This window comes from Amblyomma maculatum, chromosome 1, assembly GCF_055883805.1.
Source record: "Amblyomma maculatum isolate TAMU_Amacu chromosome 1, ASM5588380v1, whole genome shotgun sequence".
In the NCBI taxonomy this organism is placed as follows: Eukaryota; Metazoa; Arthropoda; class Arachnida; order Ixodida; family Ixodidae; genus Amblyomma; species Amblyomma maculatum.
In genome coordinates, this window is record NC_139344.1 from 61,951,947 (window position 1) to 62,096,125 (window position 144,179).

The 144,179-nt window shown below is 44.8% G+C and overlaps 3 protein-coding genes, 2 non-coding genes and 1 pseudogene across 5 annotated transcripts; 2 read left to right on the forward strand and 4 right to left on the reverse strand.

The window, feature by feature from the left end:
- The first annotated feature begins 9,002 nt into the window (after positions 1 to 9,002).
- On the forward strand, positions 9,003 to 18,658 carry LOC146202556 (defensin-1-like). Its single transcript, XM_084588228.1, has 4 exons — positions 9,003 to 9,079; positions 16,567 to 16,644; positions 17,470 to 17,526; positions 18,309 to 18,658. Exons 2-4 carry the CDS (start codon positions 16,602 to 16,604, stop codon positions 18,425 to 18,427), a joined length of 219 nt encoding a protein of 72 aa, XP_084444354.1. The 5' UTR covers positions 9,003 to 9,079; positions 16,567 to 16,601; the 3' UTR covers positions 18,428 to 18,658.
- Positions 18,659 to 21,782: 3,124 nt separating this feature from the next.
- TRNAS-CGA (transfer RNA serine (anticodon CGA)) lies at positions 21,783 to 21,855 on the reverse strand. Its single transcript has one exon. It is a non-coding gene; the product is annotated as a tRNA-Ser (tRNA).
- A 1,303-nt stretch (positions 21,856 to 23,158) lies between these two features.
- TRNAS-CGA (transfer RNA serine (anticodon CGA)) lies at positions 23,159 to 23,231 on the forward strand. The gene has a single exon. It is a non-coding gene; the product is annotated as a tRNA-Ser (tRNA).
- A 17,519-nt stretch (positions 23,232 to 40,750) lies between these two features.
- LOC146202559 (4 kDa defensin) lies at positions 40,751 to 47,943 on the reverse strand. Its single transcript, XM_084584803.1, has 4 exons — positions 47,915 to 47,943; positions 45,947 to 46,032; positions 41,307 to 41,366; positions 40,751 to 41,117 (listed from the first exon to the last, which is right to left on the reverse strand). Exons 2-4 carry the CDS (start codon positions 45,987 to 45,989, stop codon positions 40,996 to 40,998), a joined length of 225 nt encoding a protein of 74 aa, XP_084440929.1. The 5' UTR covers positions 45,990 to 46,032; positions 47,915 to 47,943; the 3' UTR covers positions 40,751 to 40,995.
- An 18,048-nt stretch (positions 47,944 to 65,991) lies between these two features.
- Positions 65,992 to 73,201, reverse strand: LOC146202560 (4 kDa defensin). The gene is made up of 4 exons (XM_084584817.1): positions 73,173 to 73,201; positions 71,193 to 71,278; positions 66,522 to 66,581; positions 65,992 to 66,330 (listed from the first exon to the last, which is right to left on the reverse strand). Exons 2-4 carry the CDS (start codon positions 71,233 to 71,235, stop codon positions 66,209 to 66,211), a joined length of 225 nt encoding a protein of 74 aa, XP_084440943.1. The 5' UTR covers positions 71,236 to 71,278; positions 73,173 to 73,201; the 3' UTR covers positions 65,992 to 66,208.
- A 44,891-nt stretch (positions 73,202 to 118,092) lies between these two features.
- On the reverse strand, positions 118,093 to 121,646 carry LOC146202561 (defensin-like; annotated as a pseudogene).
- Positions 121,647 to 144,179: the final 22,533 nt, after the last annotated feature.

Genomic DNA, 144,179 nt, shown 5'->3' on the forward strand with positions numbered 1-144,179 from the left:
TGAAACTACGGTTTGCATCTAGCAACAAACGCATATGGCGTATGCAGATGCCGTCACCACCAAAGATTGTGGCGGAAAGAAAACCTGCCTCAGTGTCCTTGCCGTGTTTCGGGCTGCTAAGAACAGCAGCCAAACGAAATAGCCAGTTTGAAGCAGCGAAGTGACACTTCAAGCGGTATTGCCATGTTTTGTCGTCACATGGGCTCGGGCGTTCGGCTATGCTCATGTTGTGCGGGTTGGTCTGGTATGACGGCGTGAAGCAACCGCTAACTACAGGCGCAGCTTGACCTTTTCGTGAAGAGAAGCCAATTATGGAGCGGTGAAAAAGTATCGTAGGGCCTGGTAATTGCTTGTCGCTCCCTCAAAATTACTTATTTACTAGTTTCTCCCAATGCAGCACTTCACCTCTTGAATAGTTTGCGCAATAAAAGACTTTCTTGCAGGTTTTTTGTCATTCGATACGCTTGGCTCGAGAACCTCCCCAACGATCCTCAATTTTTCCTTCGCGATACGAGGTTCATCATCGTCCGCTTCTAAACAAACCCAACCATGACCTATGACATGCGGATGTTTTATCATGACACCGTGAATAATTTCTCATAACCATAAGCATAGGTTGGTTGGTTGGTTTGTGGGGCTTAACGTGCCGAATCGACTCAGGCTATGAGAGACGCCGCAGTGGAGGACTCCGGAAATTTCAACCACCTGGGGTTTCTTAACATGCACTGAGAACGCACAGCTCACGGGCGCCTTGCTTTTCGCCTGCACCGAAAAACGGCCGCCGAGGCCGGGATTAATCATAAGCATAAATAGGTACACTGTCCAGCGCTAATTAGCGTGGTCGTGTGCCAATTACTGCAATAACAACTATTAACGAATTTTTTCATGCAATATTCTATGCAGAAAGGCTAACCACATTTACGCGTGTCGTTATCGTTATCCATTGTGTGACAACATCCTGTGGCAAAAGTTTCAGTTTCACGTGTACAGTCAGGCAGGCTTGTAGTGCCACTTATCCTGCCTTCACATCCTTACGAACTGCGATAACTGATCTCAGACAATGATGGGCGTTCGCCTGCTTCGCAATGTGCATAGAGCAGCTGTTTCCGCAGCTTAACAAAAGATTAGTTGCGGCAGAGTGGCACCACCGCTTCACACACTCGCCTCAACAGCCAGACGAAATTCCACGACATTACGCCGGGAAATACGGTGATCACATACACTCAAAATGCACTTACGTTGCGATAAACACTGCCGGCGGGGCTTTCTTTCCTTCGCAAGATATTTCACGCCTGATCAAGGGCGTTTCCAAGCTCATCGTTCAGTTTTTGCTGTCACTGCAATCTCGAACCGCACTGTCTATAGCAAGACAGACCTTGCCTATAGCAGCTGTACATACGTATTTGCGCTCTGCTTCAACTAAGTCGGAAAAAGCCTTTTAAATGAACTGGCTTCACAACAATAGAACTAGTAGCAGCTTTGAAGCAGCCTTCATCACCGGGTCATCATTATGATTTATGAACTGCTAATTGAACGAGATCTTTAAGGACTTCAACGCAAAATTCTATGTGAAATTCCCAGTTGAGAAGCTGAGTTCCAGTTGTGTTTGACGGCGGAAGTGGTTTTAAGTTTATTTTCTAAAATAAATAAAATACAAAGAAAATAACATACGACGGCTACGCGCGCGAAGCTTCCCTGGTCACTGCTTTATGTAATTAAGCCATCGTTGCTTCCTTTCCAGCATCGTGTTTATTACAGTGAAGCAATGTTCTATATGCATTAAATGTGTGCGAACTATTACGACACTAATATCAAGTTAACACGATCGAGAATGCGTCACGACTAAGCAAATCCACTATAAAATTGACCGTGCAGAACACATCCCTTAGAGGGAGTGCCACTCCGGTTAGAACTCAGTCTGTGCACACGCTTCGTTGGAGAAACAATCATTCTTATTATGTTTTTTTTTTTTTTTTTTTTTGCTGAAAGCACAGATACGCAATGGTGGCCCTTCATGCTTGTTATTCAGAGGCTATGAAGCCCACTTAGAAAGAACATCCCTAACGGCTCATTGAAAAATGACAGCTGGCTAGACATCGTATAAAATGCGGTGTCAAATTCAGCCTATTTTTTAGTGTCCAAAGATAGCTCATGAGCACTATATTGTTGCAGTTAATGAAGCCATGCTCAGTTTCTGGGACGCCGCAAAAGCGGGAATTTACTCCAGACATAAAAACTCTGTTACTTGTGTCCAACCACAGTTTAACAGCCAAGGTCTCAGTGTGCAATTTATGAACAAAGAGAGTGTTTGTACAAGGCGAGAGAAGCAATATTACGTACACTAAGTGCTATGGCATGCTGCGTTAATCCAAATTACACAGAAAAGCACACCAGGAGAAAGAAAAAAAATACAAATTAAATCATTTTACACTCGTTTCCGCGACATAGAAACATAGATGCTCGTATTAGAGGGTGTGAAGGTGTATGAAAAAGCATGAATTGCGAAACTATCTGCCGGCCATACTGGCGGACTAGGCCAACACCTCCAGCGCCTTTAATCAGGAAAAGGTTATCACGCCTAGAAGGATCAAAAGACGAATTCCACACAAATGTGGCGAAAACTGTGTGAATACGCTGGATATATAGCCTTGTGCAGTGAATAATTAAGAGTTTTAGGGGCGAGAAACTGTTTGCAGATGGCCGCCTTTACAAAAGTAGAAAGACTCAGGGGGTAAAAGCCTGGCGTAGTGCTGAAGTGTTTGCACGCAGTCGTTCCACAAATTTGCGCTCTGCTTATACTCCCTCAAAGGGGCTTCAAGGTACCTGGCTGGTGGTACCTTGGAGTCCATACTCAGCAGGTGTCGATCGCCACATACCAAAGCAGAGACCACAGCTCTCAAAACGATTAATCCGAGCCCCTGATACCGGCCCAAAGTTTTCCATTAAATGAATAATTTAATCGATGCGTGGCTTGTCAGCGCAGAATAACGCGAGGTCATCTGCAAGAGCTAACACCCTCAGTTCGTTACCCATAATTAGAAAAGCATTGATGGCTCTGTTCTTTAAATACTTATGCATGGTGTTCCCATGTAGACAGAAAAAAGAAAAAAAAAAAAAAAGAGTAGGGACAATGGGCAATCTTGTTTCACAGCGGACTAAATGGGGACTGGTTGTGCGAGATAACCATTCAGAATCAAGATTGTAGAACAGTTTTTGTAACAACGACATGTTCCAGTTGAAAGAATTTAAAATGAACACCGATCAAAATAGAAAAAAAAAAGAAGGAATAATACACTTATTCAAATTCCTTCGCAATGCCAATTTGCAGCATTGCTAATTGGTCCTGAGCATCACGCAGTACTTCAAACCTCTGAACTTCCCATGTGGATTGGAAGGCATTCACCGGCCCGGCCCCTCAGCCCACATATTTGACGAGGTCCACTTGAAGTAGCCATTGAAAGCTGTAGTCAGTTTAAGAGGACTTAAGCGAAAATCGTATGATCAACATGAGAAAGCGCGTGAAGGCGTGTCGTAAAAATTGTGTTGAGTAAATGCATAATCGATAATCGATATATATATTTATATATATATCATATTGCAGAGGTAGTGCAGCCGTCAAACTATATAGGGGTACTGCAGTCATACCTACTTTAGCTGCCAACGTTAAATATATTTAATCGTTGTTTGTTTTAGGTTCAAATAAATTACGCTAGATTTAAAACCTCTAACGTGAATATGCGTTCCCAGTATTTTTAAAACGTACCCCGATTGAAGAAGCTCGGTAGCACAAAAATTACTGTGAAGGAAAAAGCCACTTGTCACAGCTCTGGTTTTGCGACGAACGAGGCACTTAATTCGCTGTAATCATGATCGTGCAGCGTGCGACTATGTTCCACTGCAACACATTATCCCTACTATGGCCTGAAGCAGTACTGATATGGCGTGGTGGTACTCCTGTAGACTGCTCTTTTGCGCCTACTTAAATCATATTTTTTTAATATCGCGGGCATAGAAAAAACTTAAAACATTTGTTTTGGAAATAAACAATTTAAGTGGCAATTTCTCAATGTGCCCTAAAGCTCTTCTCAAAATATTTGCGCGTAAGCTAAATATTAAAAATGCTGACCAATTTAGCTTTTGCTTCGAAACTACACGACGCGTATTTTCCAAATTGCTGTTTACCTCACACTTCTCGAATTACCGTTGCGCATTTTGCTTTCTTTAAATTCTGATGCATATCTTCTAAAACGCAATGTTTACATTATTGATTACTATTCGAAAAAAAAAAAAAGACGGACCTGTAAGGATTGCAGTCAATGGAGGATTGCCACAATACTTACTTTTACTCTGCATGAACGAATTGCCACTTCAAACAATCAGACCACTGATGTAGTGCAACGCAAACAATTACGCAATGCTATTCTCGGTCGATTAATACCCATTTGTAGCCGCCAACAATATTGTTTTTAATCATTTTCCTCTATGTTCATGCGAATCGCGAACATACACTCAAAACAAAATGGAAAAAGATGCCTTGAAATGAATCTAAGCAGAAGGCTAAGATTCGCAAAGTTAGGCTAGGGCTGACGAGCAGCTTTCAACTGTCATTCGACATTTGTTCATATTAGTAACACAGAAAAAGAAATAAAAAAAAAATGATTTATAGCCTATCACGCTGAATCGCGTTCATGCGGTCTATTACGCGTTTTCTGTTATGTTCTATAATGCCTCCTATTGCGCTATGTTCTGATCTAACGAGAAGGCCTGCATAAAGATTGCCAATGTTCAGGTAAATCATAAACTTCACCTGAATATAAAGATTTGCGCACTTAACCATGGCTCTCTTTGCCCTGCAAGATGATGAACCCTGAAATCAACTGCAGCAAAGTTCCGTCGTCCAGAATTCATTTCAACATACAAATGTTTTATAAAAGGGCACAAGAAAACTGCCTGGTCCGTGGGTCATATAAGTTGAATGCCCGAGGTTAGGGTGTCCGGAGAGCTGTATACTTTCAGTAACGAAGTGCCCAAGAGGACATTTAAAAAAATAGACGCCTTCGCCTCTGTCCCTTAAAGCACGTTTTTGGGGCTAGATGATGCATCTCGTTAAGGAAAATGACTGCCAAAAAGAACACGCACACAGGAAACTGGTAAGAAGACGCGGACCGAGCCACTGTCTGTCTTCTTCACAGTTTCCTGTGCACACCTTCTTCGCTTGGTGTTTTCTTAAGTATACCAATCTCGGCCCGGATCAATTCAACTAGTCTGAGTACTGGTCCACGCGGGCAATCCCAACAGTGAAGCTGTCCACTCAGCTCGAGTGTCCCTCAACCGAGGAGGGCGCGTTATGGATTCAGGCTGCCTCCGAAACTACCTGTTCACATACAACGAAACCTCCTCCACTTCAGAGAGCCGACTCCGGTATTCCCCGCAATACAAATCCCTCACCGAACTAGAACAGGTTACTTGGAGGCCGCTCCAGGCCCGCACGTCATATCCCAGCCTACTTTTCACTCCTCCATGTGGGCCAGTATACACTCCTAATGCACCCAGTGCGGCACCATATAGCCGATTCCCATCAGATCCGATACATATGTGCTGAATTCCAACCCTAATCTCTTTGGTAACTCACGCACTTAGAAAGTGAGAAGGTCGCTCTGTCCAGCTCAGATCGGGCCGCAAAGAAGCGGTCATGCAAGTCGGCGAATGCCACAGGCCACCGGTCGCTGCTAGCGACCACGAGCCAACCAAACAGTAGGATGTGCAAAAAAAAAAAAAAAAAAAAAAAAGGCTTCCTACTAATAAATGTCTTTACCACCGCCTTTCTTTAATACACCTATTTAGCTTTCTCAGAACTTTGTAGATGGAGAAAAATGCTAGTGATCAGGGAGAAATATGTGCGCGAGTACGTCGTATTTCAGTTCGCTTCCGGCTCGAGGCTATATAAGGTCAAGGTCATGCATCAGAAAAAATCCACTAAATCACAGATTGGGGCCGTTAGTGGAAATTTATTCACGACAAAATCTCCTAAGAGGGCAATGTGATAGCAGTGTTTTCTGGATACGTTGTGTATGGATGGAAGTAGATAAAGACGGAGACATGCAGTGCTCAGTATGAGAGAGTTGCAGGAGAAAATGCGCGAGTGATCGGCAGCAACGATAGCTTAGCGCTGCCATGCAATGGCCAACGAAGCTGATCTGTTTGCCCTGCCGAAAAATCGAAGCGCAGTGGCGGCCATATTTATTTTCTTTTTCAGATTCACAGGCTTCAGACATTCAAATAGACAACGAATTTTTTTTCTTTGAGTTTGGAAGCTTTGGGGGTGCTACAGCTCTGGAACTCACGCTGTCGGTCTTACTGAGCTCTCTTTTGCGCAACTCAGCGGTCAGAAAAACAGTAATCATGGCTGCTCTTCATATCAGATTCCGTAGTCGTTTAGCCAGATTTAGACAACGACGAGGAGCTGGCGTGCTGCAGTATAAAACACTAATTTCAATCGCCGTGGCTGGCGCCCTCCAGGAAAATAAATCAACGGGGGTAAATCTAAAAAGGCGAACGTTTTTTGTTGACCTGCTGATTTAGAAATACTTCTGAAGAAGGCTGAATTTAACCTACTGTGACATCAAGAAAGGCATAAATGGCGCTGTTTTCCTGTGAGTAAGCGGGTGTTCTATTTCAGTCAGCATGCGTCACTTTGGGAATTCTGAACCCCTGCGTTTCGGTGAAATAATTCAGCCACTTGGCTGCTTGTAATCAAAGTAGAATAAGCCTTTAATTTATTCGCAGGCTCACGGGCCAGCAGTACCAAATTTCGTTGGATGATTTGCCCCACTGTAATTTTCCTTGTTAACGGGAAATAAAGAAAAAACAGTTTGTGTCATAATGTTAGGATTGATCATTTGGTTATTCGGAATGGGGAGTACTTGCTACCACAACAGATTTATTGAATTTCCGGTGTTGAGAAATTGTGCTTTTTATATGTTCTATATCAAATTTCGTCCATTTTCCTTCTAAATCCATCGGTACCATCAGTTTGCATCATGTGGAGCTCGTGGGAAGTGCGGTTCTCGAACGAAACAATGCCGTCTTGATTGAAGGCGGCCTCTGTACGCGGGCATGGATACTAAAGCCAAAACCAACAAGTTACAGCATAAACGGTTAACATGCGTGACTGCTTAAGCTCTTTTCCCTCTCACAGATCTCACATCGCGGTCCCCTTTCTGTGGGAATGAAGTCAATTCGAGAGGCTAGAGGAGATAATTATTACAGTCGCTGCGCTGTAGAGGGATCGAAACTTATGCCGCACAGTTAGTTTCCTATTGCACAAAGTACTTCTGCACAGGAACTAGTTTCTTGCTTTTGGTATTCTAAGTAGGTCAGTAATGATCCAACGTGAATCTTTTTTACGCGTACAATTATTAATCAGAATGCTATCTAGGGTTACGCTTCCCTGAGTGACCTGCAAGTATCAGGGACCTCCGTTGTCATCGCTGGTTCTGCAACAAGTAGTACACACACTGTTGCCCCTGAAGTCATTTTTGGCTATTTACAAAATAGTTGCAAGGAACGTAACATGCATAACTTGTATGAACTACATGTCCTGTTTCCCCAGACAAATTGCTACATATAATTATGAGAATGAAGCTTCTGAGAAGCGCTAGGGGAGGTTATTACAGTCACAGCTATTACTAATTCAGACGGTTATTCCTCGATATCTAGTGATTTCGACGTGCAGATTCCTTTTCAGCTCTCTGTTCAAGGTTGTTTAGTACAGTGCAGCAAATTGCTTTTCGAGAATATTTTTTGCTTTGTTTTACTAACCTATCTCACTTTTCTAAAAGGTAAGATAGAACGCATAACGCATGAAGGCACTCTAGAAATGCCACATTCAACTGGGTAATTTTATCTCTGGTTTTTTAAATCTCGCATGTTTATTCATAATCACCGTCGCCAAACTTAAAAAACTCAGCCCAGACTCAGTAAACTTGTTGAAATGGTGGTTCGATCTGCAAACTGTGGCTTCCTCCCTCTACCCTTGTTCAGTGTTCCTTCATACCGTGTTATCCTTCTTCTTCCCCTCGTTCTACAGGGACAAGTGTACTCATATTGCCACGATGCCAACCTTTTCTCACCCTTCCTACGAACATACGATCCGAAACAAACAAGGGGACCTTTTTGCAGTGGTGGTTTTGTGTACACCACGGAATAATCGCGATGTGACGAGTCTGCGGTCGCGATGTTGTCGTGAATGAGTTCGGCGTTTATTCCGTTTATTCTTGCGAATCACGTAATTTCGCTCATTTTGTAGCTGAGGATAGAGCGGCATATTATATCGAAATTTTATCTGTACCATCTTATGTTACTCTCAATAGTTAGGTTGCAGACAGCAAACGTGAAACATTCACCGCTTTCTGTCTTTTAATATTTCGAAAATAAATTCAGGCTTTCCTTTGAGCCATCTTAAAGCCACCTGAAAAATGCAACACCATAAACGAGGAGCAAACAGCACAACGGACAGTCGTCGTTCTCTGTTTCTTGCTCACTGTGTTTTTGTTTTTGTTTTTTTCGCTGGTATTATTTTAAATCAGTACCAACTCTACCAGTCGTCAGCCTTGCTGAAGTCCATTTAATCACATTACACAACTTCGAACAGCAGGTCGGCCTGAAGGTGTGGTTAGAGCTCGTTTCAAGATGTCTGTGGGCATGGCGAAATACAATAATATCTTTTGCCAGCGTTCGTACTGCTGCGGCCAAAAGTACGCCCTGCCGCATGAAACCTCACTGGAATTCAATTACGGCAAACGATTTTCGCTCCACAGACGTAAAAATGTTTTAAGAGGCCTTCGTCAGCCCACCCATGGCATTCGTTGATATCCAAAGCGTAGGGCTGGCCCGCATCCGCATTGTGCTCTGATATCATGATATCGTTCAATGGCAGAGATTAAACTGCAGCATTGTGCTGGGAAACCCCGGCGTATCTCCTCCACCAAGCCGTTTGCGACCGTCGTATATTTTCAATATAAAAGCGCTCGTCTGCCAGCAGAAAACGAACCTCCTCGGCCCACTACCGCAGCACACGGTAAGTTTCAATCTTGATCAGTTTTACGGGGCTAGCCCCCTTTTTTAGAGGGGCACTTACCAATTACAGCTAGTGGCAGCTACGACATTTCAAATTGCAGTGAACCTAACGATATTTTTTGTCGGTAACTAGCTGGAACAGATGTTTGGTTTGGGCTAGTTGGTAGCAGTTTCTTGAAGACATAGCGCAAAAAACACGGGGACAACACATATGTAGCGCCTGTCCTGTCTACATCTGTGTTGTCCCCGTTTTTTTCGCACTATGTCCAAGAAACTAGCTAGAGACTGAGAGGGGACCTGCTAAATTTGGCAAACTTTAAAGTCAGCTTTTTGGAGGGTACGACGAATAGATTTCGTATGAAAAAACTTGTCAATGAATATTTCCTTTTTAGTCTATTAAATAGGGTGCAATAATAACGTGAGGGGTCTATGAGCAGGGGTGAAAAAAAAAGAGGGGGGGGGGGAGCACCACCTTTAAAGTCGCAGCATAAGAAGTTGCGGAGGCGCTTCCAGTCGTGCTCGTATTGCTAAGCCAAATGCTGTTTCATGCGCAAAGCTCTATGGGCAGTGCTTTCGTTAAACACTATACGTCATAGGAATGTTTTAAGTACGCTTGGCTTTTTTTTGCTGTTCCTTTATTTCCCCCTAACTGTTTGGCAAAGTTTTAGCCTCTCGACCCATGGAAAAGACTTGACCTTTGTGCCGGAGATGCGTGCACGTGTCCAAGAAAGTCAGGTGTTCTAGACAGCGAGACCCTGAGGCAACAGGGATTACTATGATGTTAGCAGATTGGCAGATACCCGGTGCTTCTATTTATAAAATTACTCAGGTCATAACCAATCTCTGCATGCTGTGACAATTTGGACTTGATTATAAATACTGCCAGGTCGAGTTTAGTGAATTGTTCTGAGCAGGTCAAATGACCGTTAAATAGAAATTTCGGCACTAACTGATAAACAATAGAAAGCCACTTTGCGTAAAGCTGCGCTCACAGAAATATAACAGGAAAGTATTGTTGCTTTAAACGAAGAGTTCTAACGCCACTGGCCAACAAACAGACTAAAACACTTCGCGGGAGAGGAGGATAGCCCATCGCAAGAAACATCCCTAGAAACGTCTTATCACTACATGCATAGTTTCTTATTCCCGTGTACTTTTTCAGGTAACATGGTTCCTCGTAGAACTTACAGGTGGTACATTGCACCTTCCGAGGCGTCCTCAGTTCAGCCCATTTCGAGGTTGAAAAATAATTGCCAGTTCTGAGTCTCTCATTTGCGTCGTTTGTGGCGCTATCAAGAGTGCGCCTTTCTTGGTTCTTTGAGCGCCAAAATACAAATTACTGTGAAAATGTTATTTTCGAAGTTCAGTTCAGTTCAGTCGTTCAATCGTGTCCGACTCTTCGTGACCCGATGGACCATGTCACGCCACGCTTTCCGGTCTCTCACTATCTTCTTAACATCACATAACTTCATGTGCAGTGCCTCGAGGATGCCATCTAACCATCGCGTTCGCTGCCTACCCCTTCTCCGGCGACCCTCAACCTTTCCCAACATCAAATCTTTCTCCAGCGACTCCTCTCTTCTCATCAGATGACCAAAGTAGCTGAGCTTTAACTTTAGAATTTGACCCTCCAATGTGCAGTCAGGGTTTATGGTCGACAATATCGACTGATTTGATCTTCTGGCAGTCCAAGGAACTCTCAAGAGTCTTCGTCAGCACCACAATTCAAACGCGTCAATTCTTCGGCGGTCAGCCTTTTTCACAGTCCAACTCTCGCATCCATACATCACAACTGGAAAGACCATAGCACGCGGATCTTGGTTGGCAGACTAATGTCTCTGCTCTTTACTAGGCGGTCAAGGCTAACCATTGCTCTCTTTCCTTGAAGCAGGCGTCTCCTAATTTCATGGCTGCAGTCGCCTTCCGAGGTAATCTTGGAGCCCAAGACGAGAAAATCTGTCACAGCTTCCACTTCTTGTCCGTTGATGCTCCAGGACTTGATAGGGCAAGACGCCATGATCTTTGTCTTTTTGATGTTCAGTTTAAGCCCAAACTTCTCACTCTCTTCTCGTACGCGCATCAGAATTCTCTTGAGTTCCACTTCAACTTCTGCCATTAAAGTGGTATCATCCACATATCTAAGGTGGTTGATACGTTTTGCAGCAATCTTCACTCCAGCTGAAGACTCGTTCAGACGGGCATTCCTCATGATGCACTCTGCATATAGGGTAAATAGGCAGGGCTACAGTATGCAGCCTTGCCTCTCTCCTTTCTCAATCGGAAACCAATCAGTAAGACCATGCCCAGTTTTGACTGTGGCCTCTTGTCCTTCATACAGGTTCCTGAGGAGACAGATGAGGTGAATTGGAACTCCCACCTCTTGGAGAGCTTGCCACAATCTGCTGTGATCTACGCAGTCAAACGCTTTCGCATAATCAATAAAGCAGAAGTAGATGGGTTTCTGGAACTCTCTTGCTTTTTCCATGATCAAGCGAAGGTTGGCAATTTGGTCTCTAGTTCCTCTGCCCTTGCGAAACCCAGCTTGCACGTCCGGAAGCTCCCGATCCACATACTGCTGCAGCCTTCCTTGGAGGATTTTCAACATCACCTTTCTAGCATGCGAAATAAGCGCGATCGTGCGGCAGTTGGAACAATCTTTGGCACCGCCTTTCTTTGGAATAGGGATGTAAACTGACCTCCTCCAATCCTGTGGCCACTGCAGGGTTGTCCAAATCTTCTGACATAATGTATGCAGAATGTTAACAGCGTCATGGTTGAGGTTTTGAAGCAACTCAGCTGGAATGCCATCGATTCCGCTAGCTTTGTTCTTAGCAAGGCTGGCTAAGGCCCATTCAACTTCACTCTTCAGGATGCCCGGCTTGAGATCAGTAATCACAACCGTCTTATGTTGGGTTTGCACATTCGGGTCCTTCTTGTACAGTTCTTCTGTGTATTCCTGCCACCTCTTCTTTATCTCTGCGGCTTCAGTGAGGTCCTTGCCTCGTTTGTCCTTTATCACGCCCAGCTTAGTACAGAAGCTTCCTTTGATAGCTTTGATTGTCTTATACAGAGCTCTTGTGTTCCTTAATTGGCTGTTGTTCTCAACTGCTTGGCACTGTATGTTCAGGAAGGCATTCTTATCTCTCCTTACTATTTTCTGAAAATCCGCATTGAGAACCTTGTATCTTTCTCTTTCCCCCATAACTTTTGTCATCCTCCTTTCCTCAGCTATTTGCAAAGCCTTTTCAGATAACCAGTTTGCATTCTTGCATTTCTTTTGCTTTGGAACTACCTTAGTAGCAACTTCTTGTATTATATCACGAACATCAGTCCACATCTCTTTGGGCTCTCTGTCTTCTAGATCTAATTCTTGAAATCGATTCCTCACCTCCACAGCATATTCTAATGGAATTTGATCCAGATCATACCTGAAAGGCCTTCTAGTTTTCTGCGTTTTCCTCAATCGAAGCTTAATTTTGGCAGCAAGAAGCTGATGATCTGTGCCACAATCGACCCCAGGCCTTGTTTTCACTGCTTGTAAAGCGCTTCTCCATCTCTGCCGGCAAAGAATATAATCGATCTGATTCCTCTACAGACCGTCCGGTGAAGTCCACGTGTACAGGCGCCTCTTGTGCTGTTGAAAATGAGTATTCGCTATGGTCAGGTTGTTTTCCTGACAACACTCTACTAGCCTCTGCCCAGCTTCATTTGGCTGGCCAAGACCGAACTTGCCTATAATTCCGGATATTTCTTCACTCCCGACCTTAGCATTCCAGTCTCCTATGAGAAAAACGACGTCTGATGATGTTATGATGATGTGGTGATGATGATGTTCGAAGTTAGCACACGTGTAAATGAAATGTGTCCAATAATTATATATTCCAGTGGCGGCTAGTTACAAACATGATGAATAAACAGCGCTACAGACTGGGACAAAGGTCAAGAAGCAAACGGGACGGGGGCTGACTCGCAACTGAAGTTATTGAAAAAACACACAGTATAAATATCCAAGCCAAGCCGCACTAAACCACACATTAAACAAAAACCAAATCATGATGATCCAGCACACACCCCACGTTCAAGAAACCTAACCTCATTATGTGTTAAAGCGATTGATAACACATTTTTCACCTAATCCCATGATATGCCCACTCAATGATTTCACGGTTAATCAGTGCTGGATGGGCATCCAAAATTCATGTCTGTGCTAGAAAAGGATGGCAGCCATAACACCCCTCACAATGCACAACCAGATTAGAGCCTCTACCAATCTCTAATGATATCTCGTTCTCTCGTGACCCACATACACTTTATCATAAGATAACGGAATCTTGTATATAACTCCAACTTTACAAGGGACGTAGGAAAACTCATGCTTAACCCGACACGTGTTTCTTTCCCCGTACTTTTGTCGCTGCTTTGTTCTTAACTATGCTACATATTTGTGACAGTTTATTTGGTGCTGAGAAAACCACATTAACATTAAACCTTCTGGTTACGTTTTTCAAATTGTGTGATAGACCATGCACATATGGCAGGGCCACATATCTTTTTGTATCTCTCTGTTCAACCCCTTCCTGCTCCTGTGAAGCTGGGCCCGACTGTTTCACTCTTTTAATAGTTTATCACATATTCCTAATATGACGCGAACAGGAAATCTTGTATTCGCTAGCCTAGATAGCTGTTCATTAAAGCTTATTCGCAAATTATGAAACATGATTTTAACGGGATTGCCCTCTGGGCTGAACAAAGTGATTTTGGCAGGTACCCCTGCTTACTAACCCAGCGCCCGCCCTGTTTCACGCACCGCCCGTCCTGTTTGCTTCTTGATCTTCGTCCTAGTCTGTAGCGCTGTTTACTCATCATGTCACCGTACCAACTCGCCCAGATGTCTCTTCTATTCTAGTTACAAAGTTTGTAAGCGAAACGGTGCACTATATATGGCGTGAGGCGTTAATGTCGTGATGAAGTAACCCTCACGTGTTCAGTATCTCTAGTTGATAGTCTAGCTTCCATCAAATGTACGTTGTAAACATGAATCACCCTATAAAGAAGTAAAACGTTAGTTGCATGTCCTCTAGTCTACTCCCTCTCAATAACACAGCACATTGTTCCTGCTCGGGGTACATTTCCATTTCTAAACATGAGAAATACAAAAGATTGGCCACGGAAATAGTTCCTCACTTCAGAAACATGAGAAGCTCTCCCAGTTACCTTGATTATAAGAGATGTTTCAGTTTCCTCTAAATTCCCATCCTTAAGACTTCTAGTGCCACTAATAATTGACTTCTGAATTTAATTTACATCAAATGAATGCTGGTTGTGGTGAAAATATCCCTCTGTTGCTAACGCTATGGCATTCCGCATATTTAGTGGCAAAAATCTACCCCAGAGCGTGAAAAAAGTCTGCTCTGATAGGAACTACGGTAGAGGACATGTTATTCAATTTTACTCCCTTATGGGGCAATGCTGTATTCGGTGTACTGATAATATGTCATCACAACTTGCATATGCTTCGTCCTTTTTTGCATGCGTGCATATTTAGTTTGGTTTGGTTCGTGGGGCCTATAACGTCCCACAGCGACTCATTTTATGAGGAACGCCGCAGGGGAGGGCTTCAACAATTTTTATTCTTTGGGGTTCTCGAACGTGCACTGAAAACGCACAGTACACAGGGTCTTGTTTTCGCCTTCAGCGGCCATTGCGGTCGGAATTTGATCCTGCGCCCTCTAATTCAGCAGCCGGCGGCGCTTATCGCTGAGCCATCGCGGCAGAGTGCGCAAATTTGAAGCACTGAGGGTGTCTGTGAAAACCATATCTTCCTGTTCAAGGCGGTGCAGGGAGCTGCGCAGAATGAACAGGTCCCCTTTAATCCGCTCGATATCATCAAAAGGAGCACTGCGTCTAACAAGCAAACGTGGCTGTATGGAAAAGAAATGTCCCATGTGATTTTCCACTGCTTCTCTCTTTTTTTTGTTCCCCCAAAAGGGTTTACTTTTGAGACAGCTACAAAAATTTTCTAATCCAGCCAGAAAAAATGAACGATGGCTTAGCTCTGCAATGCCTGGATATACGTAGCGAAAAGCGCTGACTACCTCGGGATAAGAAGAAATTTTTTCTCCAGTCTACTGCGCCGTTCGCCAGCAGCTAAACTCTCCCTAGCTTCCATGTCGAGCGCGTTAAAGTTCACTGGCGTTCTATAATTCGTTTGGAAGAAAGGAAAGGCGCAGCATCTGTCACTCGAGGAAAGCAAGAAGCGCCGACCGGCGGCGTTGGAGCGCACTCGTTCCCGCTTGTTTCTCATAGCTGACGGCAGATGGGTGACGTCACATCTTTGACGTCATCCTAATTCAGTGACTTAACTATATTAGTCTTTGGTACTTTCAAATTGCGCGCCAATCGCAGTATCTTTCACTCGCTGAATCCCGCTATCATCCTCACGGTAGACAAGCGGAATTATGAAGAGCGTTTCACGACCCGGGGTGCGGCACTGTGGTGAAGCGCTCGGCTGGGGATCCAATGGATGTAGGTTTGATTCCCGCATAGATGATATTGTTTTAATGAAGAGGAGTCGCACACCTCTTAAGCGTTGCTATAAACAACGCCGGCAACGCTTGGCGAGGGGGCTGCGCAGCTTGCCTTGGCTGTGACGTCACGGCATACGGCATACACGAAGCTCGGCTCTGACCCTCGTAGTGTCAAAAACTAGGTCTCTTGGTACCCATTCGTCCCATGATGACGCCGATGGATATTTAATGACCTTGGTTCATCCCGTTTTCATAGAGGGCAGGTAAGGTATTTTATCGGGCCTACACGTTACACTAAATTCAGTAGTGGTTTCTAAGGACGTCACTCTTCGGCAGCGTATAGAATCGTTGAGAGAACGATGATTCGTGACAGTCTTCCGCATCGCATTTAGAGTCGTGGAGGGAAGTTCATCATTCATGAAAAGCAGTTATTCACGAACCTTTCTATAAGCGCGAAAAGATCGTTATGCAGATCACAGTACACAAATATCTAGAAAATAACGATGCGGTTAAGTACATCCAAGGGAGCTATTTATGCACACTCATAGATGCACATTTCGCTTTAACTCTATCACGCTTCTGGAACCGTGATATCGGGAAAATCTACAGGCCCTGTAGTGCCTCGCCGAGAAACATCCCGAAATTCTATCGCAGCGTTGTCGTTTGCCTAGTTTTACGATAAAAGGAAATTCTCTGTTTGGATTTGAGGGCTATTGCTGAAAAAATTCACCTAAACTTTGCTTTCACAAATCCCCTAGTAACGTTCCCAAACCTTCACTCACATTCGTTCTCAACAACAAAGGAAAGTTAAGGTGTGTTTAGGAACACCAGTGCGCTTCACTCGCATAAAGTGCTGTGAATTTGAGTCGAACTTTCAGTTATAGTTTCCTGACTAAGCGCTTAACTTACTGGTCGGGGAATGGATTCAAACATTTTTTTTTTCTCATGCTCTTGCGTACAGCTACATCAACTGGCTCAATCTGCCAATCAGCCAATATGAAGGTCCTGGCCATTGCTTTCGTTGTTGTGCTTGTCGCCGGTGAGTTGTTTTGGTATTTTGTACCAACTATGGGTTGCATTACTGCTTTTTCGGAAGGCAAGAAAAAGAGCTGGAGCATGAACACAAGAAAGTCTATCCCTAGGCGTATTGCTCAATGAAAAAAAAAAGAAAAAGAAGCCTTATAAAGTTCAACCGCTGCCCTAAAGAAGCTGGAAAATCATGTCAGTGTATATAGTTAGTTTTAGCTGTGCGATATGGAGACTTGGGAGGAATTTCAGCAGCGCCGCTGACAAGATAGTATACCGAGGTATAACAGACCATCAACATATTATTCCCGCTCAAACAGAATGCCCTCAAAACTGAAAGCACGAAGTATCTTCGATAACCCCCCGATATTAATAACTCGAGAAAGTAGCATTCTAGCAGCAACGAAATACGGGGCCTAGGCTCAAATTTCTTCCTGCCTAAAAGCCATAGTGGCATTTTCTTGTTAACTAAAGAGAGTGGGTTGTCTCTCTAGTCACTGTCAACACGAAACACCGTTACACGCACTACAGTTTCCTCTTGGATTTATTAGCATGCTCGTATTGTAGCTGCAAGCAGGAAGGAACGACCAAAGTTGAAGGGAATCTCAACCATAAAATTGCCGTAGTCAAGAATGCTAATCGCAATGCTAATTTCCATCCAACTTCATCCATCGAATGTGTCACGAAAGAACACTCAATATTATCCCGATGTTACAGGATGTCTGACCTAGAATTTAACAAAAGAAAATTTTTCGCAAGGGCGCTGCAAAAAAAAAATTTTTTTCGCGGTTTATTTTTGGTGAGCGACAAACTATTACCATCTCATCACTCTTCACAGGACTCGTCAGCACTGCCGACGAAGTGGACAACTCTCAAGCGCCTCTCGTCAGAGTCCGTAAGCACCGCTGCTTTCGTCAAATCGTCGCGTAAAACCTAGATATCCTGCTTTCATCATATACGTCCTGTGCTGTATAAAAAATTAGTTCGTTACATATTCGCGTGTCATTTTTTTTTTCAGTGTTGTGCCGCCAGAGAAGGGGTCACTGCTGCTCAATAAATATACATATGCTGATATACGTGCCTACTTGGTGATTCAGGACTTCTGCATAGTCCTGCCAACTGGCTCATGCACAGCTCTCGAGTGATTAGTTCTTGAGAGCGGAAGCAGTTGAAGGTCCTTTCCTGGATTTCGTGTTCGCGGTTCAGTAACTGTAGAAAACAAAAAAAATGTCTCTGAAGATAATGGAACCCGCTTTATATCTTTCTGGTTTGGGTTTTTGGTTTGGGGTTTGGGGTTTAATGTCCCAAAGCGACTCAGGCTATCAGAGACGCCGTAGTGGAAGATTCCGGAAATTTGTGTTACTATTTAGGGCGGCTGTTTTCCAATGCGGTTTCAAAGCATTTCTACTGGTGTAAAAAATATTGTCATAAGAACAAAGTGACGACTTTGTTATAATTAAAAATATATATTTGATGGACTCAGAGGCTACAAAGATAACTAGCTGACGGGCGAAAAAAATCGTCGTACGTTTGAAGTTTGGTCGAAACAGGCTGTATCTGTAACCACTCATGTTTTCATTTCTGAGTCTTCTCAAATGCCTCGGCTGGTTCGTGAGCACTCACTAAAATACTAATAAATGTTGAAGTTCATGTAAAAATTTTCGTCTTCCACTGCAGGCCGTGGATTCGGTTGCCCCTTCAACCAATATCAATGCCACAGCCATTGCAAGAGCATCGGCCGCCGCGGAGGATATTGTGGTGGATCCTTCAAGTTGACCTGCACTTGCTACAACTAGAAAGCAAAGAACGATGCGTTTCTAATTCACTCTTTCATTGTGACCACAGCTATTCGGATACATACCAAGGGACTGTCACAGTATAAGGATGCCCTTTACCCAATAGCGTTCACCCTGAGGCATTTTTCTCTACTGACAGCCCGGAAGAAAGATATGAAAATGCTACAGTTCGTGAAGGTAACTACAATGCTCCTCGATGAAATAAAAGATGGCAAATTTTTTTAATTCGCAGTCTTGAGTGTGCATGCCTTTTCCCAACGTCATCACTGCCTGCGCCATCATACACCGAGTATGCTTATGAAATCCTCTTGCGATGGTAAAGTCACTATATCGACAGTAATCTAAACTGAGGATGAAAGACCTGTGATATTATTTTACATAGTAATACTCCGGGTTAAGTGGAGAAATATGGGAGAGGCCTTCGCCCTGCAGTGGGTATAGTCAGGCTGCTGCTGATGATGATGATGATGACAGAATATATAATTGCACTTGAAGCCAACGCTGCACGGGAACATTGCTAGCAACACTGCATTAGCTGGCACCCTTGAAGTGTGGTCTAGCTTTGGCAAATGAGTGTAGGCGAAGGAACGTTCGTGACAAATGCATTCCTTCTAGCTCTTAGGATCTTATCTAGGCCAACTAGAATGAGGCAATGCTAAATCGACAAATGGAGTTGGAAATTGGAGCTGGGAGCAGTTCCCCAACTGGGAACTGGAGCTGGTTTCACGCCTTGCTCATTATTGCGCATGGTTCACGCATCGGCCGATGCTGCCAGGTATATCAGCTAATGCGAATTTTTTACTAAGACCCAATTTCGACAATATCGTGTTGTACGCTTTGTTCAGGTGTAGTCTTGTTTGATGGCGGAACAAGTAAGGAAACAATGATGGATCCCCCTGCCTCCCGTTAAATAAAAAAGAATATAACAAATCATTTAAAAAAACGCGAAGAAAATAACATACGGAGGCGAAAACCATTCGAACCCACGGCTACGCGTGTCAAGCTTCCCTGGCTATTGCATTATGCAATTAGGCCATCATTGGTTCTTTGTCGAGCATGGTATTTATTACAGTGAAGCAATGTTCTATATGCATGAAATTGTGTGCAAACTATTATGGCACTAATATCAAGTTAACCCGATGAAGAATACGTCACGACTAAGCAAATTCTCTATAAAATCGATAGTGCAGAACACATCACTACGAGGGAGTGATACTCTGGTTAGAACTGAGTCTCTGCATACGCTTCCTTAGAGAAACAATCATCCTTATTATGTTGTCTTTTATAGGAAGCACAGATTCGCAATGGTGGCCCTTCATGCTTGTTCTTCAGAAGCTATGGAGGCCACTTAAAAAGAACATGCCTAACGGCTGATTAAAACATGACAGTTTGGCTAGACATCGTATCAAATGCGGTGTCAAATTCAAGCTATATTTTAGCACCCAAAGATGGTTTATGAGCACTGCATTATTGCAGTAAGTGAAGCAATACTCAGTTGTTTCCGCGACGCTGCAACAGCGGGAATTTACTCTAGACATAAAAATTCCTTTGCTTGTATCCAACAACATTTTACCACGCAATATCTCGGAGTGCAATTTATACAAAAAAAAAGCATTTTTACAAGGCGATAGAAGCATCTTATCTTTACTAAGAGGTACGGCATGCTGCGTTAAACCAAATTACACAGGACAGTACATCAGCGGAGAGAAAATAATACAAATGAACTTCTTGTACACTCGTTTCCGCGACAATGAAACATGAATGCTTGTATTATAGAGTACGAAGGTGTATGAAAAAGCATGAATTGTGAAACTATCTGCTGGCAATACTAACGGACTAGGTCAACACCGTCAGCGCTTAGAGGCCGGAAAAGGTTATCAGCCCGGCGGGTCAAAAGACGAATTCCGCCCAAAAGTGGCGAAACCTGTGTGAATGCGCTGGATATATGCCTTGTGCAGTGAATAATTCAGAGTATATATTTCATTTTAGTGGCGAGAAAGAGTTCGCAGGTGGCAGCCTTTACAAAAGTAGAAAGACTGCGGGGGATAAAAGCCTGAAGTAGCGCTGAAATGTTTGCACGCAGTCTTTCCACCAATTTGCGCTATGCTTATATTCACTCAAAGGGACTCCAAGGCTGGACTACAAGTCAATTTCACAACACACTCAGCAGGTGTCGATCGCCACATACTAAAGCAGCGATCACAGCTCCAAAACCGATTAATCCGAGCCCCTGATACCGAACCAAAGTTTTCCGTTAAATGAATAACTTCATCGATGCTTGGCTTGTCAGCGTAGAATAACGCGAGGTCATCAGCATGAGCTAACACCCTCAGTTCTTTACCCATAATTCGAAAAGCAGTGATTGCTCTGTTCTTTAAATACTTATGCATAGTGATTCCATGCAGACAGCAAAAAGAAGTATGGACGATGGGCAATCTTGTTTCACAGCGACTGAACGGGGACTGGTTGTGCGGGATAGCCATTTACAATCAAGCGTGTGGAACAGTTTTTGCGACAAGGACATGTCCCAGTTGATAGACTTGAAGCAAAATTGACAAGGGTGAAAATAGAAAAAAAATAGAACGAATAGTATTCAAATTCCTTCGCAAGGTCAATTTGCAACATTGCTAATTGCTACTCAGCGTCACGGCGGTACTTCAAACTGTGAAGGTCCCATGTAGATTGGACTGCATTGACCGGTCCCTCAGGCCACATACTTGAGGAGTTCCACTTAAAGCAGACATTTAAAGCTGCAGACGATTTGAGAGCAGTTTAGCGAATATATATATATATATATATATATATATATATATATATATATATATATATATATATATATATATATATATATACGCAATTCATCGGGAAATGAGGGGCCCGTTATTATGGAGTTTTAAAGGTGTTGAAGGTGTACGTGTCCAAGGCAAACGTATTTGGCAAGAATTAGTCTTATGTTGATTATCACAATAAAGTATATTAAATGCAAAGCGGAAGGAAAAACAACGCGCGTTGGTTTTCCGGCCGCTTTGCATTTAATATTCTTGATCCCGATAATCACCATAAGTCTAATTTTTGTTAAATACCAACAACAAAACAGGGAAAAAAATCCCCAACGTTTGCCTTGGACTCGTACACTGTCAGCTCCTTTAAAAAAGAAAAAAAAATATATATATATATATATATATATATATATGAAGGAAAGAAGCCAACAGTCGGCGAGGCTAAGGAAAGCGTTGGGGATGGTACTTTATGTCTTTTTTTTTTGTTTAATGTTTACTTGGATAATCCCAGAAATTAGTAATGTAATCTGTTTAGGGGAAAGATTATTAAACACAAAGTAGAAGAAAGAACAACGTGCCGATGGTGGGAACCGAACCCACGACCTCCGAATATCGCGTCCGGTGCTCTACCAACTGAGCTACATCGGCCGCTGTCCCCCCTGCTACTTGCTTGGGTATTTATGTTGTCTGTATACGAACCTTGAGAGTGTTCACCAGCGCCACCCTCAGCCAAAGCCGCGGACGTGGAACGTCCTTTGTTACCGCCAGCGTCAGGTAGAACGTGATCAAGAGCGAGGGCGAAAGCTGTGCTAGAACCCTCTTACGCTACCTATGGCTTCAAGACTGCCAGAACCGAGACCCCCGTAAGCTACAAGCAGATCAATTAAGGCGAAATGAGGGTGCTCGTTATAATACATGAAGGAAAGAAGCCAACAGTCGGCGAGGCCAAGGAAAGCGTTGGGGATGGTACTTTATGTCTTTTTTTTTTAATGTTTACTTGGATAATCCCAGAAATTAGTAATGTAATCTGTTTAGGGGAAAGATTATTAAACACAAAGTAGAAGAAAAACAACGTGCCGATGGTGGGAACCGAACCCACGACCTCCGAATATCGCGGCCGGTGCTCTACCAACTGAGCTACATCGGCCGCTGTCCCCCCTGCTACTTGCTTGGGTATTTATGTTATCTGTATACGAACCTTGAGAGTGTTCACCAGCGCCACCCTCAGCCAAAGCGGCGGATGTGGAACGTCCTTTGTTACCGCCAGCGTCACGTAGAACGCGATCAAGAGCGAGGGCGAAAGCTGTGCTAGAACCCTCTTACGCTACCTATGGCTTCAAGACTGCCAGAACCGAGACCCCCGTAAGCTACAAGCAGATCAATTAAGGGGAAATGAGGGTGCTCGTTATAATACATGAAGGAAAGAAGCCAACAGTCGGCGAGGCCAAGGAAAGCGTTGGGGATGGTACTTTATGTCTTTTTTTTTAATGTTTACTTGGATAATCCCAGAAATTAGTAATGTAATCTGTTTAGGGGAAAGATTATTAAACACAAAGTAGAAGAAAAAACAACGTGCCGATGGTGGGAACCGAACCCACGACCTCCGAATATCGCGTTCGGTGCTCTACCAACTGAGCTACATCGGCCGCTGTCCCCCCTGCTACTTGCTTGGGTATTTATGTTGTCTGTATACGAACCTTGAGAGTGTTCAGCAGCGCCACCCTCAGCCAAAGCGGCGGACGTGGAACGTCCTTTGTTACCGCCAGCGTCACGTAGAACATGATCAAGAGCGAGGGCGAAAGCTGTGCTAGAACCCTCTTACGCTACCTATGGCTTCAAGACAAAGGACGTTCCACGTCCGCCGCTTTGGCTGAGGGTGGCGCTGGTGAACACTCTCAAGGTTCGTATACAGACAACATAAATACCCAAGCAAGTAGCAGGGGGGACAGCGGCCGATGTAGCTCAGTTGGTAGAGCACCGGACGCGATATTCGGAGGTCGTGGGTTCGTTTCCCACCATCGGCACGTTGTTTTTTCTTCTACTTTGTGTTTAATAATCTTTCCCCTAAACAGATTACATTAATAATTTCTGGGATTATCCAAGTAAATATTAAACAAAAAAAAAGACATAAAGTACCATCCCCAACGCTTTCCTTGGCCTCGCCGACTGTTGGCTTCTTTCCTTCATGTATTATAACGAGCACCCTCATTTCCCCTTAATTGATCTGCTTATATATATATATATATATATATATATATATATATATATATCGAACATAAATACGCAATTTAGTTGCTAACGCTAAATAATTTTATACGTTGTTTATTTTTAGCTTCAAATAAATTACGCGAGATATAAAAGCTTTAACATAAACATTCGCTCCCATTATCTTTGAAACGCATCCCGATAGAAGTAGCTCGGCCGCACAAAAATTATTATGAAGGAACCGGCCACTTGTCACAGCTCTGGTTTTGCGACGAACGGGGCACTTAATTCGCTGCAATTATAATCTTACCGCGCGCGACCTTGTTCTACTGCAACAAATTATCCATACTCTGGCATGAAGCAGTGGTGTTATAGCGTGGTGGTACTCCTGCATACTGTTCCTTTGCGGCTACTCAAATCGTATATATATATTTTTTTAAATGAGCGGGCATAGAAATAACGTACAGCGTTTGTTTTGGAAATAAATAACTTGATATAAGTGGCAATTTATCAATGTGATTTTAGAGGTCTTCTCAGAATATTTGCACCTAAGTTAAATATGGAAAACGCTCACCAATTTAGCTTTGCTATTGCAAGTGAAGTATGCTTCGAGAATATTATGCATGTGTTGCAGACCACTGTTTACCTCGCACTAGTCAAATTACTGGTGCGCACATTGCATTTCTTTAAAGTTTGATGTATATCAGCTGACACACAATGTATATTACATTCATTACTATTCGCAAAAAACAAAAACAAAAGTAGCTGTAAGCACTACAATCAATGGTGGCTTGCCACACTACTTACTTTTATCCTGCATGAACAAACTAGAACTCAAAACAATGCAACGCAAACAGATGTGCGATGCTATTCTCTGTCGAATAATGCACATTTGTAGCCACCAACAATAGTGTTTTGAAGCCTTTTCCTCTACATTCATGCGAATAGCAAACATACACGCAAAACAAAACGGAAAAAGATGCATACTTGAAATGAGTATCAGCAAAAGGCTAAGATTCGAACATTTAGCTAGGTCTGACGAGCAGCTTTCAGATATCAATCGCCATTTATTTATAACAATAACACAAAACAGAATAAGAAAAACTTTGACTTATAATTTACTGCACGCTTAATCATGTTCATTCGGTCGATTACGCGTGTTCTATTATGTTCTATTACGCATTCTATTGCGCTATGTTCTGATCTAATGAGAAGGCTGACAAAAAAATTGCTATGTTCAGGTAGACCATAAATTTCACCTGTTTATAAAGTTTGGAGCATTTAACCATGGCCTCTCTTTGCCCTGCAGGATGATGGGCCCTGAATTCAACTGCAGCGGAGTTCCGTCGTCCTGAATTCATTTCAACATACAAATTATTTATAAATGGGCACAAGAAAACTGCCTTGTCGGTGGGTCATATAAGTTGAACGCCCGAGTTTCGGGAATCCGAACAGCTGTATACTTTCAATAAAGAAGTGCCTAAGAGGATATTTGAAAAATAGATGCCTACGCCTCCTTCCAGTAAATCACGTTTTTAGGCTTGATGGAGTAGTCCGTTATGAAAAATGACCCTGCTAAAGAGAACACGCATGCTAGAAACTGGTAAGAAGACATGGTCCGAGCCACTCCTTCACTGTCTCCCATGCACACCTTCCTTCGCTTGGTGTTTTCTTAAAAATTGGAATCCAGGCCCGGATCAATTAAACTAGTCTGAGTACTGGCCCGCCTGAGCAATCGCAACAGTGAAGCCAGGTGTCCACTCAGCTTGAGCGGCCCTGAACCGCGGAGGGCAAGTTATGTATTCAGGCTGCTTCCTTGACTACCTGTTAACATACAACAAAATCACCCTCCAATTCAGGGAGGACCCTACGGTAGTCCTCGCAACACAAATTCCTCACTGAGCTAGAACATGTTTCCTGGAGGCAGCTCCAAGTCCGCACGTCGTGTCAGTCTTCCTTGCACTCCTTCATGCGGGCCAGTACACACTTCGGAGTGCACCCAATGCGGCACCCTTTAGCCGATTTCTATTAGATCCGAAACATCTGGGCCGAATTCCAACCCCAATCTGTTTGGTAACTGAGCACTATTTACACATGTAGGATTCACCAAAGAGCCAGTGCGTCTTGCAAGGAAGATAGCACTTTTTTCTTGATAAAGCACTCATAGCGAGCAGTTTTTTTTATTCCCTTTGGCCCAAGCCAAGAGCTAGCGTCAAAATACAGCTCCACTGTGGGCATAGTGCAGCCATCCTCTCCGCCTGCATGATGCAAGAAAAAACTGCAGAGCCGAAAAACGATCAGATAACAGTCTGCGCTAGTCCAGCAAAATGCCCAGTTTTACACAAACAAATCCAAGACAGTGCCTAAAAATATGTCCATATCGAGAATGTACTTTTCTCAAACTCCGTTGGCGCGATACAGTTCTCGGAGGCAGTCTGCAAGCTACATTCATACACACAAGAAGGGCAAATGGGCGCACTGTGCTATGACCGGACTTTATTTCTAACTCAAACGAAAAGGTTAACCTCCCTGTTTTTCTATTTTATTTTCTCTCTCTCTCTCTCAAACGGCCGAAACGGGGCTACAATCCGTCCTTTGACTCAAACATGCCCTTATTAGAAATGCTTAAAAAGCACAGTTGTTATACATATTTCACACAAGAACTGCACTAACTGCATATAACCTGAGCGGTAGAATATGGTGCCTTATAGGGCTCAGCGATGAAAATCAAAAGTGGTTTACTGCACATAGCATCACACACAGTGATGTGATAACGTCAAAAAACTAATTATTCTACTCCATAAAGGCTCATTTCATGCTGGAGATGTCGAAACAGGTGTAATTTTAGGCTCAGTGATAAGGTGGACGCGCGACTATGCGCTGCTTTGCTGTACATCCAGTTTGAATTTGGCTCCCTTTATACTCAAGAGTGGAATCGAAACTATGGTGTCGGCGAGCGTTGCAAGCTATTTTCTCTAAAGAAAAAAGAACTGAAAGAAATCACTAAATGAAAATTAGTAAGAATAATGCCATGGGCGACACTTTCCATTTTGCTTCACTTTATCGCAGTGTGAAGTGCTGCAGTTAAAAGTGCGAGTACTCAGGACTAAATAGAAAAGAAAGAAACTGTGAACAGGTATTACAGAACATCCGGCACTCAAGAGAAACAACTGTTATGTCAGTCACACTACTCATTTTACTAGGCGTACACGGAGTGCATCCGCCATCAAAACGCGTGACGAACCCGGCACCATCGCTGACCATAGACGCTCGCTTCACCAACTAAGCTAACAAACTTTCTTTAACTTCTGTGTTTTTCTACAAGCTGTAAGCTTTCCTCTGCAGCCGTATATAGGGATGCGCGAGGGGGAATCCGCGCGAGTGGAGTAATTGATGGCTTATTAAAGCGAAATCTTTACTAGCCCCATTACACGAAAATCCGGACGCCGGCGTGGGAACTCGATGGTACTCCAAAACGACTTCAGTTGTCCTTAAAAACAAGTTTATCAAATCAAATCTTAAGAAGATTTGGGCGCTTAATGTAAGAGCACTGACGCGAAATTATGAGTAAGCGTCACAGAAATGGTAAATGTTCTGGCAACTGCTCCTCTGTAAATATAGAGGAGCCGTTGGTTCTGGCTTCACTGACGGTTTTGTACAAAATTCATTGCCTCCATCGACACAACGATAACGTGATGCACTACATCTTCACTCCACCCAGCGCAAACTCTCAGCGATATCACGAAGACCCAACCTTATCAAGGGCCGAGCCCCATTTTCGCTTTTATCGGATGGTTCCATCATTCAACGTTCGCTCGCTTTTTAGCTGCTGAAAACTTTTGTTTTTTTCACAAGCAAAGCTTTAGGTACGAACACGTATGCAATATAATAACTGATAAATCGATCACTCACGCTATGAGGGCTGCCAAGGTAAACACTAAATTACTTTTGGGAGCTTACGACTGCCACTTACTGGAGCACCGATAAACACCGATGATCTATATATATATGAAATGATAATCACCAAAAAAAAAGAAAGGTTTTGAAATAAACAAAAATGCATACACATAAAAAATAGAAACCGAGCAGCCAAACCCTTACTTAAAAGCAAGGCCAGAACTGTTTTCTCCACTTTCGACGTCTGTGGGGCTTTGTCGTGTGGCCAGAATTGCTTTACTTAAGCAACGTGTTAGGCTGTACGCTGCGGCTTCAAAACTTAAACACTTTTAATTGTGCTTCTTTACTCTTCTTGCGACTGAGTCATTAATGGGACAATGTATAAGCTTCGGCTTTTTTTGAGAATAATCAGTGATTACCTGCCAAAAGGAAGAAAGTTTACACCAGAAATTTAGATGTCTGACTTCTATATACTTGGTGTTTGAGCGAAACCCACTGGTTAATTTTTTAAAACATTTTTTGGAAGTATAAAGGTCGCTTTTGCAGCTGAGTAATACAAGCATTGCCACACATCAGAAAACGAGTTAACCAAGTGAACAGTTTGCTAACAAACGTTTCATAGGAAACTTCTTAATTATTACAGTTAAGCACCTGGTCACATTTAGGGATTTGTAGCTGGTCGCTTGTATAGCAGCTATACCAGTGCTGGAAATTTTAACTGCGCGATTATCCTCTCCATTGTGGCTCAGTACATCGTGCAGCGACCTCTATTCATCAGCAGTGCCTCATAAGCAGCGCTCTCTATTCAACGCGTTGTGAGCCCTACCAATGTCAATTTACTCTTTCTTCATTCAGCAAACGAATAACCAGCCTGTACTCGTTCTTTAACCTGCGCTGTTGTATTCATGTCTCTTAGTATTACGCTTACAATTTTTCTTCCCACAGCTCTCGGTGTTCGCAGTTTACTTTCAAGATTTTTAGTTACCATCCATGGTTGTGCCTTGACAATGACTGGCAAGACGTAATTAATAGCCACTTTCTTCTAGAGGTGCACAGGTGGAAATAATTTTCATTTCACTTCATTATGGCCGGTCAGCCTTTATTAAAGTTGGACGTGAAAATTGTGATCCATCGACGCGCAGTTGCTCATGGGAAGAAATTAAACCTCACCGAGGCTAAGGGTCACAGGCGCCCAACCAGCCCACCTGAAAGGACTCAACAGCGCAGATTTCCAATATGAAAATAGCAATCAAGAAATACATTGGTCTATTTTTACATCAAGTGCCTAGTTGCGAGTATACACTATCGTTTTCACAGTATTCAAATAAAAAGGAGGATCTAGCATGGCCACCACTCTATACAACTACCCCTGGCCAATTGTTTTGTATTATATATATTCCTAAATTCGATGGCAAAAACGTCGCTGCTTTCTGTGACGAAAAAGGGCGGAAACACGCAGCCGATTTCAACATCCTACACGGGATCAGGCGCATCAGCCTATCTCTGACCCCTCGCCTCCTACAACCCTAATTGACAGCCAAATACGCAGCTCATATGTAACCGGCACTCTTGAAGGTTACTATCTCTCACACAAACTGGTTTTCATACAACGAGTACTCAAAATTCATCCAGTAATCATGCGACCACACAAATAATGAGGAAGCACAGAAGAGGGATGGGTTTAAAATAAAAAAAAAATAAATATCCACTTTATGCTGAAATACAGCTAGGCGCCAAACACAGAACTAAGTTGAAAAGCGTGCTTAGATCAGCAACGCCTATGACTTCTATTAGCTTGTTGCATCTTCAAAACTACAACATTAAGTAAGGAAATCATTGTTATTTGAGCTATAAGCTAAAGAAACATCAATGGACGAAAAGTATAACAGGGACGCTAAAATTTACAAAACACAAACCTGCAAAGAGTACAGACGATGTCATTGTAAAGAACTTCCTGAATGTCTTTATTATACTGATTTATGTCAACATCGTCAGGTCGACGAATTAAAATATCGTCAGAAAGAGAAGTGCAAGAAAACATCGCGAAAAGTGTAGCGTCCAAAGAGCTAGAAGTATGGTGTCCTTGTAGGCCTCTGTTATAGGCACACATTGCCACCCCGTCCGTATGTCCCATTATTGGCTCAAGATAGTGGTCCGTAAAAAAGCAAACTATAGCAATCGAATGTCATCCTTGCTGTTAGCACAGAACAGTGGACCGGTTTTTCTCATGCGAGGATTATATGCTTTCTCAATACCTAGTTTTGTTGAAATGTGTACCCAAAAATTCTTTTCATCATATGGTGCGTCGTTATCTGCCATAAATAAAAATCACACACAACTGTGCAAAGCTGCCTTTAAACAAGCAACATTTTTGCAACAAACACTGGCTCATAATTTCACGAAGTAGGTTCTTTAAATTCGTATATTGGCCAAGTACTATACATATTTAACTGTGCTGGTAGTTTCTTCGGCGACGGCCGAACGTGGCTGCTTGACTGCGTTGCAACGATAGCATCGCAAGTACACAGATAGACAGAATACCCAGAAAACATGTCTGGCCGCCCTTTCAGCAGCCTGTTATGTCAGCTTTCTCTTATTTATGGGCACTCACCCACATTATCCCATTTCTCATCAATGCATTCGCAGTTGAAATGACGCATTGCTAATCTTTCATTTAGCGATTTAAGGGGATGCAACGGTGTTGTGTTCCGGGACTGGTGGCCTTCTCCTGCAAGTGTTAGTGCCACGAGCGCCCCGGCCTGCCCGCTGTGGTCCGGGGTGCCCTCCTCGTCGAGGCAATGGTGTTTTCGTTACCAGAAGGTGAACCTTGTTATGAGAATTTGACGGGTTTGTGAGGGTCGCGAAGCGCGAATGACGCCTACCCCTCTCCCGGCTACGAAACTTGGAGTTCGACAATACCAGTTGTTGGGCGAGTTGGTGTGCACGGTGACCCATAACAACAGCGCGACAGAGCTCTGTGTTGTCGTCCTTTCTTCCACGTCCCGTCTGTCGCGCTGTTTTTATGGAACTTGGAGTGGTCCCAGTTCGGTCACCAATGCCGCTCTTTTCCTGTAACCTGCGGCTGGGTCACGTGACCACTGTATTCGAAATGATACCGGCAACAGACAACGGAAGTCTTCTTTCGGCAGTAGAAGAGAACAGCTGCTCAGGGAGCCATCCACATTATAAGGGTATGGGACCCCTTTAATTCATTTTGGGTGGCTAATCTAATAAAAGACCCATTTTAACTGTTTCTTCTCATTGAGTCGTTTTATTTCGTTAGTCCGCAGCCCTTACTTTGCAACAACGGGTACTGTTGGCTGCAGCTTTATGCATCAATAGCTACTGCATATTTTCTCATTGAATTTTTTTATGTTAATTACTCATCCTTCTGGACTTGAAACCCACGAAAAATGTTTACTGTGGCTTTGCGTCTTCTTTCGTCTCAAACGTAAAACGTTAGGGGGTTATAACGGTAAATGTACCTTTTCTCAGTAACAAAAATTAGTGTGCACATTAAACTTTGTATGCGAACTTTACACTTTATAAACTGAACCTACGAACACTTGGTCTCTTCCCAACAAGCGGGAAAAACATATTGCTCTCTTGTTGTCAACCGTACTGAGGAACTTCAGATGCATTAATTTATTCAGACTGCTGGCAACAGACGGCCAAAATATATGGGTAAATTTTAGCCTACATGGATGAGCAGATTATAAGAAAAGTACAGTAAGGTTGAAAATGTTTTTAACGTCATTTTGAGAAATTTGCAATTTTATTTTTGCACTTTTAAAGCAATGCTTCAATAGGCAACTGGAGAATGAAAGGATGCTCTCTATCAAGACAGTTCTGAGACATTTCGATACATCTGGCGTTATGTCTAAATGTCTATAAAACAGCATTAAATGCTTCCCTCTCATAACTTTAGTGAGTCACAGCTTCTTAAGCGGCAATTTTTACGGTGGCGGACTCAACAAATGATTTAAGGCAGGAACCGAGCTTAAATTTTGTCAATGATGCCTTAGTGTTTTGCGTCTTGTCGGGCAAACACTTGCTCAAAGGCCGGACAACCCCAAACCCTTAAATACATGGTCTGTTACATTTAGAACAGCAGTTCGCAGGCTCTTTTCATGGGAATATACCTCAAGGTTACCCTTACTGGAGCTGCGGTTGTACCCACGCGTTAATGGCACTTCCTTTTGGACAGTTCTTGATTTTGCTTCTCGCGCGTATCCTTCATATATTGTTTACCGAATAACTTCGCCTCCCACTTCTTTGTGACCCAGTTTTTGCCAAGGCTGTTGCAACCTTGAGTGAAAAGTGCATTTGCACTCCTCTCTACTTTGCTGGTTGAGCATCTGTGTGAGTCGGATTCGAGCTCAAAAGGCTCCGGGTAAAAAATGACTACAGAAAGTGACAGCCAGAGTGCGTATCGGCCCTGGCGACAGCACTCTGAGGTCCTTACCAGGCTGACGGGCGGGCAGGCTGGGTTCGAATACAGGGAGACACGTGACGCCATAGCTTCCGAGGAGCAATAGATCAAAAGTAGACAGCCTAAAATGTAATGCAGTATTCCTTTAACAATTCAGCATTGATCGAATATTTAGGTGGATCTCCCAAGTTGGTGTAGATTTCTAATAAGAGAGTAATTACTGATTGGCATCCACCCAAGCGTAGCCATACGGCTCCAAAGGAAAGCTACACAGCTTTCTCAGAAATTTCGTAGTTAAAGAAAAATTTGTCCGGGTCCGGGTATTGAACCCGGGACCAATGACTTTCCGGGGCAATCGCTCTACCAACTGAGGGAACCAGGACGGTCGGCAGATCACATATGGTAGGGCGAGAGCGAATTGATCAAGCTTTCTTCTGTAGCCGTAAGTTGCGCTTGACTGTATGTCAATGAGCAATTACTTTCTCATAACTTCAGCGTTGTGAATTTATTGAAGAGCACACAAATGCATCAAAACAAAAAATACGATTGATGTGCTTTAAAGCGATTGCTGTTGAAGTCTTCATATAGGGCGACCTATGCATTCAAAGCACCAAGAAAAATTTTCGAGTATCGGAAAACTAATTAAGATCAAAATGGGCATGCTAATCAAATCAAATCAAATCATATTTATTTTCCAACAAGTGGATGGTCGCCTGGGCTAAAAGCTGTACAAACACCTTGACAGAGGCCCAGGAAACCGGAACACAACAGAGCAGGAGCAAACAGCAGATTCCAAAAGTTCGTTAACAATATGACCATGACATCCAAAAGTGTTATACTATGCATACGTCACTGCAGCACGATATGAGAACAAAACAAAAAAGTTGATCAATGATGAAAACAATGGAACAAGCTCAATGCAGAAAGTTCGTAAAGGTGAGTATGATATTTACAGAACACATGCATGAATAGATTATATATGCACGAAGTAGGTTCTTAACTGCTTAGGACTAAACCCAACTGTGTTTTTATGTTTGTTGAGAAAAACGGGAAGATTATGAGCCAAGGATTGTACTTTGTATTTTGTTCTAAAATGTGGTAGAGACCACGTGTCAGTGCATCTAGTGTTTACTATTGCAGTGCGGTGTTCAAGAGATGCAAGTTTTACCAAGAAATTACCCATACCTGTCGAACCGAAATATGTTAATTGTAACAAACTATATTCATAAATATTGTCCACACGGATCATATTAAGTGATGTTGTTAAGGGTTGAAGATTTGATGTTGGTTCTAAGTTTGCGATGAGACGAATAATTTTTCTTTGCAACACAAGAAGCTTGTTCATATTTGTTTTAGTTGTTGTTGCCCATACTAGAGTACAGTAGTTAACATGAGAAAGGAACAGAGCATAGTAAATTTGTAGTTTAGCACTTATGGGGAGCAATGTGCGACAACGTGAAATTACACCAGTAACAGTCGAGAGCTTTCTAGAAATATGGTTTCTATGAGCGTCCCATCTAAGATGCGAAGAAAAGTATACACCTAGAACCTTATGCTCGTGAACTATCACTATGTGCTGGTCTTGAAAAATGAATTGATCTAGGGGAGGAACTACTTTATTATTAGCTCGAAATATAATGGCTTTGGATTTATTTGGGTTTACCGTGATTTTATTTGCTTTGGTTCAGGCTGAGAGTTTACTAAGGACATCATTAGATTTTAACACTAGTTGGCTGATATTATTCGCAGAAATAAGTAGGGTACTATCACCAGCATAGATCACAAATCGAACTGAGGTATCAATGTTGACAATATCATTTATATAAGTGTTAATTAAAAGAGGGCTCAAAACACTTCCTTGTGGTACGCCACATACTATTGTAAGAGGGATGACCTTTCTTTATTGATGCATACGCACTGGTGCCTATTTTTCAGGTAAGATTGCAGTAGAGCCAAAGCTGTCCCACGAATTCCATAAGATGAAAGTTTATTAATGAGAATACTGTGATCGATGGAGTCAAACGCTTTGCTGAAATCGATAAATATTCCTGCTGTCAGTAAATTATTATCAATATTTGCCAAAACTATTTCCTTCAGGCTTAGCAAAGCAGCCTACGTAGAGCGACCCATTCTAAAACCATACTGTGAGTCTGTTAAAATTCTTTTCTTGTCAAAAAAGTTTGCGATACAAGAAAAAAAATTTGCTTTTCTAATCCCTTAGAAAATACTGGGAATATGGAAATTGGCCTGAAATTAGATACAAGATTATGATCCCCTCCTTTAAATAATACAGACACCCTTGCACATGTCATAGCAGTGGGAAATATACCAGACTCAAGTACCAGATTGAAAATATGAGCTAAAGGAGATGTTAAGAATTTTAATGCGTATTTAACGGGTTTAATTTGGATACCGTCGGCATCTAACGACCTACTGTTATTTAGGGCCATGAATGTTTTGTATATCTCGTTTTCATTAGTAGGATCAAGAAATATGCTTTCAACACTGTTATAAGCTAGGGAAACTGTATCTGATGAAGTACAAATTGGTAGTGCAGCGTTTACAAAGTAGTGGGTGAAGTGATTTGCCAAGTCACGATCTTTCAGATTACGCCCATTTACGGTAATTGTTCTTGGAATTGAACGAGAGCCACCACGTCCAAGGACAGTATTTATAATTTTCCATTCAGCACCGGGCTGTTGTCTGTTAATATTTGCAAACAGGTTAGCATAATATGCATTCTTTGCCACTTTAGCTCCGCGTTTACTTGATTTCTTGTTTTTTTAAACTCCTTTAGCACAGCTTCACAGCGCGACTGCAGAAATGAATTATATAGGCGGTTTTTATTTCTGATTAATTTTAAATGCTGCCGGTTAACCCATGGTTTTCTTGTTTTATTTGATGGTTTTACTGATACTAACGGAAAATGTTTTGCGTATGTATTCACAAAGAGTTTAATAAATTCCGCGTATGCCTCATTTACATCTAGTTTGCTGAAGACCGTAGACCAATCACAAGCAATTATGTCTTGTTTGAACGATTCCAGACTATCCTCGGTGATGGACTGAACTATTAGCGACTCCTTGTGTTCCCTTGTTCCTTTGAAAATAGTCTGATAGGTCATAAATACAGGGCAGTGGTCGCTTATGTCAGATGTTAGAGTACCAGAGCTGTAAACAGCAGTATTATTGTTCGTCAAAATGAAGTCTCGAGCAACGATTGAGTAATGACAGTGATTCGTGTAGATGTTGTTATTAAGTTCAGAAAACCAGAAGAATGCAACACACTGTTAAAGTCCCGAGTAGTTTCAGTATCATCAAGTAAATTTATGTTAAAATCGCCACTGCAGTCGAGGCGGAAGTTGTTGCTGCACACATGTTCTAGCAAGAGCCCAAAAAACTGCATAAAAGAATGCATGATACCTCCTGGTGGACGATATAAAACTGATATGGTTTCATTTTTGCTCTGTAAGGTTATTATCTCATAGTCAGATGTTACTTTACTAAATTCAGGTACAATTTCGCAGTTCTTGCGCATTGTAACGTAAACCGCGACACCACCGCCCCGTCTGCCTGTACGATTCAAAAAGAAATTATTGTAATCTTTTAATCTTAACATTTGGCATCCATCATAGTACCATGTTTCTGATAACATCACAATGCTGAATTTAAAACTAAAGTCATCGAGACATGAAGTAAGCATGTCCTCTTTTCCAGTCACCGACCGTGCATTGATATGCAGAACTGATTCAAAAGGGTTTTCTGCAACTTCACATTTTTAGGAAAAGTGAATTCTTGATAATTCATTGCAGAATCCATGATATGATTGTCAATGTTCGTTGTTTTCAGCACAATCGGATTTACTCCGGTTTTGAAAATATTTCTTCTAGACTACTTTCGCGTTTATCAACACGGCTGAACTGCCATCTGCTTGCTTTGCATAGATTTTGCCGTTGAATGCCCAGACAGATTTCCATTTGTGCTCGTGTTTCTTTTTTACAGCCATGGCAAGCAATTTCTTGAGTGTTGGACAGAGGTGCTCATTTGCGAAAACAATTGCTTTATCATCAAGGCCGAGGTCATCATTTGTCAGGCGCGCTTTCTTTGCTTTCCTTAAAACAGCATCACGTTTCGTGCGTGTTTTAAACTGTACGACAATGCTTTTTGTCTTATCAGTCTTTCGCGTGGGCACTCGATGGCAGACTTCTATATCGCTTCCCGTTATTGGTTCGTTCACAGCACAACCGATCTTAGAAAGCAAATCTGGCAAGCTTTAATTTTCTTGTTCAATAACACCCTGAAATTCGATGTTTGCTTTCCGAGAATACTGTTCCAGAGAGACCATTCGGTCTTCAAGTACTTGAATTTTAGTTTCTGCTGCAAAGCAATTTTCGCGGAGGGATTCATTTTGCGTTGCCAGATCTTCTCTCTTCAAGATTTCTGCCTCCAGTTTTTGCTTTAGTTCCTCGATTGTTCTGTGAGCAAATTCAAGGCTCTGAACCAAATTTCTCTGTTCAGTTTTCAAATCCCGTATTTCACTGCGCAAATCCCTTTCTATGGACTCGCGAAACATTTTCAGCTCTTGCCTTATTTCCTCTTTGAACTTGTGGGGGTCGGCCTCTTTAACTGGCATATCGCTTGCGATATGCAGAGCAAAATTAAAGACAGCGCTGAAATTGTAGGATCAATCTGTTTCGTTAGTTAGGAACAGCAGTGCATGGTCAATACAAATGAATAACCAGAGCAGCAGCAGCGACAGCGGAACAATGAATTGATCAAAAATAAAGAAATAAGCACTGTAGTGACAGGACTAACCTGCGCAAGAATAAGGGGCAACTTAGATGCTGCACACTTTGCTGTCGCTGCTGCTGTTGTGATGATCTGCAGATGGCGACTTGAATTTATAGGCAGGGGCTCCCGGAAGATACTCTCATCTGTAACTTGACACACATATTGAGGTTTATATTTAATAAAAAAAACACTGATGAGCGAGAATAACAGCTATTACCATCACCTGGGCAGCTGCCTATCTGCATATGCCGAAATAAATTAATGTATGGAACATTCAATTGCACAGGAAGTGACCGGCAGGTAGGCATCATACCTGCGCTTTTTATTACGATTAGGCGTGAATGTTTCATTTGAATTATTTTACCCTCCGGGTACGGGGTACATTAGAGAGAAGAGGGGACAATACAATACAAAAGGTACTACTGATGATGCTAAGCACAGAAAATCAAAATACAGAGTGCACGATGGTAAGCTTACATATGTAATTAATGACCAATTCAACAGTTTTTTTTATACTTTTTGCTACCCCGCCATGGTGGTGCAGTGGTTAGGGCGTTCAACTACTGTGCACAGGGATGCGGGATCAAATCCAGGCATCAGCGGCCAATTTCCGATGGAGGCGAAAAGCAAGGCGCCCGTGTGCTGTGCGATGCCAGTGCACGGTAAAGAACCGTAGGTGGTCGAAATGTCCGGAGCCCTCCATTGCCTCAGTTGCTGTGGAACGGTAAACCCCATAAACCAAACCAAACTTTTTGGAAACATAATAAGAACGCAAAAAAAAATGTTAAAGAAAAAAGAAGAAAAGCAAGCACTCGAAATACGTCAAAGAAAAGTATTTTCAAGCGCGCTTCTAAACATGTCAGGATTAGGTATAGTTGTTAATAACGGCGATAACTTGTTCCAGTCCTTGCTGGTTTTGGAAAACAATGGGTTATAACCCATTAGAGTGTTAAAGTATGGTATTCAAACTTTCTGATTATGTTCTCTCTGCGAAAAATAAACGGCGCTGGCGTGATATAAATAGTCTGCAAAATACTTTTTTGATAGTACATTTCGTGCCAGAAACAAATGCGGCAGAGGTTTCGACGATATAATAATAAGGGTAGGTTTAATAGTAGTTTCATTTGTGCTACGCTTATTGTCCTATTGGAATTATTTAGGATGAAGCAAGCTGAAACAGTTTTGCGCGGCCTCCAGATTCTGTGTTAGTGAGGCCTAAAATATATCCCATATTGGTGAAACGTACTCAAGCTGTGACCAAATATAAGTAGTCTATAACATGTGTTTGTGCACTACTGCAAGCTTCCAAACAATAGCATAAACCTGGTCAATAGTTCGTTTGGTAAAAAGAATACACGCTTTTTCACTTATCTGCCCAAAGTTTGCTAATGCTTCAAATCTGTTCGTGATACTATGACACCTTTTATTAAGCCTGCACAGAAAGAGTATTTCAACGGGCACTGAAATAGAAAAGTATACCGTAGCAGGAGGAGATGAAGCAGGAATACAACACAACACTGAACCAAACGATCAAAACACTCGCCTTATTGTAGTACTGCTAACAAGAAAAAATTGGCAGTGGCTTAGCATGGTTAAGCCTGGTAATTGCGAAAGCAATAGCTATGGCTACGCCTAGGTTCAGATGGTGGTGTAGCTGGTTGTGGTGCTTGTGGTTATGCTTATGGTTATGCGGTGATTCACTCTGGCCACGGCATATGGTTCAACTATTGTTTATTGTGGGGTTCTACCTGGTTTCTATGTATAATTAGTAGCTAGGCAAGGAGTGCCGTGGCTGCAACGATATACTTGGTTGTGGGTGAGGTTAAGGCAGAATGTACAACTGCCGCTCCGACAACGGCTGCAACGGCATTCTTTACGTCAGCAGAAATGAAAGCATCCCTGGAGACTGCGTTGGTTCCACTGGAGTACTGGAGTAACGACTGGAGAAGAAAATAAGCCATGCAAACGCAAGAGAGTGCATTTAACTAGTACGATAGCTGCGACCAGACTTACCTCGGGAATGATATCTGGGCGATATTTTTAGGTTATCATAACGCTGGGCTCTTTCCCTTGCCTGGTATTTATCAATTATCGCTTCCTTTCTGTCCTGCATGACACGATTCTGACACCCGCTGCTGTCTTCACGGTGTGCAGCTTCAACTAAACATCAGGTGCCGCTGAGCTGCTTTCAGGTGCGGTTCCCTCCTGCAGCTCACCACACCTTAAGCGCAACTTGTGCTTTCTTTTTCTCGTCTGTCGTGCTGAATTTTTTGTGGATTTTATCACACTTGACGCCCTTCTAAGAAGTTCCCGATAAGAAGAGGACGTTGACCACGAAGTGCTGCCTGATTATGCGCTTAGTCTTTATAGCCACTCGCTCACAACACGCCCTCTTTCCTGTGAACTTTGATTTCTAACATGCTACTGCGTAAAATGTTTCACCTCTATTATTCCTGCAGGGCAGGATACCTTCCTGGCATTGCACAGTTCTCAGGACGCTCGTCTTCAGCGCTCGAGTGGTGCGCTGCGGAACAAGAGAAATCTTGGCTCCGCTGCCTCAGAAAAAAAGTACAGCTCAGTTGACGGGGCACATAATATGGCCATTCATATTCGGTCTAGCGCGATCATCATCACTACAGCTGAATACTATATATGCTCAAAACTTTCGCTTCCTGACGACTACACGCATATTGTGGCCGGCTGGTGTAGACCATATTCCAGAGCTGTTCTCGTGCGCCGCCGTTTTGTTCCGACAGGGACGCTGCCGTGTGGGCGTTTCTTTGGGGACTGCGGTTATCCGGTTGCTCCGTGACCGCGCTTGTATGGTAGCCACAACTTACTGCTCTTTAGATGCTGCAAAAGATTTCCGAAAATACTTCCGCAGCACCACTGCATTCCAGCAAGTTTTTCGCTGTATCCTAGACATAAAAATCGATGCGTTAGACATCCGAATTAGTTTCACGTTCCTGCTGCTTAAGTCGGCGTTAAACGAGCATTAGCTCATTCGTCGAACTTTAACGCAGGAAAAGCTCCTATTGAACAATTCAAAGCTATATGTATATGACTCCTATGCAATTCCAATTTCAGGTCGCTTCTCATCCGGCCTTCTTGATAACAAACCCCACATATTGTGGTGTGTATATTCGCGTGCGTGGTAGTGCGGCAGTCGCATCAACAAATTATCATTGCTATCTCGGCTCACTTGTAGGGGTAGCAGAAGACAGGTTTTGTGGCGCTTCATTCATTAGCATTACCTTCTTAAAATATGTTTTTTTTTGTGCTTAGCTAATTTACAATCTATCAAACTAGCGCAGCTGTATGTGAACAGATACATGATATATAAGCTCAGATCCTCAACACATATTACGCACATGCCAAGAAATATTAGCTAATGAATGCTAGCTAACGCGCAACAACTACGTCTTGATAATGTGTATTAGGTTTGAAATGCCAAACAGATATCGGCTATGAGGGACGATAGGGGGTATGAGGGAGTTTTAGGAAGCAGTGTACGGTTACACCGTTTGTTGTTTAAGTACCCCTGTGACAGCTGCCGCTTCGAAGTCGCTCTGAGAATGATTTTTTTAGAAGGGGGTAGGAGGGGGGTGGGGGGTTTCTGAGCCCTTGATTACGCTCCTACGTTTTAATTACATACGCAGAGGGCGTGGACCAGGTGACAACGATCATCTTTGCAAAATATTAGGATTGTCCCTGCTGAGCTGCGGGCGAAGGCAAAATGTAAACACTGCTTTTCAGCATGGCCAATCTTCTTGCTAACGCAGGCAACAGGTAATACGCAACCGCGCTGCGTGTATCCAAGAGAGTTTCATTGGTTCTATAATCATGACCTACAGGATAGATGTTTCGCTGCCGTTCAGACGCGCGATCTCTGTCTTCGTGCTCTTCGGAGCCCTTTACGGGGAATTCGGGGATCGTGGATGCGGATTCCACCAGGGAAGAGTGGTTGTTTTTTATTTTACATTTACCTCCTAAGCAATTAATTTTCAGCCAAAAAATGATTACGCTATAATTCTACCATTTACTAATGTCACAAACTTAGAATTCAAGTATAAAAACATTCCCTTCTGCATGCATGTTTCGATGAGCGTTGGTAACCGGCTCCTTATTTCCACACTCTTGTATGTTGTACAGCCATTTAAGCCAGACGTGAGTACAGCAAGTGAAGTCCCGAGTAGGATGGAGTCACTTGCACGAATACTGCATTTTCTCATCATTTATTGAAGCATCGTAATAAGCATCAGCATGTCACACATAGGATTTACAAGAAATATAAATGAAGCAACAATTTAAGCTGCAAAGTAGTCGCGCTGACGCTGTCATTTGTTAAGCGCTTGCTGAATAACTTCATATAGGAACTTTTGTTTCGCTTAAGAGGACAACGATGTCCAATTTCGGTTAAGAGGACAACGATGTCCTATTTCGGCCAGCCATCTCATCGTCTTTCTATGAGCGGTAGCAGGTGCAGGTTTGCTTGATGATTCCAGCACAGTAGCCTCCCCTACGTCCGATGCTACGGCAATGGCGATGACAGGCGCCCTGGTTCAATGGGCATCCGAAGCCACGACCTAGAAAATAGAGTTCAAATAGAACATCGTAAATATTCTGCTTATTTTGCTGGTCGAGCATCATCAGTAACAATGAGCCTCTTTAAAATGAGTTGAAATATGTAAAAACAATTGCACATGCTTTCAGACTTCGAAACAAAAAACTACACTTTTTTCCAAACGCTAATCAAGTCATGATATTATACTCACGAACTCTAACGTGTGCAACTTCTCCGTCAACATCCTGAGAAACCTCGCTGCTGACGAGTCCTGCGTAAATGGTAACAAAAAAAAATCAAAAAATTCTTAAGCCGCTAAAAACAACGTGCATCGAAAGAATTCTCGTCGAAAGCATTTGTAAACAGCACTGCATCTTTCCTAGAAGGTAAACACGATTTCAAGCATGTCTTACTGACGGGCATAGCATAACAGGAATCTTCACGCTGAACTTATGGAAATGTAGAAACAGTTAAGTATTCGTATTTACACTTATATGTATTTTTTCAGACTTCACAATTTCATACTCACGTTGGCCCCCGAATATCCTGTAATACTTGCCATGTGTTAATAACCGCTAATTTGCAAATCTTTCTTTATGGTGTTGTACACATTCAATTTTCATATTGTACCGCATATAGCGAATAAACCATAAAGTAACAACGTTTGATGAATATTACTTGATGATTGCATGGTCATATGTTTTGTTTAGAGCGATGTCATGTCTGTGGGCAGTGATCGCTTGGTTTGGTAGCACCACTCAAGATTAGGATGATCGAGATGAAGAAATCTGCGTCTACGCTTACACTTGTGTCAGACTCTTCCGGCTATAAGCATGATTCTGTTCACTGACCACAAGATTTTCTTAACTAGAAGACTTTTCATCTTGATGAAAGCGGCAAAATTACTGCTTAAATGTAGAATTTTCCTCATAGAGACTTGCATCACAAAGTTATGCATTGATGGAACAGTGTAAATGCGGAACGTCGTGAAACTTGAAAGTACGGAAACACGCCAAGCTTTCTCGAGTGACGTGGGGAGGAAACAAGAGTCCTGCTTCTGTGTGCTTCCTTTAGCACTCAATCAGATTGTGGGTTACTGCCGAAGGCGGCTAAAGAACAAGATGAAGAGAACTGAGGTAGTGCAATACGGCGTTACAAGCAGGTGAAATGAACACCTGAGCGGAATTGACCTGACTCACTGCTGATTTGGGAAATACTGAATCTCAGTTCAAAAGTATGAAATCACCAGCTTGTGATTTTAACAGACTTCTTGGAGACGACCTGCAAGAACACTTGGGTAGAGTAGGACCGGCACTACGATAACGCCAAGGTCCTTGAAAATGTTTTTAGACCTGGAGACATTTGAAGCTACTATAAACAAAATTGGGCTAAAAATCAGATGTATGTACCCTCTTACAGATATATGCCCCGTGATGAAGCTGTCCCAAAGTGCGTCAAGGTCATTCACTGCCTCCAGATGAGAAACTGCATGACATTACTAGGCACTTATCTGAGAATAAAAAACAAAAATTACGAGAGCACTGCAGAATCTGCACTGGAGAAATGCGAAAGCCTGAGCGCTGCTGCTGCATACGGTAGACCGCGATCCCCTTGTATAGATTTTCCTAGCAAGGTCGGGGCTGGGGCCGCACATCAGAAATTTTCTTTCCTTGTTCCGACCGCCGGTGGCTGCCTTTCGATGGAGGCGATTCGAAGAGGTGTCCATGTGCTGTGCGATGTCATTGCATAATAAAGATCCCTAGGTGGTCGAATTTACTCCGCAGCCCTCCACTACGGTATCCCTTTCTCTCTTTCTGCTTTCACTCTCAACTTCCTCCCTTGTCTTATGGCGCGGTTCAGGGGTTCACAGCAACATACAGCGCCGTTCCTTTCCTGACAATCAGTTATTAGGTCAGAAACACATCCACTTCCTGTTGGGGTGTCGTCACATCAATTAAACGTCGCATTAGTCGTATGGCTAATGTCGACGTATGTTTGGTTTTACTTTTACATTTTGCCTCTAATTATAATTAACTGCTCATTCTATCAACTTATCTGTTTCCAGGGCTGGGCAAGATACTTCAAAAAAGAATCGTCGATAGCGATACTTGATATCTTTAAAAATTGTATTTCCGATACCAATACATGATACCGAACCGAAATCGATTTCCAATACAGATACTCGATGCAGTATCTTCGATACTTCGATAATCTCTGAAATCCCAATGTGATAAAGGCGGTAATATCATTAGCGAAGCTGGAAAATTTTACCATGCTTTCTAGAACTTTCAGTGGTACTTATATCACAGTTTTTCTTACTCTGAAAGGGCTTAAACAAATTGGACAGTACGGATTAATTGAAGCTCCGCTGTCTCTGCAGCTGGCCTTGTCAGTACTTCACACTGAATTGAAACAATGGTTACAAAGCTTCCACAAGCAGCCTAGGGAACAATTTCTTTAAGGTAGTGTTCTTCATACGAACCACCCTGTGAGAACATGGCTACATGCAATTAAATCTGAAACTTTGGTTGTAGCTTTAAATTCCTAATTACCCGATGGCCCCTTCCGTTTTCTCTTTGCTATAAGGCTCAATGCTGCGTGCGCGTGGGGAACTAAGCAGGTATTTTAATATTAGTGCGATAGCAGACATTTGAAGCTCGCAGTCTGTGTAAGAAGCTAGAAGATAACAAAAATAAAATGGCTGAACGTTTTTATTAATTCTGAAATATCCCCGCCATGTGAACGTTCTGTAAACAAAGAAAATAAGAAAAGTCTCTCTATATAATTAGTCGAGCATCCCGCACTGCTACATTTGATGAAGGCGCCCTTTACCAAAAGATAACAGTGGCCTATAGCCGCGTCGACTCGAGGACCTTGAAGGTAGCTAACAAAGTCAAGATTCAAGAGCGTCTCTTGATAACTTAGTAAGGTTTAGATAAAAGAAAGAATTGTTCTTTTGGGAGAGGGGCTAATATGACGTCAATCAATTCGCATATTTGAAATACATTTTAACAGTTTATTGCTTCATGAAACAAGGGTACCTTGACAAGTTTTATTCAAGTTTCGCTGAAATGTTTTTGGCAAAATCATTTGACCATGTATTGTTATTCAAATTTATGTGACAGAAACGTGCAGTTACATAGCTTTTACGTCATGTATTTCTTGATATTTTAGACGTAATAGTTTTTACAGGAAAAACCTTAGTGGAAGAAAGATGTTTGTTTCGAATCAAACGCTGTAAGCTACAAGAATGGTGACTGCATCGTGCGCGACTGAGGCCTTAGACGCTCATTTACCAGCCGCCAAGCAAAGCCGGCATGCGAAGCACAAGAGTCTTGAGAGCTACGGTCTTGCATAAGTTACTGAGTTCGTCAGTACACTGAGCATGCTGCTTGGCAAGAATCACATCCCTCAGAGGCGGACAAGGAGAGGGATTGTAAAGCATGGGAGAGCAGCTAGGGATGAAGTGCGCGTGGTCCTTACTGCCTGTTTGTCTTCTTTGGTGTTTCTTTGTTTTCGCGTGTCTGTTAACCGTATAGCGGCTTCGCGGTACGCACTCGGTGCTCACAAGTAAACAACCTCATGAGCGCCTACTCGCAATCGGCTCCTTCAGTCTTAAAGAAAGGGAATATGGATAGATGGAGGCTAAGGAGACAGAGCGTTTGAAGGAAAGTTCGAGCAGGAGGGAAATCAGGATGCACTGCAAGAAAAAATGCCTCCCGGCTTGTACTAGCACCTGAGTGAGCGCCGTCGACCAGATGTCTGACACACAGTGGCTTCAATATTTTGCAGGGTATCGAGTATCGTTAAAATACACGATACACAAAAAATGTATTTTCGGTACCGATACTCCAATACTTTCATTTTCAGCACTCGATACCTGATACCGATACACAAAATGTATCTAAAGACACTATGACTGACTGTTTCTCTACAGCATCATCATATTATCCTCTATTGATCACATTTATCTGTTTTATCCTAACTCCTCGAAGAACAACACAACGGCTGCGAACACGTTTTGCGGACACGACCTTGTCTACAGCTTAGAAAGGCTTTCGCGTTAAGAAAAATAAGTGTCATAATTATCATTGTAGAAGGAAGCCCGAAGCGAAGAGCACAAAATACGGCATCCTCCTTTGTCTTCTACACAGTAGCCGATTTTCGCTCAGACATGAGAAGAGTCCCAGAGTGCTCCATTGGTGCAAGGAAGCTTAAGACTTCTTAATATCTTTATCCTGCTAGATTGTGCAAACTTTATTTGCATATTTCTATTTTAAAAAATGACACTGGTTTAGCCATAGCGATGCACAAGTTTTACGTGCGAGGACTGGAAGTGATTTCGCATTAAACAGGTATAGGCCTATTAGGGTAAGCTGAGCCCATTCTCGCTTGGAATTCGGACTCGTATTTGTATTCAGACTCCAGGGAGCAACTTGCTACTGTAATGTGACATTAAACACCTTTAGGCTTAGCTAGGTCTGTTAGGCTTAAACCGAACACGTTCAATGAGGCTAGGAAGGGATAATTCGGTCATTTGTCCAGACACATATAGAATCCATTTCCATATCTGTGTTTCACACAGATTTATTTATGGTAATTAAGCGTGCTTGGTTTTGGCCTTGTCCTTGGCCATGGTACTCAAGGTAGTATTGGTCTCTCATCACAAGTCACAGTGCTGCCATGTTAGCGAAGGTATGTTAGGATTTTTTTTTTTAATTAAGACGCTCAGTTAGCCGGAAAGAAACCGGAAATTGACGCAATCCATCGTGCTAGGCTAGAAGTGTTTTCACAATAAACAGCATTTCATAGACATAGGAGTGACTAGGCTTTGCATGCGAGCCGGCTTACCAGCGACAAGAACAAATATGAGGGCGATGGCCAGGACCTTCATTTTGGCTGTGCTGTAGTCGCCGTCTGTCGACAGATGTATGTCCCTGAGGATACAAAGATATTTAGCTCAATTTTGTACTTTTCGCATGTTTCGTATACACATGATAAAAAATGTTTTCATGGCGGCAAAAGCAAAAAAAAAAAATCTAATTTACTTGGCCGTCTAAGCCAGTAGCCGCGAGATACACTTCCTAACGCAACTAGCACATGTAAGCCCGACGGTGCAGGAAGCGAATGAATTCAGATATTTCTTGTGCTTTCTATGCTCTGGTAGCTTCGGGTGCTACTATAAACGGAGATTGATTAGGCGTGCAGTATAGAAAGTATCTGCGTACACTGAAACTGATATACTGATTATGCGCAGCAACCAAGGAACACAAGTCAGCACATATTTTAATGCATAAGTGATGAAGCACGGGTCGCGTGAACCAAGAACACAAAGACTAGTTCGCGCCTTTATATTCTTTTTCTTCGCGGTCCTGACCATTTTATGCTCAGAGGTTCTGCAACAGTCACAACTAGGCCATATTTTGTTTTATTGGAAGTGCACATAGAGTATTCTATACACACATACCTTTGAGAAGTAGTATTTGCAGTGAAATGCGGTCAATATTTAGTTTGCATGACTTACCTGGGCTGTACCGGGAGTTGTTTTTTTATTATTTATTTACTCGGTAAAATAACAAGTACGGCAGGCATACAGGAAAGAATGCAATAGTTATATCTCGAAAAGATTTTGTTCTGATTTATTCTTTTGTCTCAGCATGCATAAAGTTGATGTGCTGCCGGGGCTCGAGGTCGTCGTCCAGGCAGCTCATTTTCTTTTCACATTTTAAATATTGTGTTTCAAACAACCACTCCCACATCAAGTTTATTTTCAAATTAAGGTATATAGGGCATCGAATTAATTAACTGCGTATTCCCAATGCTTCAAATGGCTTCGAGGCATCAATTGAGACTTAGTCTACTCCGGTCAAAGGGCAGCTTATATTATTTCTAGACGGCTGAATGATAGTGTTTAGTTAAGCCAGTGACATAATTAGTATATCAAGCATGATCCTTTTTGTTGGAGTACAGCTGGCCGTCGCACTAGGAAAGGTTTCCTTTTGAGATCATAACGAAGAAGGTAACCATTCGCTTCACCTTGGGGTTTAATGCGCTGCGACTGCGTTTCAAACCACCACTGCTGAGAATTCTTGCTGAGCTACGTGGCTACAGAAGATAACATTTAGGACAGACGGCTGTCAGCGTTCCTGTAACGGGTGTTTAGGAGAAGGCTTGTATATAACGTTTGCGCAACCTTTAAAACGCGACCAGTACTGCTTGCCGCAAATAAAACGTGTTAGGAATCTTGCAGCCATAGGAATAAAGCTGCACCATTCCTAAGGCAGTTTACTATTTTACTCGAAAAGTTATAGAGCAATGGCGACACCATTCGTATTCTTTTTTTTTTTAAGGGAGGGGGGGGGGGGGAGGGGGGAGACTTGGTTACTGGTGGCGAAGGTTTCCTAGAAATAGAGCGTCTTAAGATCTTTTGTACAGATCCCAGGTAATCAGAAAGCAGCATGTGAAATCTGAAGAAACATTTTTTTTTTTTTGTGATCGTAAAAACAAGAACAGATGATTGCCACGATCATATACCACGCATAGTTGGGCCTGTGGGGCACTAACAGCCACAAAAAAAGCTCAAAAGCAAACGGTTGGCGGCCGGCCGCTTTGAAAATAAAATCTACGACCCTGTCGACATTTTTTTTTTTTCTTCAATGAAACTGCATCAGCGCCATCGACGCCTTTAGAATATACATTTATAACCTGACGCTAAATATCTGAGCGCATTCTAGAAATTTAGTATATGAAGTAACGTGTTGTTATAACTGGACTCATAAGCGATAATGAATAAAATGCGATGCGCACAAAAAGGCTTACCGTTTTCGACTAACTCCAGAGGCTGGAACTGTGCCTCGTCTAACGGCTACAACTGGCTTATATACTGAGTGTAAGGCGGAAGCAACGAGGAAATAACTGTTGTTCGTGTTTCGGTTTTTCCCATCCACAGTGGGATTGCATGTTGTCATGAAAATGCTCCTGAATGCAGCCCGAGCAATCATAGCCCCGAAAGAAGCAACAAGGGTGTGAAGACCGCCGCGGCGACGGATGGAAGTTCCATGCAGGAAAATTATCTCCCGTCCGTGCAGCGGCAGTTTCTTAACTCACGCGTAATCCCCTGTCAGGAGGTCCGTTAACACGAGTAAATAACAGCTTTATTCTTTCCCTGGGCAATACATGTATACAGGCTTCTTCTTAGCTACTACATGCGATTTAACACTCTTCAGGTTCTAGGGAGGTTGGCCGTATGCCAATTCTTGATTCACAACATCGTTGGAGCAGGAGCGCTTCGGATGACACACGACAGTTTATCACAGAGGGAAGATATAGCAACGCAAATGAGGCAGTCAGGCTTTCTGCTAATGCATCTTTTATAAAACATATTAACACCCGATTAAGCACGATGAGAAACGTCGCCTTCTATCTATTTTTCTTGGATAATATGCGCTCGTTTGGCTACGTGTTTTCTTATCGCTGTGTTTACTTTCTACGTTTCAAGCAATTTGTCGAATCCCTCCTCCTTTTTATGTAGAATGTCATTGTTTTATTGTAGATATAATTTACTAAAGTGGCATTGAGAATTATTGTTAGACATTCCGTGTGCAGTACACAAGAAACTATGGCGAAGCAAGCCTCGGCGATTATGCAGAATATTGCTGCGCCCAACGAAAGAAAATTTAAGAAGCATAATTCATCCGCCAGCGCTTTTTCTTGTTACTATCGCGCACGACGCGCTGCAACCATGGTATCCAGCATGCGGAACACCTGAGGAAATTTCAAACGCAGCCGCATCTTCCGTAATAGTTTTGCCCCGTTTCTGCGTGTTTATGTGGTCATTTAAGAGTTTGCGCGCTTAACATCTACATTTTAAGATAATTTTAGACAAATATTTTCAGCATCGGTGCAACGAACCTGCCGTCGCTTGTTAAAAGACTTAGAAGAAGCATTTTTTTTCCATGTGCTGAGAATTACTCGCGTAAACATTGTGCTACATTTATTGTGAAAGAAAGATTTCAATGACTGCAATACATTGACAAATATTTTTTTTTCTTGTATGAAGCAACGGTTACAAAGAAATTGTGAACATCATCTGCGCTGACCAGCCTACCTGAGGCAAGGTAAGTGCATCGGAACGGCAATCAGTGAGTTACCGAGAGAATGAATAAAAATTGAATGAAGACGCAATGTTATATCCGGGCCCTGAAGACCATCAACATGCATTTCTAACGTCGTATTTTAGTCGCGAAGGAAAACCACTGCGCATGAGTCCAGTGTATTGCGTTTATTCGCGCCCATGTAGGACATACAAGGACAGTCATGCCTTTTAGGCTGTGGAAAAGTGTAATGCAGCCAAAATCTCAACTTCATATTTCATTGCTGTTGCACTATAGAAGCTACACTGCCTTTTTAATTAAATGCAATGGAGTGCGTGACACGACGTTGGTTACCTCCATGTGTGAAGAACAAACTTCAACATCCTATTAATGTTCTTCTGTGAGAAGACTTCCAGCGGTGAGAGAGTTGTTTCACGTTTCTGTGTATGGCGGCAGCGATCACTGAGTTTCTTCCCATTTGGAGAAGTGGCGTTCGTAGATTGTACGTAGGAAGAAGTGGCGAGACTAACAGTATGTTATATATGTGAATTTAAACGAAATACGCTTTGCAGCCACGGTAGTCAAGAGGTTATGGCACCCTGTTTCTCAGCTGAAAGCTACAAGATGCGGTAGCCCGTCCGGATCCCGTTATTTCTTTCCTCCCTAGAGCGCCTCCGTGTATACCGACGCTACAGTTACCGAACCTCTGGTCAGTCGCGTAAAAAAAACTACTCCGTGCTGCAGTTCGCATGAAAGATGGCGCGTCAACGGGCCGGGCTCGCGAGCGAAGTGAGGGCCGTCGCATCCGCATGAGCGTTCCCAGAAGGAGCAATGAGATGATGTCAGACGTACAGCGCACACGCAGCCTGCGGCGTTGCGTTGAGATCTCCAATATTCGCTGAAAGAAGACCTGCAAGTATGTCCTTTGCAAGCGGAAGGGTGGTTGTCAGAAACGACAGGGTCCTCAAACCTACCTGTGAAGGACACGGAACTGAAATTTGTGATTTACGCAAATAGTCGCAACGCACTTTTCACAATGTCCGCAGGTGAAAATAACCAGTTGTTTCTGCACATAAGCACATTAAAATTTGGACCTTGGGGCGGAAATGAAAATGTGCCTTGCTGTAAATGTTCTCATTATTTACGCTTATCTATTTCCTTTGTAATTGTTATTGCAATCACCACAGTGCAAATGTTTGCCCGCGTAGGTGGAGGCAAAAACGGTGCCACACTACATCCAATACCCACATAATATAATTTCTGTATAATTTTTGTCTTCAGGCTAACTAATTATCTACCATTTTTTATAGTCTGAGTTCTAAGGCCGCACTCTTTGAGACGTTACGTCATACCTTTTGATTCTGAGGAAACATAGCACTATATAGTCGCATTCTATTGGCCGTAGACTGGAAGAGAACGCGAAGCGATGGCTTCGAAGCCTACGTCGTTGCCTTTCGCTAAAGACGTCCCCGCTTCACAAACAAACTGGCATAAAGGGCACCCTGATCGTCAAAAAGGTTTCAGTTCTTACCAAGACTTCGGCGCGAGTCTTCGCGCATTTTTATACAGTTTTTATTCTGTTATAGGACTTTAGCTGGTACGTGCCACTCCTCGTACAATAGACAGTTAAAAGCAAAACGTTTCTTTCACAAGGTTGGTAACACTTGCGTACGCGACAAATATCGACCGGAACTTTCTATACCTCAGCATTTTAACTTAGCTCGTTTTTTTTTTTGTTTCAGAGGTCTATTCATGGCCTATAAGATTTACAGGATAAACAAGACCACCTTTCGAGTGCGCCTTCTCATACATTCAATACACACAGAGTGTGATGGCCCAGGGAAAGATGTGTTCAAGCGAATTAAGAGAATGCCAGTAAGGGCTGGTGTTGAATCTGGTGTTAAAGAAAATATAGCTGCATCATAAAGGCAAATTTGTACCTTGGAGAACTAATTGCATGCTCTCTAAAAAAACCCACAAATCATCGAATATGCATTTCAGCACATTGTACAGCAATGCCTAATGAAACAGTTGCCCTTAACGTCACACGGGTTCAAGTTTCTCCTTGTCGGTAACTATGGTGATGTGCCCTTATACATGTTTATGCTCCTGAGCCTCCACTGTATCTGGCTGACCAGAATGACAGTGCCCCATGCAGATTTTCAGGTTCGTTTAAATCGTGAAAACTTTGTTCAATGTGTGGCTTACGTGCGGGAAATTTACTTTGCACTCCCTCAAACGCCTGTGTCGATAAGTGTATCTGATGAACTGATGAGCATAAAACAGTTTTCATTTTTCACGTCAGCCGAAGTTAAGCTGACGGGTTTTATTGTATGCGAACTTTACCGGCAATAAAGAAAAAATCTTAAAGGTTGCCTTGCAATAAAGCATCCGCCTCGCGTTCGGGAAGTATTACGTTCGATCCCTGATGCCGCCGAGTACCCACCAGTTTTCAATGGTTATAAGACTTCCCCCCAACTCGTGCTCGGCTCTTCTGGAATGAAATGCTTGGAAAAGGGGTTATGAACCAAAGAAGGCCACGTATGGGTTTCAGCCACGCGTGGCGAACTTATGGTTGCCCGAAGGCAGAACAAAGTGCGGACCCAACAGAGCAGCATTGTTTTCATCAGGATAGAATTTACGTAAAGTACTTTTTTTTTTCTTTTTACCAGCCGAAAACGATACCAGGCGCAAAAAAAAAAAAGAAAAAAAAATCATCTTAGCGACACGCCCACACTTTAAAGCCGGGAAGCGCCCAGATAAGAAAATCTGCTTTGCTCTGCAGTACTCACTGCGATGAAGTTAGGTGTGCGCACTTGGCGAATGCTTTATACAGCCGGTCACCTAACAGCATTTTTGAAGGCCTGTAAATAGTGAAGTAAATGGTAGGTAGCTTGATGGAAAATGTATCGGGCCGTTTTTCGAGGTGGTCGCCAACCTCTGCATTTACACTTTTGTATAATATATATATATATATATATATATATATATATATATATATATATATATATACCACATAATTAACCGCGGAGGTGCGCTCCAGAACATGGTATGGGCTGAGGTATTTAGCAAGAAATTTTGAAGACAGTCCAGGTGCATTGGAACGTATCCGCAGCTACACAAGAGCGCCAGACGAGAAGTCCGGTGTCCAGTGTTGGTTTTCATAGTTGGATTTACGGCGGTACTATGTGTTAGCCGTCAATGCGCGGGCAATTTGCCGACAGTCTTCCGCATGCTGGGCTACTTGAGACGCCTGAGTATACTCGGATATGTCTGGCTGATACTGGAGTATGGTGTCAATTGTAGCAGAGGGGTGATGGCCGTAGAGAAGAAAAAAAGGAGAGAAGCCAGTAGTAGACTGCGTTGCGGTATTGTAAGCGTAAGTGACATACTGAAGGACGAGGTCCCAATTTGAGTGGTTGGAGGCGACATACATAGAGAGCACGTCGTCAAGGGTACGATTGAAACGTTCAGTGAGACATTAGTCTGGGGATGATCGGCGGAGGTGGTTCTATGAATAGTGTTGGACTTGGTGAGCAAGGCTTTCACAGCGTCACCAGCCAAATAGAAGTGCGGCGGTTTCTGCATACCTCGTCAGATGATTAACGGCTACGATAGCCCAGCGGTTGCCGGCTGCAGTGTAGGGAGGCGGCCCGTATAAATCAATGCCGACGCAGTCAAAAGGGCGTGATGGGCTGCATGGATAACGGCAGCAACTCTTCAGCAGAACGTTGAGGAGATGGCTTGTGACGTTGACAGGTGAGGCATGAGCGAACGTACTTGAGTACGAAGGTGTACATGACCCGCCAGTTGTAACATAGCCGGAAGCGAGTGTATGTCTTGAAGACGCCGGCGCGACCGGATTGTGGGTCAGCGTGGAAATAATCAAAGATTTACGAACGTAGCTACCGGGGAATAACTAGCAACCACTTGCAGCAATCTGCGCAGTAGTTGCGGCGGTAGAGGAAGCTATCACGAATGGCGAAGTGGGAAGCATGGCGGCGGAGAGCACGCGATGGAGAAGCAGCTGTAGGATTGGCGATAAAATAGAGGAGAGAATTTATCCAAGGATCTTGCCGCTGCGCTGACGGCATGTCATTGATGTGAAGCGATAGCGGGGAATCGTCGGAAGAGGAAAGGCTCGCGAAATCAGCTGTAAGGGGGCAGCGGGAAAGGGCATCGGCGTCGTGATGCTTTCGGCCGGAGCGATAAATAACGCGGACATCATATTCCTGAAGGCAAAGAGCTAATCTTGCCAGTCTGCCGGACGGGTCTTTTAGTGAGGAAAGCCAGCAAAGAGCATAGCGGTCAGTCACTTCCTCAAAAGCGCGGCCATAGAGGTAAGGGCGGAATTTGGTAAGAGCCCTAATAATCACTAAGCACTATTTTTCAATGACAGAGTTATTGGATTCAGCCTTCGTAAGTGCACAGCTAGCATAGGCGACCCCGTATTCAGTATAGCCTGATTTGCGCTGAGCGAGCACAGCGCCGAGACAAACACCACTGGCGTCCGTGTGGACCTTGGTAGGCGCTGTGGGGTCGAAGTGACGTAGGATAGGCGGTGCCGTGAGGATGCTGCGTAAAGCATTGAAGGCGTCGTCGCACGTTGGCGACCACGACGGAAAGTCGGAACTGCCGGACAAAAGTTATGTCAAGGGAGCAGCTATTAAATCAAAATTTGTACTAAAGCGGCGAAAGTATGAGCACTGCCCGATGAAGCTATGTAGATCTTTGATGGAAGTCAGTTTGGGAAAGGCTGCTTCGGCACGAAGTTTGGCAGAATCTGGAGATACACCTTCTTTGGAGACAACGTGGCCGATAATGGTAAGCTGGCGGGCGGCAAAACAACTTTTTGTTCAAATTCAGCTGCAGTCCGGCATCGGATAGGCAGGTCAAAACGTACTTCAGACGGTAGAGGTGTGTGTGAAAGTCAGGATAAAAGACGACAATGTCGTCGAGGTAGCAGAGGCACGTCTTCAACTTTAGGCCATGCAAAATGGTGTCCATCATCCGCTCAAATGTTGCCGGAGCATTACATAGGCCAAACGGCATAACTGTAAATTCGTACAAACCGTCGGCAGTTACAAAGGCATTTTTCGGGCGATCAGCCGCTTCCAGGGGAACTTGCCAGTACCCGGAACGTAAATCTAGGGAAGAAAAGAGCTCGGCTCCTTGCAAACAATCGAGAGCGTCGTCGAGGCGCGAGAGAGGGTAGACGTCCTTTCGTGTAATCTCATTAAGGCGGCGATAATCGACGCAGAAGCGAGAACCATCTTTATTTTTTAAGAGGACAACAAGTGACGCCCAAGGGCTGCTTGAGGGCTGAATCACGCCATTCTGGATCATTAGGTCGACTTGCTCTTCAATAGCCTGGCGGTCGATTGCAGACACACGATGGGGGCGCAGTCGCAGTGGTGCGTGGGTGCCGGTGTCAATGCGATGAGTGATTGTGGAAGTTTGACCCAAAGAACTTTAATGAGAGTCGAAGGAGGAGCGAAATTGGTGTAGTAGGTTCAAAAGCTGCATGCGCTGCTCTGGAGGAAGATCGGCGTCGATGGAACGGAGGAACAAGTCTGTAGAGGGGGGAGCGGGCGCAGGTGAAGAGGGCTGAGTGCAGTCACGCAGAGTGCGGAGCGTCGTCAGGTTTCTCAAAGCTCACACGAGATGCTATTGGCTGGATACTGCCGAGGCATTCACCATGGCGCAAAGCAGTAGGGGAGTTAAATGGATTAGAGACCTATAACATGGAAAGGACAGCGGAAATAGCGAGCATAGCGTAGGGCAATGGAAGGCACTTCCGGCGAGGAAAGTATGGGATGGTGTGAAGAGAACTGTCTCATCGCTAATAGCGGCACGAGCGACACGAACAAGCATAGAAGAGTAGGGAGGAAGGTCGATATCTTCGGCGACGAGGGCTTTAGCACAGGAATTCGATGAATCAGAGTCTGGTAAGGCATCGGACAAAGTCGAGAACCCCACTTCAGCTCGAGCACAATCGATAATAGCAGCGTGACGCGACAGGATATCCCAGCCTAAAATTACAGCGTGTGAGCAACTTGGCAGCACGACGAACTCAATCGTATAAAGGCAATTCTGGATAACTACTCGAGCGGTGCAAGCTGCTAAAGGCTTGATATGCTGATCGCTGGCCATACGCAATAAAGTCCCGCAATTTGCGTCTTCACTTTCTTTGAAGAGCTTCATAGTTTTGCGTCCATAACCGAAATTTAGCACCAGTGTCAATTAGAGCCATGACAGCAACACCCTCCATGATAACTTCAATAAGGTTGTCCGGCGAGAGGTGAGGTCTTGGGAAGTTCGAAGGGATCGCAGTTCTCACCTCAGGAAGTGCGGCCTCTAGTTTTCCTCCCGTGAAGCGTTCTGTCGACGTCGCATCGGAGAGATAGAGCGGCGTCGCGGCAACGGTGAACGGCGGTTGGACATGGCTATGCGGTCTGGGGAGAAATGAAGGCTGACTAGAGACTCGGTAGGCGCGGAATACTAAGGCGTCGTCTACCAGTACCCAGAACCTTACGTAGGTGGAGCCGACACTGGGAGACGGTTTCGGCAATATCGGGAAATATGCCCAGCCAGTCCGCAAGTGTAACAATTTTGCCGGTTATCTGTCGTACGCCAGGGATTGCATGGTCTCGGAGCCGGTCAAATAAACTGCGCAGGTTCTCGAGCAGGACTAGGAGGCGGCTGAACGTAGGCAGGTTGCGGCGGACCTTATTTAAGTGATGGTCAGGCAGCAACAGCCGCATATGTCAACGGGGCTGCTACATGCATGAATTGAAGGGCTGGAGGAAGAGATTCAACTACCTGTTCTTGAATAATCTGGCGCAAACTGGGAGCTACGTGTGATGAAAGCTCTTCATGGCAGGACATAAGGGAGAGCTGTCGAGCAACTTCTTCCTGAATAGAAACTCTTGATTTGTGGCAGGAGCGCAGAATGCTCACCTGCATCTCTCAGGCCAGCAAGCGACTCGGAGTGCATGGTGTTCGCGCGAGTTATGGCCCTTTGTCTGCACACTTCATCATAACTGTGACGCAATGTGACCACTTCCGCGACGGTGCGGATATCTCAAGCAATCAGAACCTGAAAGGCGTCTTCATCGATGCCTTGCAGCATGGGCTTGATCTTGTCAACCTCTGACATCTGTGCTTTCGCGCGCATGCACAACTCGACGACGTCCTCAATATAACTTGTAAAATTCTCGCCAACCTGCTGAGACCGCGCACGCAAGCGCTGCACAGCGCGGAGTTTCCTCAAAGCCGGACGGCCGAAAACTTCAGAGAAGCTGGCTTTGAACACGGACCATGATGGAATGTTCTGCTTCATGGTTTCGAAACCATAGATTTGCTACGCCGGTGAGATTGAAAATCACGTTGCTTAGCTTTGTTTCCGCGTCCCATTTGTTGTATGCGCTCACTCGCTTATAGGATGTGAGCCCGTCCTCGACGTCATGGTCGTCAGTTCCGCTGAAGATGGCGAAGACTCGCTGGCGGAGGGAGCCGGGACAGATGATGGCCGACCCAACTTGTATGGTTTGGTGGTTAACGCCCTCAGGTGGTGGTAATGTGCGGCTGCGGAGTTCCAGGGCTAGAGGATAGATCTTAACCGGCACCTCCACCAAATGTAAGATGAGGGTTCATTGAGCAACACACGTAGCGATCACGGTGCCACTGACTGGAATGTTCGTCGTACACTTCTTCCTTTTCACAATATATATATATATATATATATATATATATATATATATATATATATATATATATATGAAAGAAAGAAGCCGACAGTCGGCGAGGCCGAGGAAAGCGTGGGGGACGGTACTTTTATGACTTTTTTTATTGCTTACTTGGATAATCACAGAAATTGTTACTGTAATCTGATTAGGGGAAAGATAATTGAACACAAAGTAGAAGAAATAACAACGTGCCGAAGGTGGGAACCGAACCCACGACCTCCGAATAACGCGTCCGGTGCTCTTCCAACTGAGCTACATCGGCCGCTATTGTAGTGTGGCAATCTTCATCGTTATTGCCACTGACATGCATCGCATGCTGGCGCTCTCGAGGACGAAGAAGTTGGTCGTTGTCTTCGTGATTGGATACGCCTGACGCTCCGCTGCGAATTCATCCTGAGCAGCTGAATCCCTCTGCATAGACTGACTTGACACACCCCCTACAATTGGTGGAGGTGCTGGGTCGGGACGTCACACAAGACGGTATCACAAAGAGGTAAAAAGGAAACTTCCGTGCGGGCGCAGTCAATAACGGCATGAGTGGAAAGGAAATCGTAGCCCAGGATGATGTCGTGTGAGCAGCGAGACAGTACAATAAACTCGATGGTGTATAAGACGTCTTCTATGAGAACACGGGCCGTACACGCCGCTGAGGGATGAATTCGCTGTGATGAGGCGGTGCGAAACGAAAAGTCGGAAAGCGCGGTGGTCACTTTTCGAAGACGACGGCAAAGAGCTTCACTCATGACGGATACGGCAGCGCCCGTGTCGACAAGAGCGAGTGTTGCGACGCCGTCGACAAACACTTGTATTACGTTAGTGGGAGAACACCGAGGACTTGAAGAGTTCCAACCAAGCGCAGTTCTTGCCCCGGGAACTGCGACTGTTAGTTTCCCTCACCCGTGCCAGTAGAACGTCGAAGGGGGGCGGGGAACGGCGACGAGGGGAAGGTGATCGGCGAGTAGTATAGATTTGATTGCCGCGAGTTGCAAAGTCGGAACCGGGCGGAGTTCTCGACGAGGGCTGGTCCGTATCGTAGGAGTAGTTCCAGAGGTCAGCTCGAGAAGGTGGAAGGCGTTGGCGGCAAAGGCGTGCGACATGGCCCGCCAGCTCGCAAGAGTAGCAAATTGGCCGGTTGTCGGCGGTTCGTCAAGGGTTCGTAGGGCGTTGGCGTACCCTTGGAATAGGGACATGGAATGCAGATCCAGGCAAAGGCGAAGGAAGATTGGAAGGAGCGGCCTGGTAGGAAAGAGATGTTGATGGCATTAACGGCCTGGCCGTAACTTGGGCGTAAGTCAGTGGTGCCGTTACTTGGGCCGGCACGGGGCTAGGCGGCAGCACAGGGCTGGGCGGTAGCACGGGGCTGGGCGGGAGCATGAAGCTGGGCGGAAGAACATCAGCGATGTGATATTGCACTGCACGCCGTACGGTAGGGGCCAATGACGGAGCCATGTCAGGAACAAGGCGGCCAGTATCCTGTAACTGAGGGATCAGTGATAGCTGGCGGGGCTCGACCTCTTTGATTTATATATATAAACGATTTGAATATATATATATATGTATAGTGTAACAGTACAGAAGAAGGTGAAGTTTAGAATATAAGTGAAGGAGAAAGACGTTGAAAAGAAGAGGACTCTCGTGCCGGACGCTTTGCCGTTGACCAGCTGAGCTCCCTGCCCTATCGTCTTGTTCAGCGCTCCGACGTCTTATCCCCGTCGTAACAAATTGGTGGTCAGGTGCGGGGTACGACTATCCTTAAGACGCATCTTCAAGCGCTGGAGCTTCGTTGGAGCAGTCGCCTCGCTGGTCTCCCACCCTTTTCAACAAGAATGCAGCACACTACCGAGCAGCGCCGAACATCAACACGGGACCCTCTACCCCCATCTCGCGATGTGCCTCTGACCACCACGAATGCGACGCTACCATTTTCGGGAGCCTCGTTCCTTTGCCGGTCAAGCAGGGGAAGATGTTGATGACTGGCTCACTCATTATGAACGTGTGAGCCGCTATAACCGCTGGGATTCAGTGGCTAAACTAGCCAATGTTGTCTTTTCTTTTTTTGACGCAAACGGCCTTGATGTGGTATGAGAACCACGAGGACTCCCTAACAACTTGGGAATGTTTTGTCGAAGCAATCAAGGAATGGTTTGGCGACCTAGCTGCAAAGAAGAAACAGGCCGATCAGACACTTGCTCAGAGGGCCCAGGCTGCCAGAGAAACTTGCACCACCTACATAGAGGCCATACTCAAGTTGTGCAAGACCGTCGACAGCAGGATGACTGAAGAAATTAAAGTAGGCCATCTGCTCAAGGGAATTGCGGAAGATGTCTACCACTTCCTCATTGCCAAGGAAAACTTGAAATCGGTCTCTGACGTTATCCGGCACTGCTGAACATTCGAGGCCCTGAAGACTCGTCGCATTACATCGAAATTTGGACGGCTCGCAAGTGTGACTACAGTGGCTAGTGTTGAAGAATCGCCATCTCAAAGCCTCCTGTGCGCCATCCGTGAAATTGTTCGAGATGAGATGTAACGACGTGAGCAGCTTGCCCGGCCCAATGGCTTCGGAGGGGACGTATATTCTCTTCCAACCTATGGGGGTGCGTGCCCGCCGATGTCCGCGAATGTCACCAACTTTGCCTGCCGCGAAGACCTATACACTCCGCGACCAAGACCGGAAGAGAGTTTCCAACGATTCTCTTGCCATCAGCGTAGAGATCCTCGCCCTTTCACCAGTCGTACATCGCGCCGACTGCCGGACAACTACATCGTCCCGGAACCACCATCTAGATATTCGTCGCGGCCTACCATGCAGGAACCAGCTGACACGCCACTTTTTGACCGACCTCTTCCAGTGTGCTACAGGTGTGGTGTCGCGGGTCATATTTCCCCCTACTGCAATCAGCGCGCACAGTTCAGGATTCCTCCGATGGCATCGAACCGAAGAACCGTCCAGCCCTATATCGACAACTATCGGCCAGAACATCCATCCCGGAGGGGCCGTTTTCAAAACGAAGGGCTCCGGAGCCATTCTCCAGCAGCGTCTAACCGTAGTGTGACACCGCCTCCGTCATTTCATGTGCGCCAATCCCCGTCACCACGGCGCCGATCTCCACCCCAACGCAGGAAAACTAGCCAGCGCGGCCAATGGAGGTGAGGTCGCTGGACAATGTGCGCTGCTACCTATTATTCCTCCGTCTGTGTTCATGTTAAAGAACAAGGTTAATGTGCTCGTTGATAGTTTACCTACGATGGCGTTGGTAGACACTGGTGCCACTGTCTCAGTAATGAGTTTAGATTTTAAGAAACTTTTGAAGAACAAAGTCATGTTTGTTTGGGACAAAACTGCTAATTTTTATGGAGTAAGCGGAGAGATATTGTATCCGGTTGGGGTATGCAGCGTTAAAGTTTCTTTGGGGGGCACAGTATTTCCGGCGGAGTTTGCAGTACTGCCTCGATCTACACACGACGTAATCTTGGGAATTGACTTCCTGCGTATATGCGGCGCTACAGTTGATTGTCGAACTGGAGAGCTAAGTGTTAGTGGTTCTCTTCCTCGTGAACTTTTGGAAGAGACGTCAAATTATGAAGACGTTTTGTGTGTGTGTGTGTGTGTGATGAAGTCGTCATACCGCCACATTCTGCAGTGTGTGTCCAGGTGTACTGCTCCCGTGCTATTAACGACTCTTTTGAGGCTACTGTGGCACCTCTTAATATACAGTGCGTAAAGAAAAATGCGTTAGTGCCGCATTGTTTGGTTCGCGTGAAAGAGGGCCGTACCGGACTGTGGACTATAAATTGCTCATCGGAGCCAGTTATTTTTCCAGCAGGCTCCAAACTAGCTTCATGTAGCGCAACTCTCCCGAATTGTGTAGCTGTCGTTACTCCTTCCCTAGACAACCCCGCTACTAACTTACCTGCTGACGAAAAGCTTCTTCCGATGATCAACGCATCGTTGAACACCTCACAACGACAGATATTGAAGAACCTCTTCTCCCAGCACCTATCCGTCTTTGATTTCGCGCAGTCCGACGGCTGGCAACGTTTTCCGCTGTCTCGCGCGCCACAGGATTGACACGAGATCTGCACATCCGATCCGTCAAAAGCCGTACCGTGTGTCGCCGTCAGAGCGTAAGATCATCACCGATAAAGTCCAAGACATGTTGAACAGGGGCGTAATACAGGAATCCTCGTGTCCTTGGCTTCTCCCGTGTTATTGGTGAAGAAAAAAGACGGAAAATGGAGGTTCTGCATTGACTATCGTCGCCTCAACTCCATCACTAAAAAGGATGTGTATCCTCACCCGCGCATCGACGATGCCATAGATTGCCTTTTCTCCGCATCTTATTTCTCTTCAGTTGATTTGCGATCGGGGTATTGGCAGATTCCGATGGACCCTGCTGACAAGGAAAAAACTGCATTAATTACGACGGAGGGCCTATTTGAATTTAACGTGATGCCCTTCGGCCTATGTAATGCCCCGGCCACATTTGAAAGATTTATGGACACAATACTTCTTGGCCTCAAGTGGGAAATCTACATGTGCTATTTAGACGATGTTGTTATTTTTGGCCGGACTTTTACTGAACATAACACGCGACTCGCTGTTGTTTTAGATTGCCTACAGAAGGCTGGCCTTGTCCTGAATTCCAAAAAGTGCCGTTTTGGGGAACGTCAAGCGCTGGTACTCGGGCATTTCGTCGACCGCGATGGAGTTCAGCCAGATCCACAGAAGACTGCACCAGTTGCAGCATTCCAACGACCACAGACTCAAAAAGAGCTCCGCAGTTTTCTGGGGCTGTGTTCCTAATTTCGACGATTCATCACAAGGTTTGCTGACGTCGCCTACCCTCTGACATCCCTTCTACAAAAGGACATCCCTTTCCACTGGACCTCAGTTGTGACGCGTCTTTCGGCCAACTAAAGTTTCTGCTTACGTCACCCCATACTACGGCACTTCAACCCCTCCGCTCCGACTGAAGTCCACACCGATGCAAGTAGGATTGGTGTTGGCGCTGTGCTTGTGCAACGTTCGGCAACAGGCGAGCATGTAATTGCGTATGCAAGCCGTTCCCGCAGCAAACCTGAGCGTAACTACACTGTTACGGAGCAGGAGTGCCTCGCTGTAGTTTTCGCTGTTCAGCGGTTTCGGTGCTATTTATATGGACGCCATTTCACGGTTGTGACGGACCATCATGCCCTTTGTTGGCTCGTCAACCTTCGTGATCCATCTGGTCGTCTGGCACGCTGCGCCCATCGTCTGCAGGAGTACGACTTCACTGTTTCATTCAAGAGTGGCCGCAAACACGCCGATGCAGACTGTCTTTCACGTCTTCCTCTTCCTACGACCGATTGTGACTCTGGTGATTTCGATCATTACATCGCCTCCGTCGTGCCCGAGTTTCCCGACGCCTCGGCTCTGCGCACTGCGCAAGGGACCGACATAAGCCTCGAGCCACTGCTTGCGGAGGCGCGGGATTCCACTGCTTCCAGCCCATTTTGTCTCCGTGACGGCCTTTTGTACAAAAAGGCTTACTCAAGCACCAGCACGAATTTTCTGCTTGTGGTTCCAGAGAGCTACCGCTCGTGCATCTTACGTGCGATGCACGACGACCCCACTTCCGGTCACCTGGGCTCAGCACGAACGCTCCATCGTGCCCGCGACCGGTTTTATTGGCCAAAGATGCGCCAGACAATTGAGCGATATGTGGCAAGCTGCACGCCACAGGGCCTTCTACATCCTGTGACTCCACCACGTGGCGCATTTGAGAAAATCGGAATCGACCTTATGGGTCCCTTTCCGAAGTCATCCGACGGAAATCGTTGGATCGTGGTTCGCGCCGACTACCTCACCCGCTACTGCGAAACGGCAGCTTTTCCTTCAGCCACCGCTCACCACGTGTCCCTGTTCTTGCTCCGTTCTGTGATCCTCCGCCATGGACCTCCGCGAGTGATCATCAGTGACCGAGGCCGCCAGTTTATGGCAGATGTTGTGGAAGAGCTTCTTCGTTTGTGTGCGTCGCATTTCCGGCATTCCACACCATATCACCCTCAAACCGACGGCTTGACGGAGCGCACAAACCGCACACTCAAAAACATGCTATGTATGTACGTCGAATCTGACCAAAAGAATTGGGATACTATACTTCCGTTTATAAATTTTGCATTCAACACTGCAACACATGAGACGACTGGCTACAGCCCGTTCTTCCTGCTATATGCCCGTCCTCCTCGGTATTGTCTAGACACCAATCTTCCTTTCTCCGTCCATGACGAACCGCGCATCGCGGAAACTCTTTGTCGAGCCGAAGAAGCTCGCCGGCTCGCCCGTTTGCGAATTCTCGCTTCGCAAGAGCGTTCAAAAGCCGGTACGACAGCCGGCATAACGATGTGTTTTACGCCCCTGGAGATTTAGTGTGGCTTTGGCGACCTCTGCGAAAGCGTGGGTTAGCCCAGAAAATGTTGGCGCATTAGGCTGGCCCTTACGTCGTGCTTGAACGCGTCAGTGAAGTCAACTACCAAAAAGAACGTATGACAGCAAGTGGTCGTCGTTCAGCCAGAACCGAAGTTCCCCACGTCGCCCGGATGAAGCCGTGTCACTCTCGTGGAAACGAATAACTACCTCGCCCGGGGGGCTTCGTCTGCCCAGGCGGAAAATGTAACAGTACAGAAGAAGGTGATGTTTAGAATACAAGTGAAGGAGAAAGACGATGAAAACAAGAGGACTCTCGTGCCGGACGCGCTGCCGTTGTCAGCTGAGCTCCTTGCCCTATCGTCTTGTTGTTCAGCGCTCCGACGTCTTATCCCCGTCGTAACAATATATATATATATATATATATATATATATATATATATATATATATATATATATATATATATATATATATATATATATAATTATTGCAATGTATATACAAAGGTTGGATACCGTCTCTGTGGTGACAAAAAAATTAGGGGGACACCTAAACTCCGCCGTTATGGATATAAAGCGATATCCTTTTCAACGCAGAGACAATGTTTTTCTCTACTTTAGTTTGTATTTTTATTTTGTTTTTTTATTTGTTTTCTTTTTATTTTTACTGACTCAGCATCAGACATTATTGGTTTCCCGTTCAAAGCATAAATGACACTTCTGAATGCAATATTCGTTTTTAATGTAAAGAAGCGGTTCAGATGGTATACACAGCAATATATTTCTCTTATCGTAGCAGCTATGCAGGCCAGCGCTCACAGCGACAGTAGGAGTTTCGTCCGCTTGGCCGTCTTCAAAACTTCATCGTCTTCGGCGCGTGACGTCTCTGTTTTCCTTTTCTTTCTGCTTTGTCACCAGGTCAGGCATCTCTCTTACAATACTCCCCCTGTGAAAATACGCCATCCTGGCGAATTAAGTGGAGTTCAGGATGGCAGGGCCATATACATAGTAGAGCTTGATGCGATCAAGGTGGACAATTTCACGTCCTCGTCGGTGGTGGTCTGATGATAGCGTAAGCGACTCGATAAGGTAAATAACCGGAGAAGTTTGCGTATTCACACGACAGGGTCCCTGGTATCGACTCATAAACTTGGGCGACTGGCCTGAAGTCGAAGAGGGCACTCATAGCTACACTAACGAGTCTGGACGATAAGCAGGCGGCAGACATGAGGAACCGGCGCGGTTGTTTTTCTGGTGGTACTGGTTTCGAGCTGTGCTTTCACGTGCGACCTGACGGCAATCTTCGGCATAGGAAGCGGCTTGAGAAAGAGGTGTCAATTCACAGATGTCGGGACGGCATGGTAGGATCATGTCCATTGCGCAAGAAGGTTCGCTGGCCGTACAGAAGGAAATAAGGTGAGAAACGGGTAGTAACTTGCGTATCAGAATTCTAGGCGTAGGTTATGAATGGTTACACACGGTCCGATTAGGAGTGGGTAGATGAAACATACATAGCTATCATGTCTCCAAGGATCCAATAAATGACCCGACCATTCCATTTGTCTGGGGATGGTAGGAAGACGTCGTACGATGAACAACACTGCACGCCTGAAGAAGGGCCTCTACAACACCAGACAAAAATACGCGACCACGGGCACTCAGTAATTCATGTGGCGCACCGTGACGCAGGATAAGGTTCTCAAGGATGAAACCAGCGACGTCACGAGCAGTTGCAGCCGGTAAAGAGGCAGGTTCAGCATATCTGGTGAGGTGGTCGACGGCAGCAATGATCCACCTGTTTCCGGCAGAAAAGCGGTGAAGAGGCCCGTAAATATCGATTCCAACATGTGCAACTCGAAGTGGAAACAGTAGAGGCTGCAGGGGAGCTGGAGGGAGTGCTGGATTCTTACGACGCTGACAGATGATACAAGAGCGGATGTACTGGCGAAAAAGAAAAACGATACGTGCTCTGCCAGTAGTAGTGATGACGTAGGCGAGTATATGTTTTCAGGAATCCAGCATGGGTGCATGGGAGTGGGGGGTTCTGGGCTCTTGATTACGCTCCTACGTTTTAATTACATAGGCAGAAGGCATGGACCAGGTGACAACGATGACCTTTGCTAAATATTACGATTGTCACTGCTGAGCTGCGGACGAAGGCAAAATCTAAACATTGATTTTCAGCATGGCCAATCTTCTTGCTAACGCAGGCAACCGGTAATACGCAACCGCGCTGCGTGTATCCAAGAAACTTTCATTGGTTCTATAATCATGACCTGCAGGATAGATTTTTCTCTGCCATCCAGACGCACGATCTCTGTCTTCGTGCTCTTCGGAGTCCTTTACACGGAATTCGGAGATCGTGAATGCGGATCCCACCAGGGAAACGTGATTGTTTTTATATTTTGCATTTACTTCCTAAGCAATATTTTCAGCCAAAAAATGATTACGCTGTAATTCTAACCTTTAAAAACGTCACAAACCTAAAATTCAAGTATAAAAACGTTCCCTTCTGAACACATGTTTCGATGAGCGTTGGTAACCGGCTCCTTATTTCCACACTCTTGTCTGTTGTACAGCCATTTAAGCCAGACGTGAGTACAGCAAGTGAAGTCCCGAGTAGGATGGAGTCACTTGCACGAATACTGCATTTTCTCACCATTTATTGACTCATCGGAATAAGCATCAGCATGTCACGCATAGGATTTACAAGAAATATGAATGAAGCAAAAATTTAAGCTGCAAAGTAGTCGCGGTGACGCTGTCATTTGTTAAGCGCTTGCTCAATAACTTCATATAGGAACTTTTGTTTCGGTTAAGAGGACAACGATGTCCTATTTCAGCCGGCCATCTCATCGTCTTTCTATGAGCGGTAGCAGGTGCAGGTCTGCTTTATGATTCCAGCACAGTAGCCTCCCCTACGTCCGATGCTACGGCAATGGCGATGACAGGCGCCCTGGTTCAATGGGCATCCGAAGCCACGACCTAGAAAATAGAGTTCAAATTGAACATCGTAAATATTCTGCTTATTTTGCTGGTTGAGCATCATCAGTAACAATGAGCCTCTCTGAAATGAGTTGAAATATGTAAAAACAATTGAACATTGCTTTTAGACTTCGAAATAAAAAAACTACACTTTTTTCAAAACGCTAATCAAGTCACGATATTATACTCACGAACTCTAACGTGTGCAACTTCTCCGTCAACATCCTGAGAAACCTCGCTGCTGACGAGTCCTGCGTAAATGGTAACAAAAAAAAAATCAGAAACTTTTTAAGCCGCTAAAAACAACGTGCATCGAAAGAATTCTCGTCGAAAGCATTTGCAAACATCACTGCATCTTTCCTAAAAGGTAAACACGATTTCAAGCATGTCTTAATGACGGGGATAGCATAACAGGAATCTTCACGTTGAACTTATGGATTAGTAAGACAGTTATGTATTCGTATTTACACTTATATGTATTTTTTCAGACTTCACAATTTCATAGTCACGTTGGCCCCCGAATATCCTGTACTACTTGCCATGTGTTAATAACCGCTAATTTGCAAATCTTTCTTTATGGTGTTGTACACATTCAATTTTCATATTTTACCGCATGTAGCGAATAAACCATAAAGTAACAATGTTTGATTAATATTACTTGATGATTGCATGGTCATATGTTTTGTTTAGAGCGATGTCATGTCTGCGGGCAGTGATCGCTTGGTTTGGTAGCACCACTCAAGATTAGGATGATCGAGATGAAGGAATCTGCGTCTACGCTTACACTTGTGTCAGGCTCTTCCGGCTATCAGCGTGATTCTGTTCACTGACCACAAGATTTTCTTAACTAGAAGATTTTTCATCATTATGAAAGTGGCAAAATTACTGCTTAAAGGTAGAATTTTCCTCATAGAAACTTGCATCACAAAGTTATGCAATGGTGCAACAGTGTAAATGCGGAACGTCGTGAAACTTGAAAGTACGGAAACACGCCAAGCTTTCTCGAGTGACGGGGGGAGAAAATAAAAGAGTCCTGCTTCTGTGTGCTTCCTTTTGCACTCAACCAGATTGTGGGTTACTGCCGAAGGCGGCTAAATAACAAGATGAAGAGAACTGAGCTAGTGCAATGCGGCGTTGCAAACAGGTGAAATGAGCACATGAGCGGAATTGACCTGACTCACTGCTGGTTTGGGAAATACTGAATCTCAGTTCAAAAGTATGAAATCACCAGTTTGTGATTTTAACAGACTTCTTGGACACGACCGGCAAGAACACTTGGGTAGAGTGGGACCGGCACTACGATAACGCCAAGGGCCTTGAAAATGTTTTTAGACCTGGAGAAATTTGAAGCCACTATAAACAAAATTGGGCTAAAAATCAGATGTATGTACCCTCTTACAGATATATGCTCCGTGATGAAGCTGTCCCCAAGTGCGTCAAGGTCATTCACTGCCTCCAGATGAGAAACAGTATGACATTACTAGGCACTTATCTAAGAATAAAAAACAAAAATTTTGAGAGCACTGTAGAATCTGCAGTGGAGAAATGCGAAAGCCTTAGCGCTGCTGCTGCATACGGTACACCGTGATCCCTTGTATAGATTTTGCTAGCAAGGTCGGGGCTGGGGCCTCACATTGGAAATTATCTTTCCTTGTTCTGATCGCCGGTGGCTGCCTTTCGATGGAGGCGAATCGAAGAGGTGTCTGTGTGCTGCACGATGTCATTGCACGTTAAAGATCCCTAGGTGGTCGAATTTACTCCGTCGCCCTCCACTATGGTACCCCTTTCTCTCTTCTTGCTTTCACTCCCACCTTCCTCCCTTGCCTTACGGTGCGGTTCAGGGGCCCACACCGTGTGTGACACATACTGCGCCTTTCCTGTCCTTACAATCAGTTATTAAGTCAGAAGCACATCCACTACCCATTGTGGCGTAGTCACATCCATTAAACGTCGCATTAGTCGTATGGCTAATGTCGATGTATGTTTGGTTTTACCTTTACATTTTGCCTGTAATTAATTAACTACTCATTCTATCAACTTAACTGTTTCCAGGGCTGGGCAAGATACTTCAAAAAACTATCTTCGATACCGACACTCGATACCTTGAAAAATTGTATTTACGATACCGATACCGTTACATGATACCGAGCCGAGATCGATTTCCTATACAGATACTCGATACAGTATCTTCGATACTTCGATCCATCTTTGAAATCACAATGTGATAAAGGCGGTAATATTATTAGCGAAACTGGAATATTTTACCATGCTTTTTAGAACTTTTAGTCGTACCTATATCGCAGTTTTTGTTACTCTAAAAGGCCTAATAAAATTAGACTGTACGGATTAATTGAAGCTCCGCTGTCTGGGCAGCTGGCTTTGTCAGAACTTCACATTGAATTGAAGCCATGCTTTGAAAGCTCCCACAAGCAGCCTAGGAAACAATTTCTTTAAGGTTGTGTTCAACATACGAGCCACCCTGTGAAAACATGGCTACATAGAATTAAATTTGGAACTTTGGTGTAGCTTTCTATTCCATATACTATACGTTAATTACCTGATGGTTTCTTCCGGTTTCCCTTTGCTATAAGGCTCAGTGCTGCGTGCGCTCGGGGAACTCAGCAGGTATTTTGATATTAGTGCGACAGCAGATTTTTGAAGCTCGCAGTCTGTATAAGAAGCTAGAGGATAACAAAAATAAAATGGCTCAACGTTTCTATTAGTTCCGAAATATCCCCGCCATGTGAGCGTTCTGTAAACAAGGAAAATAAGAAAAGCCTCTCTATATAATTCGTCGAGCACACCGCACTGCTACATTTGATGAAGGCGCCCTTTACCAAAAGATAAGAGTGGCCTATAGCCGCGTCCACTCGAGGATCTTGAAGGTAGTTAACAAAGTCAAGATTCAATAGCGTCTCTTGATAACATAGTAAGGTTTAGATAAAAGAAAAAATTGTTCCTTTGAGAGAGTGGCTAATATGACGTCAATCAATTCGCATATTTCAAATATATTTTAACATTTATTGCTTCATGAAACAAGGGTACCTTCACAAGTTTTATTCAAGTTTCGCTGAAATGTTTTTGGCAAAATGATTTGACCACGTATTTGTTATTCAAATTTATGTGCTGGAAAACTGCAGTTACACAACTTTTACGTCGTGTACTTCTTAATATTTTATACGTAATAGTTTTTACAGAAAAAGCCTAGTGGAAGAAACATATTTCTTTTTAATCAAACGCTGTAAACTACCAGAATGGCGACTGTATCGTGACCGCCTGATGCCTTAGACGCTCATGTTCTTGCTGTCAAGCAAAGCCGACATGCGAAGCTCAAGGGTCTCGAGAGGCAGGGTCTTGCATAAGTTACTGAGTTCGTCAGTACACTGAGCACGCTGCTTGGCAAATATCACATCTCTCAGATGCGGACAAGGAGGCGGATTGTAAAGCATGGGAGGGCAGCTTGGGATGAAGTGCGTGTGGTCCGTACTGCATGTTTGTCTTTTTTGGTGTTACTTTGTTTCTGCGTGTCTGTTAACGGCTTAGCGGCTTCGCGGTACGCACTCGGTACTCTCAAGTAAACAATCTCATGAGCGCCTACTCGCAACTGGCTCCTTCAGTTTTAAAGAAAGGAAATATGCATAGATGGAGGCTAAGGAGAGTGAGAGCTTGAAGGAAACTTCGAGCAGGAGGGAAATCAGGATGCACTGCAAGCAAAGATGACTCCCGGCTTGTACTAGCATCTGAGCCTGAATGAGTGTCGTCGACCAAATGTCTGACACACAGTGGCTTCAATTGTTTTGCAGGGTATCGAGTATCGTCAAAATACATGATACAGAAAAATGTATTTTCGGTACCGATACTCCGATACTTTCATTTTCAGCGCTCGATACCTGATACCGATACACAAAATGTATCCAAAGATAATATCGAAGACACATGTATCTTCGATACTTTCCATGACTGACTGTTTCTCTACAGCATCATCATATCATCCTCTATTAATCACAATTATCTGTTTTATCCTAGCTCCTCGGAGAACGACACAATGGCTGCGAACACGACCTTGTCTACAGCTTAGAAAGGCTTTCGCATTAAGAAAAATAAGTGTCATAATTATCATTGCAGAAGGAAGCCCGAAGCAAAGAGCACAAAATACGACATCCTCCGTTGTCTTCTACACAGTAGCCGAATTTCGCTCAGAGATGAGAAGAGTCCCAGAGTGCTCCATTGGTGCAAGGAAGCTTAAGACCTCTTAATATGTTTAACCTGATGGATTGTGCTAACTTTATTTGCATATTGCTATTTAAAAAAATGACACTGGTTTAGCCATAACGAAGCACGAGTTTTACTTGCAAGTGCGGGAAGTGATTTCGTCTTAAACAGGCTTAGGCCTATTAGGGTAAGCTTGGAATTCTGACTCGTACTCGTATTCAGACTCCAGGGAGCAACTTGCTAATGTAATGTGACATTAAACACCTTTAGGCTTAGCTAGGTCTATTATACTTAAATCGAACACGTTCAATGAGGCTAGGAAGGCATAATTCGGTCATTTGACCAGACACATACAGAATCCATTTCCGTATCTGTGTTTCACACAGATTTAATTAATGGTAATTAGGCCTGCTTGGTTTTGGCCTTGTCCTTGGCCATGGTACTGAAGGTAGTATTGGTCTCTCATCACAAGTCACAGTGCTACCATGTTAGCGAAGTTATGTTAGGTTTTTTTTTTATTAAAACGCTCAGTTAGCCGGAAGGAAACCAAAAACTGACGCAATCCATCGTGCTAGGCTAGAAGTGATTTCGCAATAAACAGCGTTTCATAGAAATAGGAGTGACGAGGCTTTGCATTCGAGCCGGCTTACCAGCGACAAGAACAAAGACGAGGGCGATGGCCAGGACCTTCATTTTGGCTGTGCTGTAGTTGCCGTATGTCGACAGATGTACGCCTCTGAGGATGCAAAGAGATTTAGTTCAATTTTGTACTCTTCGCATTTTTCGTATGCACTTGATAAAAAAATTTTTCCATCGCGGAAAAAGCACAAAAAAAAATCTAATTTACTTGGCCGTCTAAGCCAGTAGCCGCGAGATACACTTCCTAACGCAACTAGCACATGTAAGCCCGACGGTGCAGGAAGCGAATGAATTCAGATATTTCTTGTGCTTTCTATGCTCTGGTAGCTTCGGGTGCTACTATAAACGGAGATTGATTAGGCGTGCAGTATAGAAAGTATCTGCGTACACTGAAACTGATATATTGATTAGGCGCAACAACAAAGGAACACAAGTCAGCACATATTTTAATGCATAAGTGATGAAGCACGGGTCGCGTGAACCAAGACAACACAGAGACTAGTTAGCTCCTTTATAGTCTTTTTCTTCGGGGTCCTGATCATTTTATGCTCAGAGGTTCTGCAACAGTCACAACTAGACCATATTTTGTTTTATTGGAAGTGCACCTAGTGTATTCTATACACACATACCTTTGAGACGTAGTATTTGCAGTGAAATGCGGTCAATATTTAGTTTGCATGACGTACCTGGGCTGTACCGGGAGTTGTTTTTTTTTTTATTATTTATTTACTCGGTAAAATAACAGGTACGCTAGGCAGACAGGAAAGAATAGAATAGTTCTTTCTCGAAAAGATTTTGTTGTAATTTATGCTTTGGTCTCAGCATGCATAAAGTTGATGTGCTGTCGGGACTCGAGGTCGCCATCCAGGCAGCTCATTTTCCTTTCACATTTTAAATATTGTGTTTCAAACAACCACTCCCACATCAAGTTTATTTTCGTATTAAGGTATATAGGGCATCGAATTAATTGACTACGTATTCCCAATGCTTCAAATGGCTTCGAGGCATCAGTTGAGACTCAGTCTACTCTGGTCAAATGGCAGCTTATATTACTTCTAGACGGCTGAATGAAAGTGGTTAGTTAAGCCAGTTACACAATTAGTATATCAAGCATGATCCTTTTTGTTAGAGTATAGCTGGCCGTCGCACTAGGAAAGATTTCCTTTTGAGATCATAACGAAGACGGTAACCATTCGCTTCACCTTGGGGTTTAATGCGCTGCCACTGCGTTACAAACCACCACTGCTGAGATATTCTTGCTGAGCTACGTGGCTACAAAAGATAGCCTTCAGGACAGACGGCTGTTAGCGTTCCTGTAACAGGTGTTTAGGAGAAGGCTTGTATATAACGTTTGCGCAACCTTTAAAACGCGACCAGTACTGCTTGCGGCAAATAAAACGTGTTAGGAATCTTGCAGCCATAGGAATAAAGCTGCACCATTCCTAGGGCAGTTTACTATTTTACTCGAAAATTTATAGAGCAATGGCGGCACCATTCATATTCTTTCTTTTTTTCAAGGGAGGGGGGTGGGGAGGGCGGGAGAGGGGAGACTTGGTTGCTGGTGTCGAAGTTTTCCTAGAAATAGAGCGTCTTAAGCTTATTTCTACAGATCCCAGGTAATCAGAAAGCAGCTTGTGAAATCTGAAGAAACATTTTTTTTTTCGTAATCGTAAAAACAAGAACAGATGATTGCCACGATCACATACCACGCATAGTTGGGCCTGTGGGGCACTAAGAGCCACAAAAAAAGCTCGAAAGCAAACGGTTGGCGGCCGACTGCTTTGAAAACAAAATCTACGACCTTGTCGACCATTTTTTTTTTCTTCAATGAAACTGCATCAGTGCCATCGACGTCTTTAGAATATACATTTATAACCTGACGCTAGATATCTGAGCGCATTCTAGAAATTTTATTATATGAAGTAACGTGGTGTTATAACTGGACTCATAAGCGATAATGAATAAAATGAGATGCGCACAAAAAGGCTTACCGTTCTCGACTAACTTCAGAGGCTGGAACTGTGCTTCGTCTAACGGCGACAACTGGCTTATATACTGAGTGTAAGGCGGAAGCAACGAGGAAATAACTGTTGTTCGTGTTTCGGTTTTTCCCATCCACAGTAGGATTGCATGTTGTCATGAAAATGCTCCTGAATGCAGCCCGAGCAATCATAGCCCCCAAAAGAAGCAACAAGGGTGTGAAGACCGCCGTGGTGACGGATGGAAGTTCCATGCAGGAAAATTATCTCCCGTACGTGCAGCGGCAGTTTCTTAACTCACGCGTAATCGCCTGTCAAGAGGTCCGTTAACACGAGCATATAAACAGTTTTATTCTTTCCCTGGGCTGTGACATGTACATAAGCTTCTTCATAGCTACTACAAGCGATTTAACACTCTTCAGGTTCTAAGAAGATTGGCCGTATTCCAATTTTTGATTCACAACTTCGTTTGAGCAGGAGCGCTTCGGATGACACACGACAGTTTACACAGAGGGAAGATATAGCAACGCAAATGAGACAGTCAAGTGTTCTGCCAATACATATTTTATAAAACATATTAGCGCCCTATTAAGCACGATGAGAAAAGTCGCCTTATTTCTATTTTTCTTGGATAATATGAGCTCGTTTGGCTACGTGTTTTGTTATCGCTGTGTTTATTTTCTACGTTTGAAGCAGTTTGTCGAATCCCTCCTCCTTTGTTTGTAGAATGTTATCGTTTTATTGTAGATATAATTTATTAAAGTGGCATTGAGAATTATTGTTAGACATTCGGTGTGCAGTCCAGACGAAACTATGGCGAAGCACGCCTCACCGATCATGACAATCTTGCTGCGCCCAGCGAAAGCAAATTTAAGAAGCATAACTCATCCGCCAGCACTTGTCCATCTTACTATCGCGCACGACGAGCTGTAACCATGGTATCCTGCATGCGGAACACCTGAGAAATTTCAAACGCAGCCGCTTGTTCCGTAAAATTTTTGCCCCATTTCTACTTGTTTATGTGGTCATTTAAGTGGTTGCGTGCTTAACATCTACATTTTAAAATAATTTTAGACAAATATTTTCAGCATCGGTGCGACGAACCTGCCGTCGCTTGTTGAAAGACTTAGAAGAAGCATTTTTTTTCCATGTGCTGACAATTACTCGCGTAAACATTGTGCTACATTTATTGTGAAAGAAAGATTTCAATGACTGCAATACATTAACGAATATTTTTTTTTTTTTTCTGGCATAAAGCAACGGTTACAAAGAAATTGTGAACATCATCTGCGCTGACTAGCCTACCTGAGGCAAGGTAAGTGCATCGGAACGGCAATCAGTGAGTTACTGAGAGAATGAATAAATATAGATTGAAGACGCAATGTTATATCCGGGCCTTGAAGACCACCGAAATGCATTTCTAACGTCGTATTTTAGTCGCGAAGAAGAACCACTGCGCATGAGTCCAGTGTATTGCGCTTATTCGCGGCCATTCACAGGACATACAGGACAGTCATGCCTTTTAAGGTGTGGAAAAGTGCAATGCAGCCAAAATCCCAACTGCATATTTCATTGCTGCTGCACTGTAGAAGCTACACTGCCTTTTTAATTAAATGCAATGGAGTGCGTGAGACGACGTTGGTTACCTCCATGTGGGAAGAACAAACTTCAACACCCTATTAATGTTCTTCTGTGAGAAGACTTCCAGCGGTGAGAGAGCTGTTGCACTTTTCTGTGTATGGCGGCAGCGATCACTGAGTACTTCCCATGTGGAGAACTGGCGTTCGTAGATTGTACGTAGGAAGACGTAGCGAGACTAACAGTATGTTATATATGTGAATTTAAACGAAATACGCTTTGCAGCCACGGTAGTCAAGAGGTTATCGCACCCTGTTTCTCAGCTGAAAGCTCCAAGATGCGGTACCCCGTCCGGCTCCCGCTATTTCTTTCCACCCCAGAGCGCCTCCGTGTATATCGACGCTACAGTCACCGAACCTCTGGTCAGTCGCGTAAAAAAAACTACTCCGTGCTGCAGTTCGCATGAAAGATGGCGCGTCAACAGGCCCGGCTCGCGAGCGAAGTGAGGGCCGTCGCATCCGCATGAGCGTTCCCAGAAGGAGCAATGAGATGATGTCAGACGTACAGCGCACACGCAGCCTGCGGTGTTGCATTGAGATCTCCAATATTCTCTTAAAGAAGACCTGCAAGTATGTCGTTTGCAAGCGGAAGGGTGGTTGTCAGAAACGACAGGGTCCTCAAACCTACCTGTGAAGGACACGGAACTGAAATTTGTGATTTACGCAAATAGTCGCAACGCACGTTTCACAATGTCCGCAGGCGAAAATAACCAGTTGTTTCTGCACATAAGCACATTAAAATTTCGACCCTGGGGCGGAAATGAAAATGTGCCTTGCTGTAAATGTTCTCAATATTTACGCTTATCTATTTCTTTTTTAATTGTTATTGCAGTCACCGCAGTGGAAATGTTTCTTGCAAGGGTGGAAGAACGGGCTAGTTGGTAAATCATCTTGAAATCAAACTAGCGCACTTCAAAACAAAGACACAGGAAGAGAACACAGCGCTGTGTTGTCGTTCTCTTCCTGTGTCTTTGTTTTGAAGTGCGCTAGTTTGATTTCAACTGGAAATGTTTGCCCGCGTAGGTGGAGGCAAAAACGGAGCGACACTACATCCAATGCCCACATAATATAATTTCTGCATAATTTTTGTCTTCAGGCTAACTAATTATCTACCATTTTTTATAGCCTGAGTTCTAAGGCTGCGCTCTTTGAGACGTTGCGTCATAACTTTTGATTCTGAGGAAATATAGCACTATATAGTCGCATTCTATTGGCCGTAGACTGGAAGAGAACGCGAAGCGACGGCTACGAAGCCTACGTCGTTGCCTTTCGCTAAAGACGTCCCCACTTCACAAACAAACTGGCATAAAGGGCACCCTGACCGTCAGAAAGGTTTCAGTTCTTACCAAGAGTTCGGCGCGAGTCTTCGCGCATTTTTATACAGTTTTTATTCTGTTATAGGACTTTTGCTGGTACGTGCCACTCCTCGTACAATAGACAGTTAAAAGCAAAACGTTTCTTTCACACGGAAGGTAACACGTGCGTATGCGACATATATCGACTGGAACTTTCCATACCGCAGCATTTTAACTTCGCTCGTTTTTTTGTTAAAGATGCCTATTCATAGCCTATCAGATTTACAGGATAAACAAGACCACATTGCGAGTGCGCCTTCTCATACATTCAATACTCAGGCAGTGTGATGGCCCAGGGAAAGATGTGTTAGAGCGAGTTAAGAGAATACCAGTAAGGCCTGGTGTTAAATCTTGTGTTAAAGAAAGTATAGCTGCATCATGAAGGCAAAGTTGTACCTTGGAGCACTAATTGCACGCTCTTAAAAAAAAACCCACAAATCATCGAACATGCATTTCAGCACATTGTTCAGCAATGCTTAATGAAACAGTTGCCCTTGAGGTCACACGGGTTCAAGTTTCTCCTTGTCTATAACTAGGGCGATGAGCCCTTTTACATGTTTATGCTCCTGAGCCTCCACTGTATATGGCTGACCAGAATGACAGTGCCCCATGCAGATTTTCAGGTTCGTTCAAATCGGGAAAACTTTGTTCAATGTGTGGCTTACATGCGGCAAATTTACTTGGCACTCCCTCAAACGCCTGTGTGGATAAGTGTATCTGATGAATTGATGAACATGAAGCAGTTTTAATTTTTCACGTCAGGCGAAGTTAGGCTGACGGGTTTTATTGTATGCGAACTTTACCGGCAATAAAGAAAAAATCTTAAAGGTCGCCTTGCGATAGAGCATCCGCCTCGCGTTCGGGAGGTATTAGGTTTGATCCCTGATGCCGCCGAGTACCCACCAGTTTTCAAAGGGTACAAGACTTCCCCCCGACTCGTGCTCGGCTCTTCTGGAATGAAATGCTTGGAAAAGGGGTTATGAACCAAAGAAGGCCACGTATGGGTTTCAGCCACGCATGGCGAACTTATGGTTGCCCGATGGCGGAACAAATTGCTGACCCAACAGCGCAGCATTGTTTATTTACGTAAAGTACTTTTTTTTTTACCAGCCGAAAACGATACCCTGCGAAAAAAAAAATAAGAAAAAGTCATCTGAGCGACAGGCCCACACTTTAAAGCCGAGAAGCGCCCAGATAAGAAAATCTGCTCTTCTCTGCTGTACTCACTGTGATGAAGTTAGGTGTGCGCACTTGGCGAATGCTTTATACAGCCGGTCACCTGACAGTATTTTTGAAGGCCTGTAAATAGTGACGTAAATGGTAGGTAGCTTGACGGAAAATGTAGCAGGCTGTTTTTCGAGGTGGTCGCCAACGTTTGCATTTACACTTATATATATATATATATATATATATATATATATATATATATATATATATATATATATATATATATATATATATATATATATATATATATATATATATATATATATATAGAACACAGTATGTGCTATAGTATTTAGCAAGAAATTTTGAAGACAGTCCAGGTGCATTGGAAGTCCACAGCCACACAAGAGCGCCAGACGAGAAGTCCGGTGTCGAGTGTTGGTTGTCATGGTTGGATTTACGGCGGTACTGGGTGTTAGCCGTGAAGGCCCGGGCGATTTGCCGACAGTCTTCCGCATGCTGGGATGCTTGAGACGCAGGAGCATGCGCGGATAGGTCTGGCTAATACGGGAGTATGGTGTCGATTGTAGCTGAGGGGTGACCGCCGTAGAGGATAAAAAAAGGAGAGAAGCCAGTAGTAGACTGCGTTGCGGTATTGCAAGCGTAAGTGACATACGGAAGGACGAGGTCCCAATTTGAGTGGTTGGAGGCGACATTATATAGTGAGCATGTCGCCAAGGGTACGATTGAAACGCCCAGGGAAGTATTAGTCTGGGGATGATAGGCGGAGGTGGTTATATGAATAATGTTGCCCTTGGTGAGCAAGGCTTTCACAACTTAACTCAAGAAAACATGCCCTCTGTCGCTGAGCAGCTCTCCAGGTGCGCCGTGGCGAATAACAAATCGCTGCAAAGTGAAGGAAGCAACTTCTGACGCTATGGCAGATGGAAGTGCGGCGGTTTCTGCATGCCTGTTGAGATGATCAGCGGCTACAAAAGCCCAGCGGTTGCCGGCAGCAGTGTAGGGAACCGGCCCGTGCAAATCAATGCCGACGCACGCGGTCGAAAGGGCGTTATGGGCTGGGTAACGGCAGCAACTCTTCAGCAGAACGTTGAAGAGAAGTCTTGCGACGTTGACAGGTGAGGCATGAGCGAACGTATACTTGAGTACGAAGGTGTACACATGCCCGCCAGTAGTAACGTAGCCGGAGACGAGTGTTTGTCTTGAAGACGCCTGCGTGACCGGATTGTAGGTCAGCGTGGAAATAGTCGCAGATTTGTGAATGTGGCTGCCGGCGAATAACTAGCAACCACTCGCGACCATCTGCGCAGTAGTTGCGGCGGTAGAGGAGGTTATCACGAATGACGAAGTGGGAAGCATGGCGGCGGAGAGCACGCGATGGAGAAGCAGCTGTAGAATTGGAGATAAAATCGGGGAGAAAATTTATCCAAAGATCTTGCCGCTGCACTGATGGCATGTCGTTGATGTGAAGTAATGGCGGGGAATCGTCGGAAGAGGAAAGGCTCGCCACCTCAGCTGTGAGGGGACAGCGGGAGAGTGCATCGGCGTCGTGAGGCTTGCGGCCGTAGCGGTAAACAAAGCGGACATCATATTCCTTAGCGCGAAGAGCCAATCTTGCCAGTCTACCGGACGGATCTTTTAGTGAGGAAAGCCAACAAAGCGCATGGTGGTCCGTCATTATTTCAAAAGGGCGGCCATAGAGGTAAGGGCGGAATTTAGTAAGAGCCCAAATAATCGCTAAGCACTATTTTTCAGTGGCAGAGTAATTGGATGCAGCCTTCGTGAGTGTACAGCTAGCATAGGCGACCACGTATTCACTATGCCAGATTTGCGCTGAGCGAGCACAGCGCCGAGACCAACACCACTGGCGTCCGTGTGGACCACGGTAGGCGCTGTGGGGTCGAAGTTACGTAGGATAAGCGGAGCCGTGAGGATGCTGCGTAAAGCATTGAAGGCATCGTCGCACGTTGGCAACCACGACGAAAGGTCGGAACTGCCCGACAAAAGTTCTGTCAAGAGAGCAGCAATGGAAGCAGAATTTCTAATGAAGCGGCGAATGTAAGAGCACAGCCCGAGGAAGCTACGTAAATCTTTGATGGAAGTCGGTTTGGGAAAGGCTGCTACAGCACGAAGTTTGGCAGGATCTGGAGATACACCTTCATTGGAGACAACGTGGCCGACAATGGTGAGCTGGCGGGCGGCAAAACAACATTTTTTTCAAATTCAGCTGCAGTCCGGCATCAGATAGACAGGTCAAAACGTGCTTCAGACGGTAAAGGTGTGTGTCAAAATCAGGCGAAAAGACGACAATGTCGTCGAAGTCTTCCACTTGTCTTCCACTTTAGGCCACGCAAAATGATGTCCATCATCCGCTCAAATGTTGCCGGAGTCGGAGCATTACAAAGGTCAAACGGCATGACTGTAAATTCGTACAAACCGTCGGGAGTTACAAAGGCAGTTTTGGGGCGATCAGCCGTTCCCAGGGGAACTTGCCAGTACCCGGAACGTAAATCTAGGGAAGAAAAGAGCTCGGGGGCCTTGCAGACAATCGAGAGCGTCGTCGAGGCGCGGGAGAGGGTAGACGTCTTTGCGTGCAATCTTGCTAAGGCGGCGATAATCGACACAGAAGCGGATAGAACCACCTTTCTTTTTTACGAAGACAACAGGTGACGCCCAAGGGCTGCTAGAGGCCGAATCACGCTGTTTTGGATCATTAGGTCGACTTGCTCTTCAATAGCCTGGCGTTCGGTTGTAGACACACGATCGGGACGCTGTCGCAGTGGTGCGTGGGTGCCAGTGTCGATGGGATGTGTGACTTGGGAAGTTTGACCCAAAGAGCTTTGATGAGAGTCAAAGAAGGAGCGAAAGTGGTGTAGTAGGTTCAAAAGCTGCGTGCGCTGCTCTGCAGGAAGATCGGCGTCGATGGAACTTAGGAACAAGTCTGTAGAGGGGGGAGCGGGCGCAGGTGAAGAGGGCTGAGTGCAGTCACGGCAGAGTGCGGCGCGTCGTCAGGTTCCTCAAAGATCAGAAGAGATGCTATTGACTGGTTACTGCCGAGGCATTCACCATGGAGCAAAGCAGTAGGGGAGTTAAATGGATTAGAGACCTCTAACATGGAAAGGCCAGCGGAAATAGCGAGCATGGTGTTGGGCAATGCAAGGCACTTGCGGCGAGGAAAGTGTGGGATGGGGTGAAGAGAACGGTGTTCTCGCTAATAGCGGCAGACACGAACAAGTATAGAAGAGCAGGGAGGAAGGTCGATATCTTCGGCGACGAGGGCTTCAGCACAGGAATTCGATGAATCAGCGGCTGGTAAGGCATCGGGCAAAGTTGAGAACCCCACTTCAGCTCGAGCACAATCGATAATAGCAGCATGACGCGACAGGAAATTCCAGCCTAAAATTACAGCGTGTGAGCAACTTGGCCGCACGACGAACTCAATCGTATAAAGGCAATTCTGGATAACTACTCGAGTGGTGCAAGCTGCTAAAGGCTTCATATGCTGGGCGCTGGCCATTCGCAATGAAAGTCCCGCAATTGGCGTCTTCACTTCCTTTGAAGAGCTACATAGTTTTGCGTCCATAAACGAAATCGCAGCACCAGTGTCAATTAGAGCCATGACAGCAACACCCTCGATGAAAATTTAGGTAAGGTTGGTTGGCGACAGATGAGGGCTTGGGAAGTTCGACGGGGTCGCAGTTCTCGCCTCAGGATGTGCGGCCTCTAGTTTTCCTCACGTGAAGCGTTCTGTCGACGTCGCATCTGAGAGATAGAGCGGCGTCGCGGCGACGGTAAACGGCGGTTGACATGGCTGCGCGGTCTGTGGAGAAATGAATTAATCTAGAGGCTCGGTAGGCGTGGAATACTCAGGCGTCGTATACCAGTACCCAGAACCATGAACAGGTGGAGCCGGCACTCGGAGACGGTTTCGACAATAACGGGAAGTATGCCCAGCCAGCCCGCAAGTGTAACAAATTCGCAGGTTATCTGTCGTACGCCAGGAATTGCGTGGTCTCGGAGCCGGTCGGATAAACTGCGCAGGTTCTCGAGCAGGACCAGGAGGCGGCTGAACGTAGGCAAGTTGCGGCGGGGCATATTAAGTGGTTGTCAGGCAGCAACAGCCGCATATGTTAACGGGGCTGCGACAGGCATGAATTGAGGGGCTGGAGGAAGAGATTCGGCTACCTGTTCTTGAATAATCTGGCGCAAACTGTGAGCTACGTGTGATGAGAGCTCTTCATGGCAGGACATAAGGGAGAGTTGTCGAGCAACTTCTTCCTAAATGAAACTCTTGATTTATGGCAGGAGCGCAGAATATTCACCTGCATCTGTCAGGCCAGCAAGCGACTCGGAGTTAATGGTGTTCGCGCGCGTTATGGCCCTTTGTCTGCGCAATTCATCATAACTTTGACATAGTGTGACCACTTCCGCAACGGCTAGGATATCTCAAGCTGTCAGCACCTGAAAGGCGTCTTCATCGATGCCTTGCAGAATGTGCTTGATCTTGTCAGCCTCTGACATCTGTGCGTTCGCGCGCTTGCACAAGTCGACGACGTCCTCAATATAACTTATAAGATTCTCGCCAGCCTGCTGAGACCGCGCACTCAAGCGCTGTTCAGCGCGGAATTTCCTCAAAGCTGGACGGCCGAAAACATCAGAGAAGCTGGCTTTGAACACGGACCATGATGGAATGTCCGCTTCGTGGTTCCGAAACCATAGATTTGCTACGCCGGTGAGACAGAAATGTACGTTGCTTAGCTTTGTTTCCGCGTCCCATTTGTTGTAAGCGTTCATTCGCTCATAGGATGTGAGCCAGTCCTCGACGTCAGGGTCGTCAGTGCCACTGAAAATGGCGGAGACTCGCTGGCGGAAGGAGCCGGAACAGATAATGGCAGACCCAACTTGTAGGGCTTGGTGATTAACGTTCTCAGGCGTCGCAGGTGGAGGTAATGTGCAGCTGCGGAGTTCCAGGGCGCGAGGATAGATCTTAACCGGCACCTCCACCTAATGGGGAGGGTTCATTGGGGTACTCGGACTGGGCAGATCAGCGGCGTACACAGTCAGGTCCAGCACACGCAGCGATCCCGATGCCACTGACTGGAATGTTCCTCGAGCCCTTCTTCCTCCTCACGATATGAATATATATAAAGGTTGGATACTGGCTCTGCAGAGATAAAAAAAATTAGGGGTACACTTTAACTCCGCCGTTAAGGATATGAAGCGATATCGTTTTCAACGGAGATACAATGTTTTTCTCTACTTTAGTTTGTATATTTAATTTCTTACTTATTTGTTTGTTTTTTATTTTTACTGACCAATACTCAGCATCAGAAAACATTGATTTTCTGTTCAGAGCATGGATGACACTTCTGAATGCATTATTCGTTTCTAATGTAATGAAGCGGTTCAGATGGTTTGCACAGCAATATATTTATCTTATCGTAGCAGCTACGAAGGCCAGCGCTCACAGCGACAGTTCGAGTTTCGTCCGCTTGGTCGTCTTCACAACTTCATCGACTTCGGCGCGTGACGTCCCTGTTTTTCTTTTCTTTCTGCTTTGTCACCAGGTCAGGCATCTCTCTTACAGTACTCCCCCTGTGAAAAGACGCAATCCTGGCGGATTAAGTGGAGTTCACGATGGCAGGGCCATATATATAGTAGGGCTTGATGCGATCAAGGCGGACAATTTCACGTCCTCGTCGGTGGTGGTCTGATGATAGCGTGAGGGGCTCGATAAGGTAAATAACCGGAGAAGTTTGCGTATGCACACAACAGGGTCCCTGGTATCGACTCATAAACTTGGGCGACTGGCCTGGAGTCGAAGAGGGCACTCATAGCCGCACCAACGAGTCTGGACGATAAGCAGGCGGCAGACATGATGAACCGGCGCGGTTGTTTTTCTGGTGGTACTTGTTGCGAGCTGTGCTTTCACGTGCGATCTGACGGCAATCTTCGGCATAGGAAGCGGCTTGAGAAATAGGTGTCAATTCACAGATGTCGGGACGGCATGGTAGGATCATGTCCATTGTGCAAGAAGGTTCGCGGCCGTACAGAAGGAAATAAGGTGAGAAACGGGTAGTAACTTGCGTATCAGAATTCTAGGCGTAGGTTATGAATGGTTACACACGGTCCGATTAGGAGTGGGTAGATGAAACATACATAGCAAATCATGTCCCCAAGGATCCAATTAAATGACCCGACCATTCCATTTGTCTGGGGATGGTAGGAAGACGGCGTACGATGAACAACACTGCGCTCCTGAAGAAGGGTCTCTACAACATCAGACAAAAATGCGCGTTCACGGTCACTCAGTAATTCCTGTGGCGCACCTTGACGCAGGATAAGGTTCTCAAGGATGAAACCAGCGACGTCACGAGCAGTTGCAGCTGGTAGAGGCAGGTTCCGCATATCTGGTGATGTGGTCGACGGCAGCAATGATCCACCGGTTTCCAGCAGAAAAGCAGGGAAGAGGCCCGTAAATGTCGATTCCAACATGTGCAAATGACCGAAGTGGAAACAGTAGAGGCTGCAGGGGAGCTGGAGGGAGTGGTGGGTTCTTGGGACGCTAACAGTTGATACAAGAGCGGACGTACTGGCGAAAAAAAAAACGTTACGTGCTCTGCCAGTTGTAGCGATGACGTAGTCGGGTATATGTTTTCAGGAATCCAGCATGGGTGCACTGTGGATCATCGTGATAACTTGCGCAAATGACGGAACGGAGATGTCAGGAAATAACGAGCAGCCATGTTCGGCCATCAGGGAGGTAGTGATGGGCTTGACGTAGGAGAGCTCCAGAAAAGTGGCGCCATGATTGGTTGGCCAAAACTTTCATGAATGAAACAATCCGGTGATCTTTGCGCTCTCAGATGCCATATTCATGATTTCAAGGGAGGAAGGAGTGAGGCCGGCGATAGCGTGTGGTTCAGGGTCATAGGTGACAGGGTTGTGTGAAAAGGCGTCTGCGTCGGAGTGCCTGCGACCAGAGCGATAAAGGATACGAATGTTATAGTCTTGCAAACGGAGAGCCAGCGAATGAGGCGTCTGGAAGGATCTTTGAGGGACGACACCCAGCACAGAGCATGGTGATCGGTGATGACATCGAATGGCCGACCATATAAGTGAGGATGAAACTTAGTGATGGCCCAAACAATCGCCACACATTCTTTTTTGTTACTGTATAGTTGATCTCTGCTTTGGTCAGGGCACGACTGGCGAATGCTGCGATGTACTCAGGGAAACCAGGTTGGCGCTAAGCGAGAACGGCACCAATACTAATGCCGCTGGCGTTCGTGTGGAGCTCTATAGGAGCGAACAGGTCGAAGTGACGTAGAATCGATGGAATTGTCAGAAGTCGGCGGAGCGTAATAAGAGCTTCATCATATACAGGTGACCAGCCCGACAAATCGGGGTTTCCGGCAAGAAGCTGAGTCATGGGGGCAATAAATTCGGCGAAATTTCTGACGAAGCGGCGCAAATACGAGCAAAGCCCTGTAAAGCCTCGCAGTTCTGTCAGTGAGGTGGGCCTGGGTAATTCCGCCACTGCACGAAGTTTGGCAGGGTCGGGCAGGACTCCGTCCTTGGACACGACGTGGCCGAGTATCACCAGCTGTCGAGCACCAAATCGACACTTCTTCAAGTTTAGCTGCAAGCCTGCATGCGTCGCTCAGACATCGAAGAACACTCTCGAGGCGAAGAAGATGAGATGGAAAGTCCTTCGAGAAGATGACAACATCATCTAAGTAGCAGAAGCATATCTGCCATTTCAGCCCGCGGAGGATATTGTCCATCCTGCGCTCAATTGTGGCTGCAGCATTGCACAAACCAAAAGGCACAACATTAAATTCATATAGACCGTCTGGCGTTATAAATGCGGTTTTCTGGCGGTCGGCTTCAGCCATTGGCATCTTCAAATAGCCAGAGCGGAGATCCAACGAAAAAAAGTATTTAGCTCCCTGCAAACAGTTAAGGGCGTCGTCGATGCGTGGGCGGGAATAAACGTCCTTCCGAGTAATCTTGTTGAGACGACGGTAGTCGACGCAGAACCAAATGGAGGCGTTTTTTTTCTTTACGAGCATGATGGGTGAAGCCTATGGTCTGTGAGAAGGCTGCATCGCTCCGCACTCGAGCATGTCACTCACTTGGTCATCGATGACGTGGCGTTCAGTGGCTGAGACTCAGTAGGGGCGCTGGCGCAATGGTGCGTGGAGGCCGGTGTCGATAGGATAGTGAACAACAAAATTCGGTGAGAGTCGAAGGAGGCGCTGAATCGCTGAAGCAAGGCTACGAGCTCATCGCGCTGGGTGGGCGGCAAAGATGCGTCGACAGAAGGGTCGCAAATGTCAGATGTGGTCGAGTCAGTGACTTCAGTGGGAGGAGTGCGGGCGGTAATGTGATGCACTGTAGGGCCTGCAATAACACTAGAGGAGTAGGCGGGATCAATGATATCGACAGTGCCAAGCGATTCTTCGCGAAGTCGTTGGAAAAGGCAACAAGTTGGCGACGTACAGAGTGCTAATACCACTAGAAATTGTTAGAACGGCATGCGGGAGCAGCACATATTTGCGATGAGCACAACGCACGGATGGTGTGTACATTACTGTCATTGATTGCGTCACATTTCACAGGCAGAAAAGCAAAAGAGGAAGCAGGAACAGCAATGGTCGTCGGCAGCGAAGATTGGCGCCGCTGGAGCAGGAGTTTTGTCTACGAAAGTGTCATAAAGCGGCAACAAATCTATGTGAGATGGTCGATGATGGTATGATGCTTGGACAAAAAGTCCCATCCGAGGATGATTTCATGAGAAGAGTGAGTGAGAACAATGAATTCAATAATGTAGAAGAGCCCTTGTATGATAAGCCGTGCGGTGCACGCAGCACGTGGTCGAATCTTTTCGGCGTTCGCGGTTCGCAAAGAAATATTGGGGATCGGCGTCGTCACTTTTCTAAGTTTGCGGCACAGGTTTCAACTAATCACGGACACCGCAGCACCAGTGTAAACAAGCGCATCAACAGGAACGCCTTATTTCAGTTAATATATTAAATACACACTTCAAAATTTTTAATTATCCCCAGTTCAGTTCAGTCGTTCAGTCGTGTCCGACTCTTCGGGACCCTATGGACCATGTCACGCCACGCTTTCCGGTCTCTCACTATCTTCCTAACATCACCTAACTTCATCTACAGTGCCTCGAGGATGCCATCTAACCATCGCGTTCGCTGCCTGCCCCTTCTCCTGCGACCCTCAACCTTTCCCAACATCAAATCTTTCTCGAGCGACTCCTCTTTTCTCATCAGATGACCAAAGTAGCTGAGCTTTAACTTTAGAATTTGACCCTCCAATGAGCAGTCAGGGTTTATGGTCGACAATATCGACTGATTTGATCTTCTGGCGGTCCAAGGAACTCTCAAGAGTCTTCGCCAGCACCACAATTCAAACGCGTCAATTCTTCGGCGGTCAGCCTTTTTCACAGTCAAACTCTCGCATCCTTACATCACAACTGGAAAGACCATAGCACGAGTTATACGGATTTTGGTTGGCAGACTAATGTCTCTGCTCTTTACTAGGCGGTCAAGGCTGACCATTTCTCTCTTTCCCAGAAGCAGGCGTCTCCTAATTTCATGGCTGCAGTCTCCTTCCGAGGTAATCTTGGAGCCCAAGAAGAGAAAATCTGTCACAGCTTCCACTTCTTGTCCATTGATGCTCCAGGACTTGATAGGGCAAGACGCCATGATCTTTGTCTTTTTAATGTTCAGTTTAAGCCCAAACTTCTCACTCTCTTCTTGTACGCGCATGAGAAGTCTCTTGAGTTCCACTTAACTTTCTGCCATTAAAGTGGTATCATCCGCATATCTAAGGTTGTTGATACGTTTTCCAGCAATCTTCACTCCAGCTGAAGACTCGTCCAGACCGGCCTTCCTCATGATGTACTCTGCATATAGGTTAAATTGGCAGGGCGACAGTATGCAGCCTTGCCTCACTCCTTTCTCAATCAGAAACCAATCAGTAAGACCATGCCCAGTTCTGACTGTGGCCTCTTGCCCTTCATACAGGTTCCTGAGGAGACAGATGAGGTGAATTGGAACTCCCATCTCTTGGAGAGCTTGCCACAATCTGCTGTCCACCAAGCTCTATATATTCATTCTGACCACTTTGACGCCTTTGAGCCTTTTTACAATTTTTGTTTTCAATTATTACAATTATTTAATTGATCAATTACATGCTCTCATTTTTACTCAGCATCATGAATCATCGGCGTTTCATTCCGAGTATTTGACAATTTTAAGCAACCCCTGTTCTAGGTTTTCGTTTTTTAATTATTCCAGTTATTCATTTATCAATTGCATATTCTAACTATTATTAATTATCATCATGAAGCATTGCCATTTCATTCTGAGTAGTTTGTCGCCTTTGCATCCTGTTTTTGCCACCCCTCATTTTTTCAATTAATTTATCAGTTACAGGCGCTGATTTTTTAATTAGCGTCATCAAGCACATGCTTTTTATTCTGACAGCTTTGGCCTCTTTTACAATTACTGAATTGATGAATTACATACGATAACATTTTTATTCAGCATGATCAAGCATTAGCTTGTTACTGTACTTTGACACCTTTTAGCCCCCTTTTTCAAGTACTTCAAATAACTAATTAATCAATCACGCGCTTTCCATTTTCTTAATTAGCATCATCAAGCACTGACTTTGCATTTTGAGCACTTTAAAAAATTTGAAGCCTCTTCTTTACAATTTTTCCTTTTCTCAATTATTTGACTGATTGATTAAACGCTATTTTTAATTAGCATTACGAAAATTTTTATTGTTATTTTGTGAGTTTTGCCACTTTTGAACCTTCCTTTTTACAATTTTATATTTCATCAGCCAAGAAATTAATTATAACGATTTCATTAACTAATAATCATCGATCACAAATTAGTCATCAATAGCTAGAACCACAAATTACCATGACCGAATTTTTAACGTAGCCCCAATTATTTCCGACACGCAGTGTCGGCTACAACTACAACTGCTTTTTGGCCGAAGCAGATCTATAAGCTGTCGAATAATCAAGCCCACAGAAGGCTGCGCGTTTGTCTTCAGATCAACACGAAACCAGCTGTTGCTAATGAAATGAGTAAATTATGAGCCTGAATCAAGCATTCGGCGCCTTAAATACGCCCCTACAGAAAGCCTTTGTGCCACCCGCAAGAGCTGGAAGAATACTTGCGACAATGCGCGAACGCACTGGCAGTCGTCGGTTCGGGAAGAGCGCTAGACGGCTGGACCATGTGATCAAATATGGCTGCGCATATTCTCCCAAGCGTCTTTCATTTTTAATTTAATTTAATAAGCCAAAAAAGCAACAAGAGGTAGACTTATATGTCGCGGTACATGAAGTGGTCAGAGATGCAGTTACCAAACCCTCCACACTGGGGCACACCACTCAAAGAAACGTTGCAGGTTGACTTTGCTTACGGCCAACTCGTAGGGGCATAAAGCCAGAATAGTCATGTCACAGAACACTCACTATGCTTTTGAAAAGCTTTTGAACCTGCTTTGTTAAAGCTGCTCTTCAATTAGTGTGCTAGGGTGAGTATCTGCAGAGAGACAAGAAATGCAGACTGTGAAGAAAGTGTACTTATGCTAGGAATCAGTGCAGCTGATAGACAGGCACTGCTGAACGAAGCCATCCTTCAAAGCGTTTTCATCTTAATGCCTTGGTATTCAACACTCAGGATGTAATGAAGTAGATGGCATATACCTACGTTGTACGTATTGAAAATCCAAAAAGGAAGTACCAACACAGCTCCGCTACACTGCGCTAGAGGGGCTGCACAAAGCTGTTAATAGAACTAAAAGCAGTACTGTCAGCATATATAAGAAAACCTTTTTCCTGGTTATTGCTAGGTGACAGGGTTTAGCATAAGTGCAAGTTTACGTTCGAATGCTGTAAGCCACTTCCAGCACTCGCACGTGAAAATTTTGCACATGCCTGTGACTTGATGACTTTGTGGACCGATAAGGGATTTTAGAACTAAAAGCTCTACTACTTCATGTCTGTCAAGGTCAAGTCCGGCGAACGTTTGACATGACCGCAGATGCAGCGCGCGGAGCCAGCGGTGCTCGCGCCCTCCGTAGCGAATTTGTTAGCTGCGCTTGCTTGCCCAGCCTCTCCGCTGTGATACTGCGTGTTCGCTTTCTTCGGCTCTGTCAGTGAGATATCAGGTGACCAGGAGAGTTATAATAACAGTTGATTTGCCGACTGTTTCTCTTCCAGTTTGTTCGCCTAGAGGGAGGCGCGCGGCGGATCGAGTTCATCAACTTTTCGACGGCGTCGTCAGGCCGCGTCTGAGGATCCAGCAGTGCTTTTCTATCTTTCGCTAACGTCCAACCATAGCCTCCTTTTATTGAGGCTATAGTCCAAAGCAGCCGCGATGAAGACGACACCGGCCTGCCATAGACGCACCCGTGAGACGCTATCGCACCCGTGGCAGGCACGCATCAAACCCACCTATCGCACGCAAGGGCCGCTTGTATGGCTTGGGAGCTAGTGGGAGTTCATACGTATACCGTGTGGTCTTTCACGTAATGTATCGTACAGCCATAGCCTAATGAGTATGTCAGCAGTTAGAGAGATCTGAAGGCCACTGTCAAATCACATAGTGCTCCTCAGGTGAAGCCCGTCATTTACTCGGCTATAGATCGTATTATAAAAGCTTTGAAAGAATTTTTTTAGCTATAGTCGCACTTACGACGCTGCACTAAATTACCACGATATATTAAAAGCTATACCCCAAGAGGGCTAGGGTACTTTAAAGAATGGTTCCGTGAAAAAAGAAGTCACTAATCTGCTAGTCTTCGTTCTACTCTGAAACCAGCGAATTGGTGGAACTTGGTTTTCTGCATAGAGTTCACCTCTTTTACAACCCTTATAAAAATGGTAGCCAACAGTCTTTAGAATCTGTGATCCTTTATTGACTCTATCAATGCTGTACGTACTTTTAGTCTGTATGAACATGACTGAATACGACATTAATAGAAACTGCTTTGTATGTACTTTAGTGAATAAAATACTGTGCATAGAGCTGGCAGGTGGATATACTTCTTTCTATATACTCCCGTTAATATACAGCACCTAGAAAATCTGGAAATAATTCAGATGTCAGAAAAAATTGTCCAATTTCAATTTGGTTCAACAGTTGACATTATGTTTTTCCCGTAAACCCAATGATCCCTTAGGCAATTTAGTGCATGCTGAAATTCATAGCAACTGATCGACGTTTGGGGGAAGTTTTGATTCCAACATGTATCTGATATTTTCCCATTTTATTTGACGACAATAAATTGAAAATGTTAGACCATATAGTCATATCAGCTAAACGAGTAGTTAGGGCATGAAGAAAAATTCAAGAAAGGATTGGAGGCTATTTAGTTCTTATTGGTTCAGAAGCTATATATGTCGAGGGCGGGCCATCAAAATTAGACAGATACGCGCAATAATAGAAGATGAAGGAAGTGGCACGCATGCATGGTAGTTTAAGACTATGTACAGATGCGCAATCATGTGCAACCAACGATCAAAGTATCCGTGTACTGGAGTAATACAATTCATATTCATATACAAGAGCGGGTACTGTTAGAATAAATATAATATATAAAGATGCGTACCCTTTGATTTGCGACCACAAAAGTGCGGTGGGTGAACGTCTCTTACACGCCCAACTCACGACGTAGATTTTTTTCAGCTAACAGCTAGAGAGACTTTAATAATATAAATCTTCAGACATAAAGTTGTGAAAGATGAATTTGGAATAAAATTAGGATATTAAAAAAAATTTGAAACAAAACGGGGCTTCTCAGGTCTGGGCACACAATTACGTGACACAAAAGTGACGAGGGGCTATGTTCCTCCTGCGGGCCCTGTGGGTGTATTTTTATTATTATTGTATTTTTTTTTTATTTTACTAGAGAGAGTGAGAGGGTGGCGGCAAACTGTCTTTTAAATCCAATGCGCGGGCAGGATGCAAGGAGGCGCTTGGCGATCGGAGCGCGGCTTTGAGCTGGAGGAGGGGGAGCGTCTAGCCGTCCTGCAAGCAAAACACACAGCAGCACGCACGCATTTTTTTTTCCCCCTAGAAGTGCGGAAGGTATGAAAGGAGAAGCGGTCAGGCTAGCCAAAGTAGACAGCGCGGTATCGAACCAGTGACGGCTTGGAGCTGCCCTTGGCAAAGTACAAAGTAGGCTGCACGCTTTCTTCCTTTCATTATTTTCCCCTACAAATTAGGTATGGACTGCTTTAGCATGAGCGGCAGCTAGGTAGCACTGCAGATTTGACTGCTACATCAGCATTTATGCGCCCTTCAATAAATCAATCAATCAACCTTTTATTTTCAAACCCAAGGATGGGGGGGGGGGGGGTGCACCTCAGTGAAAAAGCAGTTGCAGACTGCTTGAGAGTGCCGAAGATCCCCGCATACATCAGCAGGTGGCATTTCAACAGGAAGTTAGTTTACATATGGAACACATTACAGGCATAAATACAGGCATAAACATTTCAGGCATTACAAAGATGAACAGCATCAAAAAGAAAAAAAAGAAGGAAAATAGGTATGTTTTTACCGAATAACAGAGCAATTTCACGGTATTACCGCAGTGATGTCATCAATACATCAAAAAGGATGGCTTCAAAGTTTCACAAAATATTCACGAAGTTGTCTCCGAGTAAAGGTAACGAAATCAGATATCAGTTTTTTATGTTTATTTAGCACAAATGGATGATGCTCTGAGTCTTGAGAGCTATTTCTTTTTCGCCACTGCAAAGCTGCATGCGTGTGAGTGCGCGTGTGTGCAAATAACTCGTGCGCAGGTACTCAATATTTGCGGCCCCGCATACGGTAAGTACTCAAGTTTTCATTGCAATGAGGAAAGCAAACACACGATCCATGCAGCGCGCTGTGAAGAAGCGGACTCGCGACACCATCTCTGCGTCGCCTCGTATACCGGCCACCTCACAAAATCATCGGAAGAAAAAGAAAGAAAGCAAAAGATTGCGAACGCACAGAACCAGTGCTCGCTCGGCATTCCACGCATCCCGCCTTTCGTCTGAGCAGCGCGGCAGCGCGACTGAAAAAAAAAAAAAAAGCAAACTCCACAAGACATGAGTGACGCAGAGGCCGCGACGACGAAGAGGCTACGTTACGCATGCCTTACGTCGCTCATGTGTCACGTGATTGCGCACCGAAGATCTGCAAAAAACTTCTCCCGCGACGGGAAAGCGGCATTTGGCAACGTCGAGCGTGGAAAATAGTTATTTCTGCCAGAAGCCTTCAATGTAAGTAGCCAAACTTTATCATTCCTTTCTTATAAGCCCTTTGCCCACACTCACGGAAAAGTTTAGGTTTCTGAACTGAGCAGTTTTTAAATTACACGCGTTTCAGTTCAGTTCAGTCGTTCAGTCGTGTCCGACTCTTCGTGACCCTATGGACCATGTCACGCCACGCTTTCCGGTCTCTCGCTATCTTCCTAACATCACATAACTTCATCTGCAGTGCCTCGAGGATGCCATCTAACCATCGCGTTCGCTGCCTACTCCTTCTCCGGCGACCCTCAACCTTTCCCAACATCAAATCTTTCTCCAGCGACTCCTCTCTTCTCATCAGATGACCAAAGTAGCTGAGCTTTAACTTTGGAATTTGACCCTCCAATGAGCAGTCAGGGTTTATGGTCGACAATATCGACTGATCTGATCTTCTGGCAGTCCAAAGAACTCTCAAGAGTCTTCGCCACCACCACAATTCAAACGCGTCAATTCTTCGGCGGTCAGCCTTTTTCACAGTCCAACTCTCGCCTCCATACATCACAACTGGAAAGACCATAGCACGAGTTATACCGATCTTGGTTGGCAGACTAATGTCTCTGCTCTTTACTAGGCGGTCAAGGCTAACCATTGCTCTCTTTCCCAGAAGCAGGCGTCTCCTAATTTCATGGCTGCAGTCTCCTTCCGAGGGAATCTTGGAGCCCAAGAACAGAAAATCTGTCACAGCTTCCACTTCTAGTCCATTGATGCTCCAGGACTTGATAGGGCAAGACGCCATGATCTTTGTCTTTTTAATGTTCAGTTTAAGCCCAAACTTCTCACTTTCTTCTTGTACGCGCATCCGAAGTCTCTTGAGTTCCGCTTCACTTTCTGCCATTAAAGTGGTATCATCCGCATATCTGAGGTTGTTGAAACGTTTTCCAGCAATCTTCACTCCAGCTGAAGACTCGTCCAGACCGGCCTTCCTCATGATGCACTCTGCATATAGGTTAAATAGGCAGGGCGACAGTATGCAGCCTTGCCTCACTCCTTTCTCAATCGGAAACCAATCAGTGAGACCATGCCCAGTTCTGACTGTGGCCTCTTGTCCTTCATACAGGTTCCTGAGGACACAGATGAGGTTAATTGGAACTCCCATCTCTTGGAGAGCTTGCCACAGTCTGCTGTGATCTACGCAGTCAAACGCTTTCGCATAATCAATAAAGCAGAAGTAGATGGGTTTCTGGAACTCTTGCTTTTTCCATGATCCAGCGAAGGTTGGCAATTTGGTCTCTAGTTCCTCTGCCCTTGCGAAACCCAGCTTGCACGTCCGGAAGCTCCCGATCCACATACTGCTGCAGCCTACCTTGGGGGATTTTCAACATCACCTTGCTAGCATGCGAAATAAGCGCGATCGTGCGGTAGTTGGAACAATCTTTGGCACTGCCTTTCTTTAGAATGGGGATGTAAACTGACCTCCTCCAATCCTGTGGCCACTGCAGGGTTGTCCAAATCTTCTGGCATAATGTATGCGGAATATTAACAGCGTCATGGTTGAGGTTTTGAAGCAACTCAGCTGGAATGCCATCAATTCCGCTAGCTTTGTTCTGAGCAAGGCTGGCTAAGGCCCGTTCAACTTCACTCTTCAGGATGCCCGGCTCGAGATCGGTAATCACAACCGCCTTATGTTGGGTTTGCACATTCGGGTCCTTCTTGTACAGTTCTTCTGTGTATTCCTGCCATCTCTTCTTTATCTCTGAGGCTTCAGTGAGGTCCTTGCCTCGTTTGTGCTTTATCACGCCCAGCTTAGCACAGAAGCTTCCTTTGATATCTTTGTCTTATACAGTGCTCTTGTGTTCCTTAATTGGCTGTTGTCCTCAACTGCTTGGCACTGTATGCTCAGGAAGGCATTCTTATCTCTCCTTGCTATTTTCTGAAAATCCGCATTGAGAATCTTGTATCTTTCTCCTTCCCCCATAACTTTTGCCATCCTCCTTTCCTCAGCTATTTGCAAAGCCTCTTCAGATACCCAGTTTGCTTTCTTGCATTTCTTTTGCTTTGGAACTACCTTAGTAGCAACTTCTTGTATTATATCACGAACATCAGTCCACATCTCTTCGGGCTCTCTGTCTTCTAGATCTAATTCTTGAAATCGATTCCTCACTTCCACAGCATATTGTAATGGAATTTGATCCAGATCATACCTGAAAGGCCTTCTAGTTTTCTGCGTTTTCCTCAAGCGAAGCTTAATTTTGGCAACAAGAAGCTGATGATCGGTGCCACAATCGGCCCCAGGCCTTGTTTTTACTGCTACCCATTTTTTAATTTGCCGCACACTGCATGAAAAATGTGCTAGGAAGATATTTCATCGTTTAGCGTCTTATTGCGAAAGCAATACTACACTAGGTTTCGCCTTTTCGCTGTACCGGAGCCTACCCTTCACGGTCGGTGGTCGGTCACTTGACTATTGACGTCATACCAGAGCGAGAGACGGGGGACCAAGTCGGCTCTTCAGCGCGCCGCAGCTACGCTCCACGGCCGGTCGACCACCTGCGAACGGCGGCAATTAGCGATTTACGTCATACAAGTTGCAAGAGTTTGCAGGCCTTGCTGCGGTCCATTGGGCTACAATGAATAATAAAGTTTGGAGACGTCTAAAAAATATGCCTTTCATTTCGTTGGTACACAGGAGATTAGCAATGCGCACCACCACAAGCGAAACACTTTGCGTAGCCAAGCGTACATTGCTTTCGCAATTACCAGGCTTAACTAAAGCTAAGCCCCAGCTAACTTCTTATCACCTAGTTAAGTTTTAAAAAGTGATCCTCGATTGTCCGCGGCTTCTTTCTGATCATTTTGCAACATAGTTCAGATCATTAGGCGTTTTTTTTTTTCGGATTTCGGAGTTCTAATTATTCAAAGGTAAACAACCGCTTGGTCTCGCAGCCATAACTGTCACCTTCAAATATTGAGATAGGCCTTGTACTGCGTGAAAGCAGCGTAGACGTATACAACCTGCCTTTTTTATATTCTATCAGATGTGTGCGATAGTTCGCTACTTATCTTTTTTATTTATAGCGTTTCTTTGTTGTGCTATTGGCACATAGAGTCGGTAATTCGAGGTTCTTTGGAATCGTACATAAGCAACGACTTTTGCGCGTACAATTAAGGCCCGACCACATGGCAGCGTTTTTTCGGCGTCGTGTCAGCGACTCGTCTACGACGTCGGCGCTCGGCGCGCGCCGGAGAGGGTGGCCAAACACATGACGGCGTACGAACTGGCGTCTGCAAGCCAAGGCATGTGGGAATCCTGGAAGTTGAACAATTGCTTCCCGTCCGTATTCGGCAACGATGGGAACTTACTGGGGAGGCAAGGGGAACAAAGACGCAGGCGTGCGAGCGGAACAAAAAAGGAGCTCTCGCTTCCGCGGGAACGAGTTGTGCCTGTGAGGGTGGGTGCTGCAATTGCCTATTCGTGGCTTGTCATTGGTCCCCGCCTGCGAATCATTTCCGCCGTCGACGCTGAGATCTGGCACTGCCAGATACCTGCGCCTTTCAGCGTCGCCTCGCTTCAAGGACCAGAATTGCGCCTCCGGCGACGCCGATAGCCGAGACGTTGTCGAGGCGCCGAAGAAACGCTGCCATGTGGTTCGGCCTTTATACTGTTTTTAAGCTTCCCTTTAAAGTAAGCACAGATTGTGATATATAATTTTATTCGTAACAATTCGCAGACTCCAACGCAGTAATAGTTATATATCCTCAGTAATAGTTATACAGCAATAGTATCCACAGTAGGTCAGTATACTCACTCTTTATTTAGGTACTACAGGCCGAACGTGATTTTTTTTTTTTTTTTTTTTACGGAGGCGTGGAGACAGAAATCCGGCAAGTTTTGTGGGTCAAGCTAAAAATTGGCCAGGAATTAAGCGATTCGAGCTTTGAAACTTCGTCTACTGTTTTGTTTAGTTTAAGCTTCACAAAGAAACAACATATTTTGAAAAGTGAATTTCAGCTATGGAAGTTCGTTTTATTAATGTTTGACATTGCTGACAAGAGTCAGAATTGAAACAGATGATAGGATCGAGTTTGTTGGTGGATTATGGCATGTGTAACCTAGATCTGCTAGGAGTTCATTTCCTGAGACAGCCTTTCTTTAAGTTATAGGGAAAATAATGGTATGTTATCAGGGATTTTTAGAAGCATGTATTTAATGATGTCTTTCTTTTACTGCATTTATGGCTCTTTTGTCAATAATGCTCGCAGTCCAGCTGATACAATTGTATCGTTATACTGCTTTTGCACCAGATATCATCTGTCATCTAGGGAGCGCTGCCTGAATATGACGCAGACAGCGCCATGAATCTGTTGGGGCAGTTTAAACTATCAGCCTTGGGTGACCTGCCCTAAAGAATCCTTCCTGTAAAAGACACATTGATTTGGTAGGTATCACATGCTGATATCTTTTGCATTCTTGTGTTTGCTTTAATACTGTCAAAGCTTTACTGGTTGACGCTCTCTGGCATGTATTGTTTTCTTTTGAGGGTATAAAGGGTGGATGTGTAACAGGCTTCATTAAAGCAAAGCTTCAAACCAGCTCGGTGTTAAATGATTCTTGCTGGGTTTTTAGCTCCAGACTGACCTGTTGGTGTATGTTGCTCATAGTCTATACTAAAGAAGCTTTGTTTTGCCTCTTCAGTGCTTTAAAACAGGAGATATATACTTAGCTGTTTTAATTCAGCAGTACCTACTATTTCAAGTTGAGGCAAAATTGAGTAAACCTGTGTTTTAATTAGCTCAATGACAGACATGGCTTCATAATATAGCTGACTGCACTGTGCACGTGTGTGCGTGTTCATGCTGACATTCAGTTACTGGTTGTTTAGAATTCCTCAGCATATGTACACATACAGTGAAGCTTCACTTGAACAAAGTTAGAGGGACTTTAGGAAAAAGTTCGTTAAAATGAAAGTTCGCTCAACTGAAATAACTGTGTGGAAGATTGTTTCCATTAGCTCCAAGAAACGTAACGTAGATTGCTCAAATCTTATCTGAGCCGATTTAGTTTTCACTGCACTCATTTGCAAGTGAAGAATGTGTAACCTTTTGCATCACTTTGAAAGGACTACAGTGGTCTTGAACTCGGTCACTGTGTGCAAGCTCCCGAGAACCTTGCCCATCACAACGGCCTGCTGAGGAAAAAGGCTTTCATTTTCTCCAAGCAGATCATGGTTAACCAAAATGCACACGTTCTCAATTCTTGGAGCTAAAAGACCTAGTAAGGCTGAAGATCTGGCTTTGACTGGCTACGACTGTACAGCTAATTAAGCGTGCGAAGACAGCTATGGATTCGGCTGGTTAGAAGCTAGTTCAGACAGTCAATTCACTTTAAAGCTAAATAACGGCCACTTTTTTTCACGCGATAATGAGGAGTGGTTCTCAGCAAAAAAAAGCATGCAAAACAGAGTGCGGATTGTGCTTTTTTAAGTGCTCAGTATGACGTTGAAGACACAGAACGGCGCTGCTAAAAATGTTCGTAGAACTGAAATAGCAATAACTGAAGTCCGTTAAAATGAAGGGCATTTGCATAGTGTTCAATGGAGCTTCGATGGGGGGATTTATTAAAGTCGTACAACTGAATACTTCGTATAAGTGATACGCAAATATTTACTTCCTTGCTAGCCTCCAAGATTTGTAATTAACTTCCCACCTTATTTTATTCACAACCTAAATAGATGCATCGTTAGCCCTAAAGTCAAACGGTTACTAGCAGTAACATCATGAAGTAATATTTCGATGTTTATCTTTTTTGGAGAACATTTTTTGTTTTTGTTTTTTGTGTGTGTTTTTTCTTTTTTTTTAGTTCTGCAAACATGAGTGGACTTGTTGCAGAAAGGGTGGGCGGGAAGACGAAGGAAGTATCAGTGTGGCTGCCCTTTTATGGGTATCAAATAATAATGTAACGTGTAAAACGAATGCCTTTGCAGCCTGCTGAAAAAACGTCTTTTTTTTTTTTTAATTGCATGTTAGTGTTCTGCCTAGGTAAACATGGATGGCGGAGAAAGATCTTTCTGCCATGGGGTGTGCACTCTATTTTATGCGGAAAGCCAGAGGCTGTCAAACATGCGTTTATAGATTGTTGTGATTGTTTTTTGTTTTTTTAGGGGGGGGGGGGGGAGATATCCTACAGTGAACTTTGTTCAAAAATGTGTCTTTAAATCCCCATAGAATTTTGTTTTTAGCTGTGGAAAATAACGACAGTGTTCTGCTAGATATGAAAATTTCTATTCAGCTTGCATAGCGCATGGAAGCGCCGAATGGCTGTTCACCATGCTGATCTTTATTATCAGACCTATCCAAGAGTATATTGAGGGTTCTGTCCAACAGATGATGTCTTGAAAGCTCAGTCACGTGTACCTGAGCTTATCAATGTATTTGAAAAAGTGATAATTTTGAATGTTTGATAATTACAGCTATTGTATGTAAACTAGCTCTCGGCCAGCCTGTAGTGCTTGTGAAAAAGTCAACAATGACAAAAGAGGGTGCTTTGCTAGGGCTTTTAATGCTCTTAAATCTGCACAGCTCTGCTTTAGTAGATGCATTGTCTCCTGTACATGGCTAAATTATTTGTGTTAATTTTATTACATAAAAGTCATTCTAAATCTTTAGATAAGCTTGCTCACCTCTATTGTGTGTGTTTGCATTGTGTTCACCACACTTGCTATAGCTGAAAATGATGCAGTGTTAGTTACAAGTAAATAAATAAAAGGAGCAGCAACTACATTTCCTTTGTCCGCACATTTTTAAGAGAAGCATACATGGGCACATTAGATTTTAGTGTTGTTTGCTGCTGTGTTTGATAATGAAAGATCTTCCTGTCATTGCATACAAATATTTCAGAAACTTCTGAAACAGTTTGATACCTGGTGGTGTGAAGGTTGACTTCCCAGATAGTAATGTATTCCCTTACTACCGTAGGCATGCATAAGAGATAAACGTAACCCCTTGCATATATCACTCAATCTTTTACAATGGAAGAGAATTTTGCGCACAAGCATGTTACTGTAGTTTTCCTCAGTGGAGCATTGCATTTCCAATTCTGGGCTTCTCTTTTTCTGCTGTTACTCAGAAACAATATGAAATACTCCTCGTATGCTTCTTTTACTTGTGCATTTGACTTTTCATTTTTTTACAATTCAAAAGAGCTTCCTGTTGTTCTGACTAGTGTTCTCGTATGTATATGCAGTCCTCTTGTTCCTTCATTCGGCCATATCTGGAAACTTCCTATTGTCGCGGTCTGCGCCGACAAGTAAAAACGAGACAACGTGTATTCCGGGACAGGTAGCAGTGGGACGTAGCAGCGTAGTTTCTTCAGCATCCATGTGGACTTCTGATAAAAGAAAGGTATTTATTCTAAATTTTACTTTCATATGTGATCAAGAATTTACTTTGGTGACAAGCTCTTGAAAGGAAAAGATGGGCATGAGTGGCACTTCCTTATTTTCTTACTCTCGGGAATAGACTATTAAGGCTTGTTACCTGCATATGTAGCGAAAAGTATGTGTGACTGCATTTTCCAGCAGTAAGCTGCATGATTTTTAAGGATGAAATTTATTAGCTCCTATTGTCGGCAACCTAGAATTGACGAGCCAAAACAGGCAATACCAGGCACCAAAAAGTGATTATATGGGGGCCGAGTGGGTTTTAAAGAGACAAGCTCTCCACATTTTAAGCCTTTGTACAGGGTCGGCATGTCCCCCAGAATGTGTCAGGGACACATGCCAGTCTGGTGCCCTCAAAATGGCCTCGTCTTAATTTGAACAAAAGTAGGGCCCACCTATTTTGACTATGACCAGTTCAGCAGTGACCTCAAAATTTAGATGTATAACCCCCAAAATATTGCACTCTGGCTCCCCAAAATTTGATGTCATCCTCCTTTCACCAAAATCATTGTCCAACCTAAATTTAGTATATCAAATTCAGCGGTGACTTTTAGGTTTAGATGGGCCACCCTCAAAATTTGGCCTTCTGAACCCTTGAGTTTTGAGATCATTCAAATTTGACCAAAATTGGTGTCCTGCTCATTTTTAATATGACCAATTCAGTGGTGTCTTCAATATTCATATGCACTATCTCCCAAATTTTGTCCCTGTACCCTCAAAATATGGCTTCATCCATATTTGACCAAAACAAGTGTTCATTGCAATTTTCCTAAGACCAACTCAGTGAGGCTTATCAAATTTAGGTGGTACCCATCGGGGTGGTGCAGTGGTTAGGGTGCTCGACTATGGTGGTTATAGGATGCGGGATCGAATCCTGACGTCAGCGGCTGCTTTTTGCGGGGAGGGGGGAAGCAACATCCAAGGCGCCCATGTGGTGTACAATGTCAGTGCACGTAAAGAATCCCAGATGGTCAAAACTTCAGCCCTCCACTACAGCATCTCATAGCTTGAGCTGCTTTGGAAGGTTAAACCCCATAAACCAAGCAAAACCATCAAATTTAGATGGGTCAACCACTAAAGCTTCCTCACTGGGTACTAAAAATTTGACCTAGCCCAAATTTGTCAAAATTGGCATCCAACCCAACTTGAGTGTGACCAGATCAGTAGTGATTTCGAATTAGTTGGGTCACCCCATGATTTAACATGTTTATGGAATTTCCATGCATGCAGCTATTGAGCCTGATCCCATGAGGAAGAAAGTAGGTTATGGAAAGCGATTGCTTTGTGAGTTACATGCCATGGCAGAAGACTGGTCACCCTGGCCAAAAATACCTTAAATATGCAGCCACTCCCACATGGAATAACAACCACAGAGACCATGCAGGTTCATGCTTGCATCCATTCTAAATTACGGGAGAGGCAGCCGTTCTTTATTACATTCAGCAGTGGTGCCATGGTTACGCTCGACTTCTATGCCCAAGTATTCGGTGGCCGCTTTTCGATGGAAGCAAAAAGGCATCCATGTGCTGTGCGATTTCAGTGCACGTTAAAGAGCCCCAGCTCGTCGAACTTTCCGAAGTCCTCCCCTACGGCGTCTCTCATAGCCCGGATTGCTTTGGGATGTTAAACCACATAAATCAAACCAGGCATTTTTACCACCCCATTTGACTTGTCTTTCGTTCCACATATCACCAAAAAATGGTGCCTACTTAAGACTTGCCACTATTCCTCAGAATACCTAGATTCCTAATATCTAGTGCCTACATAAGACCGCAGCGAGGCAAGCGCATCAACGGCCGGGATGGCGCTTCCCTCACTGTTCGACAGATGATGTACCATGTCAAAGCAGCTTTTCGACTCCTCTGCGAAAATTGTGCACGCCGCCGAGAGCAGTTTTTTCTCAATTTCGGAAACTCTAGGCAAGTACCGATGTTGAATCACTTATCAGATAACGTAGACCATATTTTGCTACTTTGTGAATGTTATTTATTTATTTATTTATTGCAAAATACTGCAGGCCAATATTTTGGCCCAGGCAAGAGTGGATATACAAGGCATTAAAACAACAAATAAAAATAAAAATCAAAACACGGGATTAGAGTAAATGAACAAGTCAACAAAATACAACACTGTATCATTCAAAAAAATGTAACTCTAGAGCTTTAATGAAATTGGAAGACTGGAGAATGGCCTCAGGAAGACAGTTCCAGTCGGAAATGGTCCGTGGAAAAAAGCTGTACTTGAAAGAGTCAGTCCTTGCAAAAATGGGTTCGAGCAGGTTACTTCTTGAATGATGTGTCCTGCGCGACAATTGTTTAAGAATTTCAGGGCGAGGTATGTTTAATTTGTGTGTTAAGAGGTTGTGCATAAACAATAAACGGGACATTTTTCTGCGTAGTTCAAGTAGTGGAATATGGTTAGCTTTCATTAGTGTAGTAGGTGAGTCTGACCTCTTGTATTTACTGTAAATGAACCTAACCGCTTTCCTTTGCACCATCTCTATTTTATGTATGTCTTTTTTTAAATAAGGATCCCATAAAACTGAAGCATACTCTAATTTAGACCTAATAAATGATGTGTATGCAAGAAGTTTGAGTTTACTTGGAGCATCATTAAGTTTCCGCCTCAAGTAGCACAGCTTGGAAAATGCGGAGGAACAAATGTCGGAAATATGAGAAGACCAAGTTAAATTATGAGTTAAGGTTACCCCTAAATATTTATAATGTGTAGTCTCCTCAATTAAATGATTAAGCAGGCTGTAAGAGAAATGACTGTATTTTTCAGCCTGAATGGGGTAGTAGATTTTGCATAGGAATTTTTTAAATCCCGGTCCCCAAATATTCAAGACCCTGTATGTGTGCTTGTACAAAGCATGTGAAACTGGCAGAAAAGTTTTGAGCATGTATATTTTTTTTTCTAGGTGACACCATGATAAATTTTGATATGGCTGGTACATCAAAAACACAATGTAATTGTTGCCGTAGGCAACCAAGCACTTCTGTGTCAAGGGTTTGGCAATAAATGAAGGTATGAATTTGCACCTCTTTCTTTGAGCAGTCTCACTTTTCACGAAATATTACACACATGTAAACAGTGAGTAAAACCCACATTATTATTGGACACTTGAAATATGGTTAGCATGATAACACAAGATATTAGTACTTTGTATGAACACGATTCTTTGGAATAACGGTGGCCAATTATCGGAACGCAAGAAATGTTTACCTATTGTCGCACTTACGATGCTGCACTAAATTACCACGATATAATAAAAGCTATAAATCAAGAGGGCTAGAGTCGATTAAAGAATTGTTCCGTGAACAAAGAAGTCACTAACCTGCTAGTCTTCGTTCTACTCTGAAACCAATGAATTGGTGGAACTTGACTTTCTCCACAGCGTTCACCTGTTTTACAATTGCGTTTTTATGGGGAAGTTCAAGTATACTTTTATTAACTTCGCAGTTACAAAGTAATACAAGTTTGTTGTAAGCGGTTCATCTTCTTCCGTGTAGTAATTTCCACACACAATTCTTAAACTACCCACATACTGTCTATAAACGATATATGAATGGTCTGAAATTTTAGCATGAGACGACAAATGTTGGTGGTATATATCAAAGCATCTGATAGGCGACTGCGTGAAGATGGCAATTATAGCTCACTTTTACTGGCGTTCGCTCGTTAACAGCGAGGCTGGTCTGGCATCGCCACGTTGATTCCTTGTAGCATGAACGGCAACACAAAAGTCAAAAGAGATAGTGACCATGTTTTCCCATTCATTTGATGTGCAGCATTCGCACCCATTTAAAATTCATAAGCTATGTGCTAGGCTTCATGCGAGTCATGTGGATAGGTGGATCAATGTGCACGAAAGAGAAGGAGCAGAACCCGCAGCCTGATGCTTCGTTATAATGATTCGACTGAGTGGGAAAAGGCTTAGAAAGGGCTTAAGCTCCCCCGAAAAGTGAAAGCATGAAACTTCGTGGAGCCAGTGGGCGCGTTCCTCCACAGGCTCGACACTTCGGGCGGTGGTGACATCGGAGTCATGCGGCAGTGTTCTTTCGAACACAGATAACATGGATCGCCAGCGTGTACTCCCTGGTGGGGTACTGCGGATACCTAGGAAAGTCGGAAGGAGACGGGGGAGGGGGTGGCCTTTACGCCTAGCTCGGTCAGTAAATCAGCTCGTACGCATGGATCATAATGCGGCCAGTGGTATGGTCCAACATTCTCCTCGTCAGGATGTCAACAAAGCGCTGCAGAGCTTTTTCTGCACCCCGGCTCATTTCCCTCATTGTAGCGCTGTCACTGGGACCGCACAGCGTTCTGCGACACCCTGCGCTCCTGTTCCTTTAGCAGGCGGGCAGAGACGCTCGCTACAGCCTGTAGCTCACGCTTTCTGCCCGGCATGCTGCTGCACAAAGACAATGTCCGCGAGCTAGCCAAAGAAGGGGCCTAAAAACATTTATTGCTCACATCGCATAAGTCTTGTGCGTTTTCAGTGCACGCTAAAGAATCCCGAATGGCTCCACTACATCGGCTCCAATAACCCATCAGTAATTTCGACGCTAAACCTCGCATACCGTAGCATTATATCCTTACGATCGCTTACAAAAAAATATTTAAGCGCGCCTAAATTTGCAGTCCTAAAGAGCACATGCGTTCAATTTAGCATAAGCGTTTCTTAGTAGCGTTGGCTTCGTCACGTCTCCTGTTACATACGTAGTCGTGTCGCTGGCCACTGTAGTAAAACATGGCGATGCGCTAAACATGCATATTGAGATGCCAAGCTAACATATTTCTCTCCGTGAATCACACCGGCTAGGGCAATATTTCCCTGTTTTGGAGTCTTCCTTTCTCCAATCAAGCAGACATGCAGCACTGATGTGAAACCGGCTGGGGATATATTGGGGATATATACATCCGCTCACGGATGGTTATGATACGCTGGGTTCCAGGATGGGTGTAAGTGCAATAGAAGCTCCTGTTTTATCAGGTGCCAGGGAGAGCGGTGCAGTATGTTATCCATAAAGGTGCATTTTTTTGCAGTGCATGAGGCGGTCAATAATGTTCTGAGGCTCAGAGACCAATACCAACTTCGCGCTTAGAGGTTGGGAGTTCAACGGTTTCTCTACTCCATAAGTGAGCGCGACCGCTATTTTAGACTGTTCTATAATGCATGGCACCCTGGATCGCATCAACATCCCAGATCAGCGAGGGAGGTCGTGTGACAGTTTTTTACAAGGAGGATGCTCAATCTACTGAGGTCTTGAAGAATACCTTCTCGTGGGATTATTTGACTGGAGTCACATACGTAGACAACACTGGGCTTACTTCCCAGGTACTTCCGCCGCCCCGCTGCCGAAAGCCACCGGCCTAGGAAAGCCGTTCGGATGGGCTATCGTACATCAGCAGTATTCCGGTATAGAACAAAAGAAAGGACCTCTCGTGCTTTAACATGGCAGTCCCCTGCTTAAACGTACGCCAAGCCGAACGCTGATTTTTTGAACCCTAGGTTGAGAATCAATAGATTTGAAGGAAAATTTCGGTATTGGCTCTACGGTCGTTTTCGGTGACATTCTTGGCCTGAGGTTCTCCTGTGTTCGGGGTTGTTTTTGACTTACATTGCCTAAAAGGGTAGCTAAAAGATGTGCGTACTGCAATGAAAGACGTATTTCTCATTTTTCAGTTTTCCATTCCTAGCTGCGTGGACATAAATCCTTCGCGTATTTTGCGGTTGAACTCGTCACTGCCTTGTAATGCGCCTACCTGTTCACGTTCATGTGTAACAACCTGGTTGCAAGAGCCAGTAAGGTCACAACGTGTACAAGCGTTTAGAACGCAGGTAAAGACTGTTCGGACTTTGTCACCACTTAATCAAATCAGAACGGTTCCCAACATCTGAAAGCACATATCTTTTAGCTGTAGTGGCATTGCAGCTCTCATTATTTTACATCAGAAAGCCGCGTCTATCCTGGCACATGGACTCAGCAAGGAGCACTAGGGAACAGAAATAGCGAAGCCGCGTGACGAGAAAAACCTGGTCGCGACACTCAGGGTAGCAGTTCCATCTGTCGCTTCTCAAAATAATCGCAAGTCGTTGAAGGCGCTTGGTCCCCGTCCTCTATATGCTACACAGAGAACTATACATATGAGTGCTTGATCGAGTGGGAGTACAAGGCATCGTTAGTGGAGGCCAAGTTTTACCTGGTGCAACAGGTCCAGCGTCACCAGAAGTCGGATTCTCTTGATTTAATATGCTTGCTTCTCTCATCCCTCTTTAATCCCCTCATCCCTTTTAATCAGTGCAGGATAGCCAACCAGCAACCTTTCTGCTAATATCCCTGCCTTCCCTCCTTCATCTATATATCTATGCAGATTAGTGTCCCGACATGTTTATTTCTAACGAGATTATGAAATGGCATCTTGAAATGGAAGGTCACTGTGATTGAAATCTGTTTCCGCTATAACAAGACCTCTATTCAAGCATCGCAGCATCTTCTGCAGCTATATCCATCGGCATTTTGTAAAAACAGCAAAAAGAAATTTCCACCTATATTTTGCAGTCCGTATATTACTAAACCAATGCCGTAATGACTACGGTAAAAATGATTACAAAATGATTACGGTAAAGGTGATTGCATAGTGTAACCATTGCCATACAGTCACATCCTGGTTTTGTTCACGGCTGTTTTTGCGGCTATTACGAATCAAAATAATGACATGATACAAACTAAAGTGGAACACACCGCAGCAAAGATGTTAGTAATTCCTTACAGTGTGTTGAATTGCAGAAAAAAAATATTTAAAAAATGTGCTCAGGGCATTCGAACAGACGTTTAGGAATCTGAGACTACATTTTTTCTTTATTGCAGCATAAACAGACATTCTAAAAAAACAACACATTGGCTGTTGTTACATTACTAAAAGCGCTTTAAATTAGGCAACTAATTTAATACAGAACACCATGATGGTGGTTCTTTTTAAGCCTTGAAAACTTCTTGAACATATATGACACTCTGATTGAAGTTAACTCTCAAAGATTGAATATCAACATCAGTGTTGTGCACAGCCATACGCGTTTTCCTCATGGCTTGTAAACAATTGCACCACAGAAGCGTAAAGCAAGGCTCACTTTAAATTCGGTTTTATTGTTTTATTAATATTTCCACTATTTGTCGCCAGGTGACACTACTCAGAGGACCCTACTAGGGTGCCTCGATGTCTGCCCGCCGGGCAACGGCGGCGCGGCGGGCAGACATCGAGGCACCCTAGACCCTACCGTTGGGAGAACGGGAGCACAATCGGTGGTGACGGGTGTGCATGCGCTGTTAGTTTTCCTATATGTGCAAAAGAGGTTTTATATGCGCGTATTAACTCGCTTAATCACTAATCCTTGTGCTTGTATTACCTCACACATACTGATAAGCACGCAGTCGTAGCCTATACCTCACTACAGGAAAAAGACCACGCATTATAGATATGTCCTCCTTAACCGAACCGTATGAAGGTTCCTGCGTGGCTCTGGTAAGTATGTCCAAATCAGAGTTCAAGGTTCCAGGAGGGTTCTACTCCTTCTATACACCCACCTGAGCAGAGCAGCCAGACTTCGCAGCTCCCCGCTAAATGGGAAATATCACATAGTCACGTGACATTGCACAGTCCTACATCCCGTTTGTTCCCAACTTTGTAAGCTGCCTGCTACGACTTGCCAGCGCCATGTTCGTTATTTTTCGCTCACAACTCCCCCCCAAGATTTTCCGCGGAATGGGGCCTTTACCGGAATCGCGTTAAAAATGGTTGCAGCAGTTATGCTTTGTAACGAGTGCTGAAATTTCCTATACGATTTACAAGTGCTGGAATAGGAATGGCTGGCTTGGCGCATGGAGTTTCAGTATCCTGCTTAAAGGCCAAGGTACTGAAAAATGCGCCGTAAACACGCCCACTGAGACGCCCCATTTCAAAGTTTGAACTCGAGTCCACCGTGGCCCACCGATGAGCCACCGTCTGTTTCTCTCGGGTGAGGTGTGAGCCACTGGTGTGGCACGTTTGTGAGATTGTTTTGTCGGCTTGCACAAAGATGGTATTAGTGACATTGGTCTGTTTGGAACTTGCATTTTATCACACAAAATCATCACGTGAATAATTGGACGCTGCGTATTGGATGGGTAGTTGCTTCACCTGAGGACAAACAGGCGTCAACCAGATTTTCAGTTGGCCTGACTTAACGCAACGGCGGCAGCAGCCAAAAACAGCAAGCGGCATGTCACAGAAATCAAATTTAGGCAGTCCCCACGTAGACGATATCTAGTGTTCATAGGCAGGAACACTACCGATAGCGTTGGAAGCTCGCCACTCTCCGGCTCACCATTGGTTGCAACATACACAGCCAATGATGATGTATGTTATGGATGTGCGCAGGGCAGAAACCTCGAGCGCATGACAGGAGTACTTGCAGCGTCGTGCTCTAATACCAGCCAGCTTTGTCACTAGAAGTATTCCAAACACGAACGTCATCCATAACCACTACAACTGCTGTACGTGCACGCGCGTTCATCTGTACCGCTATCTGTCAGATAAAAGCGAAAACGAATGCCCCCTTCAGGCCAAACATGTGGACGCGATTTCTGCCCAATAAAACTTCGTCAATACAAAGGGGTGGTTTATAAAAGAGGACGCAAAAATTAAACTGATACCAGAAAAAGTACTATAAGACCTTTTAATTAGCTTTCAGCCGTAATAAGAATACAGGAGTACACGGCAGATATTGCCTAATTAATGATCGGGGGACATTCGGGTCCCTTGTATGAAAGGTTGGTATGTTTCTTAGAAACATATAAATATTATAAAAATTATGGGGACGCTCAGGCTCCACCTTATTAGTAGACACTATAGCGTCTTTAATAGCGCCTTTTCACTCCGCAATTTTGTTAAATATTTTTGCTCTATTAGGTTTTTGTGGAAAAGAAGGAGCAGTATCTCTCTCGCGTTTTGTGAACAGTTCAGTTGAGTTCAGTCGTTCAGTCGTGTCCGAATCTTCGAGACCCTATGGACCATATCACGCCACGCTTTCCGGTCTCTCATTATCTTCCTAACATCACATAACTTCATCTGCAGCGCCTCGAGGATGCCATCTAAACATTGCGTTCGCTGCCTACCCCTTCTCCGGTGACCCTCAACCTTTACCAACATCAAATCTTTCTCCAGCAACTCCTCTCTTCTCATCAGATGACCAAAGTAGCTGAGCTTTAACTTTAGAATTTGACCCTCCAATGAGCAGTCAGGGTTTATGGTCGACAATATCGACTGATTTGATCTTCTCGCCGTCCAAGATTCTCCGCCAGCACCACAATTCAAACGCGTCAATTCTTCGGCGGTCAGCCTTCTTCACAGTCCAACTCTCTCATCCAAACATCACAATTAGAAATACCATAGCACGAGTTATACGGATCTTGGTTGGCAGACTAATGTCTCTGCTCTTTATAGGCGGTCAAGGCTAGCCATGACTCTCTTTCCCAGAAGTAGGCGTCTTCTAATTTCATGGCTGCAGTCTCCTTCCGGGGTTATCTTGGAGCCCAAGAAGAGAAAATCTGTCACAGCTTCCACTTCTTGTCCCTTGATGCTCCAGGACTTGATGGGGCAAGACGCCATGATCTTTGTCTTTTTAATGTTCAGTTTAAACCCAAACTTCTCACTCTCTTCTTACACGCGTATCAGAAGTCTCTTGAGTTCCACTTCACTTTCTGCCATTAAAGTGGTATCATCCGCATATCTAAGGTTGTTGATACGTTTCCCAGAAATCTTCTCTCCAGCTGAAGACCCGTCCAGACCGGCCTTCCTCATGATGCACTCAGCATATAGGTTAAATAGGCAGGGCGACAGTATGCAGCCTTGTCTCACTCCTTTCTCAATCGGAAACCAATCAGTATCGCTATGCCCAGTTCTGACTGGGGCCTCTTGTCCTTTATACAGGTTCCTGAGGAGATAGATGAGGTGATTTGGAACTCCCATCTCTTGGAGAGCTTGCCACAATCTGGTGTGATCTACGCAGTCAAACGCTTTCGCATAATCAATAAAGCAGAAGTAGATGGGTTTTTGGAACTTTCTTGCTTTTTCCATGATCCAGAGAAGGTTGGCAATCTGGTCTCTAGTTCCTCTGCCCTTGCGAAACCAGCTTGCACGTCCGGAAGCTCCCGATCCACATACTGCTGCAGCCTACCTAGGCGGATTTTCAACACCACCTTGCTAGCATGCGAAATAAGCGCGATCGTGCGGTAGTTGGAACAATCTTTGGCACTGCCTTTCTTTGAATAGGGATGTAAACTAACCTCCTCCAATCCTGTGGCCACTGCAGGGTTGTCCAAATTTGCTGACATAATGTATACAGAACGTTAACAGTGTCGTCATGGTTGACGTTTTGAAGCAATTCATCTGGAATGCCATTAATTCCGCTAGCTTTGTTCTTAGCAAGGCTGGCTAAGGCCCATTTAACTTCTCTCTTTAGGATTCCCGGCTCGAGATCAGTAATCACAGCCGTCTTATGTTGGGTTTGCACATCCGGGTCCTTCTTGTACAGTTCTTCTGTGTATAACTGCCACCTCTTCTTTATCTCTGAGGCTTCCGTGAGGTCCCTGCTTCGTTTGTCCTTTATCACGCCCAGCTTAGCACAGAAGCTTCCTTTGATATCTTTGATTGTCTTATACAGAGCTCTTGTGTTCCTCAATTGGCTGTTGTCCTCAACTGCTTGGCACTCTTATCTCTTCTTCTTCTTCTTATCTTAGCATTCTTATCTCTTCTTGTTATTTTCTGAAAATCCGCATTGAGAGCCTTGTATCTTTCTTTTTCCCACATAACTTTTACCATCCTCCTTTCCTCAGCTATTTGCAAAGCCTCTTCAGATAACCGGTTTGCTTTCTTGCATTACTTTTGCTCTGGAACTACCTTAGTAGCAACTTCTTGTATTATATCACGCACATCAGTCCACATCTCTTCGGGCTCTCTGTCTTCTAGATCTCACTTCGAAATCGATTCCTCACTTCAACAGCATATTCTGATGGAATTTGATCCAGATCATACCTGAAAGGCCTTCTAGTTCTCTGCGTTTTCCTCAATCGAAGCTTAAATTTGGCAACAAGAAGCTGATGATCGTTGCCACAATCGGCCCCAGGCCTTGTTTTTACTGCTTGTATAGCGCTTCTCCATCTCTGGAGGTAAAGAATATAATCAATCTGATTCCTGTACAGACCGTCGGGCGAAGTCCATGTGTACAGGCGCCTCTTCGGCTGTTAAAAATGAGTATTCGCTATGGTCAGGTTATTTTCTTGACAAAGCTCTACTAGCCTGTGCCCAGCTTCATTTGCCTCACCGAGACCGAACTTGCCTGTAATTCCGGATATTTCTTCACTCCCTACCTTAGCATTCCAGTCTCCAATGAGAAAAAGGACGTCTGATGAGTGAGTGCGGTCTAAAAGGCATTGCAGGTCAGCATAAAATCTCTCAGCGTCAGCTTCTTCAGCAGTAGTGGTTGGTGCATAGACTTGGATAACTGTTATGTTGAAAGGCTGACCTTGGATCCGAAGTCAAATCATTCGGTCGTTTTTGGGGTTGTACCCTAGCACTGCTTTGCCCATTCTTCTGTTTACTATGAGAGCGACCCCATTCCTTCTCCTGGATTCGTGCCCACAATAAAAGACATAATGGTCGCCGGAATTAAATTCTCCCATTCCGGTCCACTTGAGCTCGCTGATACATAAGATATCAATGTTCAATCTGTCGATTTCTCGCTTGACGACATCTAGTTTACCTTGCGTCATAGATCTTACATTCCATGCTGCTATGTGATATATCTCCTTGCAACATTGGACTTTCCGGTCGCTTCCCGACACACCCACAACTGAGCGTCCTTTTAGCTTTAGTCCAGCCGCTTCATTCGTCCTGGAGCTACTAGGAATCGCCCTTTGTTCATCCCCAGTAACATGTGGGACGCCTTCCAACCTGGGGTCTCATCTTCCGGCGCCATATCATTAATGCTATTGTGACTGGTCATAGGGTATTCTTGACAGGAAATACTGGAGTGGGCTGCCATTACCTTCTTCAGTGAATCACATTTTGTCAGAACTCTCTGCCGTGACCTGTCTATCTTGGGTGGCCCTACACAGCATAGCTCACGACTTCATCGAGTTTCGCAAGCCCCTCCGCCACGACAAGGCAGTGATCCTTGAAGGGGGTTTCCTGAACACGTACATTTAATTTTTAAATTGGTTTAAAGGAAAGGACAAGCGCAGTATATGAACTGTGAAGACTTGAACTGTGCCGTAGGAGAAGGGACTCCGCCTCAACTACAGGCCTCAACTATTCCTACCACGTTCGGAACATTCGGAAAATCAATGTCGGCAAAATCCGACAAAGCCCGAGCCGGAACTTTGTATGGCGACCGCTTTTCGATTGATTTACCTGTATATTTCGACCGAAAGAGCATTTAAGAAAAAAAAAACGACCAAATTATGCTTAACAAACATCTGCAAGAAACTTCGGACTGTTGCACCAAATACGACATGCATATAAATACTTATAAGTACTTAGTTCTTCGCATATGCAGGAACAAAACCGTTTTTTAGCATTCCTACTCAGTTAACGGCATTACATTTAATGAATCACCGGCTGTAAAATTAGAGGATTTGCAATTGAATAAACAAATTAATAACATCCGCACCCAAGCCTTTGTCTCTCTAGTTTCTCCGACATTAAAGCTTTCAAAAGGTCCTGTCCATGTTAAGTTAGCAGCATATAGAATATTAGTCAGGCCATATGCTTAGAGTACGATTTGTGTCTGTGGAAGTCCTTCACTTTCAAAAACATAGCCAGGTTAGAAAAAGTCAAAGATCCACGGCCAGATCCATTTGCAACTAATAAAAAAGGACCCACAGCCGACAGAAATAATCAGGTATCACGGCATCGACATACTATATCTCATATACAACAATCATATCCAAATGAACAATCATAATTTCATTACCGCTGACACCTAAAATGGCTGAGTGAACACCCTAGTCACTGTACCAATATCAATGTACGCAGCCGAAAAATTCGCTTTGAACGCATATTTGCATTTTTTTTACATTTATTCAAAACACAGCAAAAATTCAAAAGAAAATACTGAAGAAATCTCTCTTTCTGTCTCAAAGAAAGAACGAATAAACTGAATCGTTATTGGCAAAAGAAAAAAAAAGAAACTTGTCAAAACGTGCAAGACAAAGTGCTTACAAAACCACGAAGTGGTAAATGCAAGAAATACAGTTAGGAGCAAATACGCTCATGTGCAACGGGACGCATCCTTGTGTTGGGTGCAGGTTCATCCTGACAACCCCTCGATACTCCGCCACAACCACCACCACCACACTTTGGACACACATCTCCTCTTTTGACCACTGCTCCTGCTACTCTGCTGCATATTCCTCCTCTCCACGAAATCATTCGTCGTCAATGTCCATGGACAAAACGAAGCTTGATGTCAAGGTTGTTCTAGATGGCATCATGCCGCTGCTGGTTGGGCGCAGGTTCATCCTGAAACCTCTGATTGGCATCTGCTGCTAGTCAAGCTTCAATACTCTCCAAATGGTTGCCACCCACTCTATACTGCTGGACCTAGTGCTGCTGCTGTCAAATATAGACGTCTTGTCGTCGTCTCTTCATGATGCGCGCTGCTTTCTCCCAAAAAGGAATTACATAAAAGACAAAGTTACTGGCAACACGCACAAGATGAATGGGGCGAGATCCTACCTCAGTTCTCGGTTCGTTCCAAAATCCACATCCCACACACACGCGCACACAGAAACACACGCACACATATAAACGCACCATAAGGCCATACTGTCCACTTGGCGGGCCAGGAAGTCCCGCCGTTACTCACGGCCACCGCACAAAAATGTAGCCAAAATAAAAAAAACGGTGTCATACTCCTTGGTTGTGCTGAAAACTTCCGTTGAGGCCATTATATGAAAGTAGCACTAACGATGCCGTGGCAGCAATGTAATGATGGAGACGTGTCCCAGTCGCCGTGAATTCCCGAGGCGGCTGGGGATCGTCAATGCCACAGCAGTGAAGCCATCGTTGTGGGTTTGCTTCATACGGAGGTCGCTTGTGCATTGAAATTCCCGCATGACATCATCCCAGCCTCGTATCTGCTGGCACAGGACCTGTGCAGAAGACGAATGGGCTTTAGAGACGTGCCTCAAAACGTTTTTCGTGCAGTGGAAGAGCACAGCCTTTTCTGAAACGCGGGGAATTCGAAATTGCTTACTTGCGTGCTCTTGCACTCGGGCATCGAAGCTTGAGGGCACACATGCGCAAGCCGGAAGGAGGACCTCCATACCGCTGTGGTCCTTGGAGATCCTCGAACTAGAAGCCTGGCTTGTGTCTCCATGCCGGGTGCTGCGATACCTTTCCTTGTGACGCCGCCGGGTCCAGGCGTGCGGTGCCGCCATGGCGCCGCACCGATAGAAAGCTCAAATAGCAGATGCTGGGGGCAGACGCTAACACCACCCTAGTTTAGAACGCCGCGTCAGACTCCGAGCTGAGACTTTTTTCGTTCTGCGCGTGGCATCCATGTTTCACTTCTTCGTCGTCCCTTCACTTCCGCTGGTGACGACGGTCCAAATACGTGGCCCTCATGGACCTCTCAGTGCGCCTTAGCTATTGGAGCGCGTTGTCCATTATATTTACAAACGCTAAGTTGTTCTGGGTGTGATGTTTTCCTGGCGTATATGCCAGAAGGTCTTCTACCGACATTTCGTTTCATATTTGCGCATTTGTGAGATAAGACCACCGCAAGCAAAAAAAGATGTCGGCGCCACGCACGTGGTAGCCCAGGCCTCTGAGTAGTTTCTTCTTTGCAAAAGAGGTACCTAACCAACATTACGATGTACGTACCTACTTACTAGTACCTAGGGACATCGGGTTCAACTATAGACCGTTTGAATATATTTCTGCGCATGCGGTTTTCACTTCTTTCGGCTTCGACAACAGTGGCAGGGAAAATTATTCCGTTTTCCTGAATACGTAACAATTATTTTTCATGCGCGCAGCTATGACGGGGTCTTTTTTTAGGTTTCTACTGACCATGATATTCTTTTTGACCGACGTTTCATGTAGCTGGCTACAAGAAGAGGCGGTACTATGGGTAACACGGCTTCAGGTCACTGTCATGTCAGCTGCCGCTATATGGCAAGGGTCTTTCTTTGACAGAGTGGCACTGTTCAACTGAACGCGCGTAACGATAAAAGTCACACCCCTAATTTGGCATTTCCCTTTTATTCAAGAGTGACCTGTATGGAACCCGCGATTTCTTGCTGAATGCCACAGCTGCTGAGCACTGGGCTGAATTTATACCGCGAAATGATGCCTGGACGTAAATCATGTTTCCTGTGACAGGCCTCTTTTGGTGCTGCACAGTTTCCCGCATCATGCAAGCAGGAACGTCTAAGAAACCTCTTGTTTTAAGCATTACATTTTTTTCGCTCACTGTACTCGTACCGGTTGTTGCGGTTAACAATGCTTAACGTTGAAAAGCAAATATATGTAATTTCTGGCGAGTTAAATATTTAGCAAGAAGACTATAATAAGAGGACAATAGCAAGAGGACTAAAGCTAGAGTACTATAGCCATCGCGCGAACGTTGTGAAAAATGGTGAGTGGCAGCGCAAGCACGAGGACTCAAGCTTTAAGCAGGACCATCGCCACAAAGGCCTTGTCGCGGTGGCTCTATGGCTGTGGTGCTCGACAGCCGAGCCCGGGCAAACGTGCTCGATCTCTGCCGCGGTGGAGGTGAAACACAAGGTGCCTGTGAATGTGCAATGTCAAGAACATCAGACAGTCAGAATTAATCACAAGCCCTCCCTTGCGACATCCCGCATAGTCAGGATCTCTTTGGGATGTTAATACCATATGCAATTATACCATAAATCCGTCCCTTCAACTCTACTCCTAGAAGTACAGCTTCTGGTGTGGCATGTCGGCCCAAGCGAGCGCCGCCCTTTACGGGACGTGAACTTCCTAACTCGGGAATCGGATTTCCGGCACTGGAAGTTTCTGGATCGGCTTGTCTGAGGGACATTAGATGACCCAGCCGTTGCCGCAAAGCGAAAGCGCAAAAAATGAAACTATACCACGAGATGCAGCACGTGGGCGCCATTTCACGAGACGCCGTTGAGCGACCTGTTTTTCCCGTCATCTGCTTAAGCGAAAGAAGGAACGCACAACCTTTTGCATTTCGATTACCTTCCCGAAACCCAGTTCCGTGCTAAAGTGAGGATTACTCTATTGAAAAATAGAGATAAACTTTTACTGGGAGCAGGCGAGACATACTCGTCCCACGTGGACAGCCTCTTCAGTCCAGGAAGCCGTGAACCCGAGCCATCTCGTAGTTGTCATGCCCAATCCTTTATACTGTAATGATAATAATTTAATTACTCCGTCTTGTAGCTTATAGCCTAAATAATTACTTTTCGTTATATTAACTTAGTAGTAGAAATAATGATTTAGGGGAGTAATTTCGCCCCAAAAGCAATTAGATCCTTTCGAAATTACTTTAGCTGAAATACACCACTCCTCTTTGCTTAGGCAAAACTACGCGGTAAGCTTGGGCCAGCGCAAATGATCATCAACATGAGACAGAATCGAGTAGAACCGTATTCCTGAGACTACGATTATCATGGTTGTAGTGCGTAATTGGATCACTTACTGCGGATATCCTATGGGGAGTCGCGACCATTCCCCAAGAAGCAAGATGCGAGATGTGAGGCACTGATGGGGCCCCCAAAGAGGCGGATGGAGCAAGACGGAGTGCGTCAGGTCAGTGTACTATAGCGCCAGGTTACACAGGTGGCCTCGGTGCGAGGGAAGGGGGGGGGGGGGAGGAAATGGCAGGCTTAAATGCTCATGGCACAAAGATTACCACGCAGAAGCTAGAGCTTCCGATGGTAATTCCTGGCACTGCTGAATTAATAAATTACCTGCCACTCGGGCTTAAAATTCCGACAGCACTGCAGAATCCGCACCACACAAATGCGAAAGCCTGAGCGTTGCTGCTGCACGCGGTATATCACGCGCTCCTTGCTGAGCTTTTTGCTAGCAAGGCCGGCGTTCTTGTCCCGCAGTGGAAATTTGCTTTCTTTGATGCGCGTCGTTGCAGTTTCATATTAATTAGAATTGCTTTACAGGAAAGATAAGTCGCAGTATCTGTCACACGTCCTCCTGCAAATGAAATATTGGACGGTAAATCGTCGCTACTGTCGCATGCAAGCTCCCGTTTTGAAAATGAATAAACGATCCAAAAGTATGGCGCTGTAAAAAATTTTATATTTTCATTTTTTTCTAAAACCCCTAGCGACTGGAATAAATTACCGGAACATAACGTCGATATCTCTAGAGTTGTTGATGCATTTATTGCAGATTTGAAGACAATGCGTACGTCATCTCCTAGTACTGCTCTGTCCAATTTTGTTTCCTTCAGTTCATGTCAAGGTGTGGTGTAGTTGATGCTGTTTGTGTGGTGGATGTAATTCTAACGCGAGAGCCTTTAATGACTCATACTCACGAATAATGTTCGTGCGTCCACCGTTCGTCCGTCCGCGCATCTGTAACGCTTTTGGTACCTGGGAGGCGGTTGCGGGCAGCTGACATAGCCGAGAATTAACTGGACGTAGGGCTTCCTCACATTACGTTTGGCAGGAGCTGCCAACTCGGGCCCCTCCTTCCACATGGGAGGGTGATATCAGAATCAGCCTGCCAAGACCAATGCATTCACGTTATCCCTAGGCCACGCAGGCACGTTGATAGGGCTCAGTTAAAGTGAGGCTTTATATGCTGGCTATTAGTTTACGCCATCGCTTCATCGCGAAGGTGGGGGCGAAAACGAAGAGAAAGAGGTGCCATAATGGAGGGCTTCGGACCACCGTGCGGTAAAAGCTTTCGCCTCATCGCAGTTTGGTGATCCAAAGTCACCCCTAAATTTTTTTTTTTTTGTGCTCACTCTTCCTCCACCTTGATGTCGTGTGATTCTGTAGTATTGTAATAAAACAAAAAAAAAAACGAACAAATAAATAAATAGGCCCTCTCGACCAGAATTTCTCGGCCCGTGAATACTTGCCTAAAGGAAATTCACTTGTTTGATGAATCATATTTCGGGTGCACAGCAGCACAGACATCGATATTTTCTGCAGCATGGCTGGTCAGGGTAAAGGAGGTATCTTTCTGCGTAACTCACTGGTGAGCGTGACGTAGTGCACATGTTCAGCTTCACTTTTTTTGTGTCCTTCGTGGGCCGTTTGCGAAGGAAGTTTTGGTATACGTTAGCAGCGGTACTAACCGAGCTGCCCTTCAGGAAAGGTAGCTACGCCGATCAGCTGAATGAAAGCAATGTGCGCCTGCAGTATAGAGAGAGGAGAACCGATAACCATGGTAAAACACGCCACGGCTTTCAATTTGCACGAACGCAACTGCTCTCATTGTGAAATCATTTCACCACCTTTTACTGCAAAAAAAACAATGAGAAGCGATTGGACGCATATATAGCTGAGTAAGATGAAATGCAACGTAACCAATTTCGCGACGACGTTGTCGAGTGCTTCAGCCTTTCCCACGAGCTGATCCCCAGGGATATCCTTCTTGTCTGTGTAGACGTGTACGTCTTTTTATACACGAAAATTCACATCGCTTGGTCCAATTTCGGTATCAGGGGCAGGTCTGCTTGATGATTCCAGCGCAGTAGCCACCTTTGCGGCCGATGCTACAGCAGTGGTTATGGCAGACGCCTTGGTTGAGCGGGCAGCCAAAGCTTCGACCTGGCATAGCAGAGGAAAGAAAAGACTCAGTGTGCATTTCGCTACGAATTGCACTTACACTATTTACCATCCAAACGAATCACAGTTGACATACTTCGAACGCGACTATCGGTCAAGGGAACGCGCAAACTAAATTTGCGAGTTCAAGACCTGCAACTCTTGTTAAAAGATGCAATAGAATAGAGAGGCCAAATTGTATTTGTACAAAATACCTTTTATTTATTTTTTTTTTTCAGCAAGAAGAAGCCTAAACTCTCCAAGGATTGACAGATACCGACAAATTTACACCTTCAATATTTTCCTGTGCCTTCATTTCCGGCGTTCCCTTTTTTTCCGGTGGGTAGCTCCAGAGAGGGGTATCTTAATTTTCTGCTCAAATAAGCTTTACACCCACCGTCGGGAACCTAGATAATAACAAGTATATCGCTAGGTACTGAAAAGAACGCATTTTTTTTTATTTACATCTAGGTGACCCCGAGCAACTCTTCAATGATTTCTAGTCTTTTGCGTTGGATAAAAACATTCGTGTAAGGAAATGTATTTCTGCGAATAACAGTAGTAAAGTAAAAATGAAAGTAATATTAAAAATAATTCTTATATTCCGCTTTTTTAGGTTATATAGGTGGTTTCACCGCCTCTACTTTCATCCTACAAGCAAGGTAATTTGAGCGCGTATTTTTGTTTTGTTTTCCTTTTTTTTAAGAATTAACCGACCACCAGAAGCGTTTGAAGAATGCAATCGCGTCCCCTGAACAGCCTGGTATCTGCGAAATTTGGAATTCAAAGACCAGTTATGTTAGCGTGAAAATTTTGAACTTAAATATTTCTACGTGTAGTCATCGTATACCAACCAGGGTCTACGAGGTTGCGAACAAAATCGGTTTAATTCCAGAACCGTAAATTCAGCTTACACGCGGTGCCACGTGTACATGCCTATATAGTCACATGAGATAATGTTTAGCGCTCAACTGAGGTACTGAAGGTGAAAACGGAAAATGGGATCAGCCAGGTGTTTTTTTCTTTTTGTGGTAATAGCTTTATATGAGCCGGTATTTTTATAACATCAGCTTTCAAGGTGCACGTGTTTGTGTGTCTAATACGAATGCACTCATTGCTTCACAGTTTCACAGTGGCCAAGAACTGAGGGTCTATAAAGTTTTTCAGTCAGGAAACGTCGCCAACTCACCTTCACTTTAGTCATCAAGCATTTAGGTTTCTTATTTTAGCTGTGTGTTTAATCAAACTGCCAGACTCCTTTGCATAAAAGGTAATATTGTCTGAGAAACCGTACTTTATACTCCATTTGCACTTGTGAAATAGCTTTCGAATCTGCCTACAGCAAAATGCAAGAGTCGGAAATGGACATTGAAAACGAGGCCGTTCTGTCGAGCTCTTAATTTCAGCATATGCCCCGGTTGCTTGTTAGCCTTGTGGAGCGCAAAGCAATGACATCACATTTTGTGGCCCGTGTGCTGTTCATTGTCAGCGCATGTTAAAGAACCCCAACTGGTCAAAAGTTTCGGAACCCTTCGCTAGAGTGTTTTTCATAGCTTGAGATGCTTTGGGACCTTAAAGTTCATAAAGCAAGTCAAACCAAACTTATTGCGACCGTGGTGAGAGAACAAAGTATCAACATTAATAATACGTTGCGCGTGCGCGGGGTGTGTGAAGGAATTGCGTGCTCATTATGAGTGCAGCACGTAGAGCCGAAAGCACCAGACGATTTTTTTTTTAATGCTGTTTAACTTGATAAAGAAAACCTGCAGCCAAACTAAAGCCCTAGTAATAAAACACTTACGGACGCGGACGTGGGCCACATCGCTTTCATCGTCTTAAGCTGCCACGCTGCTGACCAATCCTATAAGCAGTAAAAAAGCTCTAGTACTTTCTATAAGCACAGTACATGGCAGAGATAGAATACCGTCTCTATGAGCTGACATCAAGCTGACAGTATAAGGATTCTCATAAATTTTAATTGTGTACAAAAGCATAAAGCATAACACTTTACCTCTGACATGTTCGCATGAAAGGTATGTGGTACGCCTACATAAAGTGTAATCTAAACAGTGAATTTACGTATAGACGCGGTGTGTAGAGTACGCCATCCATGCTGCAATGAAAAGAGTAATTATTGAATACTAATAAGAATCCGGCCAGATGTTACTAACTTATAACACGTCGTTACGTGGGACCAACAACCTGAAGCAAAGATCCGAGATAAATGCCGAATGTATCATCACATAACATGCTCGTCATGTGCATGCGCTGCCTACTGCAAATTTTTCCCGTGGACGATAAGGGATCGTGTGCCCTAGCGGTAAAAGGCTGCGCTAATTTGCTGGCGAGAAGCTGACATAAATAAACGATTGCCTCCTATACCTCTTTACTCGTAACATGGATGAATGCCAGCGAACAGTGCGCTAAAGTATAAACCCGAGATTGTTGTGGTCCCGAGTGTTTCGTCATAGGAACTTCTGCAACTCGCAGTATATACGCCCTTTCTTTTTTTTTTTTTTTTTTTTTGACGCAGTCGTAATGGGTAATCTCTGAACGGTGTTGAGCAAAGTAGCAAGTCAAGAAATATTATTGCGTATTTTTTTAAAGTGACCAATTTGTTTCTCTCTTTTTTTTTTTTTTTGAGACGCACGGAATAAATCTGGGAACACTAAATTCCGGACTGAACGAAGAATGCTTACCGGTGACAAGAACAAAGTGAAGAGCAATAGCCAAGACCCTCATTTCGCTTGATAGGCCGCCGGCTTCGGTTGAGTGACGTGACTAAAAATCAAACAAAAATTATTTTTACGAACAAAGAGATGGAACTTTTGAGTCTACGAACCTCTGTCATGGGCACTGAAGAAACAAAAATTCACTCAAACTTGGCAGGACCGTTTGACCAAATAATAAGATCACGCTCATACTTCTCATAAAAGATTCAATACGTCCACTTTTGACCACGAACGAAGGTGAGCAGACAATAATTCGAGGGCACATTATACCCGCTGTTTCTGCTCAGCATTCTGGAGGCCGGTAAATAAGGAAGGGGCGAGCACTACTGCTTTTTATGACGTCCCGTTTTTTGCAAAGCGCCTGCTTTTCTGCAAGTGCAAACAATCCTGATACGTAATTAGCTACGCGCAATGAAATTTCAGCGAGGCCTGTTGTTTTCCGATTAGTTGTTTTTCAAGCGATCGATTCGGTCACTGGCGTAAGCATCAGAGGACCTTAATGATTCAAGATAATGGTTTAACATCGTGACGAATCAGGGTACGCCGCAAACTGCCAAGGTAAGACCGCTCAACAATGCTCCGCTAGCCTTGCCCTTCCGCTCAGGCGCCGGCACCGTATATTCCGCTTTCAGGTGCGCAACGCAAGAACAGCGAAAGCATGGCAGAAACTGCGTGCGTCGAGATTCGAAGTCCCTAGACGCTAAAGCACTTTGCGTACGTCCGTTTGCAATTGCCCCGTTCGCATCTTATTCAGCGATACTTATTAACGGTGCACGAGCGTGGGCATTCCAAATAACGGTGGCTATTCGTGACGCCGTCTTTAGTACTTAAAAGTGACCGAGGGCAATGTATACGGAATAGGGCATCTGGGACCCAGGACAATTCTCTCTCTCGCTTACTGCCTAGCCGACTTTCAAATACCAGATAAACTGTATTCTCCTGAACTGTAATCTGAACGCAATTTTGACCGGAATAAGTCAGTGCCTCGGCAAAATACAAAGCAAATATTTGAATAAAAATACTCCAGTTGAATTCTAAAACTAGTTCGTCTTGTTTGATGCACCGTGCTTCTCAACGCGAGGCTGCAAAGTTGACATTCATAAGGTGCAGTCAAGTCGGAACAACCGCTGATGTGTCTCTAGGCCGCATTTCTGCAAAAGCAGGTAGCAAAGTCAGGAACGAGCAAACAAAAAGTACCCTTGGGAGACGTTTTGGCCCAGCAGTTGACGCCACAGGGTGTGTTTCTTCGATAAGTTTCACATCACGTACTTAGCTAGCCCTTCAGGGCTGGGACAGGTAGATCATCACCGCATGCGTGGGGACTAGCCTGCCATCTCATTTTTTATCGGTTGTAGGCCGTGCATTGCACGCGCCACCGCGTAAGTGGTGGACAACGGCTGTTGCTACGTGCGTCTTTCTCTCCCTCTTCTTCGTCGTTGTTCTCTATTTTCTGTCCGCACGAGACGGCAGATTTGGCTCACCTACAGAGACAGTCGCAGGCCCGTGCATATTCTTTTCCTTCTTCCTACAGTTGCAACAACAGAGTCCGACGGGCAGATTTTGATTAACATTTCTCGTTAGTTGGATGGTGGAGGTGCAGCCTTTTCATTTGCTTGTATGACTTCTCGGAGGTACACTCTTGGAATTTACCTGTACGACTTCATAGTTTCGTTCTTTTTTTCACGACTCTGCTTTTGGCTGTTCATTACTTAAAAAACTTTTATTCATTTTCTTCTTCTTCTCCTTCGCTGCAAATGGCACATACCTGAAGTGGGGTATTGGCCATAGTTCATTGCAGTTGTAAGAATAGAATTCATAATGTCTTTTTATACTGTGTGATAAATAATTAATAAATTAGGAATTAGTGCTGCTAAAGTAATATGAATAATTTTGAAGCGATAAGAATAGAAATCAATGAAAAAAGGGGTAGCATATATATCTTTAAATTGTAAAGTGTAATTCAGACAGATCAGTGCTAACACACAAATCTTCCGGTAGCAATATTACAGTTGTGAAGAAACTCGCACCGGCTTTAGGGCGTACCCTTTAACGGTTGCACCAAAGGAGAGGAGGACAGGAATTTTAAACGGCAATCCTAGGTGAGCAAGAGGTATTTTCAAAAAATTTCTTCTCTGAGTAGCGGCAGGAGAGGATATAATGTTCAATTGTTTCCACGTCATCAGATGACGCACAAAGATTTGACGACGCGAATCCACAGCGACATAAAGATTAAGGCAAGGAATTCTACAACGAATGAACGTCGTGGAGTCCTCACATTGCCTCGAAGTTACAATGCCTGACATTGCAATGAAAATTTCAATGTTCGAACTCCGTAGTCGCAAGGAGTGGCTCATGGCTCAAGCAGTGTAACGTTTGAAACCGTTCAAAACCAGATATATTTAGCCAATAATATTTAATACAACATCAGCAACAGGCCTATTGAGAGCTGTATTTGCTAATAATTCGCCATTATATTAGAAGTAATGCCGCAGTGCCCCAGAACCCACCCCAGGTCACCTTAGCCTGATCGCCCTTGGCATTTTAGTCGCTTCGTCTTAAGCTAGAGCCTGATGGATGCAAGAGGCACAATCAGAATTATTTTATGTTGTATAGCGCATGAATGAGAAAACCCATTTGTTCTCGAACAGGTCCAGTCTTGCGAGTTAACATGACGACGCAGACCGTATGCGAGATTTGTCATTCCCCCGTGAAAACTGCTTTCTTCACTGGGCACAACCGAGCACTTTAGTTAGTTCATATTGGAGATGCTATTTTGTTGGAGAGACCATTGAACAATGTCGCAAGAAACTAGACATAGATAAGGCAGAACTTGTTGCTGCAATTACCCACTGTGACTTCAATGCTCTTCTCGAATGTAAAGTTCATTTTCTTTTCTCGCTCCTTTTCTAGTTGGCAAAGAAAGGCTCAGCTGTAAGGACGAAAGCTGAACGGTAGCAATTTTGTGGTGTGCACGTGTGCGCATATTTTCAGCGTGCTCCGTTCTTATTTATTGATCATAGCCTCTGCAATTTTTGCCAACTGCGTCGTTTCTCATTACCGCTGAACACGTGTGAAGTAAGAAGGAAAAGTAAGAAGCGATACGAAGGCATTGTGCTTGTATGAGATACAGTATTGCAAAATACTCATAATAAAGAACAAGATGAAGATCACGATACGGGCATGAAGCAGTTGTGATACCGGTTTCAATAGGTTTTTTTTTTTTTCTGTGTGATTCCTTGTCAGTGCTGTCTTAGCTTCAGGCAGGAACTTGTAAGCAAAGATTTGCAAGACGAAACTTTATTGAAAACACAGTGAATTATAATATAGTAGGAACATATAAAGTAAAAAGTTTATCTACAAAGGTTGTTTAGAAGCTATTCGTGGTATAAGAAGCCCCTAGGGGAGCGTTGTATGAACGAAAAGCCTTTTACCACACCGGAAGGAAGGGGAGGAAGGTGGAAGTGAAAGTAGAAAGAGAGAAAGAGGAGCCGTAGTAGAGGGCTAGCTACGGACCGATTTCGACCACCTGATGATCTTAAACGTGCACTTACATCTCACAGTGCAAGTTAAAGATCCCCAGGTGGTCGAAATTACTGTGAACGCCTCTAATACGGCATTCTTTTCTCTCTTTTCACTTTCACCCACACCTTTCTTCTTTTCCTTGCGGCGCGGTTCAGGGGTCACATAAACAATTGTGTGACAGATACTGCGCCTTTCCTTTCGTATGAAGCAATTATTATGAGAGGCTGCAACGAAAAAAGAACAAGCAATACATTCATATACAGCAAACCACTGCCGCATCCAATGTCATCGCCAGACAAGAGTCACATAAAATAAGCAAATGAACAGGTTATCAAGCCATCCATTCGAACTAAACCTCACCTTCGTTGTCGAAGTATGTTTATCGTCACATAGACTACATCGCCCATGACCTGTCTGACAGTTACCCTGAATGCCTTCTCCTGAAGCTTGTTGCGCTCCGTAGAGGCTTACCTACCTATTTCGCCTTGTTACCATCCCAAGGACGGCCTAACTAATGCCTTCCCAGGATAGATAAAAGCCCTTGAACTGACAAGCTGCATGTCCCATCTCGCTGAATAGACGTGTTTCTCGATTGCAGTAAGTCGCGTCACTGCAGACAATTTGATCAAAGAGACTAATGCTAGGTACGCACAACATAGCTTCGTTATACATTGAATCAACAATAGCTCGTGTAGCCTGGGACTGAAAAGGAAAACCATGTCGGCAATGATGCCTGTTATGCCCGTCGACAAAAGGAAGCGACCTCTTCAAACGTGATATCAACTCTGAACAACAGGAGAACGCTGCGTTGGTGTTCATGCATTTTAATACATCGAACAATGATTATTATTGAAAACATATGCGTAATATTTTTGACGTGAGTACGCTGCTGCCGACGTCAAAAAGAAGCGCTGCTTAGACGTGAGCCATGGCTGTCGTGACTTCACGACGTCAGCACAAGAGGAGCTTGGACCGTTCCGATCCTTGAGCCGAGTGGTGAAAGGCTCCTGCAAACAGAGGACGTCTCTTACGACTAAGAAATGATTTTATGGAGAGACAAACACGTATAATGTTTGTCGAAAATGTCAGGAAAAACATTATCGGCTGCTAATTGGACACTACATTAGACGAAATTACAGGTGTATTTCACGTCACACTCGGCACTTAACTAATCGCCATGGCTGAGTAATACTTACTACCGCTACATGTGCACGTGAAGAGCGCACACATGTCTTATATGCCACTTGCCGACTACAGATCATTACGAAAATGTGGTCACAGAGATACATTGCAACCCGGGTGGTATCAGCTGTGAAAATAAACACGACATGCGTAATGCGCTCAAGCAACTGATTTTATAGACGACTCTGTAATATTTGCCTAAACATCGCTTTTGCTAGTTTGCGAAATTATACGACGAACTTCGAGTGGTATGACTACAAGGCGAGGTTTGAAGAGAGTAGCGGGGTATAATTACGCACCCCTCTCGTTAGGGCAGAATACAACGCAGCGTTCGGGGCGTCGCCTTTCAGTACGGCGAGAAGGCGGTAGTAGTCGCTTGGGCATTTAAGCAGGCAGTATTAGCAAGTTTGTTCAAGTTCGCTGTATTGACAGTTTTACCAGATAGCGTAATGGCTCCGCGTCGCAGAGAAGTTGTTGTTGACACTGAAGGAAGAAAAAAAAAGAAAATGCAGGGGCCTGCTACTGGTTCTGCAGCTCAGCCAGCTTCGCTGCCTCGCGCGGACAGAAGAGAAAATAGAGAAAAAAGAAAAAGAAGAGGCGGAGAAAGACGCATGTCGCAACTGCCTTCATCCACCACTGAAACGGTAGCAGGTGCAATGACGGTGTACAACAGATAAAAATATACTGGCAGGCTAGCCCCCGCCGCAAGCGGGAGTGCCTGTCCTGGAGTGTCCGGAAGTACCTGTCCCAGCCCCGTAGGGCCAGGAGCAGCCATCCCATCACGTCGCAGAAAAGCCAGTGTCGGCGGCGTTGCTGTCCGTTGTAATGCGAAAATCTTCAATGAATGACATAAGAAGAAGGGAAAAGCTACCTCCGTGTGCGTTAAACGGTATTGCGAAATAACGGTGGAGTCCCCTCGGCGTTGCATTGAACGCAAACAGCGCATTCCGCTGAACGCGCACTGGGACGCGTCACAATTTAAGAATCGGCATTCAAGCTTACCGCTGATGTCATCGCTCGGCAGGCCTTAAGAGAAAACAAAAAAATTAAAGTTAAAAACTGAGAAAACTCCTTTCCTGTGTGTAAGTCGCTATCGCGTATAAGAGCATAAGTGCCACCTTAATTTTTTCTACGCCTGATATGTGCCATAAGAAAAGCCATAAAGACGATGAAAGAAAATCATGAGGCATTCGCGGAAATTGAGATATCCGTGGCAACTATTCGCGGCACCATGTTTTAGTGTGATGTCGCGACGCTGGACACACAGGGCCGGAGCCGAGGGTAGCGTTGACCGGCGAGGCGTCGAGGAACCGCGGAGACGAGGAGCTTTCATTAGAGCCGAGTACAAGTAGTTTATTTACATCTGTACACTTTGGAGATTTCAGAAGGAAGCCCTCTCCCGATGTCAGACGCCAGGCTTCCTTCTCTTGGGTCTCCCTATGTCCCTAGGCAGGGAATTGGTTCAATTTCGGCACGGGCCAATCGCAAAGCGCGAGGCGACAGTTTGCGCACTGCATCACCGAGCCCCGCCCAGCACATTTTGCACGTGTGCCCCTATACTTTAATACACACGTCACCAGTTTACAATCGAACCCCCGTCGCTCTCTTCACAACTGAAAGTCAAGTTGCCTCTGCTTTTTTCCGTTCGGTCCGGCGCCCTGTGGGTCTACCCCTCACCGGCAAACACTTCATCCAGGGGAAAACCTCGCGTGAAGCCGACGATGGCTTCTCTCTCCGCTTTTGTCCAACGTCGAGAATCGTAGTCTGACACCGCGCGGCTCCGACGACGGTTTCTTGCTCCGCCACCGTCCCTCTGTAGGTCATTAACAGGCCAGACTCTTCTTGGGAAGTCAGGACGTTTCTTCACAAAGCGACCAAATCGGTGCATCGAAATGGCCATGGGTGAGGACAGCGGTTGTTCAGGCGTGCGTGCAGACTGGGTGGAAATTTGCAGACGAAGCTTGCTGAAATGCCTGTGGAGCGAACGCAGACACACAGACGCCTTCTGAGCAATAAATTAGCTCGGACACAACAGTGAACCGCTGTTTTCTTCCAAAGCCCGACAAATTTATAACCTTCATATTACTGATCTTTTGTAATTATTGTTATTTTCAAATTTATGAATTATATGACAATCGCTTGGTTCGACAAGATGCAGGTAACGAGCATGCGTGCGCCATAGTATCAACGCCGCAGCTCCAGCAATGGAGCCGCAGGGTCCTCGCATGGAGGACCTCGCATAGAGCCGCATGGAGCCTCACTACTACCCTCCGCTTATCTGCCAGCGACCCCGTAAAAGTCAAGTATGGCGGCCCCGGGACCGTCGGCCCCTGTGCTATCATTGCGGTGAAGCCAGTCACCTTTATCGGGCGTGCCCGTACCGCCACGTCAGCATGCGGGGTTTCGCCTCGGAGGACCTCTACCCTCAGAATGCCGAACGGCCTACTGAGATTGCAAGCGAACTTGCAGCGCGACAGTATCCCGTCACATCCGGTTACCAAGAGCGTCGGTCTACGTCCCCGACGAGCTACCATTCAACAAGTCCCCACTCTTCCCGACGCCGCTCTCCCAGCCCTAGCCGGGAAAACTAATACCAGCGGCCGTCAGAGGCAGGGTCGCTGATGTCGAGAAATGTGAAGATCCTCCGCCATCGTCAGGCCGACCCGACGAGATTTCGCTTGTGTCAGGTAGCGACAGCATCCGGCATACTACCTCCGATTTATCTGTAACGATAGATGGAGTGAATGTCACCGCGTTACTCGACACTGGTGCCGATTATTCAGTAATGAGCCGTGGTCTCGCCCGAGAATTGAAGGAAGTTTTGACACATTGGTCCGGCCCGAAATTTCGCACGGCGGGAAGTCAGTTAATTGAACCTGCAGGCAAGTGCACAGCGCGGGTCGGCATCCATGGTTTTGTGTATGTCGGAGAATTTATCGTGGTTCCTGAGTGTTCTAAAAACTTGATCCTTGGTCTAGACTTCCTGCAGACCAACGGCGCTGTCATGGACCTAAAAGAAGCGCGTGTTTCCTTTTCGACGTAACGAACCGTAGCGCGCATTGAAAACGAAGATCCGGGTCTGAACGTTTTGCGTATAGTCGACGATGACGTGAGGGTTCGGGCACATTCTAGTGTGCTGGTTCTTGTAAAACATGATTTGTTCCACGATTACGAGGGCATCGCGGATGGGCACCTTCCGCTACTACTCGAGAAGGAATTTGCCGTTGCTCGAGGACTCGTGCAACTCCAGAAAAGTTGTGCTACGGTCCTCCTGACACATTTTGCTAAGGAGATGCGGCATCTCGCCAAGGACACGGCTATTGCCATCCTTCACGATGTTACTGCCTTGCCTCATTTATGCACCGCCGGAGCGAACCCTAAAGAAGAGGCCGCACCTTGTCATGCTCTGCAAACCGTTAAAATTAGCCCCGACTTGTGGACCGATCAGAGGAATCTTCTCTCGGCTCTTCTGAGCGATTTCGCAGACTGCTTCGCCATAGGCTCTTAGGTTGGTCGTACTCCTGTCAGCAAACACCGCATCATCACCGATGAGACCACGTTACCGGTATGCCAGCGCCCGTACCAGGTTTCTCCTAAGGAACGTGACGCCATTAAAACGCAAGTGGATGAAATGCTTGCGGACGAAGTGACCCAGCCTTCGACGATCCCATGGGCGTCGCCAGTGGTCCTTGTAAAAAAAAAATGGCACCTTGAGATTCTGTGCGATTACCGAAAGTTAAATAACGTGACCAAAAAGGACGTCTATTCGCTGCCGAGGATTGATGCAAAAAGGACGTCTATTCGCTGCCGAGGATTGATGATGCCCTTGACCGACTACGCGACGCCAGGTACTTCTCCTCATTAGACTTAAAAGCTGATACTGGCAAATCGAGGTGGATCAGAGAGACCGAGAGAAGACTGCATTTGTGACGCCCGCCGGCCTATACGAGTTTAAGGGGCTTCCGTTTGGTCTTTGCTCTGCACCGGCCACGTTCCAACGTATGATGGACAGGGTTTTATCAGGTCTGAAGTGGCAGTCGTGCTTGGGGTACTTAGAGGATGTTATTATTTTCGAGCGACACTTGGACCGGTTGCGCATCGTGCTTCAAGCACTCAAAGGAGCGCAACTGACGATCAAGCCTGAGAAATGCCACTTTGCTTTTAAGGAACTACGCTTTCTCGGCCATGTTGTCAGTGCACAGGGCGTTCTCTCTGATCCCGAGAAGACTTCCGCAGTGTCAAAATTTCCACGCCCGACCGACAAAAAGGCACTTCGACGATTTCTAGGTCTTTGTTCATACTACCAACACTTCGTCCAAGATTTTTCTAAGATAGCTAACCATTGACAGCACTAACCAGCGAAGACATACCCTTCCTGTGGGGAGACGATCAAGAACAAGCCTCCCAGGAGCTTAGAAGCCGCCTACACAGACCCCCAATGCTCGTCCATTTCGATGAAGACGCCGCAACCGACGTACATACTGATGCCAACAACGTTGGCCTCGGCGCGGTGCTCATTCAGTGGCAAGACGGAGTAGAAAGGGTTATCGCCTACGCGAGCCGAACACTCTCACGATCGGAGGCGAACTATTCGACAACGGAGAAGGAGTGCCTTGCGGTAATCTGGGCCATCAGTAAGTTTCAACCATATTTGTATGGACGACCCTTCCGTATTGTCAGCGACCATCATTCCTTGTGTTGGCTGGCATGCCTTAAAGACCCGTCTGGACGCTTAGCTCGTTGGAGCCTCCGTCTTCAAGAGTATGACGTTACTGTTGTCTATAGGTCGGAAGATAAACACCAAGATGCGGATTGCTTGTCACGCGCGCCATTGGACTCCACTGCAGTGGAAAAAGCTGACAATACGAACCTTACACACACTAGCCATAGACGGGCCACGGCATACCACCCGCAAACTAATGGCTTAGTGGAACGGCTAAACATAACTCTGGCCGACATGCTGTCTATGTACGTGGATATAGAGCAAAGGACATGGGATCAAATCCTCCCATATGTCACGTTCGCATATAATACGGCACTTCAGGAGACGACGCGGCTCACACCCTTCGAGCTTGTCTGCGGCCGTCGAGTGACCACTCCACTGGATACAATGCTCCCCGTATACACCGACGACGAACACGAGCTTCACCTGGACATCGCTAGTTTTACTCAGCGTGCGGAAGAAGTGCGGCAGCTGGCAAGGCAGCGCATATACCTACAACAGCAACTAGACGCTGACCGTTACAACAAGGGACGGCGCTTCGCTGCCTACGAGCCTGGAGACTATGTCTGGATTTGGACGTCCGTTCGTCATCTTGGGCTCTCTGAACAATTGCTGCGCCGGTACTTAGGCCCATACCGTGTCCTCCGCCGCCTCAGCGACGTTACTTACGAAGTTGAATCCGCGACCCAAGATCCCTCAAGCCGCAGATGACGCGAGTTCACTGATGTTGTACACGTCGTCCGGATGAAACCCTACCACGATCGTCCCGCTGACTACTCTTGAGACTGATGGCGCCCCGTTTTGTGTTGTGGTATTCCATACCAACCTAGCATACTGTCAGCTCATCGCATCAAGCAGCATTTGCAGCATCGAGGTGATGCTGCCAAGAAGGGGGGGGGGGGGATGACACATGCCATTCATAGACGACGATGATTTGAACGGGTGATTCAGAGAAGACGAAGCTAAACGGTGCTCCGCTTTCGTGCTGACCTGACTGGTTTTTGATGTTCCTTGGTGCCAGAGTGCCAGTGCGCCTTCTGTGTAACGTTACGTTACAACATATATATCGAGGAAGGTAAACCTATTTCTGCAGGTGGCCTTCGTTGTGTGTTGAGCGTTAACCCGTGTTTATGTGCGCTAAAGGATTTAATCCAGCCACTGCAAACACAGAGCTGTCATGACACGCTCGCCCATCATGACTCTCTTGCTGTCAACGTCCGTTATAAGAAGTTCATCTTGCAATGCTTAGTATATGAATACGCATACCTAAGAGAGCATGCTGATGAACTATGAGCTAAAAAGCAAACTTAAATTTAGCGTACCCTATGCTTGTTGCAAGAATATTTAACTGAGCGCATTTAACGACTGCAGTCTTCGCGCAGCCAGTTTTTTCCTTCTGTCGGAAGAGCATTTAGGTGTATTTTCTAACATTCCCGAAAACCACTGACAACCGAAGAAAATGCATTGAGAGCGTTTTACCGAAGGCTGAGTAAACTGAATTACGTGTCGTAACGTCGCTTAGGCATTGAAAAATTTTCACTGCCTATGTGATTTCGATACTCAAATGCGCCTGAGCAACTTTGCCATATTTTTTCTCGACTATAGTACATTGCCCCATGTTAGGTACATTGCACGGCTTGAGCCGAATGATGAGGGCGAAAGCTGTATTTAGCATGGCAATGCAGATTTGATGGCCTAAATTATGGGGGACTCTCAATCTTCGCTTTGAGAGTAGCTCCGATAGACCTGTAAACCGCTTTTTCAATCCGCAATATTTAATATTGTTTCTTTCGATTTTGAGCAAAGATTTAGTACACTTTTGATTACAGTTACTATCAAGTCACGGTCACACCACCTTTCTCAAAGTAAACGGCCCGACAGGTTGACCTTGGCTAAACATAGTGTACTGAAGCTTTAGTTTCAATATAAAGGCAGGTAACATCATCAGAAAATTCGAGCATCAAGCACCCACCAACATTACCGCTGCACTACAAGCAGACGCCGCGCGACGCGCTGACAACGCCCGAAGAAAAGCGCCGCTTTGAGGCGCGCATACCTGTAGGAGCCACCCAAGACTGGCCAGTTTTCACTAGAACTCCCCTTCTAGACATCCAACTTATGGTTCTCTGCATGAACTCACTCAAAAAGAAAAAAAAAAGATTTGATAGAGAGGCTTCCTGCCCTATTTAGTCAGTGCTTCGTTGAGTTTTTATGAACAGGATAGAGACACAAGACGCCGACGGTGTTGCGGTACAATTTTTCTCTTTCGAATACAAGCACATCACGGAGTACGGTCAAATGCGTCTACGTCTTTCGGCACGCGAGTTTAAGTAGTTCTTTTACACTTCACTACTGCAATGAGCTGGAGTGATCTTAAGCAACCTAAACAGCTTAGTCACTGCTTAACACTCCGAACACCAAATGCTCATACCACAATGAGCCTAATCTATAAATTTGCCGATTCTGCCTTCATACGCAACTTGAAGCCGAACGGTGAAGGCGCAGGGGCGACACCAACATTTGGTGCGGCGTCTTGTGATGGTCGGGAAATGAGCAGTCTATAGGGCCGAGTGAATTGAGGAGCCTGGTGTTTACAAGCAGAAGAGAACGGCAACCCCGATTTATTCGTCGTAGGTTGATGCGACAGACATGCGAACGGCTTATTCCAAACGTATAGATTAAAAAGTATTCGCCCCTCTTAGATTGTTCTAATGCATTTGCAACCACAGCTTGTTCTCATTTGTGGGCACCAAAGAACGATGCGAATTTTCTAGGAAAGTCAATTCCTAATGCTAATCACGCTGAACGGAACACTGCCCAAGAAGAATTTCACTCTTCGCCGCGTGTCAGACTCAAAGTAGACAACGCTACAACTGTTCACCATGAAGTGGAAAATAACCACACTAAAGCAGCCGCTATCGATAGACTGCGCTCGAGAGATGCACCATGATACGCAAGGAAAATCATTGGCTCATCGCCTCGAATTCCACTTACGCGCAGAAAATGGCAACGTCCTGTGACCCGGAACACTGGGGCTCGTGCGTCAGTGCGGCCAGACCCAGGAAGACCTCGGGCGCGCGTGTTGCGCACTGCGCTGTGCACGCACTGGTTCTGTGTCCTGCACGTCTTCAGGACGCCGACCGTTGACAGCAAGTCGGCCACGGCCACGCTGTTAATTCCCACATATTGAGAAGCCGGACCGCGATCGCCACAGATCAGTTGTGGAATCTTGTTTCGAGGAAAGAACTAAAGAATGAATTCCATTCGTAGCCTTGTTCAATATTTCTCAGCACATAGAGTGCCAGTAAAACGTATTGTTGGTCTTCCAAAGCAACAAGGCTCCAAAACGCTCAAATAGATCGAAACACTTGCGACAGCAAGCAATTGTCGCCGACTTCACATTTGCCGACACTTCAGGCAAGAAAATAATCAACAGGAAATGTGGTGCAAATTCTTGTGTCAACTATCGCAATGTATAGCTTGGAAGTGGCAGATTTCATTCAACGCCGCATGCATCGTTTTCTATCAAGCGAGGTTTCTCACCGCTGCGATGCTCTACAAATCTCTTCCATGTGCTAGAATCACAGGCGCAATACTAGCAGTCAAGTCCTCATCGCCCCAGGTGCCGGACTTCACGTATAACATGGGCCTGAGAAGGGGATCCCCAGCACCCAAATCCACCGTGTGGTCATCGAACTCGACATAATCGGCCGTGCACGTCGTGCAACCGGGAGCCCCATCCCTGACACACAGGATGCTGTTATCGCAGGAGTTGGGCATGCCATCCGACCAAAGGGGTGATTCGCCTACGAGTAGCCGGAATTCCTGCTTTCGTCACAGAGTGGACATCGAATCGGCGCTTCGCCATCACCGCAAGCAGCCTGATGCGACTAAACTCTCATGAAGGATGGCTTAGGGTCGTGAACGATAGCAGACGGCATTAAGACACAATAGGGAAGTAAGCATGACCTAAATCAAGCAACGGTATGTCAGACGTGTCTATTAAATACTACAAGACAGGTGTTGCCAGGGAGGTGTAGGCAAACATCCATTAAAGAAATCTTAGTCAAGGGCAGTATTAAAACAGCGATGTCATTTAATTCTCTTTTTGCAGTTCAACAAAGCTGGTGGTGGTCACAGTTTATGCTGCACGTTTATGGAATTGTGCAGCCTTATTATTGAAGCAATTATTTTGAAATTTGGCGGCTTAAATGATATGGGTGCAGTCTTGAACAGCTCAGTTTAATGCTCCTTCATGAGAGTTGCAGCTTCTTTACCTTCAATACCTTCGAACAAAAAATAAAAAATAGGAGAAAAGAGGGCGCATCTGCGAGAGAGCTCTGCGACACACATACCCCCACAAAGGGCCTAATGCAGCTCGCGAGTGCAACGTCAGGGGCACCTCCGGGACACCAGAGCAAACACACAAACACAGCAGCTACAGTGTCGTCTTCTTCTTCTTCGGCCTTGATATATGGCACATGCCCACGAAGGGGGATTTGCCAGGGTTCAATGTGCACTGCCAAAGTCCTACACACACTGAATTAGTGCATTAAAGTTAGTGTCAACTAAACAAAAACATAAGATTTCAGATCACAAAATAGATCGAAAGAAAAAATAAGAAGCAAAGATTTGAATGTTTGGAAACATCCTCGTCGTCTTTCAACATGTCGACTACACACCGTAACATTACCCCCGCGAGGAAAGCACGGTCCCGGTTCTTGCTAAACCGATGGGCGGGAATAGTAGGGTTTTAGACGAGGGACGTGAACAGTTTGTGTTGGTTATATAGTGCAGTCTGGGGCGAGAGACAGGAGAATGATCTTGTACATCACATCGCTAAGTTACTCCAAGATGCGGTAGGGACCCACTTAACCGGTCATGAGTTTCTCGCATAGGCCCATACGGCGAGCCGGGAGCCAAAGAAGGACGAGCTAGCCAATCGGAGGCGTACATTTGGATGGCGATTCTCGTAACAATATCTTTGGGTAATCTGCAAAGCATTCATGCAATCCAGGGATACGTTCGGGTGGCTTCGGCGTGTGCTATGGTATCGAAAGCATAAGTGTTCGGACGGTCTTCAGAGGGCAGCAAACTGTCGAAAGGGAGCAGAGGGTCGCGGCCAAAGAGGACATAAAAGGGTTAGTAGCCAATGGTAACTAGACGGAAGAAATTGTATGCAAACATGACGAATGGCAAATTGAAGTGCCAGTCACGATGGTGGTCAGAAACGTAAATAGACACCATGTCCGTAAGTGTCCGGTTAAAGCTCTCAGTAAGGCCATTCGTTTGGGAATGATAGGCTGTCGTACATTTGTGGCGGGTAGACCATGACCGGAGCAAGTCGTCATCAGATTTAGAAATGAAGTACGGGCCTCGATCCGTAAGTAGTTGACGGGGAGCACCATCAAGCAGGATGAGGACGTAAAGAAGGAAATCAGCAACGTTGGTGGCACAGTTGGTGAGGATAGCTCGCGTGACAGCAGACTGCGTTGTGTGTCAGTGGCATATACAATCCATCTGTTCCCAGAAGTCGATGTCGGAAAAGGCCCAAGCATGTCAAAACCGATGCGGGAAAATGGTTCAGGAGAAACCCCCATTGTTTTAAGATGACCACTGGGCTGAAGCTGCGGTTTCTTCGATGCTGCCACAGGTCACAAGCTGCAAAGTAGCAGCGAACATAGCGAAAGGCCAGGCCAGAAAATCGGCGGCGCAAACTATCATAGGTGCGTGACACTGTCACGCGCCCTGCTGTAGGGGCGTCATGAAGATGGGCCACGACAGTAGAGCGTAGATGAGTAGGGACAACGAGGATGCCACGCAGAGGCTGCCGAATAGAGACGGAGAGAGGCGGGTCGAACGAAACGCGCAGCCGCTTTCGCTGTGGTTTCTTAAGTTTAGCATGGGTAGACCTTTGCCTAATGTTTGTGTGAGTGCGTGCCCTCGCATCTCACAATCTACAGTAAATTTCGGGCGCTATTTTAATGGCGTGCCTTATTTAAACTTCATTGCCCACGTACGGCAACTCCTAACTTTTTGTGATCACCATCGGGCAGGTTCTGGCTACTGCAGGGAAGAAATGGCATCAACGCTATTCAAGGTTTCACTATGTATATCCTTAGTCAAAGGTTTAGAGTGCAAGGGGTATACTTCTGAGCCATACTATTTGGTACGCAATGCATTCCCAGGTTTCCCAACCTTACAAAATGTTTCATCCTACCCTCTCCAATGGCTAGGACTTCCACGATTGTTAAAGACGCCATAAGTCTTGAAAGCAAACCCTCTGGGCTCTAAACTTTGACAAGGGCTGTACATTGACGGCCGACGAAAATTTCTGATAGCAATGCGGTATGAATGTAAATGGGACGGATCAAGCTCCTAACAGAGAGAGAACGATGCAGGGACATTGGAGCGCATGCTTTACTACTCGGGATGCAGCTCTGGATTTCACCTACGCTGGGTCAGAATGAGCTTGTGTGAAGACGGACACTGCGTCTTCCTTCCCCAAAAACGAACCTAAGCCGCCGGCGGCTGCCTCTCGATGGAGATGAAACAAAGAGGCGTCCGTTTGCTGTGCGATGTTAGTGCACGTTAAAGATCCCCAGGTGGTCGAAATTACTCTGGAGCCCTCCACTACGGTACCCTTTTCTCTCTTTCCCCTTTCACTCCGACCTTCCTTCCTTCCCTTACGGTGCGGTTCAGGTGTCCAAAAAACAAATGTGACAGATACCGTGCCTTTCCTTTCCTGCGAACCAATTAATATTATGATTATCACTATTATTATTATTATTATTATTATTATTATTATTATTATTATTATTACTAGTAGTAGTAGTAGTAGTAGTAGTAGTAGTAGTAGTAGTAGTAGTAGTAGTAGTAGTGTTAACAGCAGAAAAATTGAAAAACGAATCGCGGAATGAAAAGGCGGTGTGACCTTGTAAGTGTCCAGTTAAATGTGAGAGATACTTCGGCCGCCTTTGCCCCAAAACAGCAAACTAAAACATTGAAGAAATGGCGGAATAAAACGGTGTAAAGCAAAAATATCAACTAGTTCATAAGAAAGGAAAGGTGTAGTGATTACGACAATTCTCGGTGGTCCCCTGACCGCACTGTTAGGGAAGGCAGGAAGATAGGAGGGAAAGAAAAATGGACCAAGATGAGCCGAGGGCTCCGGAATAATGTTGACCATCTGGGCATTTTTAGCGAGCACTGACATCGCAAAGGCACTACTGCGTGTGCTATTCAACGCGTCAAGGCGAAACTTGACGTGCAGAATAGTACGCGCCCCCTAATTCAGACTGTCTAAACCATTCTAAACCATGCTTAACAATGTTTTTGCTCGCATAAATAGGTTGAGCAATGCTTAAACCCCGCCATTTTTTAATACCGCAGTGAATTTGTCGGGTACGTTTCCACAACCCTTTGTCCCTCCACCGACACAACGAAGAAACATTTCCACTTAGCTACGGCGTGAGAGCTAAAGGAATTCGAAAGAAATATATTGGAAAACAGAAAGGAATAAATGGCCGAGAAATAACAAGACGCAAAGACTGACCGCACCACTAATCCAAACCATCGTGTGCAATCTTGTAATCCAAAGCTTAGCAGATCGTTCGCTCGTATACACAATACCATGAATAAATCCTGAAAATATTTTTAAGGAGAAATCCTTTCACTCACGGGGGATGAGACGGAAGTGTCTGGCCGAATGTGTCCACACGAAATGTATATACATATATCAGATATATAAAACGTTTGTTCGGGATGTGTACTGATGTTACAGTAATAACAATGTAAACGAAAATATTATCAGCAATTTTCGGAATAAAGAGGTGGTAAAGGTTCTACCACGTCAACTCTTCAGGCAAAGCTTATAAGCCCGCTAGTAATCTTTCATTTTTGTTCTCTGAACACTGTCAATGTGGCTAAATTTCTCTAAAGGATAGTTTTGAAGACATCGGTTGAGTAAAATCTGCGATAAGCAGCGGCGCCTCGGTTAAGGAATTTCAACAATGAGCTCGTCTCTCCAGCCGCTCGAGCCTCCGCGTCCATTCCTTGGGCCACGACGGCAGAAATCAACTGCGTTGACGCTTGCGTATGAAACAGGCTTATAAGCGTCCAGAAGCTAGAGGGGGAGGCTGTCCGGTCCTCTTAGGAGATACAAGGGTGCATCCGGTTTTAAGACACGTTTTAGGCGAAAGCCTTAAATGCCTCACACTGTCGTTAGCAAATGTGTCCGCGTTTTGGGGGCATGCACTATATAGGCATATGCCAATCACCATTGAATCGATACTTAATCAATAGCAATCGGATGATACCGGGACATGATTTAGGACATTTTCTAGATAATTTTATGATAATTTACGATAATTAATAAAACAGCCAAGCAGATGCCCATAAGAATTTATGCATTTGTAGGTCATCGTAACTATCACTATCACTGACTAGTCAAGGGGTGCTTAACAAACACTAACCAGACATTAACTAGTACTCAGAAAGTGCAAGCTATGGTTAACTATCATTAACCAATTGTAATGGTCGAGACATCCATAGCCGTTACATGGTGACGTCATCGACAATGACGTCATGACCGCATGTCACATCCGGTTATGTCTAATAACCTGAAGTGATAATGACGTCACATCCGTTCATGACATCATGACTGGTGATGATGTCACCACTAGATTCACGCATATACGAAGGTGACCCCGCCGGGCGTTCCATCCATTCGTCCGTGCGGCTTCTTTCATTTGGCGCTTCCTCGAACGCCGCACCACACAGCACACATAGAAATAGACGCAGAACAGCAGGCATCAGCGCCGTTTAAAATTGGTATGCCTCTCCCATACACCTATCCTTAGCCTGGTCCTGTGTTAGCTGCATCCACTCGACCCCTGTGAACTTCTCAACCACATCCGCCCACGTAACTTTCTGTCGCCCCATGCTAAGCTTTCCTTCCCTTGAATTCCAATTTGTTACTCTAAGCGACCTTCAGTTGTCCTCTCTACGCACTATGTGCGCCGCCCATGTCCATTTCTTCTTGATTTCTACTAAAATGTCATTACCTCGAGTTATTTCTCTTATCCACTCTGATGCGCTTGCTATCTCTTAGCGTTGCACCTACCATTTTTCATTCCATAACCCTCAGCGTTGTCCTCAATTTAAGTACAACCCTTTGCGTTAGCCTCCATGTTTCAGCACGATAGGGAAGGGCAGGTTAAGATGAAAATGTCGTATACGTTTCTCTTGAGCGATACCGGTAAGCTGCCAGTCATAATCTGCAAACTCTTGCCAAATGCACTCCATCTCAATCATATTCGCCTAGTTATTTCGCTTTCATGGCATGGATCTTCGGTTGCTACCTGTGCTAAGTAGGCATATTCGCCTACTGCAGTGCTTCGATACCTATTGTGAACTACTGTTCCTTCCCGAGGCTGCTGAACATTGGCTTAGTTTTCTGCATATTGATTTCAAGACTACCTTTCTGTTATTCCTGTCTAGGTCCTTAATTTTTTTTTTGCACTTCATCCCCTGAGTTACTTAGCAAGGCAGTGCTATCAGCGAATCGCGGATTGCCGAGGTATTCTCCATCAGCCCTTATCCTTAACTGCTCCCATTCCAAGTCTCAATATTTGCCGTAAGCAAGCTGTGAAGAGTACTGGGGAGATCATGTCTCCTTAGCCTAACACCTTCCTTTATGGAAATTGTTTCTCTTTCTTTATGCAGAACTATGGTTGCAGTGCCTTCCTTGGCACGCAAAATTAGTTGTCGTAACCGTTAACGCATAAAAAGGTGCGCTATAAGAAGTAAGGAACGAAAACGAAGAATGGGCGTCAAGAGGGCGCCAATCGACACAGAAGCGAGGAGTCAGCGATGCTATACGAATTCATTACCGGAAGAAACTCTAGGCGGAGTGGGTGCCACTGATTATGGCGTTTTTTTTTTTTTCTTGGTATTAGGGACTGCTACGAGATTCGTGTCCCTTAGTATCTGCTCTAATGGGGAGCAAGGGAGCATGCCTCCGGGAGAGGGCAGGTATGCCGTATTCCAACAACGTTTTTTGTTCTTTCTTTTTTTCGTTTCTTTTTTTTCTTTTTTTTTTTTTTTTTTTGCTGTGAAGGTGGTGAGATGCTGGAGACGAAGGTCATGCTTTGCGTGCGGCAGAACGGAAAGAAGCCATCTGGGAGCAGATGATAAACATCTGTAATGACAAAGAAGCCAATAGAAAATAAAGTCTGGTTCTAATCTATGAACATTATCTAAGAAAACGCCGGGTATGTTTCTGGGAAGGTATTGGGGCTGAGAATTTAGGAATTATAGCATGGAGGGAAGGGACCGTGGCTTATTGAGGGACAAGCAGCCAAATTTATTGCGTCATGAAAATCACAGTTTAACAAATTGGACACTTCTGTGGTATGCAAAATGTGTCCAAACTTATGTTCACAGCTTGCCGTAATGCTCTTTCAGTCAATTATTTGTGGAGGTAGTAGGCTTGCATGATATGCAAATACTGACATTTATTTTGGATGTTCCCTGGAGAGAAATAGGTGTGTTCTCTCTAGTTTAAACTACTATAACGTATAGCTTTGCCTCTGTGATCGCACTGTCCGTAAGTTCTCATTTTAATTCAAAAAATAACTTAAGAGAATGCATTTCCGAGGCAATATACGTTTGTTAACGCCAGGTAAGTGATCGAAGATCAAATATCAAAATGAGAAATATCTGTGGTGCTGCGGCCTACACGTGCTGGCGGCATAATTTTGACAAGACTTCGTTCTCCCTTGAATAATACAAGGCGAACTTAGTGCCTGCCGCTATGGGGCTTCTACAGCAAAGATAATAAAAAGACCGACCTATATACCGGCCCATAGGAAATTGTGTTGATTCTCTTGTGTTCAGGGGGGAAAACGAGATCATATGCGATAGCTAAGAGCCTCTTGTTCTACTGCATGAATGACAGGAAAGCATATCGCTCTTTTGATGTCCCCTGATGTTATTTTGTTTCAAATAGCTTATTACAGAATTCAGTTTAGAAGCAGAGAATGCAGATGGCTACAGGTTTGAAAGAGCACTGAACAAGGTAGTGGGGTGCATCAGTTCTGAAGCTGAGCCTACGTTTCGACAAGTGGACTTGTCTTCGTCTGGGCAGCGCGATCATTATTGGCGGGGGCTTAAATACGCCTTTGCTTCTGAAGAAGAAAAGCAAGAGAGTGGGGAGGGATGAGAGTGGGGGAGAAAGAAGAAGCGCAAAGAGTGAAAAGAATTTTCCTATGTGTGTATTTCTGAACCCGGAACCAGTAAAACCGTGGCCTGAAAAAGAAAATAAAAAGCGGCGGTAGCCGGAAAACCTACATTGCGGGGTAGAAAACGAGTCAGCACCTAAAGCAGGTTCTATGCTGACCCGCCTTTCTTGTTCAGTCTTTCTGTCCCCTTTCCAGAGAACCGGTTCCTTCTCAACCCTTCAAGGATTGAAAACGGTATCAAATATACTTGAATGAAGCAAAGAAAGAAGGGTAGTAAAGAAGGGTTGACAGCGTCTTTTTCCGCTGGCCAGAAGGAATTACATTGTGAGAGCAGAGAGCACAACCGAAACGTTGTGCCGAGCATTTCCAAAATCGTAACGCTATGAAAAGAATCCCAGAAGGTATTACCTCAAGCAAGCAGGAAATATGGAGGGCACGGGAAAGCACGTAAAACCAAATGCTGGCCTAGCTGTTGTATTCTGAATAAAGGAAAAGTTCCACACTGATAACTAAAATGAGGAGCTCACAGACAAGGGCCCTATTCCGAGTTTGCGTCGCTATCGAAGTGTCGCTATCTCACGTGACCTTGAGTCATCTGGTAGGCGGGAACGCCGGAAAATGACGTTACAACCATTTTGCGGTTTGGTAGTGGCAACAACCGGTTCTCGCGTTTCAACCAATCAGTTGAACAGAGGTCACTTGAGATAGCACCACGCTTTGATAACGACGCAAACTCGGAATACGAGCCAAGAACAGGACCGGCGCTGAACTCCAATCGGTTCAATTTTCTTTGAAAGAAGTAAAGCGAGAGCTATTCTGCATGCGGCAGTTAGCTTGCAGTGGATGTTCGCATCATTTCTCTTCACTTCTATGAACTGTCATTGGTCGACATAGCATTAGTGCAATTTTTATTTTGCCGTTATTAAAGCAGGCTGGTTCGTTCATGCCATATTTTTGCGATAAATATTGCGTTGTTCCCAAATCTGACCATACCAAGAAGAAAGGCTGCGGTCGTTTAACAGACCATTAAGCGTGAAGATAAAAAAGAAATTTATAAAGTGCATTCCTGAGAGAAAAAAAAAAGTTTAAGCATTGGTAAGGGTTTGGCGTACTAAACCTAGTATAACATGCGAAAGCTTCAGATTGGCGTTGAAATCTTGGTCGATGGCATAAGTAAATCACGTTGCTGCTGTGTTCTCGCCACCACCTGCCAGATGCACGATCGTTAGAAGACCTGTGAAGCTTGCTGCCCAAGATGCCATGTGTGGCATTGATATAATTCCAGCTTTAACGACACCGTAAGAACGTGCCTGCGTGGCCTAGGGGCAGCGTCTATAAATGGTCGTAGAAGGCTGGACTCTAGTCTCACCCTCTCATCTCAATGTGAAGCTCGAGCTCGCAGCGCCTGCCATTTCGAAGACGAAAGAAAAGGTCAGCTGGATGCACCTCGTGAGTTAAGAGATTTCGCGCAAGAAATTACGAATTTTACTGAAATGACTTTTCTTTTACCGCAATTATGTTTCATAACGTTGCAAATTCAGTCACCGTTTTATTCAGTTACGCCCATCATATAGAGTATTAGCCGTAATAGTACTTCAGAACAATCCTTTCTACTGCAATCAGGAAGCCCTGAGTAACGTCTGTTCACGGCGTACACCGTTTGCTGTCAGTACGAGTGTAACAATAGAACGTCTGTAGATCGGGACGTTATAAGGAATGGTCTCTTTCGAAAGACAGTGCACAATAGAAAGGAAATAGCCCAAGCTAGCCAGATCTAACTCAAGATGCAGTGGCTGTGCTTCGACGGAGAAGCAACGCAGGTGGTGTCTTTTGTTGGCGTGGTGACTGCAGCATCTATTTCACTCTGGCATCC

Excerpts from the sequence above, each read along its gene's own strand:
- LOC146202559 (XM_084584803.1), bottom strand. The coding sequence starts at position 45,989 with ATGAAGGTCCTGGCCATCGCCCTCATATTTGTTCTTGTCGCTG. Across the intron at positions 41,367-45,946 it reads CATATTTGTTCTTGTCGCTG|GACTCGTCAGCAGCGAGGTT; the intron begins GTAAGCCGGCTC and ends CCATTTACGCAG. Across the intron at positions 41,118-41,306 it reads AGTTGCACACGTTAGAGTTC|GTCGTGGCTTCGGATGCCCA; the intron begins GTGAGTATAATA and ends TCTATTTTCTAG.
- LOC146202556 (XM_084588228.1), top strand. The coding sequence starts at position 16,602 with ATGAAGGTCCTGGCCATTGCTTTCGTTGTTGTGCTTGTCGCCG. Across the intron at positions 16,645-17,469 it reads CGTTGTTGTGCTTGTCGCCG|GACTCGTCAGCACTGCCGAC; the intron begins GTGAGTTGTTTT and ends CACTCTTCACAG. Across the intron at positions 17,527-18,308 it reads AGCGCCTCTCGTCAGAGTCC|GCCGTGGATTCGGTTGCCCC; the intron begins GTAAGCACCGCT and ends CTTCCACTGCAG.
- LOC146202560 (XM_084584817.1), bottom strand. The coding sequence starts at position 71,235 with ATGAAGGTCCTGGCCATCGCCCTCGTCTTTGTTCTTGTCGCTG. Across the intron at positions 66,582-71,192 it reads CGTCTTTGTTCTTGTCGCTG|GACTCGTCAGCAGCGAGGTT; the intron begins GTAAGCCGGCTC and ends CCATTTACGCAG. Across the intron at positions 66,331-66,521 it reads AGTTGCACACGTTAGAGTTC|GTCGTGGCTTCGGATGCCCA; the intron begins GTGAGTATAATA and ends TCTATTTTCTAG.